Raw genomic sequence first — 144,179 nt, 5'->3', positions numbered from 1 at the left:
GTCGAGACATCTGCCTACGTATAATTGTTTCTTGCCAACAGGGTAATTCATCGTTCGATCTCTTTTTGCTGTTTCAAAGACCTGCCCCTTCGAGGGCCAGCTAATTACTACTGTCACCGAAAACTAACATGACGGCCTCCTTTAACAGTTCTGAAGCAGAACTCAATGACTTTATGGGTGTGTAAAACGTTCTAGTATATGAACATACAATTTGATGCAATAAACACTGTGGCCCACATATTTTGAGAATAAATGTTTTTGTGACCTTTTAATAGTAATTGCTACTGCAAATGGGGGCAGAGAAAAAATTGGGGGCCATTTCAACTAAGCTTTTAAAGGTTATATCATGACAGACACTATGGCTCCCGTTTGCCAACTCTCCTTCTTTATCAGTCGCCTAATTACTAATCCAATACTTAGTTTTTCTTGTATATCACACAATTCCTTTAGCATACATACTTATGTGAAAGGCATCGATATAAATACGCGTTTAACTAAGCCGTATGAACGTGCCTGCGTGGCCCAGAGGCAGCGTGTGTTAACTCAGAATGAGAGTCCTGAAAGTATGGTTCTGGTATCACTCTCCTATCTGACAGGAGAAGTGTAAGCAGAGAACCGAGTTGGCAGCTTCTGTCAAATCGGTTATCTTATGTGTTCACCGACAACATGCAACCCTATGGCCAATTTGTGGCCGGCAATGCCAAAGACCGACTACCACCTGCCAGAACCGTGCCCGTGATTTTTGTCTCACAATGCCACCAACTACAAATTTGCTCGAGGAAGGGGCCTTTATAGCTCCGTGTTAAAATCACTGCCTCTCCTTTAATCGAGAGATGTTATCACAATACTGTTTTATTACGGCATGGCCCATTTGACTGCACTTCTGAACGTCTCTTGTTGCGTTCTCTTCTTGTCGTTCATGCCATGTCGATGATGAAGTCCCGACGGCTGGCGCGGACATGTTGTATCCTACGCCAACTCACTCGGAGCTGTCGCATTGCTTGTCATGTGCTGCCAAGAATGCGCATGCTCCGATCGAGCTTGAAGATCGGCTCGCGGCGCGGCTGACTTCGCCCACTACGGGAGTAGGAAAACACTTGTTAACATGTTCGCTGTTACAGCGGCAGCGCAACATGTACGCACCAGGAATAACCCACGCAACTTCGAACCCTCGTTTAAGTTCGGTTTCGTATTCTGGTTCGTTCGCTATTCGCTATTTGAAACAGAAACGGGGATATGCGATTTCTGAGCGTTTGCATTAAGTTTTATTGACGGCAGCAACTTGTTTTTCTTTGACACGGCGCTAACGACAGCACCACGTCATTTGAGACACCGCGTGTGAAAGGATCTCAAGTGCCAAAGACCGCGACTGGTGCCAAAGACCGCGACTGATGACGTCCTTATCCAGCATGTCATACTCGATACGGACAAGTATTTTTTCTTTTAATGAGGCATGGGATGATAGCCTCTTCACATATCTCTTTGTAAGAGGGAGATAAGGAAACAAAAAAACGCGCATAAAACGTGAAACAAACAAAAAACATTCTTGTACACGCAGCATGCGCGCGCGTAAATCACTACGGGCTGGCACGCGACGCAAAAACACATCCACACTGAGTAAGGTTCACCGCTGAGCCGCAAGGTGGCGACTCTGCTCGGTCTCGTGGCCAATAGGAACATTCTAAACAGTAAATCTCTAATGCATTGCAGAAGGCACGATTTCTTCGCCAACAAACCCAACGTAAACTTGAAAGCAGACCTATACGCCGCGTGCGTTTCTGCGAGCGGCGCCGGCTGCCGATTCACACTATCGGAGCTAAGGTGGTGCCACCTCTAGGTCGATCTCGCGACGAGAACTCGGGGATAACTTTCTACGGCTAAGCAGCCAAGGCTACACAGTCGACGCACGCTCCAGCTCACTTAGCAGCAGATCTAGTCCCTGTCGCAATTTCGCGGATCATGCTCTGGAATATTATACAATTACAAAATTTTCCCCGTTATTAACACATCGATTACACTTCAATACTGCCCAATGCATTGTTGGCATAGAGCAATTAACGTTAGTACAACACAAAGCTCGTATGCTGATACCTGCGCTGCCTGTTGGAAATCCGGCGAAGCCTATACAGGTAGTACTCGCTTTATCTCCCAGTCGATTTCTGTACGCTTTCGCAATGCGCTTGTTTTACCAAGGTTCGTCGTTTGGGACAGTGATTATTCATGAATTTGCGCTCCCATACGCTTTCAGTGATGTACAGGAAACATTTCGGCGTGGTTTGCGTCTCGAAAACTAGTAATTCAACGTAAAGCAGAACTAGGATCGAAACACTGAGGCAAGATAACAGATATGCCTAAAACTACTTGATTTAGTAATGCTATATGACGAAAGCCCTTCCCCGTAGCCTTGGCTTCATAGTCGCAGAAAGATCTCCCTGAGTATAGGTGCCGATGAAAAATCTCCTCCCGCCTTACTCGAGCCACATGCGCCGGAACTCTCGCAGCGTACAGCACTACATACGAGCTCAATAACCAGCAACGTAAACACTCTCGTCCGCTTTCTAGTGATATCGATTAAAAACTTTTTCTCATGGGAACGACAATAAGGGTATGTTAAACAAGGACGCAGTCCCTCGCGGTTCTGCCGCGTCGCTAGGTTTCGCTCAGTGTTCAGTAAGTCAGCAACTTTGTTGCTGTCGTTCAACTGCACAGCGTTTTCCAGATGAAACCCGATGAGATCGCGCTTGTTTTATGGCTACTCCGTAACTGAATTGTAGCAGCGTAGCTTTTCTCTGTTTGAAGAAAGGTTCCAAAAAGTGGAAAGGAACTGCTGAGCCTAATTTTCTAAATAGCACTTCCAAACACGCGAGGAGTATGAGGAAAAATTTTATTTTCGGTGCAAGGATTCTAAGGGAAGGGAAGCATAGCAGGGGGAGGCAGAAAATTAGATGGGCGGATGAGTTTAAGAAGTGTGTGGGGATCAAGTAGATGAAGCTGGCACAGGACAGGGCTAATTGGAGGAATATAGAAGAAGCCTTCGCCCTCTAGTGGGTACAGTCTGGCTGATGATTATGCTGCTGATTTTATCGTAAGCAGGACTGCATACAGCAACGCAGCAATCGACATTTCTCTAGAATTTATGTATTCTTCCTGCTGGATGATGGGCCAGTGTGGCACTTGTGTAAATTCTGTTAATCAAGAGGCTCAATGAAAATCCCCGTCCTCAACTTTGGTCCACGTTCCGGAAACGCGGACAGGAGCTCATTTTGTGATTCGCTGTCAACCTCGCATAATCCTAATAGCGCTGACGCCAGTCGGCCCCTTCCTCGTGCCTGGCTTTGCCCACCAACATCCACTCCTCAACTCACGCGTGCCTCAAGAGCAGAAACTTCTACTCCTCTTCCTGCGGCCCGCAGAAGCATATGTTAAAAAGAAACTTCTCGCAAGGTTTAAATACTATATTATATATTAGATATTTTTTGTCTCCCTTACTTAATGCCCTTCTGGTACCTGCAAAAAATAGTGAATAAATAAATAGACCATTTCTTAAACATTCACAGCATTCGTTTTCTTTTATTTCGAAGGAAATGTCATAAAAATGAAGTGTTGTACACGCGCACGCGAGATAGAGAACGAGGAAGAAAAAATGCAGAACGGCTCAGGGGAGGTCGACTGCTGCTTTGCTGCATTGCGTCCTACTTAAAATACAACAATGGTGATTCCAGGCGACGTTAAGTGGCCAAGCGGCCTAGACTTCTGGCGACTTCTAGGGCTAGTGCGATAGCTCGGACTTTGTCGTTGGATCCAAGCTGAGCAAGGCGGCCTCCCACTGCTGAGCATCAGGGAGACGCAATCCCTAAGGAGGGGGATCTTGAGGACAAGCTCATAGAATATGTAGTAGCGTGCCTCGTTGTCTGCAGTGTTTTCAAGCAGGCGAATAGAGGGCCGAGTATACGTAAGCGTATACCGCCGGACTACGAAATGTATTAGAGGGCCACTTTCATGGGGATGCAAGTCAAAGTAGCCACAAAGAATTATTTACAGTCCAGTCGACAGAGACCAAGCTGCATGTCAGTTAAGGCTAGTTCGCGACCTTATGGTGATGACAAGAAGCGGTTACGGAAAATATGAAAGCGCTGTCCGCAAAAACAATCTAGATTTGTACGCGAGGTGCTGTGCAATAGAGCCTTCTGAATCGGTGTAATGAATTCATCTTAAAATACACGGAACAAAGGCTGAGAAAGGAGCGCAGCCTCAGGCTTGTTCAATTCGTTTTGCGTGGTCACTGCCACCTTCTGGCTTTCTTCCAATGTGTGTATGCGAGAGACATTCTAGGCCAGATGGAGATTCCTGCAGGCGCAATATGTGCCATTTGCGGTTCAAATTACTAATTTTAGATGAAATTTTAGGTTCGGTACCGCTTCAGGCATGCAACAGGTATTGGCAATAACGCAAATAAAACACAGCCTTGAGCTGCAATTTTCAGAAGGAACCTGGACAGCTAATAATTCTGTGTAGGAACTTCATCCACTGGACTCATTCGGTGCACAAATTCGAGCCCACTGAAGTAGGGCAATTTTCAGTTTTGATAATTCATCTCAGTTTTGTGCGCGTTTGTCTGTCCTCTCTCTTCTAAGCACACGCGCCGCATGCTGCTTGGCAGTGATCCCAGGATGAAAGAAAAGAAAACGCGCTATATATGAAAGAAAACTATACTGTCACAAATAGGATGACAAACAACGATATGAAAATTTTCCGAGCCTCGCCATTTGGTTCTTTCCATCGTTAGACGTTGTCGACAGCATCTAAGCGGCGTCTGAGTTGAGGGAGATATGACGACATCAAAGAAGCGAAAGAAAAACAAAACCTGTGCTTCAAGTAATCGTTCCTATTCATCCTTGTTCCTTTTTTTTAATATTTATTTTCAATGTAGTGGTCACTGCGAAATTTCAGACACAATGTTTAGAACAGGATGTGAAACAAAAGGGGGGGGGGGGGGGGAGACTAACTTAGCGTCACAAGAACAGAACAAGCTGAGAAAATTACAAAGGAATGGTGTTTCAAGCGTCAGCGGGCCGCATTAAGAGCAGGCGGATGTAAAGGAAATGAAGAAATATTGGGGGAAAGCGGAAATGGCGCAGCGCAGATGGGCAGACGGACGGACGTTCATTATTGCGGCTGTGGGATTTCTATACCCGCACGCATTTCTTTTTCTCGGCGTGCTGCAAAGGGACAACAAGGAAGGTATCTCAAAATAACAGCTTGAGGGGCAAGTTGGTGCTGCATAGTACCCAGAAATGTGGTGTAACAAACACAATCACATGACAAGAAACACAATTGTGCCTGTGTTGTGTTTCTTCTCATGTGATTGTGTCTGTCGCGCCACATTTCTGGACAACAAGGCAATGGCGCAAAAAATGTTGTAAGTACAAATAATAGTAAAAAGAAAATAGGGGGGATAGGCGGAAGCGTCAGTATTGCAGCAACTTCAAAACTGATGATAGAAGTCTACCGAAGAGTGTTAACGGTGCTAATAGCACCCATATATTCTGAACAAGTGGGAACACAAACTTGGCCTGTAAACTCGACTGTAACTGATGCGGAGTTTCCGCTTGTCACCATTCACCGTTGCTATCGTGGTGATTAAAGCACGCTTTACAAAATCAAAACCGTTTTTGTACGTGTGTGCTTGGGAAGCGGGGGGGGGGGGGGGGGGGGGGAGATGCATACTTGCCTGCGAGTGTGCTCCTTAGCAACGCAGTACGGCCGATATATTGCCGGGTCCTTGTGTCTGATCGACAGACTTCATTTGCGAGACTCAGGCGACTCCGAAATGAACTTATAACAGATCCTTTTCATCCAGTTCTGAAATTGTGTTCACTTCGTTTCTGTATCATTTCGTGATGTCGACCACTTTCTTCTAGTTTTGATAGTGCGTTCATTTATTCCTTTATATCTTGTTTCGTATTCCCTGCAACGTTCCCTTTCTGGAGGTTTTGGCTGGCGTTTTGTTTTTCGTGTTTACGTTGGGTTCTTTCCTGTCTCTATAGTAAACCAATTTGTGGACGAGTGCGAGGATCTCATAGAATTCCGATGATGTGAAGCATATTCGGTAGACTGCCAGCCTTGTGAAACACACGCATCGTACAAAAATGGACGCCGCTTAATTTTATTACGAGTTGAAAATGTAGAAAAATTCTGAAGCTCGCTTAGCCCTCTTCTGTTTCGCCTCTACTGATGCTCGCAACATACACGCTGAGGCAGTGCAGCCACTGTTACTTCATTTTTGGCGACATACTTCATGGTCATCTGCTGCTACTGCCGGGCGTTTCCGTGGGTGTAGACACACGGGGCGCTAGTTCTGGCTGCACCCAACTGACGGCACATGAACAGCGCTGCTCCGAGCCGTCTGAGCACCTACCAACGCGGGCATAGCACGTGGTCACATGGACGTCACACAACTCGCCAATCAACAACAAATGTCATGAACGATAATGCCGGACACCGCAAGATTTTCCCTCTCACCGATATTTATTTATTTAAAGCTATACGATTAAATAAATCATGGTTTAGCGAAAATTTCAAGACCGGCTATTGCGAGAGAAGTAAGCGCTCAGTCAGAAGAGGTCAAATTCCTAGTTCCAAAAAAGAAAAAAGAAACAAAAACTGGAGGCCTGTTCGATCAGTTACCATACTTATTCTCGCTCTGAAAGGTACGTTTTGCGCGCATAGTAGTCATTATCTCACATTGCAAAAAAATATATCTAAAAAGCATCCGGACAAAACACACATGCTTCCCAGGCTTCGCAGCCCTGTCTTGTTCATGTCAGTCAGGTTACTGTTATCTTCTTACGGACATCTTGATTAAGTAAGTGTGCCACACGTACATCGCTGAAGAAAAAGGAGAAGGTGACAGCATGCGTTCCACAGGCATGACGAAGAGGAAGCTTCCGGGATCTAAAATATCAGCTACCAAGAGCATTGCATGTGAGAGAGGACCAAGCCTTGCTTGTTTCACTTATTCCTGTCACGTAGATGGGGATTTTTCTTCCCGACTGTCAGATTAGTCTTCTCTGTCACGCACCTCTTAATTTGGTTACGTTAGTTTAGCCAGCGAAGAAATGAAAAGCTCGGAAACCCCTTCCATCTGTGTGGACATCTGAATCGTTCCATAAAGCGTGGAATGAGTGTCGTAGGAACACGTGTAAAAGAAGGGCAGTTACCACGGAAAGTTCAGAACCTTCACGGGTATTTTAAACTCTAACAATGCATATTTCTCTTAGCCGCCATTCTCTACCCAAACTTTTCAGAGCAATACTGTGTTATGGCCACAGAAACCAAAACAGAAAGCGATCACAAATAACAAAAGGCATAACAAAGTTACGACGCTTTTGAAGGATAGGCACTTTATTGTTTTTTTCTTCGTGCAAGAAAATGCGCAAGTGATGTCAAAAATTTCTTCCAGATGCAGTAGAAGCGCGTTTGTAAAAACCTAAAACACTCCATCAAAATGATAACGAGCAAACATAACCGATCTGAGCATTAAAATCAATAACCGGTGTCCGCACTTCAAAAACGTAAAGTAATACCGCACCAACAGCTGTACTGCCGCACCAGTTGCCTTCAGAAGGCGAATTCCCGAAGCATGCCACTTAAACACAGCTGCTTAGACAAAGCGGCTTTATTTTTGAAACTTCGTATCTATTTATACCGCTATTGATTGCTTCGTTTACCCGCTTGCCCTTACTGGCTTTGATGATTTTTACTTAGTTGACGCTTACTTACTTGATTTCTTAGTTACTTCTTTTGTTGCGAAAGCAACACTCCGACAGCCAAAGCGAGACCTCGGGTGGCCACAGCTCGGTCTCTTCATAAAAAAGATAAGCCTGCCATGACATTTGAACTCACGTTACTCCTACCACGGGCAGGGGCTACCAACTCGGGTCCCTCCTTTCATATGGGAGGGTGATATTAGAATCAGCCTGCCAGAACCGTTTGCATTCTCGTTACCCGTACGACACGCAGGCACGTCCATACGGCTTGGTTGAAGCGTGACTTCATATGTGGGCTGGTAGCTCTCGCGTCATACCCTTAAAGGATGAGCTGAAGTGTCCCCAATAATGTAGCACATAAAATTGATAGGGCGTGATAGGGAATAATGTAGCAGGCAAACCAAGCTTTCGCCCCGTTGCTTTCGCAATTCAACTAGGGTTAACCAGAGCTAAACTACGACAAATTTTTTTTCTTTCTTACCTTTCCGCTTCTAGTTGGTAACAGCGTGGTGAACAGTATATGACGTCATGTCAGCCAATTTTTCAATAGGATGTTACTTTCTTATTAGTACGGCCTGGCCAGAATGAGCGATGCTTGAAGAAAACACCTAACGCAATGGACAAAATTAGGCTTCAAAGCTGTAAACTTCCGTTCCGCTCTGCAAAGCTTAAAGCTTTAAGCTCAGGTTTCCCGAAGCTTTTTGACACTATTTTAAATGATTTCGAGAACAGTGCACTCATGAATTACCGACCTAGATCGGACGCAGCTCCCCTTCCTCATTGCCCAAAAGAGGAAACTCTATTTTCAATTCATGTCGTCATTCAAAATACCTTTAGCAGTTAAAAATGGCTTCGTTGAATCTGTCGGAATAGTGAAGGAAGACAATTTTTTCTGTATTCAGTAAATCGGGTGCTTCATTTTGTTGCTTTAATTCTTTTTTCTTCTACTTTTTCTAGCAAGCGTGTCTGCTTATGTAGAAACACTTGGAGGGTGCTTAAGTAGCTCCTGGGATTGAGGAGTTCCAAGCGCGTCTTTCTTGTCTGCAATTAGTAAGGAAAAATGATCTTTCTTAATTTTGACCAACACCTCCTACGCAATTCTTAGAACTGAATAAAGCTAGTGTGACGAGTGAAATCTGGGTTTGAACAAAGGCACCAAAACGTGCAGTGATCGGGACCAAACCTTTCAAAAGAATTTATAAGCAAATTTAGATCAATGAGACGGCAGTCCATAAATGATGCCAACAATCTCAAAAATCACATGTATCAGTCGTGTTACTGCTGAGAAGCCGAAGCATTGTAGCTTATGCAATATCGCGTATAATCGCCGTAATAAATTCTTCGCCTGCGAAGTACATCAAGGATAAAAAGTTATCAAGGAAAACTTACCAAAGAAGACTTGTTTCTTAAAAATCAGGCCAAGGTAAACTTTGGCGCTGGACATATTCTCATCCCTCTCTCAGCCACTCGTTGACATCCATTCTCCAAGTTCCTTCACACGATCGTATTCTCGTAAACTGCTGTACGCTGCAGTAATTTTAGATTGCTCCCGTCGCCGTACGCAAAAACTGTGGATTTAGCCACGAGTTCGCCACGTTGCCAAGAGGCCATGATTTGGGCTCCTGTTTTGCGTGCATTGAGCTTTCGTTATTCTTTTGAAGTGCTTAACATTTGATTGATATTAATTCGAAGCCCATAAATAGAGCGTCCCTCGCAACACACATAGCATTTTTGGCAGCATAAAAATATATCACTGAATAAAAGTTTACTTCGACCATCTTAATTAAGTGTTCTGATTGGTCTTTTTTATAGGCATGCTCTCAAGAAAGGTTCTCTCCCTACCTAACGCGTTTGCTGCCTTGAATAATTTAAAACAATATCGTATAAGTCCCCGTTCTTCAGAAAATAGTGTCGACGTTATCGACGTCAGTGTTGTGAGGGTGAAATCGCGGGCATGTCTCTGGGAGGCGGTAGCTGGCAGGTGCTATGGCCGGACACTCATTGGTGCTTGAGTTGTGCGGCGTCACGAGATCATGTGACATGGGCGATTTGGCCAGAACTGCCAACTCGGGTTTCTCAATTAAGATTGGCAGATAAAGGGCACCGAACACACTATTACTCTTGTTCTCCGAGTCACACATGATACCCCTATAGTCCATGTAGGCACATTCGTATATGTGTTCCTTAAGTACGGCTTTACATCGGAACCAATCTTTAAGCGATGAATAAAGTTCCCGCAGGCGAACGAAATTCAAAGAGAAAAAGCGTGGATGGGAGCCATTAACGCTGTTGCGTTAACGGCTCTTTAACCCTTAAAAGCGGAGCTTAAGTAACCCCCCCCCCCCCCCCCCACACACACACACACACAATTTCTTGGCTCCCGCAATGGCAAATTATGACAACTACCCTCCTCCCTTAGTTATATATTGGACCTTAACGACTCTGCGACCCATGACGCAGTAAGAGCACCGTTCTTCACCTGTGTTAAATTGATATATTTAGACGTTATTCTAGCTTGAATAACAACACATGTAAAGCAGGTACATTTTCTATTTTTTTAGGACTAGAAGATTATTAATATTATGCGCAGATAAGCCCTCTACGCTAGTGATGTCGCAGTCACTTCTGGAACCCAAACGCAGAATTGGATTTCCACATTATTGTCAATCATTTTAGCACGCATGCACCTGTGACAACCGGCGGCTAATACGCAAGTTATCATGAAAGTTGGAGCGATAAACCATTCTGCGAAATCCTTGCCCATGTGGAAACCAGAGAATGGATATTTGTCTTAAAGCAGCGCGAAAACACAGGACTAAAAGGAACAGGAGACGACACAAGCGCTTGTGCCGTCTCCTGTTCCTTTTAGTACTGTGTTTTCGCGCTGCTTTAAGATGAATCCAATCCAACTCACCCAGTTTTCTCTACTTGTGAACTAATGGATATTTGGCTTTCGACAGAAACGGCATGATTGCGGAAGCTTCGTGGTTATCATTTTTCCAATCTGCTCCTGTCAAGAGCTCCGCGAGAAAGTTTCCAAGCACATGGATAACGACTCAGCACAGGCTGCCGAGAATAGAAAATATATTCGATTTCGCGTTCAAACATCCGATTGCACGCACAAAAGTTGTTTACCAGCTGTACCGACAGGTCTGTGCACCCAAGAAATTGGTTTCCAAGCTCAACGTTTCGTAAGTGACATCTCTGCATCTTATATTTCAGCGCGTGTAAGAGGTCGGACGAAATTCTTTACGACAACCTTAGCCATGCTTCTCGTTGAAGCCACATCTCTTTTTTTTTTTTTCAATATCGTTAAGTTGCGGCTCCTTTAATAATCTTCCATCGAATAGCCACATATAGCACAAATCGGTATAATACATGCGCTTTTTATTTCGGCAAGCACTAATGCGAATCTAGCTCTGTAGATTTGCCGCAACGATGGTTCAGGGGACAAGGCCTATTACTGCTTCGAATTCATACGCTCGCCATTCGGCGTAGAGGCTCATATTGTTAAGGAAAATGTACACAGCGGTTACCGCTAGTTGACTGTCAGAAGCACTCGCCACCAGAACGAACCCAGCTTAGCCTGAGCGTCGTCTTCTTCACAACACCACACCAGTGCGTCGTCGTCATCTAGATATTGCGCACCGTAACAGTATTCCCCGCGCGGGAGAAGCACTGTCCCGGTGCTGCCTACACAGGAGAACTTGAATGGTATGGTTTCAGACGGGCGACGTGCACAATTTCTGGATGAGGGGTTGTGGAAGGATACCTGGGCTGTAGAGGAGCGATCTCATAGGTCACATCGGTGACTTGTCGCAGGATGCAGTAAGGACCCACGTAACGAGGCAGAAGTTTCTCGCACATCCCAACACGACAGGCCGGAAGCCAAACAAGCACGAGGGAACCAGGAGGGTAGTGGACGTCTCGGTGATGTAGGTCATAACGACGCTTTTGTGAGCACTGAGACGCACCAAGCCGGTCTCGAGCAATGTGGCGGGCGGCATCAGCGCGGGCGATGGCGTTCGAAGCGTAACTACAGGAAGAGTTGTCAAGAGGCAGCAAGGTGTCGAAGGGGAGTAAAGGGTTGCGGCCGAAAAGTAGATAAAAGGGAGAGCATCCGGCGGTATCATGACGTGAGGAGTTATAGGCGAACGTGACGAAAGGTCAGGAGATGTCCCAGCCACTATGGTGATCGGACACATACATAGATAGCATGTCGGTCAGTGTGCGATTAAGGCGCTCAGTAAGACCGTTCGTTTGCGGATGGTAGGCCGTGGTGAATTGGTGACGAGTAGCGCATGAGCGGAGAAGGTCATGAACCACTTTAGAAAGGAAACAGCGGCCCCGATCTGTGAGCAGTTGACGCGGAGCGCCATGAATCAAGACTACGTCATGCAAAAGAAAGTCACAACGTCGGAGGCGCAGCTGGTGGGGATGGCCCTGGTTACAGCATATCGGGTATAGTATAATCAGTCGCCACAGCAATCCATTTGTTTCCAGACATCGACGTCGGAAAAGTCCCAAGAAGATCGAGGCCCACACGAAAAAACGGTTCAGCCGGCACTGAGATTGGTTGCAGGGGCCCACTAGGTTGAAGCGATGGTGTCTTACGGCGCTGACATAGCTCACAAGCGGCGACGTAGCGGCGGACAGAGCGGTAGAGGCCAGGCCAGAAAAATCGTCGTCGCACACGGTCGTACGTGCGTGATACTCCCAAGTGTCCTGCTGTAGGGCCGTCGTGAAGTTGGGCGAGGACAGTAGAGCGCAGATGAGCCGGAACAACCAGTAAAAGGTCCGCCCCATCTTCATGCATATTGCGTCTGTATAATGTCTCGTTATGGAGCACAAACATGCTGGCGGAAGAATCGGGGTTGTTGCGCAGCTGGTCTATAATTGGTTGCAGGACAGGATCCCGATGTTGTTCGGAGGCGATATTTATAAAGCCCGAGATGGACAAAATGTAGTCGTCAGCAGTATGTTCGGACAAATCGGGAGGATCTACGGGATGGCGGGACAAGCAGTCAGCGTCTTGGTGTAAGTGGCCGGACTTGTATACCACAGTAAATTCGTACTCTTGTATTCGCAAGGCCCAGCGACCTAAACGGCCAGTGGGGTCCTTAAGTGAGGACAGCCAACACAAAGTATGATGGTCTGTCACTACACAGAAGGACCGCCCAAACAAATAAGGGCGAAATTTGGTCAGCGCCCAAACAAGTGCAAGGCATTCCCGCTCTGTAATTGAATAATTGCGCTCAGAGGACGAAAACAGGCGGCTGGCATAAGCAATGACGCGGGAGGACCCATGCTGGGATTGGGCAAGGATAGCACCAATACCATGGCCGCTAGCGTCGGTGCGCAGTTCGGTAGGTGCAGAAGGATCGAAGTGCGCCAAAACAGGTGGTGTAGTGAGGGCGAAAATAAGCGTCGTGAAGGCATAGGCTTGGTCACAACCCCATGTGAAAGGTACGTTTATCTTCAGAAGAGAGGTAAGCGGACGAGCGATGTCTGCGAAGTTCCGAATGAAGCGGCGGAAGTAGGAGCAAAGTCTTAGGAAGCTTCGCACGTCACTTGAGCTACGCAGGGTAGGGAACTCGCGCACGGCTCGAATCTTGTCAGTGTCGGGCTGCACACCATTTGCATCAACCAAATGACCCAGGACTTTGATTTGGCGCCTACCGAAGCTGCATTTTTTGGCGTTCAGTTGAAGACCGGCGCGGCGAAAAACGGCCAGGACTGTAGAAAGTCGATCAAGGTGGGTTGCGAACGTGGAAGAGAAAACTACGACGTCATCTAAGTAGCATAAACATGTTGTCCACTTGAAGCCACGGAGGAGCGAGTCCATCATGCGCTCGAATGTCGCAGGAGCGTTACAGAGCAGCTCCACCAAATGTTAAGGAAAATGTACACAGCGGTTACCGCTAGTTGACTGTCAGAAGCACTCGCCACCAGAACGAACCCAGCTTAGCCTGAGCGTCGTCTTCTTCACAACACCACACCAGTGCGTCGCCGTCATCTAGATATTGCGCACCGTAACAATATTTTAAATGAAGGCATTCTGTAAGTGTCAGATTAGTAAGGAATGTTGCTGGCTAATTTGTTGGTTGTACTCATCATATGAAAGGTGACCGCGTAATGAGAGACACTGCTTCGCAGTTGGGTCTTTTCTTTATCCTGTCCACCATATTCAAGCCCTGCCCTTCGTACAATTGCGGGCGTGGGTCGTATTGAGCAGTTAACGTCACATACCTAAGCGTCTTGAAGGAATCGTAGGTCACTTTGCCTAAACTGACTAGATTCGCATCAGATTTTTAGAGGTCACGGAGTTTACCTCATTAGTCTAGTGTGCGTGTGTGTATGTGGGGGGGGGGGGGGAGGGGGGAGTGTTTGGCGTGGAATATAAGTGTCGCCTTTAGAGGCGCCACTCAGATTCTTGTTGTGGCTTGCGGGGAAAACGCTAGCATCAAGCTTTGCTGGCCACGCTTCCCAACATCGGCGTGCGTTAGCAGTACGTGTGGCTACATTGTCACATCCAGAGTGTTCTTTGATAGCGCTTGAAACGGCTTTGTGTTTTATGGTGAAAGACATTTCCACGGCTACTGAAGAGAGGTAAAATAGAATAGATGGACGCTCAAAAAGAGTAGCCGCATTTTCAATATCTATGCAGTGGAGGATCCCAATGCACGTATGCAATATTTGCTTCTGCCGAGTTCAAAGATGGCCGAGCACGAAGTACAATTTATTTTAGTCACCTGTTTATCGACCTTTCCAGACGAATATTTATTACACGCGTTATTTCAAGCCCAAGCACGCCAAAGCAATCTTGGATGGTTTCTTCACCGTCTAGCCCAGCAGTAGTACGAAGCCCAAGCACGCCAAAGCAATCTTGGATGGTTTCTTCACCGTCTAGCCCAGCAGTAGTACGCCACCAAACGCCATGTGCGTAATATGCCTTGTCCTTCCAATCAGTATCATCTCATCCATCTACCTGCCAAAATAGTTAGATGCTCGCTCATATTGTTTTTTGACATCACCGTAACCCAATACATTATCGCAGCCCGCCTAAACAGACTTAACGAAAGGGTTTGAGAGCATATTATTTTGTAATATATATTTTGGAAGCCCCGCAGAAAGCGTTAAGCATGCTCTTATTGAAAGCAGACTATATAGCACCGGTACTAAAGAATGTGGGAGAGAATCTTGTCCCACACTAAGCGAAACAACGAGTGTTTGTTTTGATTTGGTTGTCAAGTTAGCGATAATATAGAAAAAAAAAACAGTGTCGAGATGCCTGCACAAAAAATAATTCCGTATGGCACCTTTTCGAACGCCAAACTCCTGCACTACATGCAATACTGTCTTGCAATATTTTTTCCAGCCTTATTCAAGGGTACTATGTTACAAAAAGATGTTGAAACTGCTCCAACTCTCTGAACTTCGGCTGACAGCTGTCAGTACTTGTGATTCGGAATCACTTGCGTGCTTAGTTATAAATTATGCAAATATGTACGTTGGAAGTTCGGCGTTAATTTTTTTTTCACATCGACAAAATATTCCTGGAGATTTCGTTCTTTTTCGGGGCGCAATGAACCGTTTAGGCGTCGCACTATGAATCAACGTTTGAAGAAAATTCCTAACCGCTATTCCATGTGATTCGTAAAAAACCGTGTAAAAAACGCAGCCTCACTTACAATGACTAAGCATGTGTTTATTTTATTTTTTTCATTGTTCGATCCTCGGAGCACTGGCGTTTCTCAAGCACAGAAACCTAATGCCTGAAATAACTTAATATCCGATGATCAACAATTTCTTACCACCTTATCCATAGGGGATTAGACAAAATCATTATGCTCCAAAGTTTTTTCGCCGTATAGCTGTTTGTATTGCTCGCCTCAAAAGCCGTTATGGTAGTTCCACTGCGCATGTCACTGGACGAGCCGCGCTTAGCTCTGTTCCGAGATCACGTGACCACCCACTGCTCGTCCGTCTCGCTCTATTCACAGCCTTTAAGTGGGATGCTCACTAGATGAATGAGACGGGGGGGGGACCGCCTCCTGCTTTGTGCCAGTTGTAATATGAAGGTATGTCTCGGCTCATGAGTGGCATGAAAACAGCCTGCTGTCTTCATCAGAGCTCATCCGTACCAACTGAGACTCAAGAAAACATCACTGCCAGGAATTGAACCAGCATCCGAAAAGATCAGCTCCCTTTGCCCACGCACGAAAGCACTATACTATAGCTGCATATTTTTTCATTCATGGCACATATTACAGGTGGTTATGTAGAAAAAGAGCATATATACAGATATTTATAAAGCGCTCTGTCGCTGCTGAGGTGCACTATCTCCACAGAAAACGGAAAATACAACTAAAAAGAGGAAGAAAGATAAACGCCGTGTTAATAGCGGAAGCGAGTTTGGTTGAAAGTCATTTTCCTCATAAATATATTTTAGTTGGAGCATCATTCGGCTAAAATTAATTCGGGGTCGCACAACGAGCTGGTTCAGCGTTGCGATTCAACATGCGCGTCTACAATAAGCTATGGAGTCCTGTTAGGTGAATCATGTAAAAGGTTTGCAGTGAGGTTGAGGGACTACAACGTATCGTACACTGTAATATTTAAGAACATATGCTTTGTTCAGAGTTCTTTGTAGCACAGCCCAAAATGGAATCGCATCTTCGATAATAATGAAACTGCTCAATGGTTTCTCGGGCACATCATACAGGTGACAGTTGACAAAAGCTATAGGAAATTTTTTCACTGTGTATCCATGTGTCACAGGAAGAGCTTCGGTGTGTAATTTCAAGAAAAAAAGAATTTGTGCATGGAGAAATTGACGTTTTGCGCACTCGCTTTAGCACATCACGACCCTTAAGACCAAAGTATAAAGAACGATGGTTGAAAAATCTAGGGTCACTGTTCAGTTCAGGCGTTCAGTCGTGTCCGACTCTTCGTGACCCACCCCGCCGGGGTGGCGCAGTGGTTACGGCGCTCGACTACTGTTCCCAAGGATGCGGGATCGAATCCCGGCCTCGGCGGCCACTTTTCGATGGAGGCGAAAAGCAAGGCGCCCGTGTGCTGTGCGATGTCAGTGCACGTTAAAGAACCCCAGGTGGTCGAAATTTCCGGAGTCCTCCACTACGGCGTCTCTCATAGCCTGAGTTGCTTTGGGACGTTAAACCCCACAAACCAACCAACCAATCTTCGTGACCCTATGGACCATGTCACGCCACGCTTTCCGGTCTCTCACTATCTTCTTAACATCACATAGCTTCATCTGCAATGCCTCGAGAATGCCATCTAACCATCGCGTTCGCTGCCTGCCCCTTATCCGGCGACCCTCAACCTTTCCCAACATCAAATCTTTCTCCAGCGACTCCTCTCTTCTCATCAGATGACCAAAGTAGCTGAGCTTTAACTTTAGAATTTGACCCTCCAATGAGCAGTCAGGGTTTATGGTCGACAATATCGACTGATTTGATCTTCTGGCAGTCCAAGGAACTCTTAAGAGTCTTCGCCAGCACCACAATTCAAACGCGTCAATTCTTCGGCGGTCAGCCTTTTTCACAGTCCAACTCTCGCATCCATACATCACAACTGGAAAGACCATAGCACGGGTTATACGGATCTTGGTTGGCAGACTAATGTCTCTGCTCTTTACTAGGCGGTCAAGGCTAACCATTGCTCTCTTTCCCAGAAGCAGGCGTCTCCTAATTTCATGGCTGCAGTCTCCTTCCGAGGTAATCTTGGCGCCCAAGAACAGAAAATCGGTCACAGCTTCCACTTCTTGTCCCTTGATGCTCCAGGACTTGATAGGGGAAGACGCCATGATCTTTGTCTTTTTAATGTTCAGTTTAAGCCCAAACTTCTCACTCTCTTCTCGTACACGCATCAGAAGTCTCTTGAGTTCCACTTCACTTTCTGCCATTAAAGTGGTATCATCCGCATATCTAAGGTTGTTGATACGTTTTCCAGCAATCTTCACTCCAGCTGAACACTCGTCCAGACCGGCCTTCCTCATGATGCACTCTGCATATAGGTTAAATAGGCAGGGCGACAGTATGCAGCCTTGCCTCACCCCTTTCTCAATCGGAAACCAATCAGTAAGACCATGCCCAGTTCTGACTGTGGCCTCTTGCCCTTCATAAAGGTTCCTGGGGAGACAGATGAGGTGAATTGGAACTCCCATCTCTTGGAGAGCTTGCCACAATCTGCTGTGATCTACGCAGTCAAACGCTTTCGCATAATCAATAAAGCAGAAGTAAATGGGTTTCTGGAACTCTCTTGCTTTTTCCATGATCCAGCGAAGGTTGGCAATTTGGTCTCTAGTTCCTCTGCCCTTGCGAAACCCAGCTTGCACGTCCGGAAGCTCCCGATCCACATACTGCTGCAGCCTACCTTGCAGGATTTTTAACATCACCTTGCTAGCATGCGAAATAAGCGCGATCGTGCGGTAGTTGGAACAATCTTTGGCACTGCCTTTCTTTGGAATGGGGATGTAAAATGACCTCCTCCAATCCTGTGGCCACTGCAGGGTTGTCCAAATCTTTTGACATAATGTATGCAGTGTGTTAACAGCGTCGTGGTTGAGGTTTTGAAGCAACTCAGCTGGAATACCATCAATTCCGCTAGCTTTGTTCTTAGCAAGGCTGGCTAAGGCCCATTCAACTTCACTCTTCAGGATGCCCGGCTCGAGATCAGTAATCACAACCGTCCTATGTTGGGTTTGCACATCCGGGTCCTTCTTGTACAGTTCTTCTGTGTATTCCTGCCACCTCTTCTTTATCTCTGAGGCTTCAGTGAGGTCCTTGCCTCGTTTGTCCTTTATCACGCCCAGCTTAGCACAGAAGCTTCCTTTGATATCTTTGATTGTCTTATACAGAGCTCTTGTGTTCCTTAATTGGCTGTTGTCCTCAACTGCTTGACACTGTATGTTCAGGAAGGCATTCTTATCTCTCCTTGCTATTTTCCGAAAATCCGCATTGAGAACCTTGTATCTTTCTCTTTTCCCCATACCTTTTGCCATCCTCCTTTCCTCAGCTATTTGCAAAGCCTCTTCAGATAACCAGTTTGCTTTTTAGCATTTCTTTTGCTTTGGAACTACCTTAGTAGCAACTTCTTGTATTATATCACGAACATCAGTCCACATCTCTTCGGGCTCTTTGTCTTCTAGATCTACTTCTTGAAATCGATTCCTTACTTCCACAGCATATTCTAATGGAATCTGATCCAGATCATACCTGAAAGGCCTTCTAGTTTTCTGCGTTTTCCTCAATCGAAGCTTAATTTTGGCAACAAGAAGCTGATGATCGGTGCCACAATCGGCCCCAGGCCTTGTTTTTACTGCTTGTATAGCGCTTCTCCATCTCTGCCGGCAAATAATATAATCGATCTGATTCCTGTACAGACCGTCCGGTGAAATCCATGTGTACAGGCGCCTCTTGTGCTGTTGAAAATGAGTATTCGCTATGGTCAGGTTGTTTTCTTGACAGAACTCTACTAGCCTCTGCCCAGCTTCATTTGGCTCACCAAGACCGAACTTGCCTGTAATCCCGGATATTTCTTCACTCCCGACCTTAGCATTCCAGTCTCCTATGAGAAAAACGACGTCTGATGATGGGGTGCGGTCTAAAAGGCATTGTAGGTCCGCATAAAATCTCTCAACGTCAGCTTCTTCAGCAGCAGTGGTCGGTGCATAGACTTGGATAACTGTTATGTTGAAAGGGTGACCTTGGATCCGAAGTGAAATCATTCGGTCGTTTTTGGGGTTGTACCCTAGCACTGCTTTGCCTATTCTTCTGTTTACTATGAGAGCGACCCCATTCCTTCTCTTGGATTCGTGCCCACAATAAAAGACATAATGGTCGTCGGAGTTAAATTCTCCCATTCCGGTCCACTTGAGCTCGCTGATACCCAAGATATCAATGTTCAATCTGTCCATTTCTCGCTTAACGATATCCAGTTTACCTTGCGTCATAGATCTTACATTCCATGTTGCTATGTGATATATCTCCTTGCAACATCGGACTTTCCGGTCGCTTCCCGACACATCCACAACTGAGCGTCCTTTTGGCTTTAGCCCAGCCGCTTCATTCGTCCTGGAGCTACTAGGAATCGCCCTTTGTTCATCCCCAGTAACATGTGGGACGCCTTCCAACCTGGGGGGCTCATGTTCCGCCGCCATATCGATAATGGTATTGTGACTGGCCATAGGGTTTTCTTGGCAGGAAATACCGGAGTGGGTTGCCATTACCTTCTCCATTGAATCACATTTTGTCAGAACTCTCTGCCGTGACATGTCTATCTTGGGTGGCCCTACACAGCAGAGCTCACGACTTCATCGAGTTTCGCAAGCCCCTCCGCCACGACAAGGCAGTGATCCATGAAGGGGAGGGTCACTGACTACTTGTCAAAAATAGTTATTTGACGTTTCGGAACACAGGTTCCTTGATCACAATGAAGAACCGTCCGATTTCACTGTGATCAAGGAACTCGTAGGGATTCCGAAACGTCAACTATTTTTAACAAGTGGGCAATGACCCTAGATTTTTCAACCATACTACTACTTGACTAGACGGCGTTCCTTCAAACCTTGGATTACATAAAGAACGATACAATGACGGTAATCGATTCGCTGTATAAACTCTTCCGCGATAGAGAATATAAGTACTCAGTCGAAATTCTGACTCTCAAAAACCGCACCGAAGTATAAGCACCCAACAAAAGTCCCAGTAAATAGGTGCGGTGAGTAAAATTTGAAGAAAACGCTAATTTGGCAAGCAGAGTCATGGCGTTATTTGCAAGAATGTCCATCGCACTCCGGCGCATAGGGGCGGTGTTGAGCCCCACGAACCGAAACGAATGGCCAGAAATTTTGGATGGATTGATTTCAGCCCCAGAGACAATATCAAAACGCTCTATCGTGGATACAAATTTATCGATGCTGGTCTTATCAGTTCAGGAAGAAAGCAAGAGCGTCAGAATATGCGAGAATTGTGACCCTTTTATTTGTAGCACAACCAAACGGTCAAATACTTTTGCGAGTTTCACTTGTAGCAAAGCAACCTGATCATGAGAACAAAATCATGTTTCGAGGATGGTACGCGCAATGTATACATTGCTTTTAATGGCTACGTCCCTCAAGCCGCATGGACTGTGAGGACCAAAGCGAACTGGCATTGCGAACTCTACGAGATTTGATAAACTTTTAGCGAAAATTTGTGATCTACATTTGCCACTCGAATGGTCTACAGCATTCCACTGAGCGTAATTTTTGTTCAAGAGTATTATCTGGAATCAAGACTACGTGACATTTAGTTAACCCTCGACATCAAAACTCATCGCGAAAATGTCTAGGATAGCAGCAAGAACAGGTTTTAAAAGCTTTGTAAAATTCATGAGAAATCCCAGCAAGACTGGACGTTTAGAGAGACCTGATCAATTCCTTGTAATACTCTACTGCGTTAATAATATCTTAATGGTAGAACATTTATCTTCTGATAAATACGATAACAGAGATGTGAAACGCGAGATAAGGTCCCAGTTTCGCATAACGGGACATGAACTAATCAGCCTCCACAAACACAGACGTTACTTGGCTAGTACTTGTAGCCAATTTACTATTACACATGAATCCCTAAATCCGCTTTGAATTCGAATGAGGGCATATCTAGCAGAGCCTGTTGCGTCGGGCGTTAACAGTGCAAAGCACGCTTGCTCCATAGTGCATCGAGCTAGGGCACCATTGTATCGTTCTGCATCATGTATTTGTAATACTTTTGACACCAGCAATTTTATCCGGATATAAGTCAGGGGCTTCACGTTCTAATTCATGCAAGTTGTACAAGGTTTTGTTATGTGCCTGATCTTGATGTTTCCTAGGAAAACAATTAAGAGAGCCAATTTATATTAATAGCTGTAGCACGTACTTCGTGCTTGAACATTTAACATTCATCAAACACAAATAGACTTCTAGAAGACCATTGTTGCAGCTGTGAGTGTACACGAGTGATATGCTTCGACATTTACCAACGATAAGTTCAACTTTCAAAGATTTTGACTGGTCATTGCCTCTGCGCCGAGCCATCACCATACAATGATCAGAAAACCAAACCGGTACAGTTTCGCATACAAGCCCGCGAGGAACTAAAGCACAAGGTGCATAAATCCGGTCAAGAAGAACGAGAACGCCCCTGAATAGAGCGAAATAATCGAGAAGCCTGGCAGCATGCTCCGCATCGATTAGTCAAGCATTAGCAAACAATTTGTTCAGTCATTAAGGTTAACTTACTCCCGGCTTTTCTTTCTTATGTGTTCAGAAACGAAAACAAGCTGATTTACTGTTTTTGACAGCAGGGTGCTGGGAGGTGCTATCCTCGTGTTTGTGCGTCACATTTGGCCATTTTGTTTCTTTTTTGTGTGTTTGTGCCCCTGGCGTAAAGACATACAGCGCATACGCTGTCCTGTGAGCATAAAGAATTGCAGATGTTTAGTTTGCAAGCTTGTTGAGAAAACCGAACATGGACGATTGATTCACTACACAGATCCAAGGTTCTTTACATTTCCGCGCAGCCGGATGATCCAGTAAGGAGGCGACGATGCAGGGGCGCGGCAGCTCCAAGGCCAGCTTTTATGACGGCGCAACGCAGCCGTGTAAAACAACACTTTATTTCACAGTTTATGAATACTACACCGTACCTATGTCTTTCGATGTCCGCCAGCCGAACATATATCTCCGTGACCGCCGGTCGGTGCCTTGGTTCTCGTGGAGTAGATAGAGGCTTCAGGCTAAGGAACCCGTCTAGTATGATCGGCAAAGCGAGGGTTGTGTGGGCGAGCTGTTGTGAGCGCTGTGAAAACGAGGACCCGGCGTCTGAACGAGAAATTTCATTCATGCATGCATTGAGTTGATGATGACTTCAGTCAAAATGGCACATGCCCGCGGCGGTGGATTGGCCAGGGTACGTTGTAGATACTAAATTTATATGAACAAGGAATGGTGTATTTAGATAAATATGGGTGTTTAACTGGAATTTGGAAAAATTAAAATGAAAAGAAAAAGCAATGAAAGTAAACCGCAAAAGTTTTTTTCTTTTTCTTCGTTTCTAATTTCACTTAACCTGGACCACTCTAATTACAGAATACAAAATTTATATACAACTATACACAAATTTCAGCACAACTTCTTCTCTTTCAGGGTGCAGCCTTTCGTCTCGGCACCCGAATTTACCTCCCTTTTCTCTTGCGTCGATCTGCTAACTTCAAAGTCGCTCTCTCTCTCTCTCTCTCTCGAAGTTCTCCTCGATAGGCTTCTAAGGGAATCTCCTTCCTCCGTAGTTTCGCCGCGGCTGTTTGTGGCCGCTGTAGGCATCTTCCGCCACCAGAACAAGTTTTCGAAATGGCCATGGCCATACTTGAAGGTCAATAAGGTGTCGGGCAAAGTCAGTTATAGTTGGACATCGATTTTGTCTAAAATTGGCCAAAATGAAATTTCGGGGGCGGGTGGGCCAGATGTTGGGGTAGCCCGAGCCAGATTTGTAGCTGATCATGTTCGCAATAGTTCAATTAGGTTAGACATTTTTTGGTACAAATCGGCCGAGAATTTCGCTCTGTAGCGGATTGAGATTGAATTAGGTCATGTGGTTGTGACTTCATGGAACAGCTTAGAAAATTAGAACAGTGGCGCAATAAAGAGACTGCACAAGATTTTTGGTCGGCCGAAGGCAAAATACATAACCACACATATAATCGCGATCTATGATAACTACAATATGGCTCCAAATTGTTAACAATTCATAAGATATTATCTAAAGAACGATTAATAAACGAACTGCTAATGTTGGTGTCGCAATAGCCTCCTCTTCTGAAAGGTTCTTTTACGCACGGAACTTCGGCTGTTGGGCGTAAACGCTGTTTAGCTGTTCGTTGTGCGTAAGCCTGAGCCAACGTCAGAGTGAGCCGTAATTGAAATGGGCAAAAAAATCCGAATGAGAAGAGATGAATGAGTAATCGTAGGTGAGTCTTAATGAGATCTCTTATGAGTTTACTTAAATATGTGAGGATCGAAATGAGTCAGCTCAGATGAGTAGAACTTGAAATGAGTAAGTCCAGATGAGTCGAAATGAGTGAGTCCAAATGAGTCATGTGAGTAGAACTCAGTTAGTTTAGATGAGCGTGAGTCGAAATGAGTGATCTTAGATAAGTGTAAAGTACAAATGATTAGCTCCGGTGAGTTCATCAGACTCAGCTAAGGCGTGAGTTGAAAGGAGTGAGTGATCCCAGATTAATCATGAGTCATGAGTCACAGTGAGCCCGAGTGAGTCGCCAGCCAACATGAATTTGAGTTCATGAGCGAGCTCGAGTCAGTCACCAGTCTGTTGTGAGTTTGAGTGCACGAGCGTGAGTGATCCCAAGCCTTCCGAGTCTGAGTGAGAGTGAATGCGTAGGTAGAACAAATTTTTTTGAGTGAGCCTGAGTGAGCACTCGTGATTTTGCCGGCCTATGAGTGCTGTACATCTCTGCCGGCTTCATGCGATTATTTCCATAATTGTCCTAGTCTAGCGTAAGGACGCTGAAATGTGTTGAGGTAGCTAAACAAATAAAATGTTTAAATAAGAACAAATATTAAAAATGAATAATAAATATAAATTAAACAAGAATGAGAAACGTATATTGAAACAAAAATGACGATTAAATGCTTTCGCATTACTGCACCTAAGCAAACGTGTGGCCGGGCACCCCTAGCATTGTTTTCTTGTGTGGCGCGAAACTTGGCGTCTTGAGGAAGGAAAGAAATGCAACACTATTGCAAAAACCGGCGTCGTTGAGTCGTAGTGTCCCAGCGCCGTGCTTAATTATGGGCGCAGTATGGCGCTGAAGACTGGGAAGAAACATATCGGGACGAGGCATTCTGGTACGCTCCATACTAACGGCACTGATCGCCAAGAAAAAAAGCCTTGGGTGAACTAAAAAGCTATGAAGTAGCCCACCTACAGTTGCAAAGATATTGAAAAATATCGTAATGTTCAACTAACCTTGAACCAGTTTTACGGGTGCTAGACTTCGGTCGCAGCCGCGGTCGCTACTTCCGCTTCGATCATGGATTGCTTTCGCGCTTGGTAAGCGTCTTGGAAAAAGGCTAGTCTCAATTCTCGCTGTTCGATACCTCAGCAGTCTGTAGGCTCGTATACGGTCTCTGTCCTTATTGAGATAGCGTATCCGCATGGGGTATTTACCTAGGTTAAAAACAAGGTATAACGCAGATGGAACTTCATAAAGACGACGATGTTCAGTGCACTGAACGAGTGTTTTGGAGTTGGAACTTGATGAAGACGACAGTCTTTACTACACGACGAGTGTGTTGCGCTTTTACACGAGGCGTGATCGGTTACGGTGACAGCATAGTGCTCTCATGTGTGGCCATTATGATGTTTGCTGCGCAGTGCGAGAGTTCAAGGTCACAATTGGTCCATTCATTGATCTTGGCATTTGTGCATGGGAGAAAACTAACGATTAAAAAAGTGGATAACGAAAGAAAGAATTCACGGCACCGACAGTACTAGAACCAGGCATATCGTGTTCATCAGCGAGAGCAGGGGGAGTTGTCATTATCTTCGGAATTAAAACCCGCCTAGACATTTTTGGCATTCGGAATTCTGTCTGAAAGTGCAAACAATGCGGCTGCCTCTATAACGATTACAATGTTTTGAGTACTGGAGCTTGCTTCTGTCTCGGAAGAGTTGCCTCTAATTATCTGGATGTCTATGCGCACAATGCATTATGGACAGAAAACATTTCAGCACGTCCAGTTTTACAGCATCACCTGTTTGGCCATGCTCTGCTATCGAGCGTGGAATTTTCGCTGAACCAGGAGCTCCGACGGAAACCTTTAGGAATAAATGGTACGTGACGAAGCCTCACAACCGGCACATGGAACAACAAAAATTGCTTACTTTAACTAAATATTGCCTATATACATATACTCCGTAGGCTAGACTCCTTCATACGTAGAGAAAGGAAGAAATAAAGAGCGGAGAAACGCGTAATGTATTATACATTACAAGCACCGTATGTTGCTCTTTTCCCTCAAATTGTCCTCTCGTTCGACAGGCTATTGCTTTTCTCGTTTTCTTTGTTTCGTTTTGCTGTTTGTACTTGGCGGGGGGAGGGGGAGTGGGAGGAAGACGGCTCGCATTAGCCACTGGTTGCACTGATGGGAGCCAAAACGTTTGGCATTAGCTTTACGACGCTGGGTGTGCCGCTGATATCCCCATAGCTTTAAGGGATACCAGCGGAAGACCCAGCGGAAGGCCCAGCTTCATAAAGCTAATGCCAACGTTTTGCTCCCATCCTAACATCGCAACCCAGCCAGTGTCTACCCGTCAACTTCAGTTAATCCTGCCCATCGACAGCGTCTCCAGCAGGAACCAGTGCGAAAAATACTGGTTTCTCATTGGAAGACGCTGGCTTTTGCAGTTGGGAAGCGCATGGAATTCTGCTACGATATGGATTACTCTTGCTGAAACTGCGTGTAATTGACGGGAATGACGCAAGTGGAATTCTTACTCCACAACGTATATACATGAAAGATTCAGAAACACTCCTCTGTTCTTCTTTTCTTTTCAAGTTCTTTAAGTACTCTGTTATAGCGAAACAAGTGTCATGGCATCAAAACGATCAGCCGAAAGAGAAGTTTCATACAAATAAAATCCTCTGGGTTAGTGTAAAAAGCTCTCCATTTTTCCACTCATGGCACGTAAGCAGAAAAACCTTCTCCATGCGTCTCTTACGTCCAAGAAGCCACTGCAATGCCAATATGCGCTTGTCTTCAATCCTTACAGGCGTAAAAAGCGTGCCTTATTGCTAAAGTATAGAGCGGTGTTCGAGTGTAGTTCTTTCTACCGCGGAAAGCCCTCTTGAATACCAAAAGAGAGAGAGCAAAGGGGGGGGGGGGGGGGGGGGGGGGCTTTCTAACCGCCGCGTTCAGAATCTAGGGTTTAGGTACATGCCTCTCCCACTTACTATGAAACACATTACCGGCTTTGGGGGCAGCTACATGCGGATATCACTCTTTAGCTGTGCCTCATTTTATTCGCTCCCTTCCGCTTGTGCATCTTCTCTGTTGTAGATTTCAATGGTTGACTTCCCACCTGCTATTTCGTCTAACTTCTCCCACGCAGAATAGATGGAATATAGTCCTACTTTGTTTTGTGTTGTTGTGTTGGCGAAGAAATAAGAGTGCGTTTCCTCGCATCCACTAAAGCTTTTTTTTTTCTGACTTTGGCACCGCAGATAAATTCATTTCATGTTAAGGCTGCATTTTCTATTTTTGGTAACATGGACGGCAGCACACAGAGGGGGCCTCATAGGACAAAACGCTACCTGCACAGGTAAATATCCCACTTTAGCACTTGAGAGGGATCGTCAGTCTTCGTTCGCCGGAGCAAAACGAGCCCACGGAGGCTGCACGTCCGAATTTGTCAGGTTGCTCAGAGCTTAGACCTGGCGCGGTTCCAAAGATGTGCGTTGTTTCCTTCGCCATCCTTCTGTAAGCTGCGTTCTTCCTGTCTTCGAGAACTGTATTTTTATTGTCATCTTTGTGCACTCGTACATATAATGCATAAGAGGGGAGTCACCCTGGATTTACGTAGCTGCACTCCCGTTGTTTCTGTGGCGATAAGAGAAGCGAAAGTGTAGTTTGAGCGCCAAAAGTAGGCCGGAGTGAATTATAAAAGGCAAATATAAAGGATATACTGCCACCGCAAGGTAAAATAGGGTAGGTCTGCTGCATGCCTTGCACATTTTGTTTCTCTGGAATTGCAGTAGTAGTAATGTTTTATTCAAATAAACAAAAAACGGAAGCAGAAAAGATGTTTGCTAGCCCCAGTATCCACTATCTAATAATCAGAAGCACCTCAACTGTGGCGACGGAAGTAAAGGTATAATAAGAAAGAGGGAGAGGAAATCAAAGAGGTGAGCGACAGGAAGAAAGTACAGGGTAGGTGAAAATAAAAGATATGCACACGTAATGCTACAGGAGAGGAGTAAGATGCTTGAGGCCCACACGTAAATTGTCTTAGTTCACTGAAGCACTCACTCGGCACAGCGGACGGGCCTACACAATAGACGCTGCGACGACATCAGCTTGCTGTCGTTGTTCTATTGGCCTGCTTCCTCTTCCTCGGAAAGCGGTGCGAGTAACATAAACACTCGCCTTGGAGAGGAGGAAACAACAGTTGCTGTTTCTCAAGTTTCTCTAGAGTATCTCTTTTGTATCGGCAGTACGCAGGAAGAACGTTTTTCTCGCCTACATGTGATGTCACAAGTACATGGAACATTTTGCCTGTGTACAACTATTCCATCGCGGCGCTATCCAGAGCGGAAGAAATCGGCATTTTTTTTTCTTTTTTGACGAAAGACGCTTTCTTATGTTCGGTGTATCCTTAAAAAAAAAAAGAAAAAAAAAGAAAAAGAGTGCCCCAGAAACCCCCCAGTATAAGAATAAGGATATCGAACACTCTTTTCTTTTTCTCTTGCTCACTGCGTCCTGAGCTTTAATTACAAAGTAGCTATGCACTGTTCGTTTCTAAGGAAAGCTAGCTACCCCGACATGTGTCTAAGCGAGCAAAAGTCTCGTCACACTAACGGTCCAATTCTTTCTTCTTCAATGGTTTCCAACGTATGGAGTCTAACACGGCTACACATGTATTGCACAAAGCGTTGCTTCTGAGTCATTAGGGTTGCCGTTTAACCGGGCTTGACGTTCACAAGAAAGCGACGGTATATCGTACGCTTCGTAGGTTGTCACGCTGGTCCTTCTTTTTTTAATCACATATACGTATGTTGTTTAGTCAAAACGAAATATGGCGTCCCACTTGTGTCTTCTTCTTCTTTTTTTTTTTTTTTGTAGTATGCTGCGCCTAGCAAGGAAACTCTGGCGTTGCACTGGGAAATGCTCATTATAATCAATTATAAGAAATTTAACAATGGACATTTAACATTACAAGAAATTTAACAATGGAGATGACGCATGTGTTGTATGTGGAAACTCCAGTGAAACAATTGCCCATATTATACTCGAATGTAATGGTATCCATCCGGAAGTTGGTGCAGGCGCAATCACTGTTCCTGAAGCTCTGAGGTTTAGAGATAACAGTGGCCGGGTGAATAAGCCGGCGGTGGAAACTAGCAAAAAACGACTGGAAGATTGGTGGCTTAAAAGCAGAGCAGTGACATAATGTTTGTAATGTAGGAACAAAATTTAATAAATAGAATGATGGTTTAGTTAACCATTCTAAATCAATAATTAAGATATAGGGAGAAAAATGAACATGATAGCTACTGTTACCACCCCGTTTCAAAGGGGACGCTCCTATATTCCATCCATCCATCCATGTCTTGTTTCATACGGCACGAACAACGGCGACATTGTTGGTCTAAATGACTCGGCATAAATGCAGTGTCTACTAATAGCCTTACGAAAACATATCTTCCAGGTACTGCATTCATGCAATGCTATCCAAATCAATAAAGATGCCCAAAAGTGGTTTAACCGGCTGCCCTCCCACGCCGTGTATTTCGTGACTGGAAATTAAAGCGCTGCTATTCAATTCTGCGTTCGCCGCTGGACGCTACCGCTAAATAAAGGAGGCTCAAGAGTAATTGCAGCACCTACTTTCATGACATTACGCGCAACCTAAAAAGAACCGGACAATGTATCAACCTGTTTTTAGCCTGAGTTAACCTCCTTAGCAGTGAAGAAAGCGTGTACACTAGGAAGTACTGAACGCTTTCGATAGGGTAATATATTGCTTTCCCTTAAGCTGTGGCTAGGAACGTATCGAACTGTCGTTCACTGTCCGATACTTGTACAATAGTAGTACACTATAGAGAGGGTGAGAAATGGGGCATCTTGATATTCAATGCAGGGCCTGCTGCCTGCCAATCTCTGAAGAATATCGTAACATCAAGCAAAGCGGCAATCACGTCGTTGGAGAGGTATTTGAAGCCTCGTTTTGCACCAGCTAAAGAGCTGTGCGTCAGCGTACTGCCTAGCAATCTCATCGAAAGAGAATTGCCGTGTCTCTTGGCAAACCTTCCCAATCTTCGGGCGCAGTTATTCAAGCTTTTTAGCCAGCTCCCCGCAAATTCGTGCGTTGTTTTCTTCATTGTCTCTCGTAGAATGGCGGCATTCTTGCCGATGTGTTTATTTTATGGGTCTTATTTCGTGCTTCCTTCCTCCCTCTCCTTCCGTCAGTTTCTATTCTCCTTTTCTTTTCGCATTCTTCCTTTCCTGCGCCTCGCCATCCCCCCTCACCTTCATAGTGCTTTAACAACACCGGAACGGCCCGATGAAATAATGCATTTTTTTTTAAACAAACAGGGCTTTGTTTTGTTTGTTTTTTGTGGCAAGAAAGCGAGAAGAGAATCTAGGGAAAACGGGAAGCTTTTTTCAGAGCGAGAGAATCCCAGTAGGAGTCAGCTTTAGGGCAGTACTAAAGTCAGTCATGTGTAATTGAATTTTTTCAAATTTAGCATTGTCTACATGTACACCTGGTGTCATAGTTCAGCTACATGGTGTAAGAGTGGCCCCGAGCATCAGCTTACTCAGAGACTGAAAATGTATGTTGAGAAACTTTTCGTCATTTACGGGCTGTAGTTAGAGCCACCTACTCCGGGCAAGTACAATCCTTATAGAAGGGTGAGCAAACACCGCTCGTTTCGCTTCGCTTATGACCACCATCGCGGTTACCGGGTGCACCCAATGTACGAACAAAAATGCCATCTCAGCGCCGTTGCTCGGAGCGTGCGTGGCATCGGGTGATCATGCGCGAGTAATGGAATAGCGCGCCAACCGTGAATGGCTCCCGGCGCTGACACCTCAGCCATCCGGTCGTTTGTCAGGAATCAGTTGAGCGCGTGGCTGAACCCGATGGGGCACGCAACGAATAAACCAGCCGCTTTGCCGAGTTGAGAGCTGTTGCTATACGCATGTGCCTGTGCATTCCCGGGCCTCTTGGCCTGCGTAATTGAATTGCACTGCGAGCTTCGCAGCATTTCTCTCACGAGCATTGATTCCAACAGAAGAAGGAAAGGCGATTCTCGGTGCTTTCTTTGTACCTAGGAGGTAGAATATGAGAATCCCTGCTTTCCTGGCAGAAGAGCGCATGAGTGTCCAAGGACTTGTATATTTTAAACCATAACTGAGTTAAAAGGAATATTTATAATCGATTTGCTGACCTTTAATCTATTTATTTATTTATTCGCGATGTTGCACTAGGTGCTTGCATCAAAATATTAAATGAATTCGGCACCAAATGAACTCTCTCCTCAATGTTAAGCTTATTGCGATGAAAAAGGAAGGCAATTTTATTATTCACGAAGCAGAAGCTAACCTCGAAGAAAACTTTGTGACATCAGATGCGTTCCAAATTAGCGGGGGGGGGGGGGGGGGGCGCATTTTGTAGGGTGCTGCTATTCATTTTTATTTTGAATTCATTCTGACCATTATTGTTCGTCAATGGTCAGTACTGTTCGGTGACGTAGGAGCGGCTTGCGAACTTCATTATACAGGAAGTGGCCGGGCCAGCGGACATATTCAATTTAAAGACCCAGAATATCTGCTGACTGCAGTCCCGCATTAGGTTTTTCTCGTGGAGCCCAGAAGCTCCGCCCACCTGTCCCGCTCCTGAGAAAGCGAAGCGCCGTGTTGGCGGATATATTGAGTTAGACTCCATGCAAATTCTGGGTACTTTCCGCCTTCCTGCAGACAATCTCTTGCGTGAATCCTTGATATGGTCGCCGCAGTTGGCCTCTAACCAACGGCAAGACGTTTCTATCCTACATCTTACCTTCGTGTCTTATAACATAGTCTAAGTTATATTAAAAGCCTTGCTGCCCAAATGTCCTTTATATGTTCTGATATTTCGACAGCACCCACACCTCAAAACATTGTAAGCGAATCACCCGTGTCCTGGAAAAGGTAACTCGCTATTGTAAGTATTTTGCAAACGAATTGATTTAAAACCTGGAGGAGAAGGAGGAAGAACATATTTCATGCCTTCCTAAGTAGAGCCCTTAATCTAGAGCCCCATGTTGTATGCACACGCAGAGGGATTATGCCAGGTGTACTGCTGAAAGTGGAAATGACTAGAGAAAAAAATGAACTTTGGGGGATCATCACTTCTCCCCATCAAGGCAGAAGCACTTACTGTAAAGCTATTTTATTCATTTTATACATTGTAACGGCGCCATGAACGTGAACACAGGAAAGAAGGAAGACAGCAATAGTGCCTACTGCCAACTTACTGTTTCTGTCCCTCTCCTTTTCAGTGTGAAAGTCTCTTTCTGCTGCACTTGTGAGGAATCCACCAGAACCATGGCCTAATTCAGTCCAGAAGCGTCCTCCATCGAACGGACCCTCAAGGCCCCGACTCGGCACTACAATTAGCGTCGGTACAAATCAGCACAGCTTCCCTGGACACGGCGACCACTATAATGTGTTGCAGGACTTTATCCATCAAGTCGTCCGAGAAGAACTGCGTCCGTTGCTACCGTCGTCCAAACAAGTCCAGGCATCGTTCGTGATGAAGCAGCAGGCGCTTGGGAGTCCTACCTTGGCGGGCGCAATGCAACAACTCCAAGCTATTAGCTGTGCCGCTACAGCACACGGTCAGGCACCCCCACTCTGCTCACCAAACCCCCCTCGAAGCAGCAAGCTACTCCTTGGCCCCCACCCGCCAAGCCAATGAAAGACCTTCCAGCACTAGGAAATGCGACGCCTGGAGGACATCCAACATCCGCCCGGTGTGGTTCAATTACGGTATGGCCAGCCACATTTTACGCCACTGCCCGTACAAAGGCATCGGCCTGCGCGGCTTCGACTTTTCGACTTTGAGGCCTCACGACCCCGTCCTGGCGAAATATCAGAAGAAATCGACAGCTACTTGCGCAGGGCCGTCGCCAAGCCGTGTGTACCACTGCTCATCGCCGCATAGCACCCAGTGTGCGTCGATAGGTCGCAGTGACGTGCGAAGAAGGTGCACTAGCCCCTGTAGGGGAACTAAACGTAGCGATATTTGGAGGTGAGATTACCATACTGCAAACTGAAGAAGATCCACCGCCGCCGACGACGAGTGACGACTACGCCGCCATTACGCGGACGCTCCTTATGAAGACGCCCTCGACGATCACGCCGTCAGACTGCGAAGTGACACCTCCAATACACACAATGACAACACGACCAGACTCCTAGTTGATACCGCCGCCCAGCAAAATGACAGCAGGATGCCCCGGCCGCGACCACAGCACACGACGAAGTAGAAATCGAACATTGAAGGCGACATGCAATACGAGGACATGAACAAGGGGTCTCAAAGTTGCTATTGACAGTCGCACGGTTACCGCCTTAGTGGACACATGAGCCGACGATTCTGCGATCAGTGGAGCGTTTACCGCCCAGCTCAATAGAGTGACGAACACTTGGGTTTGCCCGCTGATTTGCACTACTGGATGTAACCTTATTGTTCCGTCCGGGCGATGCAGCGCGAGAGTGACAGTGAATGAGCGTACTCATCCTGCGAGCTTCGTTGTCCTATAGAACTGCCCGCGAGATGTTATTCTGCGCTTGGATTTTCTCATTGAACATCGGGCGATCATGGACCTTTGCTCAAAGCTCACCAAGCTCTCGGCGGAAAGCGGCATACCTACTATGACACCATCGAGGCATCATATCAGTGTAAACGTCCTGAACGGAGACTTAACCGTGCCGCCCGGATCAAGCGTCGTCGGCTGCGTGGGTAACGCACACATCGAAACCGCCGAAGGCGTAGTCGAAGGAAACACCCAGTTGGTTTTGGAACGAGGGCTCGATATCACAACAAGTATCGCTTGTATCCGAGGAGGATAAGCTCAGGTGCTGGGGACATAGAGTTCCTTACACTATCTAGAGGGAAAGCTGAGGGCGCTGTACTTCAGCCCCCATGGGCGCGCTAAGAATCATGGGCCGATGTGCTACTTGTTGCGGGACAGTTGGTTTTTCTTGGGTAAGTGGAGTGACGTTATTGCGATGTTTCTTTTTCGTCATGATCATCATCTGAAGGTGCGTACATAGACCGCGAAAGCCATAGTAGCGAAGGCGCAAAAGCAGACGTCACCAATAAATGGTTTTTGTTTCCCGAAATGCCCCTAAAAACTTCCTTCAGTGATTGCACAACCATAAATACTTTTGTAACGTTTTTTTTTTTTTATTTCAAATTTTGCCTATTAAGTGCGAAATATTGGTATTTGTGCTGCTCAAAACTAAGCCAATAGGAGAAAAAGCCATCGCTTATATTGAATAAATCTCACACTTGCATGCTGTTTCTCTCTCTTTTTGAAATTTACAGTCACAATATTCAATCTTAGGACATTATTTATGGTAGAACAACGTTTATCTTTGCATTAGTGTTGGCCAAAAGTTGTAGTTCTGCACTCGGTAGCTCTCCGGCCCATGATGCTTTGAGCGCCCATAATGGCTGAACTGGCCGTCTGGAAACTCCATGTAAACTCCCATAGACGGCAGCACAGCTTTCCCTCTGGGTAAGAGTAAGAAACTCTATGGCTGGGGACGAACTTTCCTCGACGCGCTCTAAGACACACAAAAAGTCTTCGCCCTGCCTGACCAACCCGCAGAGTATTCACGCATCCCAGGAGATCAGCTCACGTACGGCATCACCAGCATTACCCCGGATGAGACAAGACTAGATTCGCACTCTTCTTGAACGCTACAGCCAGTGCTTTTCACTAAGATCCAAAATAAAACACATTCCGTAGGCAAATCACCGCATCAAAACGGATGAACACGCCCGACGTCTTCGTCAAAGTCCCTACCATGTATCACAGCGGGAGCACCAGACCATCTGTGATCAATTTGATGAAATACTTCGCGACGAAGTGATCCAGCCATCGAAGAGCCCCTGAACGGTATCGGTAATCTTAGTGAAGAAGAAAGATGACGCACTTCGCTTCTGCGTCGATTACCACCGTTTGAACAACGTCACGAAGAAGGATGTCTACCGGCTCCCTGGAATCTAAAACACACTGGACCGGCTCTGCAATGCAAGGTATTTCCCGTCCATGAACTTGAAGAGCGGCTACAGGCAAATTGGGGTCGACGAAAGAGATAGCAAGTAGGCTGCATTCATCACACCAAACGGCCTCTTCGAGGTTAATGTAATTTCATCCGGCCTCTGCTGCACCCCAGAGACATTCCAGCGAAAAATGGATACCGTACTGGCTGGCCTGAAGTGGCAGATATGTCTGGTACACTTAGACGACGCTTTTCTTTTCTTCGAACTTTAAAGATCATTTGGAAAGGCTTTGCGCAGTGCTCGACGCAATCAAGCCGTCAGGGCTAACGCTGAAAGCAGAGAAGTGCCACTTCGCTTAAGAGGAGCTGTTGTTCCTGGGCCCCATTGTGATCGAGGAGGGAATTCGTCCAGACCCAAACAAAACAGCTGAGATTGCAGTTTCCCTAGCCAGGGGACAAAATAGCAGTTCGCCGATTCCTTGTACTGCGTGCATGCTACCCACGATTTTTTAGGAACGTTTCGCGTATCGCCGAGCCCTTGACGCGCCTTACAAAGGCTAACGTGCGATTTAAATGCACAACGCAGCAAGCAGAAGCTTTCCACGAACGTACGCGCTACCTGCAGTCCCCCCCTGTCCAAGGCCACTTTGATGAAAATGCCGAGGCTTAAATTTGCAACGGCGCTAGCAGTGTGGGACTATAGCAGCCGTTCTCATTAAGAAGAGTGCCGATCAGGAGAAAGTTGTAACGTACGCCTGCAGGTCCCTTTAAAAATCTGGATCCAATTACTCGACGACCAAGAAGGAGTGCCTCACGATCATATGTGCCACGTCGATGTTCCGTCCGCACCTATACGGTCAACCATTCAAGGTAGTAAGCGATCATCGTATACGCTCTGCTGGCTCGCCAATTTAAAATACCCAACCGGCAGTCTTCAGGTTTCAGGTTTCAGGTTTTTTTTTTTTATTTTCAGAAATGTATTCCCCAAATTAGTGTGGTTTATTTGGTACAGAAGGAGGTCCCAAAGCGAAGCTGTCATGGGGCCCCCTATAACAAAATGCTTAAAACAAATTCACAAATATGGCTGAAATTGAACATTAAATATGTTAAAATCCATGAACAACAAGAACAATGCATAAAAAAAATAAAACATCACTGTGTGGTTATAATTACTTCGTTAATAAAAATATTTTGATGTTATTAGTGAAGAGCCCATACGACCGAACCGTTTTAACATATATGGGTAGTGAATTCCATAGAGATATAGCTGAAAACAAAAGGGTTTGTTTGCCATCATTAGTGTTAATTCTGGGAAGTAGCAAATTGTCGTTTTGGGAAAATCTAGTCAGCTTACTGTTTGTGAGGGAAGATGACGGAAGCGCAGTAATGACAATGTCACCATTGCGAGCGCTGTATATAAGTGTGGCTAATCTTAGGTGGTGCAGACTCAGTAAAGGGAGGATATTAATGTTTCTATATATAGGGGCAGCTAAGGCAGTGGACGGGGAAAAGGTAAGTATCCGAAATGCAGAGTTTTGTAAATGACGGATGCCTGACATATAAGTGAGATATGTAGTTCCCCAGGATGATATGCAGTCGGTTAAGTGACTGTGAACAAATGTGAAATAAAGCGTCCGAAGAATATGGGACTAAAAATAAAGTAATGACGTGTTCGAAGAAGCACCCTAATGCCAAAGGCAACTTTCTTGCATAATGATTCAGTGTGCATGTTAAATTTTAAATGTTCGTCTAGTAGGATGACAAGAAATGTAGTACATTTAGAAAGTGGAATTATGTGGTTATCCAAATCAAGCGGAGCAATATTAATCGGTTGTTTATTATGCGAATGAAAGATCATAAAATGTGTTTTTTGGGAATTAATTTCAAGCTGATTATCTTGGTGGAATTTGAATTTGACATCACAGTGGTCTACACGTCCGGTCGCAAACATTTCGACGCAGACTGCTTGTCCCGGGTACATGTTGACGGGCCCCCGAGAGACCACGACGATGCCTACTTGGGGCCAGTAAGCGCCAGCAGCTGCAGCGCGAGACTGCTGGCGCTTACTGCTAGCGCACGGACCCTGAGTTGAAAGACCAGCGGATTACTTAGAAGGCAAGGTTTCTTTCCCACCTACTGCTTCGCGTTGCACAACGTCGTCCTCGTGAAGAACTTTGCGCCCATCAGGACCCCGTACCTCCTTGTCGTGCTCCGGAAGGAAATTTTGCTGGCTTTCTACGATAAACCGACTGCAGGGCACCTCGGGATAGCACGCACGTTGCATCCGATCCAAGAGAAGGATTATTGAATGCGTTAATTTGCCGACGTTGCCCATTACGTGAAAACATTTCAAGAGTCACAGCGACGCAAGACGCCACCTATCAAACCAGCTGGACTAGTCAACCCAATAGAGCCTCCGATTAAGCCCTTTCAAGAAATTGTAATGGATCTCCTCGGCCCTTTCTTCACTTCATCAAGCGGCAACAAGTGGACCGTCGGGGCAACCGATTACGTGACCCGCTATGCCGAAAGAAAATCCCTGCCTAATGCCACCGCAGCAAAAATCGGTAAGTTCTTAGTCGAACGACTGTTCCTGCGAAACGGCGCCGTCGAAGTGCCCATCACGGACAGGGGAATATTATTTAGGGCTGAGCTCACGCAAGTTCCTTACCTACAGTAGTATAAGCCACTGACGTACTACAGCGTTCCATTGACAGAAAACTCGCCTATCGCATATCGTCTATCCCCTAGCGTCAAGAGCTTGACGAAGAATACAAGTGCAAACGCGAATTAGTAGGCTTCATTCTCTCAGTTATCCTTGACATGTGTGCCCAACAACTGAGTGCACAGCAAGTTGCGCACATGCGAACATGTATTTTTGGATTTTCCCGCCAATGGAAGGAAGTGGAAGTATATAAAAAAATTGCTGACGTCTACGTTACTTCCTAATGCGAATTTTGAGCGCAGCATATCAGCCGTTTCACCTTTCGATAGGTTGAGGCAAAGATTTCGAGCAAGACACGTATGTACAATTACAGACAACTTGTTTTTAATTTTTCACGCGTATTCCTTCAAGAAACACTCCACTAACAGTTATTGGCTGTCATGAAAGAAGCTTTACGGTCGGAGAAATGGAGAGAGCAAATAAATTACCGGGAGGTTGCGGGAGGCAGCGCGTGGGCCCATAGGAACGTTGCGCGACGAACAGATAGCAGCGACTGACTGATGACGCTGACGCCGCTAGCGAGTGAAGAGAACGTTGCGTTTCGGCTTGCGATGCACGCACCGTGATCTGCTGATAGCGAGCCGGCTAACCGTATAACACCCTCACCGCCAAGCAGGAAGAGGGGGGGGGGGGCGAGGGGGGTTCTAAACAGTGGCGAACGGGGGAGCGCGCGCAGCAATCCGATAACACGCACGGTTGGCGCCACGCAGAAAAAGAAGGCTAAGCTGGGGGTCTGAAAGGGGGGCGGAGCTGGTTACGAGGCCGACGCCGACGCGAAACCCAGGAACGGGCGCAAAAGAGCTGCGCTCTAAAACGTCACGCCCTGTAGCACCTCGGATTGGCTGAGGAGTTCTTTTGATGTTGCGTCGCTAGAAATCGGTCAGCGAGCGACTCCATCAAAGGGGTCGCTGGCGACTCGTTCGGTTCTCTCCCTCCGTGACCAATCGAGCCGCGCGACCTCCGCGTGTCTTCAATGTGAATGCAGCTTTAGGGCAACTGAGGAAACAAAAAATAATCATATAACCAGCTCGTTAGGACGGCTCAGCAGCAGCTTTGCCGCAGTGATACTAAGGTGGCTAGAATAAAGCCAGTTATTCAGAGGGCTCTCGTCACGCTCGCGACTCTCGACGCTGGCCTAGACAAGACAAATTTGAGTTCATCTGTAAGGAAGAAGCTGACGGGCAGCGTAAAGAATACCGTAGTACGACGATCGACACAGTCATCGCAGTGACGAAAGTGACGCCGCCCACAACACATAGAGGGCGGATATTAAACTTTGAGAACTACCGTCTAGAGCAAAAGTCTTGTTAGCAGGGCTGCGCTGTAGCGATGGGAGGCTTGAGCGCGCAGTAGCCGAAGGCCCACATCTATTGTTTTTCTCGGCCGTTTCCTGGTTTAGTAACATTTTGTCCTTGTATACAAAAATAAAACGTTACACAACACGTTACTAAAACTTTACCGCAGGAGGCATAGGTATACCTGTGCCTCCTAACATCCGCTTAAAACTGTTTTGTGTGGCCACTGAACTGAACACTAAAACAAAACGCCGTTTCGTGATTTATGACTACGAGCTAAGATGCCATAAAACGAAGGCCAATTTCCCGCTTTGTGCCCACTGCCTGTGCTTCAAGCCTTTTCTCCAGATGAATGGCGGCGCGCATTCCATCATCTCTTTCGTTGCTGTCGCTCCGGTCGTCTTTTCTCGTTTCGTTGTGACGCGTCGGCATGCTGGCTTTCCCGCTTTCCCACAACGAGCTCTGGGTCCGTGATATGTGGTGATGAATGGTTTTCCTTCATGGACAGGAGATCTCCGCCTATCTGTAAACATATTAAAAGTAAAGATGAAATATATTGTGGCTTCCATTTTTCTCATATCTTCTACGTTCCAGAAGAAAATGAGATATTTTCTGAGAATTTGTTGTAGAAAAATCATTGTCTGTTCTCTACAAGTTGGTAGAGCTGTATTTTATTGCCCGCCTTTGTTCGCAGCGCTTGACAAAATATGTTTACTTTTTTGCTTCCAGCAGAGGCGCGCGTATCAGTCGAGCTTTTCCTAGGAAAATTTTTTCCTTGATTCAAGTTCCTACCCCAAAATTAGAATATTGCGCCAGCGCTAGTTGCCAGCGATAACAATTGAACTAAGTGCGATAACATTCAATTCATAGTAAGATTTCTTTATTGCTCAGGTGAACTGGAAGGTCAAGCATTCAATAAATGAGGCGGGATTTTTCATTCTTTATTTCCTATAACCGAGGTACCGTTTCTCTCTCTAATTAGGGAAGTTAAGTGGTCCGGACGAAAGTTCCTTGGAATTCCAACAAATTAATTAGGTCATGAAGAGCTTCAGCGCGGTCACGTTTTCAGCTGTACAATGCAATATTTATCGAATTTCTTTGCTACAGTTTACCTGCACATGGAAATATTAGAAAAAGCAACGCAAGAATTCTACAGAGCGTTCAAGCTCCAGCTCTGCAAACCTGCCTGGGATTTCCGAAATGTGCCTCTACGCCTGCTACCGTATTAATTGTCTAGGAGCATCCCATCACTACCTACCTAACAGTTGACGCCTTGAGAGCACATTTCCGACACATCTGCGGGGTTCCCTCTCATCATTTGGCCAGTCTTTCTATTACCAAGCCGCGTACACCGTTTGTAGAGACCGTTGATGCACATCGCGCTGTACTGCCATCCCAGTTTACACCATCCTCTAGACCGTCCTTTCCAGTATGAAGCCTGCATCGGCCAAGTGTGCTTCTGTCAATACCCGGCATCAGGAATAAGGCGGAGCTATCGCCGACAGAACTAAAACAAGTAACTCTCGAATACTTCCATGCGCACCATGCAAACCGTTTGCACGTCTACACCGACGGCTGAGTGAATGCCGTGAGTTCTTCAGGCTGTATGGTCATACCTGCAATTACTACAGAAATAAACGTTAGGACAATTCACCGTACTATACAGCCGCAGAACTAACCGCTCTTCGTATCGAAATTAGGCATATCATTCAGCAGAGCCCTCAGCGGTGGTCTATATTCACATATTCCAAAGCAGCCCTGCAAGCCTTACAAGCGGCTCTTCGCCGTGAATACCATGAGCAACTCGTCGCGGAAATACGAAAACTTCCTCACTATGCCATAAATTAAGGATATGCATTATCTACCAATGGCTTCAAGGACACAGCAGCATAGCGGGCAATCTCCGTGCGGACGAGGTCGCGCGAACAGCCCACCAAAACAGCGAATGTGTGTTGGTCCCCTTTTCCCTGGCTGACGCAGCGGGAAGGCTTCACGCACATGCGCGGGAGCTGACGTTTGCCTTGTTAAATTCTGGTCAGTTTGCGAACTGCCGCTTAAAATCCCTGGACCCTAACCTGAAGCTCCGGTTTCCATCCGGCCTATCCCAACGTGAACCAACTTTGCTGTACTGCCTGTGGGTTGGTGTAGCTTTCACAAACACTTATTAATTTTTAATAGGCATGGCGAATTGCCCTGCATGTGCAACCTGCTGGTGCGACGAGACTATAGGCCGCATTCTTTGTCAGTGCCCCACATAGTGTGCAGAAAGACAGAGTCTCTGTCATGCATTGATGCGTCTAAGTGGACGCCGACTGACTGAAATTAAGATTCTAGGTCACTGGCCTCGGAGATCGTCAACAGTGAAGGCCTCCCAGGCACTGCTCAGCTTTGTGAAAACCACGGGCCTCATCGATAGGCAGTGATTTTGCTGTGATGTGACGTGATATGACCGTGACGTGATGTGATGTGACTATACTGACTTCACCCATTCCTCTCTTACCCACCTCATTCATATCCACTCACCCCTTCCCCCAGTGCATGGTAGCAAACCGTGTTCTTCTACTGATTAATCTCCCTGCCTTTCTACTTCCGCCTTCTCCTCCTCCTCCTCTTAACTACGCATACTGCCGCATGTTTAGTTACAAAGATTTGTTTTTACAAGACAAAATTTTTTTTGCGTTTTCACAAGTTACAAATCAACGTCGTTACGCATTCGGATGTCCATGCTAACCTTATCTTATTTTACGAGAGCATGCCTTATTTGGCAGGCATGTTACTTGTCCGTCAGTTTTCTAAGTTCCTTAATGGTAATGGCGTAGTTATTGTGAATAGTAACGAGCCATCCAACGATTCTCAAGAAATCACCTTTTTTGTTCTCATTTTCCTACCGCTAGACATTCGTGTCGGCTGCAACCAAAGAGACACTCTTTTTTGTTACATCTCCAAATTTTAATGGCATCCACACGCTACGATTTAGCATAGCCATCAGCTTGTACTTATTCCGGCGTGAGGAGCTATTTCAATATATCAACTCCAAAACCCGTGTTACCGCTGCTGGAGCAGCCAGAGAAACTACATAACAAGCATGCAGAAAATGAGCCAAAGTCAGGAGAAAAAAAGTATTTAATCAGAAGATTTCCTTACAGCGCCTTAAGGGGGTACAATTTCTAGATTGCCTTTACGAAATTTTTATCTCGAGTATTTCTGTGAGATGTTTTTCGTCCGTTTGGGAAACCGCTTATTATGAAAACTTCAAACTCGCAATCCAAACGGTTAGTTACTATGTTTGACTATATGCACGCGCCTCATGGATGGAATATCTAGTATATATGCACTATATGCAATACATGCAACGTTTACACAGTATGAAAATAAATGCGACGAGAATTGATTCTATAGCTATCATTCAAAATGGTGTACAAACCAAAACATTCGTAAAGACAATGAGAGTACCTTGGAGAAGTAAACCTTTCTTATCTAAAGATGTCATTCTCTGAAAAGAAAACTTCAAACACTTTTCTTTTAAAAAAAACCCCGCCGGAGTGGCGCAGTGGTTACAGCGCTCGACTACTGTTCCCAAGGACGCGGGATCGAATCCCGGCCTCGGCGGCAGCTTTTCGGTGAAGGCGAAAAGTAAGGCGCCCGTGTGCTGTGCGATGCCAGTGCACATTAAAGAACCCCTAGGTGGTCGAAATTTCCGGAGTCCTCCACTACGGCGTCTCTCATAGCCTGAGTTGCTTTTGGACGTTGAACCCCACAAACCAAACCAACCACTTTTCTTAAATATTCTGAACTGAATTTGTGTGTAATAACAAAAGGAGCTTAAAACACTGGCCCTAACCGAAGACTGATGTCTCACCTCCTTTGTCACTTTTTAAAAATTATAATCACTGAAACAACTGAAAACACGCGTAATTACAAACCACAAAGGAACAGTTTGCAAAACATTAAAACTATAAGCTGTACTAGGCGCTACAAAAGGTTTAATGTATTATCGCATGTATAGATAAATTATTGAAAGCATCGCAAATATCACAGCAAGGCTGTAGCTTAGCACGGGACGAGGGTACAAAATACAGACCAACAACCCTTATGTCCACGTCTTCTGCTCTGCCACTGTCTAGCTAGGATCATACGCAAACAAGAACAAAACGCCACGTTTTCCAGAGATAAAAAAGTCCTTTATCATGTACAAAAAGAAGAAAAATACCGACAACGCTTTAGAATTGCCGAGTAGATGCAGACTATTGAGCGTCAAGTTTTTGATTAATTTTACGCTGGAAAGTGAAGCTCTCTGAGTTATCCTATCAAAGAACTGTAATTAGAAATTCTTGTATCACTGATTACTTTGAAAGATTGAAAACATCTGTACTTTTTAACGCCTGAACGCAAGTATACTCTCAGAGCAAAGAGAGCCTTGGTGAAATGAGACGAAGCATTAATCAAGGAACTGAGCCTATAAAAACTCGACTCCCTGCCGCTGTTGTATCGTTCCTATATTTACTACTTTTCTTACGCATGCATGCATTGCATCCCTAAGCGAGCTGGAAGCAAGCAGATAAGACAAAGCCATACGCTCACTGGTGCTTTCGGCAAGCGGTACAAGTCCACCGAGCAAGATGAATGCGCGCGCTGGTTCGTTGGCCATAAATAAAAGACAGCTCGAGAATAGAGAGAGGCCTAGAATAGAAACAAGTTCGCCTGGGCAAGTGTGCTGTTTGTGAATAAGAAGATAAGGCAATGTAAAACAAAAGCACAAAAAGAAAGGTGCTGCATTTATGAGACTTGTGTACGATGTACCAATGCCTGCTACAGCCTCTTGGTTCGTTTTATTCGCTTGTATTCTTTCCTTCATTTTTGCAAACATTCGTTTGCTTTTAGCTTCTCGTTCTGTAAGAAATGAATCTACTGAAAGTTCGCGAGAAAGGATTTATCCGTCTACTCCTTGTATATGGAGTGACTTTCCATTTAGCTCGCACATTTTTTCAATACGCCTTCGTAATTCGGAGATTTAGCCGGCACCAAAAGCAGACACTGACATCTAATGATTAATGTAAATTGAAAGGGCAAACGTATGATGATGAGATTCTTGCTATTCAAAACTAAACTTCCACATTCAAGTTATTTCAAAGTTTTCAAGAATGATTCTATTGTAGTGGTTTCTGTAAGTGGTTACTAGTTTTCTATTATAATGATTTCCAATCATTCTATTAAACTGTTCGCGCTTATGACTATGTGCAAATATGTAAGAGTACTTTTTGTCGAGAGCATGCAGTGAAAAGCATTTTTTTTTCTTTTGTTCGACACTTTTATACTGATTGTACTACGTATAAAAATACCTTCCACAACACTCTTTTCTAAGACTTATTTCTTATATATTCTCACTACATTGTTCGCATGGTTCTGTGAAATTCTACAGTACGTTTTATTACAATACCAATATCTCATGACTTCATAATACGAAAAACGAGGGCTCGAACTCATTCAAATGAAATTGGTTCACTTTTTGTTCTAGGCCCTTACGTTATTTCTGGGCAATTGTGAATCAAAAGTTTAACATAAAATTTATTAGGTGAATTCGTAAGATATCGTCTGTGATCTAACATCGGGAGCCCTGAGTGTAACGAGTGGGCATGAAATCTGACAGCGCGCTTGTGTAGCCGAGTGCTTGCGTGTGTGCGTTTTTGCGTTTGGTGTAATAGAGATTTCAGCAAAATTTATGCAGTTTCTGTTGCCCCACTTGTTTTGCAAAGTAAGTGCAATAGCGTACATTGGCTCTTCCTTATCAAACTGGCGCTGAAATCAAAGGCGGCATAAGGTTTTTGAGACAGTTGAGTAAAACCTGTGCTCCATATGTAATGAATAGATCTTTGCGGTGCAATTATTATGCGCTGTCGAAATGACATAGCGGGTGCATGAAATCTAGTATTTAGATTGGAAATTTTTAGCTGCGAGTTTTCGCTTGTCTAGTCACTGAGAAAAGGTCACTTTGAGAGTGCCGCTTCTTTCACGTTCATAATGATAAATAACACTGTCTTGAACTATCTTGAACCGACTCTAAAATACAGCTTCTTTATTAATATTCTTACGTAATTCAATACAGCCTCAATTCTTCATGTTCGGTGCGGAAATGTTGTTATTCACTGAAATTCTAGCATCCCGCCTGCTTGGCAGTTTAGATGAAAAACAAACTCAGAATTTGGCTTGCAAAATTTAGCGCCTTCAACTGAACATAGGCTCATTCTGCGGATGGCCTCTGCGATGCCTCCGTTTTCAGGCACCTAATCTTAGCAATTTTAAATTCCTGAATGGCAGACACTTCACTTCCGTGAAGGAAGTGTTGTATTTACCAGATTTCAACTCATTCCTACTCCTCCTCAACATCGTGCCTCAAGGTAGCCTCTCGTTTAATCGGACAGATGCGGAAACAACGCTATAGGAACACCTCTAGCATTACTGACGAACAAACATGAAACGCAGGTTGCCGTTGGAGCCGTCTCAGCAAAGCATTCCAGCCTCCTTCACTTGCGCATCAAAGGTAAGCTGTCTTCGTGCTATGTCGACCTGATTCTAATCTATGATGAGGCTCAAGCGACCGCTGCTGACTTTCTACCTGAACCATCCAGTGAAATATCGCATTGAGACGCTCTGCAGCAAATGGTTTATTGTATAACATGCATTCGCGTCAACTCAAGCCAGCATGCCTGGATGAAGGGACGATATGGGGGTCTAAGCATGGGGCACTCTCTTAGATACCGCACTTCGGCGTCCATTGAACTGAGAGGCACTTTAAGATAAAGCCTTCTGGCGCACTTTTCTGAATTGCGTGTCTAGCTGGTGACAGAGCCGAGAGATATAAATGCCCTTCCCGCATTTATGGGGGAATAAAGAGGGTGAAAGAGTGAGCATCAACTGGTGACTTAGTGGCTTGAGATTTATGCGAAAGCTGACGAATGCGGGACCGAAATGTCTGCCACGGAAGAACTTCAGTTAAACGAGCAAATTACGACATGGTTTCGAGGACTGCGCAACCTGAGGGGGATTACCAGGAGAGTTGGGACTTATGGCGTCATCGGTCAGAGAAATGCACAGCAGAAGGGCTAGCATGAAATGTGGACGAACAAAGATGCGGCTGGGTAATCATAGAAGGATGGGGCCGAAATAAAGCAACCCAAGGGTAGGGTAAAAGGCGCAGGAGGAAGGTACGTTGGCGCTGGAGTGAGGGGCGCGCAGTTGGAGCCCGATAATGAGGAATAGGCCGAGATAATTTGAGCGCGCAATAGAAAAGCGATCCTGTCGACAGTGCAGTCACGCACAGTTCGAGACGAGGTCGACTACGGCGATGACGCCAGGTAAGTCACGCGCATACTTTGTATTAACGTCATAGCCTTAAATGCTGCATTCTGAAGAAAATACGGTGTTTTCGGAGTAATTAGTGAAAACTCGCTGGCATGACTCTGCCAGGTGATAGTTGGCAGATAACATGGCCGAGAATCGGTTTGTTGACGGGTTGTCATCTGATGAGAAGAGAGGAGTCGCTGGAGAAACATTTCATCTTGAGAAAGGTTGATGGTCGCCTGAGAAGGGGTAGGCAGCGACCGCGATGGTTAGATGGCATCCTCGAGACGCTGCAGATGAAGTTATGTGATGTTAGGAAGATAGTGAGAGACCGCAAAGCGTGGCGTGACATAGTTCATGGGGTCACGAAGAGTCGGGCATGACTGAACGGCTGAACTGTGTAGCATACCATGACAGCATGATATCACATGATATCACAAAGCAGGAACAAGCTGCCAACTCGGGTTGCTCATTTTAGATGGGAAAGTGGGACAACAATTAGTTCTTCAAGACTCTTGGATTCCAAATAGGGCATGCTACCTCTGGGTCATGTAGGCAATTTAGTAACGCTTGTCTAAATTGAAAAATTATATCTGTGTCGGGTGACCGCTTCTGGAACCTAAGGGAGGCTAGACAGCGTGGTATACTAATAACAATGTGTCAGATATAATCGAAAATTAAAGGATTGGTAATTAGGTCAGCAGGAACGTGAACAAGGATCCGCAATGGAAGCTTACAAACGTGAGCCATTTAATACTATCGCATCATACCTTAAAAACAGAACTACATTGTACACCATAATTTTTCTAACAAGGCAGTCGCTCGTCCAAGACACGAAGATCAGCCATTCCTCAGGTCAAAAACATTAGTTATGGAATAGCTCTGGTTAACCCAAGTTAAATTACGATAGCAACGGCGGAAGCTTCTTTTCCCTGCTACATTATTCGCCTGTCATGCCTTATCATTGTAAGGTGCTACATTATTGGGGACACTTAAGCTCATGCTTTAAGGGTATGACGCGAGAGCGTAAGTTACCAGTCCTCTTCTTCTTCATCTCCTTCTTCTTCCTCTTTTTTTTTCTCTTCTTCTTCCTCATCCTCTTCATCCTCTTCATCATCTTCTTCTTCTTTTTCTCCTCCTTCTCCTCGCGTGGCCTCCGCCGGGACCGCGCGACGTCTCGAAACCTCGCGCAATATTGCTATCGCTATAAAAGGCTCTGGGAAAGGCGCGTTACCTGAATGAAGATTGTGTGTGCTGATTACATTATACTGCATAAGTCTGCTCATATATACTTGTTTCACTCAAATTTTCAGAGCCCAGCTCTTAGGCATGCGATCCTAGCTTGAGAACGACGCCGTTGACGTAACCTGTAGGAGGCTATAGGCCGATGGCTGACAGAGGGGGCCTTCTATTAGTCCACATTGATCCACTGGGCAGAAAAGTTCTGCTCACCCTCACGCAATCTGCCATGGTCGTCCGGAACTTAGAGGTCTCTGATAGTAGGATGAATGGCATGTGAAGGTCTTGAGGAACTCCTTAATTATATCCTGTCCTACACTTAAATTTGAATCTTAAGTCCATCCATAATAGGTTGTTTGGTAATCCTCGGGCGCAATACTTTTCGACTATGGCAGGTTTCTATGGCTATGGAGAACACTGACGTCTCGGATAGATTGTAGAACAGCGGCGCAAGAATCCCGAGGGACTCATTAACTCAATCGCGTGGAAGTTTCCCTCTAGTAGAAGTGTATAAGTAGTCAGTACTGCTCTGGAGCTCGTTGAGATCACCACTGCGCGGCGAGAATGGATATTAATCTGCAGTACACATGGACGTGTTATACTCTCAATGCGATTGGTGAACTGTGTCCTGCAGCATTGAAAACTGGATTGCTTGTGATGGCTGTCAGCTCACCTACCACGCTCACCAAGGACGCAACACATTTCCTGCGCCACGCATTAATCGAACATAAATCCACATCAATGTTACTAATGGGTGAACTTGTATTCATATATAAATAAACATGGGACCTCCATCTGAACTACGTGCGAAAAAATTACCTTCGCCCTCGCAACTCCTCCCAGTGCTGTAAAGACCTCGTGAAACACTTGTATAGACCTCCTCTTTCAGCAATGTGTGCAACAGGTACGATATGTCACCACCTATTTATGCGACCACATGGCATCCTTCATCACAAACGAAGAATGGGAAAGGAATATAACTTGAAGAACGAATAACAGTGAAAAATGAAGTGTGCTGTATAACTAACCTTGCATACCTACATAACACCTTAAGTTGTTAGTCTAAGTCTAACATAAAGTCAAAACACGGGACGAGCTGCAATCTGATTTCGCATTACCGATTATCGTAATTGACTGCCAATTTCTTATGCGTGAACGGTCTGGAAAACGGCACGCTGCGCTGTCCAGTCAGAGAAAACGAACTCTCTTAGAGCGATGAGAATAACCGGAATTTAGAAACATATACTGAGTCACATTCCGCGTAAATATTGCGTTCTAGTTTCTCGCGAGCATTAAACTTTTGTGCGCGTTAAAACAGCGTAATTACGGTGAATTTAGAGAGCAATTCGTCCGACATGAACTTTCCCATAGTTCACAAAAAAGATCCCAACAGCTGTCACGAGAACACTTCCGGAAAGCTTTTGCATTTCCCGTGTTTGATTTGCTACCTCCTAATCAGATATGGATCGTTGTCATGAATGTTGTGCGCATCCCCGCTTTAAACCTGAGAAGTTATCACACTTACGTTTATCCAGGCATTGAGGCATACCCATTAGAAAGAGTTGTGCATGGTGCATTACCTTGGCTCGACCCCCGTCTGCACAGAAGAGGCGGGTACTATCGCTCCAGCGCCATAGCTAGACGCCATGGTAAGTGTGCCCAGCAGGACGTCAGCGCAGAACATTAATTTGATTTAGGTATCTCCAGCTTTCAGATGCCGGTAGGAGAAGGGCACTCTCCTCTTTTGTACGCCCGTAACCTAGTTTAACGATGAGTACCTAGCAGCTCATTGAAGCACGATGCTTTGAAGCAAGGCTCAGTTTCGTCAGGTCGAACGTGCTTTCAAGGCTTCCCGCAAAGCTATCCCACGAAGTCGCCGAACTTCGCGCCAGCCTACTCGGCCAGCGTAACAGGTTCGGCAAACTGCCTTTCGTGGATGCTTCCACTTTCGTGTACTGTTTTCGTCGATCGCAGTCTCTGTGCAGACAATGCAGTACATCTTCACCGCTCTACAGAAAGCGCCGAGACGTAGAGTTAGCAACTTTGGTGTGGCCCAGTGAACCGGAATAAAAAAAAAACTACTTCGGTTCTAAGTATCACGCCTGGAATAAACTAAACCTGAACACTCAAACTTGAGCTTTGGAGCTTAACCTAACGGGATTTTGTTTTAGGGACGTATATACGAGGCGAACTTTGACTCTGATTCGATGGATGTACACACGACGCGCGCCAAGTAGAATATTTATTACCAAGTCGACTCCACCAGTTTTCAAAGCTATTCACAGCTTCCTCAGCTGTGGTGGTGCCTCAGTTGATTTTGGAAATATTGTCATGCTTTAGAACCAGGAATAATTGCGAAGTAAATTCATACATTACGTGCTAATATAGCTGCGCTATTTTTTTTCACCTGAGAGATGAGGGCTTCTGTGATATTAGTCAAGAGGCTGAGGCGATGCAGTTAATTTTTTTTTTTTATTTGCTGATAGTTCTGAAGCACATATTTATTGAGAATAATATTCTAAGTGGCAAGAAAAACGTATCTCACACCATCAGTTATCGGCTTCGTTTTCACCCCAATGGAATGTATTCGAACGATTCAGCCCTTCACTGTGAGGTGAACAGGCGGCTATTAAAAGTGCTTTTAACGCACTCAGATGACACTGCTGGAAATTTATATTTCACCGCTATCAACAAAGTGCTTCAAAGAGTGTTCTCAGGTGTCATTTCAGGAAAATATTTACCTCACGTGAAAGCTAAGGTTCCATTTTTGGTGGTATGATCAAGATGTTGACTATGGCGATTCATACTGCAAAAAATACGGTAGTTTTACAAGAGGTAAAAAAAAAGGAAATGCAGGGCGGCGGGTAGAGGCTCAGTGACTCAAAACGACACGACTGTGCGTAGTGGCATGATGCCTGGCATGGGTGTCCACCGCTACTCGACGACCCTGTCGTCGACGCTGGGGCTGCCTCATGACAACAGCAAGACGGAATCACCAAAGTGCACTGAGCCCGTCGTATTCGATAGTCTGCGTAGAATGGCAAGTCTTATTTTTCAGTGTTTACTAAACAGCTCCCGATGTTCACTAAATAGCCGTCTGTACATTTAAAAAAAATTATGACCCGATATGAAATCATATGCCAAACTAGGTGGCCCGACGACCGAGTCAGAAAAGCGGCATTCGTTCTACGAAGGACCGTGAAATCCTACTTAGCTTCTGTCCCGACTGCTGCAAAATGCGCCGATATTTACGTGACAGCAATAACGTTACCGTTCTCGGGAAAATCTGGAGCCGTCATTGTTGACGGTACCGGCGCCGGCGGTTTGAGCGAAAAGTCACGGACTATTGCAGGTGCTAGCTCGCAGGTGTCATAGCCGTGAAATGAGCGGTTTTTGGTTTGCGTGATGGCCTGACACCACATGACATGGCGATCGCGAATTGACAGGAACTGCCAACTCGGGCTTCGTGTTTGGGCTGGAGGGTCACATCGCAAGTCAGCTTTCTAAGGCCCTTGAATCCCGAGTTCGGCACGCTATAGTGTACCTAGGTGCGCTCGTGCCGCTTGGGTAAATCGAGGCTTTGTATCTACGTCTCGTGGTCTTTCACATAATGTGGCGTCTTATGATTGTATGCTCTTTGACTCCATGGCATTCCTTTGGACGTGAATAAATTGGGTGCATGCGTTGTAACGTCTTGAAGGCCTTCAGTGTCAGCCTTTGTTTTCATCGGTTCAAGACGTTGAATAAGTTGCGCCCGTTCATACTGTCAGCACTGCTAAATTTGCATGATCTACGATGCTACTTGGCTGTTTTAGAGGAAGGTGAAACGATGCAATTTCGTTTAGTCCTAGTTACAGCAAGGATTTTATAGCGTTTATTTGCAACGGCTCACACACTGCTAGCAAAAAGGAGGCTAGGAACAGTGTAGTAACGCCTCGCCAAAACAAAACAAAAAATATATTGCTGTAACGTTTTCGTGCTGCGGCGGAAACTGGTAGCCAGGAAGCGACCTTTTCATGTACGCTGTACGGCGGAGCCTTGAGAACATTCCTGAAGAGGAAAAAGTATCGAAAGTTGAAGACAAAGCTTCTTTTCTCAACGAGATTTGGAACACAACGGGCGTCAAGAATGTTGCACTACATGGCTTGGTACGAATCTCTTGGCGTGGTTGCTCTTGGCGTGGCCGGCACATATTAACCGCCTCCGATATAGTCGGATAACAGAGTACGTTTTTAACAATATAGAATATTGGCCCATTTCGAGAAAAAGAAAAAAACACAGACGCTTAAGACCGCCTACATGTATGAAGGCGAAAACTGGCTCGCGTAGCCACATTCGATTCGAAAACGGGCGCTGCGCTATATCACGTAGTGTAGTTTGGTTAGTAAGATATACAACTGGAGGCTCATAAGTCGGTTTGAATTTCTCTGCAGATGCATGGAAATTAGGCAGCGAAATAGTACGACAGCGCCTGGAAAGCTGCATGAAAAACGGTTTGGTCATAATTCTCACTCGAGAGAGGCCAAATCTTGCACCACAAGAAACTTCGTTAGATGTGCATTAGGGGCAAACGGCGCGCCAGAGCAAGAGCCCTGACACAGAATTATCGCTCACAGTTGTCATGGCAACTGTATATGTTGTTCCTGGAGTAGCAGAGCCTTCGCTCTAAAGCACAACGTGAACAGGAAAGAAGGACGAAACGCGAACAAAACAACAGAACCTCTGTGCTTTTAACTGTAGCAAGAAGTAATCTCTTATTAGCATCCACCCAATCGGTATCACTTTCTTTTTACGAATCTATCCCAGCTCGAGGAATCCTTTCAACATCTTAATAGCGTTTACTCAGACAGCACAAACCAAACGGTCCAATATTGGCAGTATATAGGCCACACCCGACCCTACATGGGTCCAATGATTTGCCAAACACTCCAATATCAGTCCAGTGGCTTGTGCTGCCTGGTAAATTCTGTTGTGGAGCTCTTAATACTTGCCACTCCTACCCGTTCGTTGTTTTTTTTCTACATAAATCTGTAATAAGTGTGTAATTTATCACTGACATTCACCCATACGAAGCCCTATGGCTACAAAGGAAAGCCATAGAGCTTTCTCAGAAACTTCGTAACTAAAGAAAAATTCTCCAGACCAGGACGAATATTTCTTTAACTACGGAGTTTCTAAAAAATCTGTATAGATTTTCTTTGTAGCCGTATGCAAACGCTTGGGGGGATGTCAATCTGTAATCATTCCGCCATAACAAATCTACTATACCTTGAAGAATTCCCCAAACATTCGGCTAAATCAATCTATTAAACGTAGTCCATCATGCCATCCCACCCAGACAGTCGTCTAATCAGAGCATTTTCCGGGCATAAGAGGATTTTAAATCCTCATCCTTCTGTGTGCCATAATGAGTAGAATTGAATATTCTTTTTTTTTTTTGTTCTTGTTGTCTAGGTTTTCGAAACATATAGGCAGAATCATTCACGCCCTTTTTAGCCTTTTTAGGGTGGCTATATCCTTGTGACCTTACACCTTTTGTCTTGCCTTAACACCATGCAGGCTTCTTCCGTAGTCATGTAGTAATCCAACCAGCATTTGCCGACTACGTATTGCCTCACTTCCGCTGAAGACTGTTACGATATTCTTACTGCAAGGTTTACCGAGCTCCTATGGCCTTCCTAAAGTGAGGAGGGTTTTATAAGACGGAACCCCTTTTTTCGGCACTGCACATCGTTCTGCACTCAATGACGCAAGCGCCAACCTCAATAAAGGGCATTTGAAAGGCCAGTAACTTGTTCTTCCATTTTCGTTTGGAAAGTATCTTATTTTTTCGCCAAAGAGGTATTTGCCACGTCGGAAATTCACACTGCATGGGGAGTGCTTATGTAACTACACCTAGCCTGTTCCACTTACGTCATTCGAAAGGTGAAAATAGCCACTCCCTGTAATACGAGCTTTCAGGCCGGCTAAAACATGATATTGATCACAGTCTCGGTACAAAGCAAAACAGGAGTAAATAACCAACGACACATTAGAGGGACACTGACGACTGCTCTATAGCAATTGCTACGTAAATAAATCCAATAGCACGGTATTTTGTGACTTTGCTCTTGCTTTTTCGGCAGCAAAATACTCATTTCAGGAAATAAAAGAATGTCCAAGTGCAGATGAGGTGACACTGTCGACAACAAATGAATATACGGGTGCAACCACAGACATCACCGAGCCACCGTCACGACTGGTTAATAAACACTGCTACGAAGGGAAGTTTTTAAATAGCACCAATGGGTGAACAATGCATTGAGGTAAAAAAATAATAATAATAAGAGAACACAGGGCCTGTATTGGTCAATGTATTCAGTTCCTCATCATTTATCCTCATCATTTATTATTCCCTGAAAGATCTCTATCAGGGACATTACATTAATTAGGGAGGGGGGGGGGGGGAGACAATGGTGAGAAGGGTCATGCATTAGCATAAAAACAAACAAAAAGAATACAAAAGTGCATAACATTGATACATTGGAAGACAAAAAAATGTTAAGAAAAGAAGAAAATTCAGGCAATCGATACAGTGCACACAAAATGCAGAATATCATGTAGCAAAGCATACCAAAATAACGATATGTAGTAAAATCAACTACAGTAAACAAAAGTGGCAAAAAGATGAAATACAAGAAAAATAGACGGTGACCCAACAGTGCACGCAAATCTGATTGCTAATAATGGAGCTCAAGGATAAGTGTCTGTGGCAGGTCGAAATGATCAGTAAGTAGCTGCCTAAATTTGGAGGCATAAGACTCGGTAACTATGCTTTCCTTCCCTGTTGCATTGGTATGAACCAACCGATGGTAACTTCGTTTAGCGCTCCTTGAATTTTTGCACCTTGGGGGGCCTACTCAATTGCTGTCCGTGCCGCTGTTCTTCATGGCGCATATGAAGCTATATAGTACTCATTACGTCTCGATAGTACTCGTTATGTCTCAAACTGATGCTCCAGGCAGGTGCGTTCGTATACTGAGACGACAACAGAACAGCGAACATTCGGGAATTAAAAGTGTCTGCGATACACCGCAAAACTCCGATGCTTATATTGGATGCGGTACATTGATGACACCACCTAACAGATAGCCGAAGGATTCAGCGCGTTTAGGAGAAATCGTGTAATAGCGATCACAATTTTAATGCTTAAAACAATCGCAGTTACGCTACGACATTGCTAATAGAACTAAGCGCTGGATTGGTCGGCGTGGAGAAATGCTGCAGGTACTGTGATAAATATCCTAAAGGTCAGGGTTCAAATACAGCTCCGTGAAGGAGCAGTATTTGAACCCTGACCTTTCGGATATATATTACACTTCTTTTATTTATGAAATATCCGCGTCATTTGAAGTCTTATAGCTCTTTTTCCAGCCTTCCATTTTTCTCAAAGAAACCAAGGCCGGCGAATAATACAGATCCAGCCTGTAAGATAGCTCCACCCGGTTTCATACAAGTTCAGCTTGCTCAATAAACCGATATACATAATAGTCCGCATAACTTTCATAGCAAACTTTGCACCAGAGAAGCACTCGCCGAAGCTTGAACTTCGCTCGAGGAGAACTTGAACCTCGCCTGCTGCTCCACGCTTTTAAGCCGAGGCACGTAAGAAACGAAACCACGTGGGAATGAAAAGTGCATAGCTGCGACTGCGAACAACTCAAGACGAAACATGTCGCAACTGGCCGCTTGTGGCGCCACGAGCGCAGGTTTTCTTTGCATTCCAACATTTTGCGCTTTCTTTTTACTATCTTTTTTGCGCGATAGAAGTGCGCGTGCGGTTTCGACACAAGTCACTTAGCAATTCAGATATGTAACTGTAACGCACATTAAACAGCATCCGGGATCACTTGCGCGCGTGCGTCTTGTGCATGAGAGAATGCGCACTGGCGGAGATAACTGTATTTCGGTTCTTGCCCTTTTCTGCTTTGTAAAAGCTTTGTCTTGAGTACGTGGTGCTTTTTTTATCGGCAGCTGCTATTATATACATACAATCCAACCTCATTTCTTACTTCAGTGGCCCTTTGTGACCAGTGAGCGCGGCCTGAGCGATTAGTATACATGAGATTCAGTCTTATACCTTTGGGATATTAGGCAACTAGAGGTTACCCAGGCTTTGCTATTAACGCGAGAGGGTTAAATGCCCCGTTTGCAAGACAATCCGTCATTGGCGTTGTGAACGAGAAATCATGAGCATGGTGTGGTATCTGAGAGCTGACATGACTGCGTAGTGATTGGATGTATGGTTGTCTGACATTACGTTTGGCAGGAGATGCCGACTCGGGCCTCTTCTTTCATATTCATAGCCAAATCAGCCTGCGAGGATCTTTGCATTCTGAGTGAGACACGCAACCTTTAGGTCATGTAGGCACGTTCATACTGCTTGGTTAAAGCGGAACGTTATATGTTGGTTGGTCTCATGTCATATCACGTCATACCTTTAAAGGTAAAGGTTAAGTGTCCCCCGCAATTTTTTAGAGCGCAGCACTTTCGCGCCCGCTCCTACATTTAGCATCGTCTTCGCCGTCGCCGTCGGCGTTGTCCCTCGTAACCAGCTCCGCAGCCGGGTCAACGCACGCTCCTGGCACTGCTCGTCGCTGCGTTTAACCCCCCCCCCCCCCCCTCGTGTTCTGCGTTTGCTGCGCGCGCTCCTACCGCGACCGTTAGCCTCTGCGTGTACCTCCCCTCCCCCCGTTTTGTTTTTCCTGTGTGGCAGCGACCATGTTCTCCGGTTGCCGAAGCGCCGGCTCGGCGTCAGCGGATCAGGGTGCGTGCATCCCAGGCCGAAATGCAGAGCCCCGTTGACTTGACTCGCTAGAGACGTCAGCGGCATCAGTCAGTCGCTGCTATCCGTTCGTCGCGTAACGTTCGTATGGGCCCACACGCTGCCTCCCGCAACTTCCCGATAATTTAATTGCTCTCTTTATTTCTCCTACCAAGAAGCTTCTCTCATGACATCCAAGAACTGTTAGTGGAGTGCTTTGTGAAAGAATACGTGAGAAAAATTAAAAACGTCTGTAATTGTCTATACGTGTCTTGCTCGAAATTTTTGCCTAAATCTATCGAAAAGGTGAAACAGCTGATGAGCTGCGCTCAAAGTTTGGATTAGGAAGTGACGCAATTGTCAGCAATTTTTATTTTCCTTTCCTGAGCTGCCCTGCAACAACAATTTCTTCCACACTTGTCGAGTCTAGCTTCTTCGGACACCACATTATTTTTCTGTGGCAATTGTACATCTAGGATACTCTTAAGAACATACTACTGTAGATGGCCTAACCTTGCAGTGCATGGGAAAAATTCTATTCTTAATGTTCGTCCTACGCTTGAACCGAGTAGTTAATACTACGATAGAAAACCAATTACTTAAAGCCATGAGCGTATTCAGTAGAACGGGGCGCGGACACAATAGGAGCAAGTTCGCACGTGACATCGGTGACTTGATGCAGCTCGCGGTAAGGTCCAGTATAGGGACACAAAGGTTTCTCAGAGAGACTGCGTCTACGTCATAAAAAAAAACCAGGGATGTAGTGGGAACGTAGTAGGAACGTGGCCATGGCGACAACCATATGCGGACTCCTGGGAAGTCTGAGAGCCGATGACCCGACTTCAGACTACTTGGCGCACTTCAGTGGCTTCTGCATTGGCGTCAAGTACGTCAGCTCTTAAGGGGCAGCCAGGAAATTAGACCAACGTTTACAAAGATAAAAGGTGGTGCCTGCCGAACAGGAAGAATAAGGGTGAATAGCTGTCGTGTCGTGCGTTTAAGAATTGCAGGCAACACTCACATATGTGGACGCAAGGTGCCAGTCTTGGTGATCGGGTTAGACATGATGATAACATGTATGCCAGCATCCGGCTGAGGCACTCAGTAAGCCCGTTGATTTGGGGATGGTATGTTTTCGCGAGCTTATGCTTCGTAGAGCATGAATGCAGAATGTTGTCAACAGCTCCAGAAAAATGTAGCGACCCCGTTCTGCGATTCATTGGCGAAGTATGCTATGAGAAGACGGAAGCTGTATATGAAAAAAAAAAAGCAGCGACATCCATAGCGCGGCTTGTGGGTAAAACTTGTGTGATAGCGTAACGTGTTGCATAAACAGTTCTAACAGTAACCCATTTGTTACCTAATTGTGACGTCTGAAGTGGTCAATGAAGATTGAGCCCAAATCAATAAAATGGTTCAAGGGGCTCGTCGATGGGTTAACCAGTTAGCAGCCTAGTCGGACTATTCCGTCGTTGACACGTGTAGCAAGCAGTGATGTAGCGCCGGATGCTGCAAAATAGTGCAGGCCAGAGAAACGGCCTCATACTTTATCATAAGTGCAAGACACATTAAGATGGCCAGCTCTCCGCAGGTCGTGGAGTTCCTGAATAACAGAGCAGAGTAGCTGCTTAAGGAGGAGGAGGAGGAGAAAAGGTGAGCGGAAGGCAGGGATATTAACCAGAAATAATTCGGGTCGGCTGCCATGAAGTAGGCAGTGGTGATAGAGGGCATCACCCCGTAAAAGCAGTGATGAATCCCAGCCTCTAGAGGTCCGGCCATCGATTTTGGGTAGTAAAGAAGAATCTTTGTGTTGTTGGTCGGCTATGTTGAGCAGATTGGAGAGAGCGAAGATGCAGGGAACTGCAGGGAAGGGTAGCGAGACAAATATGCGGCGCTTTAATTAAGCCGCCCAGACTTGTACACGACTTTATACCACTATTCCTGAAGGCGCAGTACCCAGGGACCAAGACGACCCGAGGAATCATTCAGAGATGACAACCAACAAAGCTCGTAACGGTCAGTTACAACTGAGAAAGGAAGTCGGAATAAGGGAGGTCTCAATTTAGCCACAACCCATATAAGGACGGGACACTTCCACTAAGTAATTTAATAGTTGCGTCCGGCGTTGGAGCGAAGGTGGCTAACGTAGGCAATGAGACGACCTCTCTCCTGGTGGTGTTGGGCCAGCACTGCCCTAGTCGGATATCCGCAGGCGTCTGTTCTACCTTTTTTTAAACTGAAACCACCTAAGCTACAAAGGCGGCTTTTGCGCCTTTTTGTTTCGAAGATGTTTCTCTCGTTTGTAGCATAGCCTAGAGAATTTACTAGCACCACTTGCTTGATTTGGATCACCGTTCGCTTTCTTCATACAGACCAAGAAGAGACTCCAGACTATAAACGCAATGAGCTAGGCGATTTGGAATGCTTAACGTCGAAAACTAAGTTGGGCTATGAGCGCCGCTGTAGGGCATTGTTATCAATCGCCATGAGTCCCTTACTGTGCATAGACATAGCAAAATACGCGGGCGATTTTTCAACTCTTCTCAATCGCAATGCGGCTACCGCAGCAGGGATTAGACCACTGCTGTGGGTCACTTCGATGGCATACTAGCGCAGACTTGCATGAGTCTAGAAATAAACTAAAGCTTTTCTTTCTCACAGTTTCAATGAATTTCTAACCAAACTCAGCAGCATTTTCTTTTTGCAGGAAATAGTGCCGCTTAGCTTTCTTTACTGGCTAACTCGTAGAATCTAGAGCAACTTCCTTCCCTCTAGCGAAGAACGTGACACAGCCCAAGCCACGACTTCAGTTAGTATTCTCAGAAGTAAACGACAAAGCTACCGCTATTCTTCAAATTAAAAAAAAAATGCGAGAACGAAAGAAAATGACGAAAGAGAGGGATGCATCATGAATGCATCATGAATGCATCATGCGAAGGCGTGGGCTTCTTAGCACATAAGGACAGGGAAAAAAACTTTACTCAAGGCCATCACGAAGGTCCATTGAAAAAGAACAGCGCCTTCGGCTATCCATTATCTCTGGCGCTCGTAGAGGATCCACTCTCGTGGCATCACCCTTACTTGCTTGCCTGTGCCTTTATTCAATAAAGGCTCAGGAGGCTGGAGAAGACCTCTTGCGGATCAAACAGAGTGCCCTGGAAGACGCGTTTGCTGCTTTCATGGTTATCGGGGAGACAACCGGAACTGTCTTTATTTATTTATATACTTTCGCCCTTACATATATAACCTATAGAAGAAAGAAACATTCATCTTCCTATTTAAAGACTGCGAGTTTTGAAACTGTTACCCCATAAGCGGTCTCCACGAGTACACAAGTGCACTCAACAACCCTTTCTTCTCGCGGCTTGAGACCTTTCTAGGCGCGTACAGCGTAAGGCATAATGAGCGTACCGCTAACTCCCCGTTTGCATCACATTGAAGTCTGTCAAGAGCAAATAAAAAGATGTGGCTATAAGCCGTACTTCACGCTTTCAGCGAGTAAGATTGCAAAATTTCTAAGAACAGCCAAAAAATTGCCGAGTAGGGAGAAGGCTGAGAAAAAAATGAAGGAAACTTAAGGTCCGCCTTTAAGGGGGCGACACGACTGCATTAATGGCTCCAGCTGTCCGGCTCTTTTTATGACTCCTAGTTTACGTACAAGGACTGCGCTATTAAGCTATTGCCAATTCCTCGATTTCTTCCTCTATTATCACATATTCTTTAGCATACTGTCATAAGCTAGCACACTGTGCGAAAACCCACCACTGGCATAGACATACATATATTATGTTGAGGCTTGAAAAGGAAAGAAAAAGAAGCCAAGCTTTAACGAAGCCGTACGAACGATCCTGTGTATCATATGGGCAGCGTGGACTATTCTGGATGTAAGAATCCCGGAAGGCCGGATTCTGATTTCACCGGAAAGGAGGAGGCCAAGTTGGCAGCTCCTGCCAAACTAACCATGTCATGTTGTCGCTTGATGTTAGACACGACTATGCCCAACCAGTGCCCGATCATGCCAGCAAACAAATGTACCACATGCGCAGAGTTATGCCCGTGATTGTTTGCTCACAACTCTGACCTGACAACGCAGACAAGACCGACACCGGAATTTCTGGAGAACGAAGTCTTTAACGCTGTCGTATTAAAACACGCATGAGCACTAATAATTTATGGTTAACTTAAAATTCATATTCACGAAAAACGTACTAAAAAGGAAGCTCAAATACTTCCTGCTCTACTGTGCTACCAACTCAGTGTTACACCAACCAATCCCCGCGACCCCTGTAGTAGCCCACATTGATTAATCTTTCTTCAGAGAACGAAGAGAAACGCAGTCCTTGTGCATTGCACAGCGTAGTAGATCTAACGACAAATAAAGGTGAGGAATTCTGCCACAGGTTGTTTTATTTATTTATTTATTTATTTATTTATTTATTTATTTATTTATTTATTTATTTATTTATTTATTTATTTATTTATTTATTTATTTATTTATTTATTTATTTATTTATTTATTTATTTATTTATTTGATTGATTCCTGAAATTCTTTTTGAAAGAACTGAAAACAATTCCACGCGGCCAAAATGGTGAAATCCCAGAGATCCTATACCTAGCTCGAATGAGTAGTAAACGATCAGACTGTCCGATGCTGCACATTATTGAATTCCTACCGTCGCTTTGCAGAGTGTTATTGACTCAATACCAAAGCTCCTAAGTGGTGAGAAATACGCTGCAGTAGAAAGGCTATTTGCTCATTTAGTTGCAACTGAATGCCCGTAGGGTTGTATTCTATGTACCTTGCCATAGTCTATAAGGAAAGGTGTTATGCAAGGAGACACGATGTCTCCAGTGTTAATCACAGCTTGCTTGAAGTTTTCGGAGACGTGGAATGGGATCAGTAGGGATAGGGGTTGATAAAGAATACCTCAGTAACCTGCGATTCGCTTATGACACTGCCTAGCTAAGTAATTCAGTGAATAAACTCCAAAGAATTATTGATGACCCAGACAAAGAAAAAAAAAACAGAAAGGTAGGCCTAAAAGTTAATATGCAGAAGACGACCTAATTTTAAACAGCCTCCGAAAGAAACAGCAGTTAACAATATGTAGCGAAGCACTGGAAGTGACAGGCAAATATGTTTACTTAGGACAGGTAGTAACAGCATATTAGGACAAAGGAAATAAGTAATATAATAAGAGTAGAAAGGAGCGCTTTGGGCGAGTAATCACTCTCAGATTATGACTAAAAGCTGACCAATATCTCTCAGAAAAAAAGTATATGTAACATTTGCATCTTACCGGTACTCGCCTAAGCGGCTGAAACGTGGAGGCTAAAGAAGAGGATTGTATCTAGGTTGAGGACAACCCAGAGGGCTATGGAACGAAAAATGGCAGGGGTAACATTAGAGATAGGAAGCGTGCAGAGTGGGTCAGAGAAATAACTCAAATTACCGACATTCTAGTGGAAATTAAGAAGAAGAAATGGACATGGGCAGGACATGTAGTGCGAAGAGAGGATAACCGATGGTCGTTTAGGGTAACAAACTGGATTTCAAGGGAAGGAAAACGTAGCACGGTGCGGCAGAAAGTTAGGTGGGCGGATGAGATTAAGAAGTTTTCGGGGGTCAAATGGATGCAACTAGCATAGGACAGGGTTCATCGGAGTAACATGGGAGACGCCTTCGCCCTGCAGTGGGTACAGTCGGACTGATGATGATAATAAGGACTATGCTGCTGCTGATGATGATTTTATGTCTCTTCATTGGTATTTGGGGCTGAAGATCAAGCGAAGAAAGATTGCAAGCAATAAATGCAAACATCCATTTTATTGCGCCCATATATCTGTTGTGCAACTTCAATTGATATAATTTTCTTTTCTGTTTCTTCCACTACAATAACGGGCCTTGACATGTGGAAATTTATAGTCGCACCGACAATGAAAGGATCTTCCGAGGTTTACCGCTTAATCTCACTGTATTTTCTGCATACTCCCAATTATCAAAAAAAAAAATGGCTCGAAGCCACAATCACTGTATTTGGCACCAAAAAGCAATAGCATGTATGAATACAGCTGCTACAAATGTATTTTAGGAAACATCGACTAGTGCAAAATGACGTCACAATAAAGATGTGGTTTTTCGAACTGTTGTGCAGAGCTCTTCATCATAGTCTCCCCTCCCCCCCCCCCCCCCCCCTTTCCTTGTGGCATTGCAGCAACCAGAGATTACACAACCGAGCAACTTTTGACGTATAAATACTTATGAAACGAGATTTGCTTTAGCAATTCTGAAACTGGAGCCAGCCGTCGCGAAGTCAATTTCTTGCGTTGAGAATGAATACAACTCTCCTTGGCTATCAAATGCATTTTTATCAAACTGCACACCCGAAACTTGTGGAGTTCTTCAAGGGACATTTTCAATATTTATTCCCGTGGGTAGGAATTCTATTCTGGCTTACTCTCGCCGAACGTCGTGAGGATTGTTCGCCCCCGAGACCCCGAGACCTCTCTGAAATATGGGATTTGCCCGGAGGATTATGTAAGTAAAGTTTTTTTTTTTTCCCCTGAAAAAAAATTTTCTTGCACGTGAGGACTTGACTTGTTCTTCTTCACCATCGCCTCTACTCGGCCGACCACCACGAGATACTGAGTAGGTCCACAGAAAAATGTCCCCCGCCTATACGGCATAATTTAAAGCGACTGTAAGCGCCATTATTGGCGTTAGCCCTGATATAGCAATAATAAAAAAAACCGAACTGAAGCCTAATTTTGAGAAATGCCATTTTCGTCGCATTACCATATATCCTACATATCTTGAACTATAATTTATTATTTTCTGTTGGCAATAACATCCCGCCTATCCCCATTGCCCACAGCCGGCGGATTATATTAGAGTGGGGCAGGGAACCAAAAGCGTATTTGGCATCTGCTACGAGAGGCACTCGGAGATGTATGCTGTAGGTATGCGATATGGTAAGAGTGCGGGCTCGTTGGTGTTGCAAGATGTGTAAGAGGTATGCACCAACGTCACGGTGGCCGCCATTATGTGGTGCATGTAGCACGGCTAATAGCTACGGACACATCTAATCGCGTACTGATCAAGCTAAGAACTGCAACACGACATGGCACCCGTGACGCCACCTGAATGCCTCCTATGCGAGTGCAACAAAAACAAAGGACACCAGAAAGACAGGCAGACAAACAAGCGCGTACCTTCCACCTGACATTTATTGGGTGAAACTTATATTTAGATACTGATTTCCAGACAACAAAATCAAACAAAAATACCTTGATAAACCATTCCATCATAAACTGCAATGCTGCATTTGTGAGAACAATCAAAGGAACGCTAAAATACAGTTATCATGCCGCGACTTGCTATCTCGGCAGCCTCTACAGTCCTCCGCCCTATCAGTGTGGGCCGCAGCAAAAGATTGAGAAGATGATTAATCCCCGGCTTTAAGTATGACGTCATGGCGTTAATGGCTCCCGTCTTAAGCTCTGTTTTCAGTCCCTCGCTCGCGTATACATACGCTTTGCTATTCGCTTAAACTCATTTAATGCGCACCTCTGTTATCTCGCGCAAGTTCATTATCATACTTTCGTAGGCTACCGAGTGACGTGAAAGACCACCCGACATATTTGTCAACAAAGCCGCGCTTTAACCAAGCCGTACGGACGTGCCTGTGCAGCCTAAAAGAAGCGTGTCTCACTCGTCGCTCATGCAGTCATCCTGGAAGGTTCAATTCCCGTTTCACCTAAACCCCAGACATGGCAGCTCCTGCGATTTCATATGGTCTCGTAACGTCGCACAACCTGGCGACAAAACAGCATTCGCTTTTTCGCCCGCTAACTACAATGTCTCATAGCCATGCCTGTAGTATCTCTCTTACAATGCCGACAACGTCAACACCTGATTTTCTGAGGAACAGGGCCTATCCTGGTAAAAGCATCGCTACCATAGTTTGTGGAGGAGAAAATGACTCTGCCTGTTTAGCTGGCTGAGCAGGGAAGATGATTCGGGGTCTTGCCTTTTAGGACGGGCAAATCGCCTGCTTGCGCCCAGGGACCATGCGAATTATATGTCAAGCCCTGGACAAGTTACCTGTTCTATTGTTTAAGCACGGCACAGCGACTACTAATGACACAGCACGAGAAGCATGATATACTGCTGAGCCATTTGAGTAATTCGTGATCGCACCTATCGGGTCGACTATATGCGTTGCGAGCACCAAGGCCACGATTCCACAGATACAAAAGTCTTCGAGGTATCGAATTTTTATGATAGCTTCGTTGTAGTTTTCTGTTTGGCGTCGACGATTTGTTCAGTGAGCTCGTCTAGTCGTGAGTGAACTTTGACCGCACAGAGTGGCTCATGCAATGTGGTCCTCCCTTCGATGACGTTATTGCAGTTGCAGCTCTGGTAAGCCTTAGAGGTCAACGACACTGTACCACCGTGTCGTGAATGCTACCCAAGGCGTCAAAAACCCGTTCCCACAGAATTTCGCTGGGGTCAAAATAAAAGCGTACGGCTTGTTGAAGCGTACTGTTCGCGCCCGTGCTGGACAGGACGTGTGGGCAGCGTTATGTCCCTGGCGATTAACAGTTTGGTGTTGACAACGGACTGCCATTGGTGCCTGAGCAGTGGTATGTCTAAGAATTTTGACTAAACGTTGTAAATACTCGACGCAGTAGCACAAAACAATTCTTAAAGAAACATATATATTAGCATTGCCGAATCTTTGCTGGCAAAATACAAAATCCTGATTGTTGCTGCGGCAAACGGTACATCGGAGGCCCATTCCCAGCGTTTGCTAGTCGCTTGGGGTCAATATGTTGAGCCCAGAATTCATGCAGAACAGTGGAAATTTAAATTCCTTGGCGCGCATTCGTTACAATGTTGTTGCAAGTGTGGGATTGGACGGAACGCCGTCGCCCCTGTCGCGCAGTTTTTCGCAGTTCTTCAACCCCTCTTGGACTCTCTTCTCCGGCTCTAGCTATCACGCGACTGGGACCATTTTTACAACCCCTGTAAAAAGCTCAAGCGTACAGAATGACCCGCAGCAGGTACCAGGTGGTAAACAAGGCGCTGTCCAAGGCCCAAGAGCATGCCTGGCGTCGCCTGTAGACTGACGCATAACCACACCCCATTCTATACGCACACACCTACACCATCGCTACATCAATGCATTAGGATTTGCGAAAAACCCGCAGACCTCACTCACCTACTACAGGCATGGCCGTAAATGTCGATTGCACCCGTCAATAGCCGCACCACGAATCAGTGGCAGGCACTAATGCTCAACTCTAGTCTTGCCGCCCATGCAGAGGCCGCGGAGGCCGCGGAGGCCGCCGGTGCACGGGGGGCTCCCGGCCGTCTGATTGCCTATCCTTCCTTCTTTAACTGTCTTCATTTTCAACATTCCTCTTTATTTACACATTTTGTGGACAGCTGCTGCGGACAGTGTCTGCCATCAACTTATTGCATCAGATTACCCCTTTCGTGCGCCGCGTAAGGCTTTCGCCTTAAACTTGTTGCAATCTTGCCACGTGACTGCAGTATGACGTCATCTATTCACATGATCTTGAAACTTTTTGCGTCCTTGTGCGACGTAACTTTAGTATGACGTCACCCAATCACGCGACTTCGAAACTTTTTCCATCAGATCTTGTCTCGTGATGTCACCGCTAGTTATGCTAATCACCCTCATTATCTTCATTTCAATGCCTTTATGACTAATTATACTTTAGTGTTGGTATTATTATTAATACCGTGCTAATTATTGCTGTGTCTTCCTCTTCCTTTGGACATATTTGTTGCATAAGTATCAAGCATACACCGGTGAGTAGCGTAAATTTGTTGTTGCTATTAAATGCCACTAAGTAAACGAGAGTTCCCCGACAATATGTAACATCTAACAAAGAAGCAGCTCACAAACTTCAACTGAGCGAACACTCAAAGAAGCTCATCAAAAAATTACACAATATTCCTTCAACCACACCCGTCAATCAACAAGCGCGCATCTTCCGCAAAATCTTCACCCCACTGATGCTCTGCAACTCGGGATAACGTCTCACTGTCCAGAGATCGATATACGCGCACAAAATATTGTGTACTCATGTAAGGCCTATCACTGCCTCACCTTATTTCCCTCACCTTGCTCCAGGAGGGTTTAGAATAAACTCGCTTTAAGCAGGTCACCAACGAACCTGAGCGGAGCAAGCAATCCTTCTCCATGGGCCTAAGCTTTGGCCTAGTTGGTTTTCCCCTCTTTCTACCACCTGCTCGCTCCTCCTCCGCTTGGTTTTCTCATCACAGCTCGCATCTCAGATGCTGTCTAGGTCAAAATTTCCATTATTTCGGCTTTCTTCGCGCCCTGTTACGGATTAGTTTCCGCACTGCCATTTTTATCACAGCAGAACCGCTCATTCTTTCGCTCTTCCAGCGGCAACACTGCGTTTCCTGTCGCTGTCACCGCTGTCATCGCCACAGGATGGCAAACAAGCTCCTCAGTATTTTCGCACAGAAGGCGGAAGGAGATAAGCCGAGATTAATAGCTGCCTTTCAGTGGGGGGAAATTTCCCCCGATTTGTCATTACACCTAGTCAGAAAAATAACCTCATGCGGTTTTTTTTGTTATTTGTTTCTGACAAAAGTGATCACTTTTTCTTTGCCTGTCGGCCAACATAAGGCTGGGCAACACCTTCCTTTGTTTTCTTGATCCTCAGTTTTGGGCATACTTATACCAGAAAAACCTGCCGCAGACAAAACATCATCACCACTAACCTGACTACAACCACTGCTAGCAACTCCTTTCTATTAACCCGGTCTTGCACCAGCTGCACCCACCTAACCCCAGCAAACTATTTAACCTCATCCGCCCACGTAACTATCTCCTGTCCCCTGGTCATCTGTCTTCCCTTGTAATCCGGTCCGTTGCCCTTAGCGTCCGTCGTCGGTTATCCTGCCTGCGCATTACATGCGCTAACCATGCCCATTTCTTTGTGATTTTGACTAGAATTTAATTAACTCGCGTTCGCTCTCTGACCCAGCCTGCCTTCTTCCCGACTTTTAGCGTTTCACGAATCGTTGCACTTGTCATAGCTCACTGCGCCGTCCTCAATTTAAGTTGAGCCCTTTCCCTCAGCATCCATGCTTTGGCCCCATAGGTTAGTGTCGGTAACATACAGCTGGAATACATATTGCTCTCTAGGGACACAGGTAAGCTGCTTTTAAGGTTCTGAGAATACCTGCCAAATTCCCTCCATCCCATCATAATACTTCTAGTTACTTCACTATCGATTTAGATATCCGAGGTTACTAGCTGTCCAAATCCATTTAACGTGTCCAGCACTTAACTACCAATCCAAAACTGCTTACCCCTCCTGAGGCTGTTGAGTATTATTTAAGTATTCGGCACATTGAGTTTATACCTTTTGTCCTACTTTGTTTTCGTCACTTGTCATCTTTTGCAGTTTAACACCTGAGCGGCCTAGCAAGGCGATGCTACCTGTGAACCAGAGAATATTAAGGCATTCCTCATTAATACTCACTGACCATCTGTTCTCAATGCAGACCTCTGAATACATCCTGTCCCTTCTGAGCACTTTTTAATCGAGATTGATTTCTTTCATTATGAAGTACTGTGGTTACTGTGCGATCACTATAGACATCCTAAATACTCTCACAAACGCTTCTCTGATTCCGCAACTCCTGCATGACTGCAGAGGTTTCGAATAAATTGAATGCTTTGTCGTAACCTGTGAAGGATATATATATATAAGGATTGGTTGCATTCTGCCCAATTTTCTATCACCTCGTCGAAAGTGTGGACGTTATCTGCTGTCGAACGCCATTTACGGAAGCCTTCTACATCTTTCGGTTAATTGAAACCTAACATAGTCTTGATTCCATTAGCGATTGCTTCAGTAAACACAATGTCGATAACGGACACCAAGCTGACTGTTTTGTAATTTTTCGAAGTATTTGACGTTGAGCTTTCTTGTGGATGAAGACAATTGTGCGTTCTGTTAAGATTTTGGTACTCTCGAGTTCAGGAAGCATTGCGCATACAAGTTGGCCAGTTTTTGCTGGCACAATCCCTCCCGCATTCTGCCACAGATCTGTATTACTGATCCCTCTGTTGCTTTCCCTATTTTCATTGGTTCTAGGAGTTTTCCTTACTTCTCTCTTAGTTACCAGTGGAATGTCCGTATCCGCTGCACATCTGCCGGTATCGTTAGCATCCTTATCAGTTCGGCTACTGTATAAATCACTACAGAACGCGTCGGCTATACTGACTATTTTATCCATATTTTGTTATGACCATCCCGGCCTTGTCCCTCAGCAAATACATTTGGGTTTTGCCTATGCCTGATTCCCTCCTGACCCGTTTTCTTGCCTCTCAATTTTTGTCAGATTGCAATATATGGAATGCATCAGCTTCAGCCTACTTTTTTTTTTTTTTGCTTGTCCTCCAACACTTCTAATGTTATTGTATTTTTCATGTAAGTGACGCTAGCGCCTCTTGAATATTCCCTTAAGTGAACCTGACTGCCCGATTTGGTATACGTTCCAATTTATAGATTCGACAGCGTTGGTGGGGATCCCATACGATGCTAGCGTACTCCCTGTGTGGCCTTACCAGCGTCTGATAGGCTGTAAGTTGTAATGTTTGGGGAGCAATACGAAGTGCCTGGTTTACTAATTTAAGAATTTCACTTGTTTTATTTATTACCCTATTAACGTGTTGATTCCATTTGAGATCATTAGTGAGGGTAACACCTATATATTTTAATTCAGACCTTATTCTTAATGTAATATTTCCAATTTCGTATGAACGAAAATTATTAATCTTTTTTCTCGAAAATAATACACAAAATCTATCAGTATTCAACTGTAGCTCCCAAGACTGGATCCATGCGGCTATGGTGTTTAAATCATCCTGCAAAATTTCTGTATTGTGGCTACTTAAAAGTGTCCTGCATATTATACAATCATCGGCAAATAATCTAATGTGAAAGGATGTCTTGGTTGCAATGTCATTGATATTTTTTTTTTATTTTAAAATTTGATTTTCTGCTAAACTTAGTTACAATACCAGCCATCCTCTCGTTGATTCCGTAGAACTAATCTATGTTACCAGCTTATATACCAAGAATGCCACACCGAGTTCTTGTATGTCTGCTAAACCTCGGCACTGCAGTACATATGCGCCCTTTAGAACAGTATATGCTTAATTTGTTCTCATCGCACTAAGCGAGATGACATCACATTTAATTCGCTTTATAGTTCCACAGAAAGCACTGATAAGCTACAGTGTTTTTAAATAAGATTCTAGTATTAAAGTTTGTGAGGTTAAGTTCGCAATAGCGGCATTTCTGGACCCTGAATATTCTTAACACCTGCGGCTGCATCACAGTTCTGACTGCTTCCGTGGTCAGTTGCATTTCAGTCGACAGGGATTGAGGACCTAGAAATTTAGACAGGAGGTGATGGCCAACTACTCCACCACGATGGTCAAATCCTTTTCTAGTGATGGATTGCGTTCCCGGCTTTTATTACCAGGTTAAGATTGCACTCCAGGCAAGAGAACGCAATTCTCTCTACTCGTTTTGTTCGTTGTTGTTGTTGTTTGGTGTAGAACTTCGCAGCGCCTGGATTAGAGCCCCGACCTTCTTGCCCACTAGGAAGGATGCCCTACCTCTACGCCGCTGTTGCAGGTAACACAAAGCAGCGCTTAAAAAAAAAAAAAAAAAAAAAGAAAAGAAAAAGAAAACGAAGAAGAAGAAGTGGTGTCTGTAACAGAAATCTTAACAAGATGAGGTTATTAATCGGCATTTTAGGTGCAGCTATTTTAGGGGAAGGCTAAACTACGCTGCTAATTAAACAGACTTCGCTAATTGGAAACTCGCAGCAAGTCAAGGCCTAAATTTGGACGTTGGAAGAATTGCAGTTTTGAAATCACGTTGTACTTTAGCATACTAATTTAATAGCAAACAATATCCGTCCACTAAGGCATCTGATTATCCTTCTCAGTATTATCGGCTGACTCGTTAACACTAAGTTTGCAACGTGCGCGATTTGCCCCGTCGCGACGGATAAGTGGTGAAGGCGCTCGACTGGCGAACTCAAGTACGCACAATAGAATCTCGGCCATGGCGGCAGCTTTTCGATGGAGGCGAAAAGAAAGGCGCACGTGTGCTGTGCGTTGTCAATGCGCGTTGAAGAACCCGATGTTGCAGAAATTTCTGGAGCCCACCATTATGGCGTCTCTCATACATAGCATAGGTCATTTTGGAACATTAAACACTAAAACCCAACCCACGCTAGTGTTTGGGTTGTAACTTTGTAACTTCTACTTTTGTAACTTTTGTAACTTTTGTAACATTTGTAACTTCTCACTTTCTCCCCAGTTACCGAAGAAGCAGCGAAGAGAACCAGGAATACCTAGAAGAAGGAGTTACACCCATATCACCTTCCCTCGCAAGTGCCTGTGTCACTGCTGGGATATGTTACTAAAACCTCACCGACAACTGCTGCATCGACAGAGTGATTGCACTCTTGAACACATGTATCATTAAAGCTTTACATCAAAGTATTGTGCTTGTGGGCCTGTACGAAGTGCCGTAGCGCGGATGGATGCTTACATCAAGGGCAGCCCCTACATCCTGTGTTTCGGGGAAGCCCACCTCTAATCTTTCGAAATAAGCTTTGAGGCACGCAAAAGATGGTTTTTGCGGCATAGTAAAAAACGTTACTGCGCGGACATTAGAAAACAGCTGTGATGCTAACCTTTGGGCTGTATGGCTTATTTCTAATAACTGTCTTTTAGCTCTTACACTTAGGTTCTAGTTATAGATGACTTAATTGAAAATTCCTAGTACGCCATTTGTAATATCAGTTCTGGAGATTTTGTAAAGTGATTACCCTCTGCGCTGGAGCTCAAGACGTTGTGACCATTTGTCGCAGAATTCAGAAGTCCTACGCCACGTTGAGCGCAAGCTACATCCACAAGTGAAGGTCACTCGGCGGCGCACAGGCGATGTCACCGAATCATCCCCGCCTCGGCTAGACCATCTATCCGCGGCAAGAAGCCCAGCGTAGGCGGGGCAGAGGATGTCACCACGATGCGACACAATCTGATGGAGGCCGCTATTTGCAACTAAGAAAACAGTTGCGTGTCTACCAACACTGAACAGCGTAAGAAAATATCGCCATCGCAGGTACAGGCTCTAGGCTTCGCTCTAGCTTGGAACTCTGCTTTATTTCAGATGTTGTGGTGAGCGGATTGTGGAAATTTGCCAGACAACCATAATTTCGAACTCGTCACCATGTACAGCGCTGTACGTAGACACATCCGTACCGAATTGTCAGATAGCTCTCAATACAAAATGTCTCTTCAGGCAGGCCAGCGCGTTGGGAGGTGAGTGCATATGCATTTACAGCTTTTCTGAAAGGTGTGAGACCTTGTGTGCAGCATTTATTGCAGAGCTACATGCAAGTCGCATAGAAGTTTTCTCTGAACTGAGTCCGCCTGTTCACTTTCTTCCTTTTATCAACCGCATGAAAGGTGAGAGTGTATTTCTCTGCTGCCGGCATTGTTTGCTTCATTCGAGCAGCAGTAAAGGATGGCACGAGTAACGACTACCTGACTGCCTTTGATGCAAATCAGCCTTCTCGTAAACGCACTTTGATGCTTAGGGCTTATAAAGCCATGCGTGGGGTTCAAGTCGCTCTGTCTTTGAACCGCACAGTTTTCCCATCCGCAGAAAAAAAAAATCAATAAGGTAAATAATAATTTATTGAGGGCGAATTGAGCAAACGTTTTGCACTCATTCTGACTTACATGGACTAAACTGAAAGCGCAAACTGATTCGCAGTCTGTGTTCGATGAGAGGCAGTTTCACATCGTGTGACAGCGATGAACTTGAGAGAGGAGACGTCATAGGAATGTTGAGCAGTTGAGTAGTATTTATAGTTTTCATTTGCTAGTTCCAAGCAAACGACAACTTAAAGGGAAGTAAGGAACAGCAGTTTACGTTAGATAGTGAAGCACATGAAGTAGTAAGCGAATATGTCTACTTAAGACAGATAGTAACCCCAGATCCGGACCACGAAAAGGAATTAAGAAAAAGAATAAGACTGGGATGGAGCGCTTTGGAAAGCATTCGCAGATATGACTAACAACTTACCGGTATCGTTCAAGAGAAAAGTATACAACAGTTGCATCTTACCTGTACTCACCTATGGAGCTGAAACGAGGAGGCTAACCAAGAGAGTTCCACGTTGAGGATAAAGCTATAGAACGAAAAATGGTAGGGGTAACATTAAGAGATAGGAAGCATGCGGATTGGGTCAGAGAAATAACTCAAATTACTGACATTCTAGTGGAAATCAAGAAGAAGAAATGGGCATGGGCGGGGCATGTAGTGCGAAGAGAGGATAACCGATGGTCGCTTAGGGTAACAAGCTGGATTCCAAGGGAAGGAAAGCATAGCAGGGGGCGGCAAAAAGTTAGGTGGGCGGATGAGGTTAAGAAGCTCGCGGGGGTCAAGTGGATGCAGCTAGCACAGAACCGGGTGAATTGGAGAAATATGGGAGAGGCCTTCGCCCTACAGTGGGTATAGTCAATCTTATGATGATGATGATGAAGAAGAGGCGGAATGAGACAAGGGGGGGGGGGGGGGGGGGGTCTCAGGTTTGAGAAAACAAGACAAAGTCCTGAAATTCTGACATCGTGAAGAAACAAGTACGTCTTACTTCTACAATCCAGTGTTACAAGCACCGTCGCTTTGACTTGAGGTGACGCTGAACGAAAGCATGTCAGCCATTCGAGCGCCCTGAAATGTTATCCGAATGGCTTATTTGTCGAGGGCAACTATTAATTACAACATTAAAGCAGCTGGAGGTCCTACTGTAAACACACTAGGACAAATTCAGTTGTTAATCACAGCACGCCTGTAAAACTCCTTTTCGCAAAGAAAGAGCAACAGATGCCTATCGAGTACTACTGCGCCAACAGTTTCGGAGGTTGCTCATGGAGAGTTAATAATTCAAATGTATTGAACTATCATAGCAGTTAGTATGAATCACCCGTTTCATGATGACCGCCGGCACACTAAAGTTATTTTACCAAAAACATGTGTCGTTAGCCACAAAAAGTCTATCTATAAAAATTATTTGCGGACTTTCCTGTAATACGTCATATATATTCGGCAATGCACTAAAGGAAGGTTTGCCATTCTTTTTAGGTAAGCAGCGATAACATAAAAATGATAACATAAAACACGCCATTAAAAAATGGCGTGTTTCAGCAAACACCTTTGCTAGAGACCGATCAGGGAATAAGTGATCACTGGTATAGCAGCTGCAGTCCAACAAGAACTTCAATATGCACCGCCAGGTCCACGCACATCAATTATTTGCGCAGAACATCTCCTTCCCCGAATAATGAAAACAAGTGAGACATGGCACCACGTTTCATAAAATGTTCAAAGCAAACAATAACTTAGCTGGTCGAGCGGATCTAACCACAGATTATACGGGGCGGTTAATCACCGCAGGCGTAAGTGTAATACCAACATATACGGGTAAATGTATATAGAGAAGCATAAATGCTGCATAATTTAGCAGAACTCCCGCAGTTAGACTTTGTGTAAGTGCTTAACTATACCACGGCTGGGAGCACCAATATCCAGCACTTCGCTAACAACTTAGCATGGGAGTCTCGTTGGGTTTACTTTACTTTTGCTGGAACGGCGGAAACTCGGCTACATATTCATGCCGATAGCACGCCCGGAGGATTAATTCTTCGGCTATTCATTCACGAGGGTCAAAGTGCGATTAGGCACGCGGCATGGGCACGCTTATTGCATATTGGTAAGGCTAAACGTCTTAATTACTCTGCACAGCAGACAGGAGCAATAACCATTTTGAAGAAAAAAATTTGCAGGAGCGTACATTCCTTACACTTGCAGTGCGTCCACAATAAAGGCAGCATACGTATTCCGCGCAGTGATTCTATCAGAGAGTGCGGCAAGCGTACGTACAAATGCACTGTTCTCCTTATGTTCTTTCAGTCCTTTCCTTGGTACTTACGGCATCGCTTACCGCTTTCTCTTCCCAGGCAAACTCAGGATAAATGAGATTAGGTTCATCGTGAAGACTCGATTTCTTTTCCAGGAACGTGTAACCGGGAAAAATAATATAGATCTAATCTGATTAAGTGCGCCAATCGCATTTCGACTCATCCCGGAGGTTCTGAAGGTTCTACTTTCGTAGCCCGTAGCAACCTCCAGGTAATAATTCTCAAAGCGGGCTATACTGTAGTGCTTACCGCTTGCAGCATGCAGCTAATCTAGTAAGGTTCATACGATCAGAAACATTGCCAACTTTCTTCGTAAAGGCACTTCATGCACTATAATTTTCTCGGTTAGTCTGCTTAGCCTGCCCCAGTTAATTCTTCATTTATTGAACTGGCGGTGCTAGAAATTGAAAGCTGTTCTTTTATATATTAAAGCTTGCTATACTCTTCATTATTTTATATAAAGGGCTCAAAAATTAGCGGCATTGAATTATTTCAGGGCTAATAACGTGTGCCTAGACCAACGTGTCGCAGGTGCAAAAGAAAATGAATATTTTTGTTATGAGAGAGCAGTACAGCATCGTTAAAAGGTACCTGTAGCTCCATTTGCATTCAATAATGTGTTCTTAATATACCGCAGCCTACATTGCAAGAGCTGTTCAGCTCAAAGGTAACAATTGGGGAATGCTGATCGTAATAATGTAGCTGTATACCAATGGTTATCTTTGGGCTGCGCTGTTTCCAAAGGTTAAAGATACGGCCAAAAATATTCGCGTTCTATAAAGAAGACAGTATAATTATTTGGGTTCATACGTAAGAGCTCTGGCAACATATTTATGAACAAAATAGTTTCTTATTTCCAGCTAAGTAAGGTGTGGGAAGAGTTTGGTCGCCAAGCCACGCTCCGCAGAATTAAGGCCAGGAGCTTGCCTTGACCCAACTAAATCACAGGTCTTCCTAGAATTCATTGCGCGCTTAGGTTGACATCTTTACTATTTGGCTTTCACCAAAATGAGCGCCTACACAACCCGATAAGTATCTAGGTGCAGTTTGCAACATAGGCTAATGCATTGCTGCTCGTAGCCTGTGCAAGCTCCCACTCGAGCTCAATTTTAGCTCGAAAGCCGTGGTCGCAATGTCTATCACAGCAACGCAATTAACCCTAGACATCGTTATTCTGCAACAGGGTCGACGAACTGGACACCCACAGCGATCCTTCTTTCACAGAAAAACAGCTTCGCTGTTGACTTTCAGTGAACACTGAACACGAAGTCAGTGAACACTAAACACGAGGTAATCAACCTAATGATTAAAGGTTCGACCTACCCATGTTCTTCGAAGGGTCCCCATTTCACCTTTCTTTCCGCTGCATTGATGCCAGTGAGACGCCAAAAATACGGAATCTAATTACTTCTGAGACCACTGGCTGTGGCTGAAATCATACTCTCCCTTATCTTCTTCATCCATGGACTAGAAAAAAGGCCTTCGTTATCGAACTGATGCTGACAGCACTGCTTTTCATGTGGGGTTTTGGACGAAGTTTTCCATGTATCGTGGCGTACGACATGGTTCAGTACTCATAGCACGTAACATACTCAGGTTCTGGAGATTCTGCTTTTGGTATAATTGTTGGCTGCGAACGTGGAGCCGCTTATTATGATTTTCGGCTGTGTGCCTATTACTGTAAGCGCCGCCGTCATCGCTTCCGCCGTTTCTGCCGTTTGGGCGGAAAGAGCAGATAGCTTTGACCACTTGTTTTTCGTTTGCTGCAACATCTCACCATTAGCTGGGCAGTACTCATCCTCGGCAGCGTGGTCGATGTAGAACCCATCGTTTTGACCTCCGTAGCGCCATTGTAATGCCTCGGCTCTTGTGATTCTTATATTCTTATAATAATCCGGATTCATTTTTTTTTTTTTTTGTTAATGGAAAGTTATTTAGCCTTTTCCTCATGTCAACCACTGTGTACATTATCGCGCTACTTGGCCCGCGTAGGAGCATTGAAGCTGTTAATGTGTCTCTCCCCGTTTGTTTTCTTATGAGTATCGTATTGTGACGACCAACAGAGCAAAATACTGACAAGTTCTGCATACTATGGAGTCCCCTCTTTAAGGTATTTAATGTCCGAAAGCGACGTGGACTATAAGTAGGGTTCTGTATTTTTAGTATTTCTTTTACCCCCAATGGGGATGGAAAGGGGAGGGAGGGGGGCGTATATATATATGTTTTTTTTTTTTTAATTTTACCATTGACTCCGCATTTTTGGTGCTTGATTTCATTGTCGGAAAGGAACGTGTTTACTGGAACCTGTGTCGTAAAGCTACTGTACAATTACAGAAGAAAATGTAATGTTCGACTAATTGAATTCATGCCAAACACTCCATATTATAATTTAATGCCTTAGAAAGTAGCAATAACAATTGAAACGCGACGCTTTCAGAAGCATGAAATTAGTGACAACCTACTGAATAAAGTGGACGTATATATTCTGATACTTTTCTTAGCCATCGGCGAATGCTGCTTTCGGCTCAGAAGACACTGGCCAGAAACTTCACGATCTCGGGTTTTGTGCTTGGCCGGAAAATTAAAAAAAAAAAATACAGGCGACGCTATTATGGACACCGGCCAGTATCCACCGCGCTCTCTCCAGAAGCTACTGGGGCAGGCTGTATTAGGTGGAATGTTATTAGGTGAATATTTTAAGAGTTCCTCTTCCAAATATCATAGATGTGCAGAACTCACAATAGGCGAAAACAATATACTGCAGTCTATTTCTGCTCTCATTAAAGCCTGCTTCTCGGCTTGGTCCACAAATTTCTCATTTTACATAACTATAACATGGCCGGAATATAGCTGTTTATAATAGCTTCCTGGATTGAATCGAGCGAGCGTTCGCGTAAGCTACAGGCACATTTCTTTTCAACGTCAGAGCTCGTCGTGTCTAAGAACGTGTACTTGTACGCAGAAAAAACTTCCACGAAGGCAATCAATATCAAGGCGAAAGTCTGAATAAAGCATGACTCAGTATGCGTGAAACAAGCGCTTGCTCGAAGACCGCGAATCTCGCTGTGGTGACTATCGGCTCAATGCTCTCATCCAACCGATAAAAGTTAGCGGAAAGTAAAACCTTGTTTTCACGTTTAGTGAGCAACGCATGCCCCTCCTTGAGGTTTTCACGTTAATACAGAAAGGAACAACCTCAAGAACGGTTAAGCGCACCTGTATTCTGGAGCAGGGAGGGAAAAAAAATAAGAATGACGGTAGAAGTTGTCTTCCACGTGAGTAGTCCTGCTTTTCGTTTTTCCTAAGACAGCTCAAATTTGTGGTTTTTGGTTTCCTTCATTGCAAAGAAAAGCGCCTCAGGGATTATTTTGTGGCATTACATGGTGCATATTACAGTGTGGAACATTAGCTATGAGAGGCGCCATATAGTAGAGAGCTCTGGATTAATATCGACCACATGAGGTTCTTAAAATGCACAGACATTGCCCAGTATACAGACGCCTTGCTTTTTGACTTAATCGAAATGTGGCCGCCGCGGCCAGCCGATCCACAGCACTGCTATGCATAAAATGGAGCGTAAAAAAAAAAGTAAAGATCACCTCAAATTCTGTATTAGAGTACTGCGAAAGCACGGTTACTGCTGTTGGTTGCTTCTGGTTGCTTCTAGTTTCTTAATTCACATCTTGTTTACCAATTTTAGTATTTGGTACTTTCAAATCGCGTGCCAATCCCTTCCTATGCCCTTTTTCTGCTCTACTTCTAGTTGCGTGACGTCACATCCTTGACGTCATATTATTTCACTTCTTGCTTACCCATTTTAGTTTTTGGTACTATCAAATTGCGCGCCAATCCCTTCCGATGCCCTTTTTCTGCTCTGTTTCCGGTTGCCTGACGTGAAATCCTTGACGTCACCTCAACTGACTGATTTAGTTAACTACTTTATATATTTGATACATTCAAATGTGGCGCCAAGCTATTGGCTAATGAGACAATTTTCTCCTTTATTATTTTACATTTTTTGCCTCTAAATAATCACTAATTAATTTATTGGTTTAATTATTTTTTCGAACAGAACATTACGTCACCCTCTATCGATTGACAACATTCATTGACCTCTACTGCTTCTCAATTACAACTGCTGCGGACACGATTTTGTGAACACGTTCTGCGGGCGCGATCTGCGGAGAGAAATCTGTGAACATAGCAAAGTAATGCTTCCGCACTAAAACCGGCTCTCACTGTCGAGCTGCAACAATATTTTCTTGCCGACTCGAAGTTTTCTAGACAGCTTCTTTTCATTTATTTCACAATTCCTTTTTCCAATATTATGGATAACAAACTAATACTCTCATCGCGTGCTGCCACTGCTCTCCTTGGCGTCAGCGCTGATCACCATCGCGTTTATTCGGGCAGAAGATCGTGATTGAAGAGGACAAGAACTTTGGAGCGAAACTGACCTCCGCCTTGAAGGACAGGGCGGGACGCTTTTAGTGTCTACAGTCTGCAGCTTTGTTTGCAATATTCCTCCCTAATAACCCTTATTTATGCAGATGCACTTGTGCAGGCATGGTCGTGTTTTCGCAGTAGCTATCGAATACATGAGACCACTTTGACGTTATTACCAACAAGGGCCGATTGTTAGACGTATTCATTCCCCCGACTATAGCTAATATAAAGCAGGAAAGCTAAGCAAACAATTACCGAGCAAGGAAAGGCTGGAAAATGAACATGAAGTTATTTTTTGTTTCTCTAAAATTCAAATGAACATGCGAAAATGGTCAAACTGGCAAGTCTGTTTTTGTGCAAGAGCGCATTCATAATCCGAAGAGCGAAGCACTGGTTTAATCACTTCCTGCACTATCATATATATTGGATGCGTTTACTGGATATACTGCCTCAAAGGATCAATGTCAAGTTTTGATTGTTCATTTATGTTTAGCTAATTCATATGATATGGCACCCCACGTTTTAATACTGCTGATCACCAAACGCAATAATTGCTGTAAATTTTTATCTCTCTTCACAAAAAATGTATACCACTCTGCTTAAAGAGTGTTCTCAATGCTAACCTACCGCGTCTCCTTTCTCACAAGGAAGTAGTATCTGAGCTGAAGGCAGTTTAGTGTCTAAGCGCATGTTGATCAGCTGAAACTATCTCTCACTCTTTCCTTTTGCGTTCAGTTCAGTATAGCGCGACAGACAACTATGACTCGCTTCTGCTGCTAATGCTTGTCATTTTAATGCGAAATCATTGTTACCTCATAAGTGGCGTAAATATAATTTGGGGATAGGAATCCCTAAAAAAATTTACCGCGACTGTTTTCCGAACCCACCCTAGAACGAAATCAGCATGCAAGAGAGCATAGGCAGCATCACCGCGACGGCCATATTGTGGTGCATGTAGGACGGCGAAAGGCAGGAACCATGTCTGATCGGCTTATCACCTGCTCCGACTTGCACCGCTAAAGTTGTGCTCGAGCGCCGATGACGTCACTTGAATATCTCATATACTATCGCCGCAGCCGATCACGCCTCGTGTAAAAGTGCAACGCAATCTCGTGCTGCGCAGTAAACATCTCGCCTGCATCAAGTTCTAACTGCAACATACTCTCGTGCTGTGCAGTGAACACCGCCGCCTTCATGAAGCTTCATTTGCTCCGCTCCTTCATTTATTCTTGGTGAATTTGGCATACACATTACGCCATCTGGTCGAATGCGGACGAGGTCCAGTAGCCTGGTTTCGGGCGGGTCCAACAGGCGGAATGACAGAACTCGCAATGATTACGCATTACTGCACCTTGAGCGGACTTGAGAGCACCCGCGGAGTTTTCTTATGTTATTTTCCTTGCTTCCTTGATGCAGGACGAGTAAGAGAGCTTAGGGCATCCCTGTATGTGTACACGTGAAAATGCAGCCCCGCTGCGGTGGCTCAGTGGTTAGGGCGCTCTACTGCTGAACTATAGGACAGACATCAAATCCGTGCTACGACAGCCTACCGCTTTTCGATGGAGGCAAAAAGCAACGTCCGCGGACTCTGCGATGTCAGTGCAAGTTAAGAACCCCAGGTGGTCGAAATTTATTTGCCCTTCTCTACGGCTTCCCTAACAGCATGAGTCGCTTTGGGACATTGAACCCATATACACCTAAAACACAATATAAAACTTCTAATATCAATAATGACCAGGCAAAGCTTGGCCCTATGAGCCATGAATAATTTCCGGTGTGAAAAAGATGTAACGGTGAGGTAAAAGCGCTCTTTACAAATATTTCATTTAGTAATTGACAAACTTACAACTGTACCTGACAGGCTAATAATCGGAAGCGGCATTTATAAGTCTGCTTGCCATAGATTGAAATATACATTTCTTCATGAATGACTTTGAAAATGGCATTCATCCTTTCCTTCTGTCCTAAAGATTGCAGATTTTCCTTTGCATTTTCTGCAGATATGTGCATAAATAAGTATCTAAGAATCAAGTAAATGCACAAAAAATGCATATTGGTGAAGAAACTGGATAAATAAAGAGAAACGCCTAGTCGAGAGCTCTCTGAAAGGTCTTGCAGCAAGATGACGTGACACGAAAATCAACACAAAGAAAAAATACGATGTCAGCTGAAGGCAAGTGCTTTTTAACGATCGCTTGAGGAGGATTTGGGGCTATTCTGGCCGGCAGGAAGCGCCAAATAAAGCAATGTACATAAAGAGTGATGACCAGCGGTAAATGTGCTTCGAGCATGCGCATTTTATTTACCAAAATATGCCACACTGCTGCTTCTGTAGGGTTGCACATTATATGTACAGTCGTGAGCAAAATTGGTATACAACACTGAGCCGTTGGCTGAGGCCGAGAAAACTGCATGCCATCTTCATCTGGCAACACCTATCTAAAATCGAGACAATAGTGGCAGTGACCCACTTGATCCACTTGTATGTGTCACCGTCGCTGTCCGTTATATTGTCGCTAGAGATGGCATTTCGATGCAATTTTCTCGAGCTCGGTCACTGGCTGAGTCTTGTATACCACTTTTGCTCACGACTGTACGTCAAAGAAAATGCGCCTCAACATAGATGACGTGTAGCCAAAATGGCTAATTCTTTCTATGCTCAGCAATTTAGTTTCTAGTGCAACAATGAATCAAGAGCGCGAAAAGAAAGAATAAGAGACGATGAAGACGCTCAGAGAATGAAAGTGTGGCGCTGTCTCTAAACGGAAATTTATCGCAGAAAGGACACATCAATTTATACAAGCTGAACTGTCCGATCGACAACATCTGCAAAGTTTGAAAAAGAAAACTATACAAAGTCAACTTTAAATATACTTTCCTTAGTGCCTTCCCTAATAACACAAATTCTTCCGGTGTCTCTAATAGCATGTTATCCACTGAACTATATTAGAGGATGAAATTTCGTGATAACCTATTCCAAAGATTTTTAAACACAAGAGATGAAACTGATCTCCGCGACTACAAAAAGAAACGCGAAATAAATTGAATAAAGAAATCAAAAGGGCTAAAACTGAATACTATGTAAATAAATTTCTTACTACTGCCAGTAATCCCAAACTCATGCGGGAGACATTCAATGAATTAATAAACAAAAAAAAACAATCAACAGAAAAATTAATTTTCGTAGACCTAGTGCCTCTAAACGGGAGATCTCAAACTTGTTCAGTAAACACTTTCTTACGGTAGGCTCCTCTTCAGACGCCTATCCCGGCATACCCTGTGAAAATTATATCGCTAGCAGTTGTGCTTCAACTGTCTTCCTGTTCCCTGCAAACCAAAATGAAGTGCACAGTGTTGCTATGTCTACGAAAAATAGCACAGCCTGTGGCCCCGATGACGTCCAAGTAAAACTGCTAAAAGCGGTGAGTGGTTTAATTGCAGTCCCACTGGCCAATATCTGTATTATTATTATAACAGGCGAGTTTCCAGACGAAATGAAATTGGCTAGAGTTTCTGCCATACATAAAGGAGGAGCCCTTGATGACTTAAATAACTACAGGCCGATTTCAATCCTCTCTATTTTCTCTAAAATAGCAGAACAGATCATAACGAAAGGATAACAGGCTTCCTAAATATTCACAACTTAATTAAGAAGGAGCAGTACGGATTTTGTAAAAATAAATCGGTGGAAACAGCCCTTCTTGGGAAAAAAAGAAGAAATTCTTGAAAACAGGAAAAATAAACTGTTCACCCTAGTATCTTCTTAGACTTCAGAAAGGCTTTTGACTGCGTACAACATGACCTCCTTTTGCGTAAACTCTGCCTTTTTTCTCTCTCTCTAATAAAGAGCTATTTAACATCCAGATCACCGTTCACAAAAGTAAATAACGTCCAGTCCGAGATGGAAACAATTAATATGGGCTACCACGGGGGTCTATTCTTGGACCTGTACTATTTCTGCTATACATAAACGATATTAATAATATTCAAGGACGGAAAAAAAATGGTGCTATATGCAGATGATAGAAACGTATTTTTCTAAGGAAATAACATAAGTGATATATGCGCAGAAGCTAACATATGGCTAACAAATTAAAATGCATGGTTAAAATCAAATAAAATGCAATTGAATACAAAACAAAAACAAAGTATTTATTGTTTAGGTCGAAAGGACAAACAAATTTACCATTCTTAGCCCTCGAATTTCAGGAAATATATATCCAACACACATCAACAATCCGGTTTTTAGGTGTCTTTTGCCAAGAAAACCTGTCATGCTCGCCTAATATTCATGTCTTAAGATCCGATGTATCTAGCGCCATTGGCCTACTGAATAAAGAAAGGTCATTTCTACCATCCGATGCTAAACGCAAAATGTACTATGCACTTGTGCACTCGCGCCTGACTTCCTGTTCTCTGGTGTAGCCAACGACAACCGAGACAAACCTGAACCACCTTTTATCACTGCAAAAATGAGCTCTACGGGCTACTGGAGTCCACGTGCCCTACACAGAGAGCATTGCTTCGTACTTTGCCAGATTTAGCATACTAAAGATCAAACAGTTGTTTAAGTAAAAACTATCTCTGGAAGCGCTACGTCAATACCGCGTGGACAGAGCCAAGTTACAGGAAAACTATCTAGTTAAGCATTCTCCGTACGAACTACGACAGAACGTAATAGTTAAGGTAAGGTCACACACACACTATGGCTTACAGAGGCTATCATCACAAATACCTGAACTCCTCACTGAGCACCAGGACATAATAAACTTTGGAAATTCTATAGTATCTCCAAAACAATTCAAAAGGCTAGTTAACGCAATATTTCTAACCGAGGAAATGTGCGAGTTCAACCCCTAAGTGAAATCTCGATGTGATGTTTTTTTTTATTATTCGGTGTGGTCATCATGGATTACGTGAGTTACATTTTACTGTGTGCACGTGTTGCGTACTACTTTGGTGTCTTTTCCTTGGGTTGCTGCCACGCGAGAGGTAATATTCCTTGTGTCCCTCTGAACGCATTGGCCACGTCGCTTCGCTCATTCGCGCCGCAGTGTGTTTTATCGTGCCGCGGTAAAGCCCTGACCCCCGGTTACGTTTCAATCTTTGCATTGCGCTGTCGCGAGTGTCGATGTCATGTTTTGCTTTGAGGCAGAGTCCGATGTTCTTCGTAAAGTAATTTTTGTTTATCCGGAATAAACCAATGTTTTGAGAAAGACTGGAGTTGTCACTCGTCGGGTGGGACCACGGCTTGCGAGCCCGTTCTCTGGAAGGTACGGCCTTCAATATGCAAGGTGCCGTCTTTCCCTGATTGGTGAGAAACGTGAACGAGGAAATATACCCGCGTATACTAGGCCCATTAAAAATGTGTTGAGTCACACAGCTAAAGCCGGTGATTCAATACGATAGGATTTCTTGCCTCGTGCCTGGCCTGTGCAATATCGACGGATAGAGCGTGTCACTTGAGCGTGTCATCAAGGATGTGATAAATTAATAAGAAGAAAGTCGTGAGCATGCCAAGATGTGAACCACAACCATTTCGTGCCCCAGTCGAACGCGCTGACCACTGCTCTACGCTGAATTCCCGCAAAAATGTCCATTAGCCTCCTCCTCTAATTGTTCCTCTCGTTGAGGAAACTAAAACACAGAATACAAAAATGTTAAAAATGTAAATAAAAGAATCAAAACAAATAAATAACAATAAATGATGACTCGTCTAGTGCCGCAAAAGCAGCCGCAACTCCGAAGAAGTATTTCACCTGGTTATTGCGACTCGAGGTTGATGCCCTTATCGCAGTTTATCATTCTTAGACAAGTACAGAGCATCCACTTACCTAAGTATTTTGTCAGCTCAAAGGTGAAAGCCCTTCTGCATATTCCCGCATACATGTCATGCCATGAGCAGCAGTTCACGTTCAAAATCAATTTTGTGCACTGAAAAGTAAGTATTTCCAGGCATCAGGACATATTCACTGAGGTTGCTGCCAATGACAGCGTCTTCTTTACTAAAAAATGGTTTGTTCAATGTATAGTTTAGTTATATAATTTGAGATTTAAATGCTTTCCCTTCGTTGATAAAGCAGGGTTATAACAAATACAACACCAATCAATGACCAGGAACTTCTACTGGTATACTGATATAGGTCTGCCAACTTAGCGCCGCGCTTTTGAAAGACTCAAGAAAAGAGATAGAGAGAGAGGAGTGTGTGTGTGTGTGTGTGTGTGTGTGTGTGTGTGTGTGTGTGTGTGTGTGTGTGTGTGTGTGTGTGTGTGTGTGTGTGTGTGTGTGTGTGTGTGTGTGTGTGTGTGTGTGTGTGTGTGTGTGTGTGTGTGTGTGTGTGTGTGTGTGTGTGTGTGTGTGTGTGTGTGTGTGTGTGTGTGTGTGTGTGTGTGTGCGTGCGTGCGCGCGTGCGTGCGTGCGTGCGTGCGTGCGTGCGTGCGTGCGTGCGTGCGTGCAGGCTCCCAAATATTTAACTGGCGTACGTGACAGCCGCATTTTCTGATTCTGAGCGTTACAGATGAGCTAGCTTGCGAAAAGTCTAAGCAAAGGCTGACCAATTCCTTGCCATACCTTAATCCTCCTGCAAGTTTATCCGCCCTAAGGCGCAGGAAAACAGAAAAGGCAACGGCCACACACACCATTTAAAGATTTGAGTGACTGTACATGCGTGCATTCATGCGTTCGCGCCACAAATTGGACGATATCACAAGATTCGCAATTTTCTCTGTTACTTAAGCTCCAGGGCTGAAGTTTTTTTTTTTTTTTCATTTTGTCTCCTGAGACAGTTCAAGAATATACGCAGGTATATATTTTTTTATATATAAATTAGCAATGAAAAAGGCTAAAAATGCTCAATCTATGATTTTTATGTCGTCATCATTGCGTGTGCCGCTTTCTAATTATTATTTGAACTTCGTAAAGTGAACCTTAATTCAGGCATTTCTTCGAGGATCCTTTATTTCCTTCCCTTAAAGCGGGCAATGCTCAGAAAGGTTACTTAGCAGTTTGCCTCCTTGGTTGCCCAAATATCGCTCAGTTTCGCAGCTGCGTCATTGTACTTGCAAATGAGCCTCCACAGACTGAATGCAATAGTCCAGAAAAGACAGCACTCTTCTGCGGCCAGGGATTCTACGAGCGCCGACGCTCTGGTGTGCCCAACAGCATCGATCTGTGTCTATTTCCTACTTTGTCTTTTTTATCGCTTCCTCCCCCTCCCCGCCTCTTTCCCTCGGGATAGAGAAAGTGCTCCTCTGTTTTTGTGCACTCGATGAAAGTGACCATAACGGATGGAAAAGGACCACTCCAACGCTGGCTGCCTCCGGAAGGAAGCCTCGATGGCCTAGCGCTAAGCCTGCCATTTTCCACCCATAGAAATGCGCCGTCCCCACATACGCGCCAAAGGCAGACCGGAGAAAGCCTGTTTGCTGACCATAGGGGCTGGGGTGAAGTACTGTATGCTGCTCACACCAAGAAAGCATCGCTCGGCGCTGTTCTTTTGCAGAGAGGAAAGGCGTGCTGCCTCTTACGGTTTGGTATTATGATTCGCATTCATTCTGCTGTCTTCTTCTATGCATGGTTGTGCGTGTAACCAGGCTAACTGCTTCTATGCCCAGCGTATGCGTGCAGTGATTGAATCGGTCTCTGCTGACGAATGCTCTCCCTCGGTGATACCCGTTGCTCTACTACCAGGACTGCAGTCTTTCCCGCAAATATCAAGAGGTGATCCATGTTACTTTTGCGCTACAATCATATTCACTATAGGCGGTGGGCGAATATGTCTACTTAGAACAGGTAGTAATCGCAGATCTAGACCATCCACTCCTGTAATAGCCCGCCCAGGGCTGACAGTATGAATAAATGAAATGAAATGAATGAAAGAGAAATAACTAGGAGAATAAGATTGGGATGGAGCGCATTTGGCAAGTATTCGCAGATTATGACTACCAGCTTACCGCTATCGCTCAAAAGGAAAGTATACAACAGTTGTATCTTAACTGTGCTCACCTATGGGGCTGAAACTTGGAGGCTAACAAAAAAGGTTCTACTTAAGTTGAGGAGAATTCAGAGGGCTATGGAACGAAAAATGGTTGGCGTAACGTCAAGAATTAGGAAGCCCGCATATTGCGTTAGATAAATATTTCGAGTTAATGATTTTCTAATGGAAATTAAGCAGAATAAATGGCATGGGCAGGGCATCTACGTAGACCAGGATGGGCTCGTTTAGGAGTTGAAGTCTTGATTGGAGGAGGGCCTGAGCTCTTTCTTTTCGGACAGAACTTGCAAAGGCCATCATAAACTGCTTTCAATACCTCCCAATCCTTTAAGGAAGTCTCGTGATTTTCGAGACAAACTCGGGCATGTCCTTTAAGAACAAAGTAGACTTGCCTGAGTTTCGCTGCGTCGTTCCAGCCGTTGAATTCTGCCACACGGTCGAAAAGTTCTATCCAGTTTTCTGCATCTTCACTGGGCAGTCATTGGAAGATAGGGGGCTCCCGGGGCTCCACGAAGACGACTGGTGCTGTTGACTGGGCCATTTCCAAAGCTGATGCCTTCCGGAGCCGAACGGGGTCAGACAACAAACTGTGTTGGGGTTGTAGGCCTTGAAGTCGGCGGCTGGTTCGGTGACCTGTAGGCTGGTCCCCCAGGGCGACAGGAACAAGACTGGGGTCTTCGCTTGAAGGATCAAAGGCAGCACCTCCACCAGATGTCACCTAGTGGTGACAAGGCCGTAGACACCAAAAAAAGACACAGGCTTGATGGTAGTGAAATTAACTCTTTATTGGGCTGACTTGCGCCCGCGAAAGAACTAAGCAACTCGGCGGCGGCGATAGCAGCAAACGTGCTTGTCGACCGTCGAACAAAGAATGCTCGTCACACTGAACACTCAATTTAAAGGCTGCTCAGAACAATCTAGATAAGGTCGGAAACTGCTACTAACACAACCTGGAACATTGTAGAAACATACGCAAGTGATCGGAATCTTCGAGACAGATCTCGGCGAATCTTTCGCGACAAAGAAAATGATGACGCGTCGTATCGCGGCAACGAGCATGAACAAACACGGGATACAGAATTGATAAGCTTGCCAGAATCACAGTGATAAGGCCGCACGCCGGCGACTGTTAAAAAAAAAATACAGTTTTGAAGCTTTCGCGGCAATATACATCCACTGACTTGATGCATAGTTTACTGAACAAAAAAATATGCTCGAGATCAATGTGGACACAGTCATTATCAGCGTGGCACAAAGTAGTCCAGCTGTTCTATCCGAAAGAATAATAAACGCCTAGTCCGTTCCTCTCAACGGCCTCAGATGTGTCCCGCAACATGCTACACTGACTTGAAATTTTGGCAACAAGGAATATTCAACACTGGAAACGCTACGCAACAGCACGACAAATGTATACGTAGCAATTTAGCTGATGTCCGGAATACCTGGGTTCGAACCCGACCTCGGCGGCTGCGTTTCGATGGTGGCGAAACGAAGAGGCGTCCGTGTGCTGTGCGATGGCAGCGCACGTTAAAGATCCCCAGGTGTTCGGAATTACTCCGTAGCCCTCCACTACGGCTCCTCTTCCTCTCTTTCCACTTTCACTCCCGCCTTCCTCCTTTTCCCTTCTGCGCCTGCGCCTTTCCCTTCCTGTGAACCAATTATTATTATTATTATTATTATTATTATTATTATTATTATTATTATTATTATTATTATTATTATTATTATTATTATTATTATTATTATTATTATTATTATTATTATTATTATTATTATTATTCTTTAGCTGAGTGACTTCTCAAGACGGATGGAGGAGTTTAGTGGTTTTCCTGGTGCGTCTGGGCTGTTATGATAGCACCAACTTTTTTTTTCGAAGCCAACGACGTGACAAATTTTTAGCAACGTGCGCACCTTACGTTATGTAGAGCCCAGACTTTCGATACAGCTGGCGCGCTATTCTGCAGCCAGACATGCCAAGTCAAATCAACTACGTTTACATCACATAGGTGCTGCAGGCGCACTTTCACCCCCTGCGTGCGAGGTTTGCAATCGCTGTAAGGTCTTCGCACTATATATGCTTCAACGTCAAGACCAGTTGCCAGGTTGATCTGTTAGTAACTGCGTGACTGCGCTACGCAAGTTCGAGGTATGATTTCGAGACTTAGTCAGCAACCATGGCATCAGCCGCGGAAGGGGCTACGTCGACAACTACGGATGCAATAACTACTGTGGTGACCCCAGCGTCCTTACCACTTGGCATAATACTTCGCAACAGGTTCGCGTCAGGCCTACGCTACGAGAACTCCAAGTACGGCTCTTCCCAGAGACACAGATAGAGGTTTTCGGTAGCTTTGTGCGCGCACAAAGTTCTCTATATAGTAGCAAAGGATGAAGACCGAGCGTGTGGACGTCAACAAAGCCTCGACCAACACAAGCGTCGGAAGTAAAGGCATGAACAATACGAAACAGGAGCTATAATGTTGGCACTGCACTGATGCTCATCGTTCTAAATCATGCGGATTAGAGACAGCAATGCGCCATTATTGCCGAAATAAGGGTCAGGTCGAGAAGGCCTGCATTTTTAAGCAGAAAGTTATAGAGAAGGCTACCAGCCATGCGACTACTAGGGAACATCTCAAGGACATCATTAAATAGGGAACGTCGAGCAGCAAGTTGCAACGTTTCATAATCTGCTTTCTGTTGGATCTTAGCCCCGCAACATAGCTGTGTTTTAACATTTGATAGCAAGCCTGTGACTCTTGATGTGGACTAAGCCTGATGCCTCTTACACAATTATCAGTTGTGAAATGTTTCGATCCTCTTCGACTGCAAATTGTCAATAATGGGGAAAGGGCAGCGTGTACTTGCTAACTTGCAAAAGCACTATAAGTGGTTGAAACAGCAATACTTACAATCTACTAAGAAAATAAGACATTCAAGCTCCCATTGCCACTGGGTAAGGATTCAGGATGCAACTTGGGCGTAACTGGTTTTTTATCCACGATGCATCGAAATCGGGGTGACATCCATTAGGCGCTGATAGCACTAACAGCTGTTTCAAGTTGTTTTCTCTGGATAGATATCGCACACGTCTGAGTTCCAATCCATCTTGATATTTTACAAAAAGCAACGCCGAAATTTCTAAATATCCGGCTTGTGTCAGTCTCACCCCATTCAGCAGTTGAAGAAGATATTGATCGATAGAAAGAGAAGAGCATTTGGAGCATGCATGCCATGAAGGCTGGATTGCGGCACAAGTGGTACGTGTTACGCAAAAGAGTGAAGCCTCCGTCTTTGTGGAGTTTGCTGTAGTACAGTGAATGCCGCGTCAAAAAAAGCTCGTACCCACAGCGCACTGCGACGAAGTGTACAGCAGCTAGGTGGGTGGAACGATGTTCAGCATTACGATTTGGTGATCAACAGCTATGAGGTACCAATGCTACAGCACAGCTTTTGGCTGTGACAACAATCAAGGGACTGTACAAAGTGCAATGACTACCGTTGGTGTTCCAGCATCTTCCGAAATCTTTCAGTCTTTCGTGGAGACGGCAATGAGTGGTCTGCATGATGCTTATGCGTATCGGTGAAACTCTGGTGAGCGGTACAACTGAAGAACACATAGACAGATCTGGACCTGGACCTAGACAGTGGCTCGTTCAAGCAAACATGTATACAGATAAAACTAAGTGTAAGTTTGGTAGGTACCGAAGTACATTAAATGAGTCACAAGATCATTGTCAAGAGAATCTACATTACTGAAAGCAAGGCGGAATGATAGTTCAGGCATCCTCATCAACGAACAAGCAGACCCTACAGCCGTTTCAGGCAGGTTACTAATTTACTATTGATTTCAGAAGAAAGGGTGTGCAAAAGAGGCAGTGCTCTATGAACTACTGCAGAATAGAAGGAATTGAAAATGAGGGCTGTGGAAAAAAGAATTTTTGCGATTTAAATATGTTGCTCTTGAAGCGTGCAGTGCTGGCACACTACGGCGATACCAAACCTATCCTAATACATTGCGATGCTTCCCTTTACGGCGTGAAGAAGTGCTCGCGCAAAAGGACAGTCTTGGGTGAGTAGCGCCCATAGCCTTTTCAGCGCGCACAGAGTTGGTCAAAAGTACGGAAGCCAAAGGATTTTTCTCATAGTCGCAAAATGGAGCCGTCATGCTTCAAATAAAGCCAAAGGGCATTTGAAATACTAGGAAGTGATTTCTTATCAGAGCAAGAGACTGTCTCATAGCATTTCATAGCCCTTTAGTCTTTATTGGCGCCGTGACGGCTTCATTTGCGGCTGAGATGAAAATCCTTTGGCTTCAAGACTTTTTACCAAGGCTACATTGGAGGCAGCAGAGGGGATTTGACCTCGACATGTCCAAAAAGGTTGTGGAATGGTTGTGGATTTCGTGGCACACCATTTTCATGAATACATTGCTAGCACAAAGTAACCTCTACGAGAGATTAGCCTCTGTGGGTGTATCGGGGCCTCTGTGATATAACCCTGTTTAATAACTCAATGGTGTTTTAAACTTTCCCCGTGTGACTATAACCTGAAGTATCAATCAGGGAAGTGACATCAGAATGCGCATGAATATAAAGTTCCTGGTAACATTTTTTATGCTCGGGGAACTTCCAGAAATACATTTGATAGCAGAGGTAGCGGCCAGAATTAGGCTGTTAATAAGATGCAACGCTTTCAGGACTATGCGTACCTTTCGATGAATGGACAGCTGAGAAAATAAAATGCGATGACTACGTACCTTACGACAGGAGAGGGGCAGAACCTACAATTCATTGAGGGTGTATCACCTGGGCTCTTGAGTTGTTATCAAAGAATGTTGTCCCACTGTGAATGAAGAGAACGAGAAAACCAGCCAGTACTTACACACTATAACAGAACAGAGAATAAAGAGCGTTGAGTTACTACTGTCGTGTAACCCAGAAGGCAAGAACTCGACAAACATGATAGGAAAAAGTCGACTATGGATTATATTCGCCACAAGCATGTCTACGTCCATTGCAGAAGTATAATTGGAAAACATCTATTTCGTCAGGAACGCCTGGCTGTAGAAAAGTCATGTTAGATGACCGTCAGCTAATGACTGTTGCCGATCTGGTCGGCCAACTCAGCGACCGACACTGGCCAACACGGCATCCCACCTATCGAGGGAATGGACTAAATCGGGGGCGGTTTCTTCTTAGATTGCCATGGCATCACAAGAGACACAAACATCACACTATTTTACACTTGAGACTATACTGGCTAAGATTTATATGTGCCAGCAGCGAGGGGTTTAGAAACAAGTGCGTCTGAAGGCGATGCCACGTGGTTTCCTGAGATTTACTTAAACGTTCCTCTCCAGCCTAAAATGGCACGTAACTCGTAATGTCGTGAAGTAAGATAAAACCGTGTCTCTAAATATTCGAAGGAGCCGGCGAACCCACTACCAGGTCGACGAAACCTCGGGCTAGGTTCTCAGCTGACTCGCTCCCCGGATTATAAGTGAAAGATAGAACATTGCATGCACGCTGTGATATGCTGAAGTATGCGCAAAAAATTATACTTTGCGCGGGAAATACAAATATCTGCACGAACCATGACTGCCAATGACAGTAGTCAGTGCGCGAAAATTCGCTGCCTGAAACGCACTTCTTCACACTGTCTATAACAATTAATCCACGTCTTCCTCACACTCTAACTTGTCTGCTCTACTGCGTTCAAAGAAGCAGGCGAATTGCCGCTTCCGCCGGCACTATTCGAAGGCGTTCAGCATCTGTCAAACACCTGACACTTCCGCTGCTCTTTAGAAGAAATTCCATTGCCTCTACAGTGACCACTTACATCTGGCTGGTTGTGTAGCATTTTCAGTTTTTCTTTCCTTTTTTTTTACCACAAGAGCAAGAGCAATGCTGTAGCCGGTGCGCGCTGTCGATGCAGTAGTTAAAACAGTTAAATCTCGCCAGCCTTGGTAACTCTGGTTCGATGAAGTGCTTTCTTGCAGAATAAGTGGGTGTACTACCTCAAATTAAGCTAATACAGCCCATACCGAGGTGTACATTTAATAAATAATTTAACGTAATACTAATGCGCAACTAAACTGCCTAGAAAATTTAACATCCTACAGCAGCAGTTCAACGCACGTTATCCCACTTAGTTCAGCACGCGGGCGTTTCCGAGAGCTGGCGCCACAGTATATTTTCGCGCCCAATGGTCGTATATTTCAAAAAGCTGACACGCTTCGCTGATCGGCCTGGACAGCGTATGTAACGTTAGAGGACACTGCAGGTCACCACCCATTATTGTCAACAGCTGTCCTTCAAGTTGTCGGCTGCTGTACTGAAAGGAAATTTTATCTGTTTTCACAGCCTCGTAGTCTTTCTGTTCTAGGCAACATCATTTCAAAAGAAATATAGGGCGTGCTGTCACAATTACAGCATATTTATGGCAGTTTCAAATACAGAGTGCTCAAATAATTGGATTGTTGGGCAGACCTGGACTGTAGCGCTGCGCGCGTCTGCGAAATGGCTCGTGTAACGACATTCTTTCGGAGAAAGATTGCAGCTAACTCCACCAAGCAGTGGCGCTTTTGCAACGAAGGAAAAGGGCAGATTTATGACCAAAAACAACATTTCGTTCTCTTAATACGAGTAGGAGACAAACAGACAACAAAAGGGAACAACCGCGTCAGCACAAAATATGTTTGAGGCTCTGTTTATCCAACAGAAGAACAAGGAAGATTGCTTTTATGGTCTTGCCTGGGCTGCCTGGAAATTGGTTCGCCGTAAAGTCCGAGTTCCAGAGAAAATACAGCTTCCTTTCGGCTCCACCTTGGCTGCTTCTTCGCTTCTGCATGCTGCTTCCTGCAGCGCGCACAAAACACGTAGGAATAAACGGTTGCATCCAGCTTGTCAGCATCTATCTGCTAGTCAACTTTGAAAGCAAGCGATGTAATGCAACCTATACGAGGTCTGCTCGGGAATCATCTAATCCTTTTTTATTTCTTCAAACGTGGCTCCAAATAGCGATGGCGTCTGACCAGCGTTCAGAATGCTCTCCTGAAGAATTGAAACGCTTGACAGAAATGTCGACTTATGTCGTTCAGCATACAAGCTACTATTATAGGATTGTTGTCACTTGCCATTCATTCATGGCGCCCAGCGAACACCGCCTTGTTCCGTACCGTCGCACATCAGGCCAAGCAGATGAAACTACATAACAATTGCAAAAGGACCGAAAATTGGGCGAGTTGGTACGGATCCATTTTGTTGTGGCACCACAAGAACGAGGACTGAGACGAAGAAATACAGAACAAGTACTTGCTATCAACTGACAAAAAATTTATTGGGACACGCAAATTAACTTGCATATCCCAACAAATTTTTCTCAGTTGATAGTCAGCACTTATGCTGGTCTTCTTCCTCTCTGTCCTCGTTTTAGTGGTGCCACAACAAAATGGCTACATAAGAAGTTGACGCATACCAAGTGCGGTCCCTTTCAAATGACACTTCTCAACTGAAGCCAACGCATTGCCTCAGGCTGTACTTCCTATCGCAGAAGAAGGAACCGAATAAGCGTATATAGTTGAGACAAAACGATCAGAAACTAAATCAAACAATCGTTACCTTGTTCAGAAGAGTTCTTGAGATGTATGGTAGATATTTTCTTCAAGAGTGATCGAATTCGTGTTTACGTTCTTTCCATTAACCATGACTGCATTCACTGCGTGTGTCAAACGTGTTGCGAACCGAGGCAAGGTGTTTTAAAATACTGGATACATGCAGGAATGTATTCGCCTTCTGTCTGCTAGGCCTATCTTCATGCGACACAACTATGGCAAAGCAGCAAAGGCAGTACTTCGTTTGTGAGCTGCCGTCCCTGCTGCGGCTATATCTTAGTAGATACATTATGCCCGCCGATGGGGACTCGCACTCGTAACTTCATCCGGCCGTGCCAAAAGACGAGGATCATTTTACTTTTGCCTTTACAGCAGCGCTGTATGACGATCAATACATACTTTAAGGAGTGCTGTCGATCAAGGAAGAGCGCGAATACCAAGTCCCTATGGCGACGTGCGTATCTGCACCAATAAAATCTGACATACAAAATTGAGGCTCGTGTCAACTTATATAACGAATGTACACCTGCACGTAGCGAAATCATGAACGCGTTACATCATCGTCGTCGTGATCATCATTATCATAAACATCATTATCATCGCCACCGTCCAACGTCGTCCGCGGACGAAGTTGTCAGTCAATAGGCTCTAATTATTTTTGCTGTTTTCTTGTTGCACTAAATCCATGAACTGCGTAATTAGGAACTCTCCTCTAAGAAATATTTTTTCCGCAGCGAAATCCACAATGAGCGTTTTCCTGAAAGGAGAGGGGAACGAAGATACCTGTGAGTTCCGTGCTATACCCAGGAGAAAGAAACGTCACGTGCGATCATCTTAAAAAAGTGCAAGCTAGGGCAGCCAGAAATTGTCTACTTAAGGCCCAGAACCAATGCAGAGGGATTGTTTCCTAAATGTGAAAACAGTGGTGTTGTCCTAGAAACGCCAAGGCCAACTTGCGTGACAGAACTGCTGTCTATTATTGATCTTGTGACATACTATGCGACGCTTTTGCGAAACCTGTCACCACTTTATGGCACAATCGCTACAATGGCACCGCTTTATGACCTGCTTGAGAAGAATGCGCGCTTACAATAGGAAAGACAGAAAGAGATGCATTCTAGGCCGCCAAGCGAGCTTAAAAAGACACCGGTGTTTCATTCCACTACGATCCCAAGAAGCCACTCTTCTTGAAAACTAACGCGTCTTCACGGGGAGTTGATGCTGTCTTTTATCATCAGAGAAAAGAAGGCCTTCGGTACTTTAGTTTTCGCTCACGCACACTAACGGGCGCTCTCAACTTGAACGCGAATTCTTCTCTCTCTCATTACGGATCTAAAACCCCTGCTTAGTCTCTTCAGTCCAGAAAAACAAGTTCCATGCATGATTGTGGCACGGATTCAATGTTTGGCTGTACAGCCCAGCGCCCACGAGGTACAAGACTAAATACACGCAAAGAAAGTAGATAACTCAAGCGGACGTTCTCAGCCGCTTGACGATATTACAAGAACATGATCACAGAAACAGCGTGTCAAGTGAAACGGTCGCGCTTGAGCATGTGCGTCTTACAAGCTGTGTCGGCACTGGACTCGTGTCATCGAAGGATCTCCCCAGACTTGCCTGACAAGGTATTAGCACAAGTTATCGGACACGCATTGACTGCTTGGCTGCGAAAGTTGGGCATCTTAAAAAGTACTATGTGATTATATCAAAACGAAAGACGAGCTTACGTTCAGCCTTAGATTTCTTTAGTGGGGTCATCGAGCTGCCATTCCGATAGCCTTGCTACAAGCATTGTTAGACATGCTGTATGACAAGCACCAGGAAATGGCAGTAATGAAAATATTAGCTCGCTCACTACTCTGGTATCCGGGCCTCGACAAAGACATTATCAACTCCCTCCCGATACGCACCCAATGGAACAGCATGCCGCCAGCCAAGCACCCGTACGTTAGCCTGAAACGGAGGAGATATGGTTAAAGATCCACGTGGAATTCTGAAACCACTCTAGGGGCAGATGCTAGTAATAATCGTGGGTTTACATAGCAAGTCGAGAAATAAAGGAAGAGAAAAACTTTATTGTGGGGAGTAGTGTTACCGGGTCTTAGTGGAAGAGCGAGGTGGCCGTTAGCTGGCGGCTTGCGGCGATTTCTTCCGCGTGGTTTACGGCGCCCAATTGTATACCGGGGCTCACGTTAAGCAGCACTTCCTCCCAGGATTCAAGTGAGGGAGCTTCTATGAGAACCTTGGGAGGCGGGCCCTCTGAGCAATCTCATATAGGGTGAGATAATGGTCGGCTTTCTATCCGCACTTGAGCTTATGCTGTGCGGAAATATGTATGCGTAAACCACAGGGTTGGGGAAGCAGTTCGTTTGTAGTTTCCTCTAAACAATTTCTTGTTATTCTGTTAGTGATTTGTGTGGTGGTGGGTATACTCGCCTAGAGAGTTTGAAGTGTTGCAGTTTCTTTCGGATATACTAGCGTTGTGAAGACAGTTGCAGCCTTTGAAATATCTTCAGTAGGTTCGGCCTACCGAATACTATCGTTTCTGGTAGCAGGCCCCAATTTACAAGTCACCAGTTTTAATAGTTAATTTGCAGATGAATGCGGCATTCAACATTTGCGCACAGCCTCATATCAGGTTAGCTGAGAGAGGTGTAAGAATTTTTAGGAAAGCCCTACACAAACACACTCAGGAAAACCCGCATTCAAGGGTGGGCCGTATCTTGCTCCGTTATCACCGGACAACGAGGTAATATAACAAGATGTCTGCTTCTACGCTCCTTGGATATGAGCCACGATATTGGTTGGATGACGGACTGTTCCATCCCCTTCGTTCCGCAAGTGGCGACACTGAACATTCCACAGGTCATCGCGCCTGGTACAAGAGCTATGTAGTGGGGACGATATAACTGGAAGCCCCCTGTAGTTCAAGCACTTGACAGCTCAAGGCAGCGGTGCAAGACGTCGATGATGAGCATCATCGGCGACATCGTGACCAACTGAGGACGCGCAACGCTAGTGAGGTAATGCCTCTTCCTAACTACAAAGCGGTGAAATGCGAGGCCACTACTCGGACGCCCACAAGACACCAGACGCTGCCTCATGTAAAGTCTTCAGCCATATCAATGAATTACAAGGACAAGGCGTCCAGCCTGTCAACCATGTCACCCAACCCAAACGAGTCTACCATTAAACATCACATGGATTGCAAACAAGGCAGCGTCATTCAAATCTCCTTAAGAAGCTGATGTGCTGCTGGGAAGAGTCAAAAGCCGCTCGCGAAACACTGCAGCCTCCAGCTGCATTTCTCGCGTCGCTTTCTTTTGGCACTAAACCTGTAGCTGAAGCGAATTTCTCGGCTGGCTCTTTATATTTTCTCTCTGCATCTCATACTGGCGTAGGGCGCTCGTTATATTAACGTAATTAGACCTTGCCCAAAACCGTGCATATACATAGACGTGCGGCAGGTTTAAGATTCTTTGAAGTGGCTGTGGCCTCAGTCGCTGATGTCATCTTATTAAGGTGAAAGCCTTTAATGGCTTATACTGTCGTCGACAAAAGATTTCCGCGCAAGTGGCGCCCCCGATTGGTCGACAGAGAAGTGACGTCACCAGCCGCCAAATTCAAAGCTACCAACCAGAACTCTCATTTTGTCTACCGTTCCTGCAATCTGCAATCCCACACTTGAACGCGCGCCGGGGAGCGCCACGCGACAAGAGCGATAGTGTACCGTCCAAACGCTCACTTGTCGGAGAAGGTGACAGCTACTGCACCTTTCCTTTTCTGTAAACCAATTGTAATTATAATGTAGCACTGCAACGAACGCAGATAAAAGGCAAACAATGAGAGGCAAATGATAGGAGAGGAAGGGTAGGCTTTCGTCATTCTTCTCTTAAGAGACGTCTAAGAGACCCTCTAATATTTTTTTTTTTCACGTCGCCGGGAATTCTATGAACATCTGGCGAGCACGACAACGCCGAATGAACCCCGCCTGCTTTACTCCTATTGGATATGTAATGTTTTCACGTTAGAATATCAGTCACAAACCTGCCTTCAATGACATATAGTTCGCGCAAACAAACAAAATGGAGACCTGAGGAATTGTGTGCAGTTGCCCTGATACTAAAGTTGCTTACATCGTGCCTATTATTCACTGTAAACCGACCTTATCCACGCCAATATCATCGAAGGAAGTTTATGATTATAAATGTGTGACACGCGATCATATAGAGTGATGCCACAAGAAAGCGACAGAATCCAGTTTTAGCTTCTCGAACATGCTGTAGCTCACAGTGATCTTGTTCCTCGCGTTAGTGCTGGTGCTAGCTCCAAGGCGTTGCTGTGATTGTGGCCCAGATTGAGACTCCTGCAGTGTGTCATAGCCAGCCCTATACGAGTTGGAAGGAACCTGAGTCGACGTTACCCACAGCTATAACGCTCCGAAAGCAGCAGGAAAACAGATACTGAGACTCGAAAGGTGTTTCTATCGCGTTTACAGTACATTAGCAGAAAAACCAGTGAGTGTGCTGCATATAGGTATCGTGAATACGTGCGCGTCTCGAAGTGAATTCACAGCGTGCGTCAAACTGAACTTTTTCATTGCGATGGCCACTTGTGTTGCTAAGGGGGAGAAATGAATATGGACAACGAACCCCTGCAGATTTCGAGAAATTAGACCGTGTTAATCACACGCAAAAGTTGTCTTTATTAAAACTTTGTAACCTAAAACAAAACATTTAAAACTCTGCTGAAATTCTGCCCCCAAGCGTAAGGCCCCTATTTGTTTACATTCAGGATTTAATGCGCACTGCCTGCCCAATTACTTGTCTTACTCTTCCACATGTTTTTCAGTGAGCGCGATAAACTACGCCTTGGTAGCGGGAATATGCAAGTTCTTCTTTTTTTCATGCTCAATGAGCACTTTGAGACTACTCCTAAATGCAAGTAGCGAGGGCTATAAAACAAATATTTGCATGAACGCATCCTCATCTACAGCAAACGTAATTTCTTTCAAAAACTCTTCTAAATATATAGCTTATGATGCAAAACTCGATAAATCACTTTATAAAAACCCAAATAGGTGGTCATGTAACGGGGAATCCGAATTAATGGACAAGAAAATGCGATATCAGGCTTTGAAATGAGGAACTTTCTAAATCCCGGCAGGAAGGGAAAGTCCGGCGCTTTATTCGCATAAAACTGAACCTCAGCAAGTGAGACGTGCAGAAAGTGCGGTGACAACAGAAGGTCCGCCGTTGACGTGTTCCTTGAATGGCTATAGGCGCCAAATTCGAAACACCTAACCTGCTCTGTCATGTACCACTTTAGTTACCGTTCTCGCCAGAAATAACCACGCACTTGGCAATGGGTGCTCTTTTTTTATGCACCAAGCCGCGAAAGCAAAAAACAGCGTTCTTGACTTGGCGCAATATAGCTCGGGCAGCTCGAGTTGGGCGTCGCAGTCACTGCAACATGTCATGAGCCGACGTTCCGTTTCCCGCTGGCTTCCTGCACGTTCAATGCGTTCAGTTTGCTTTTAGCGGGGAAAAAAAAAAGCCACAGGTATTCGTCGCGCTGTATAAACTTAATACGGCGTCGTCTTGTGCATGGTCTCGAGCTACCTAACCATCGGAGATAGGCTGAGCGAACGGCGGTAAGTGCGGACGCGTCTCACATACGCTCCGCAAATTTTGAAGTCCCAAGCCCAAAATTTCGACTGGACCGCTGAAATTTTCGTGCGAGAAGGAAGAGGAACCGAAGCGGAACACAAGGAGACCAAATTCTAGCCGGTGGGTCCACCATTTTTGGATTTATCGGACTTTTGGTTCTCCCACGGGGCCGCCGAGAGCTAAGCCTAGATTAGGCTTAACGAGCACCGGGGACTGCGGGCGGCCCAGCCGCGGCGGCAAGGGCGCCGGAGGCCCGAAAAGACCTTCCCCGTGCACGCGAACACCCTGAACCGAAGAAAATGATGGAGGGACCACCCAGGGGCCTGGCAGAGGCGCATGAAATGGACTACCACGAGGCGGCCGAGACCGAAGGCGCAGGCCTAACGGGGTTAGGCCTAACCGACGGCGTGGTCGGCAGCGAAGCCCCGAGAAGCAGCCCCTCACTCAACCCAAGTCTATCGAAGGAGGAAGACAACCAAAACTGGAAGCTCGCAATATCGAGGAGGCAAGCGAGGCGCCAGCGAGAGAAGAAAAGACAGAATAGTGACGGCAACGATAGCGGCGGACCGGCCGGCACGGTGTTAGGCCTAGCGGGATCGAGGAGCCCGGCGAGCGGCGAGGCCGGCATGGAAACCACCAACGGCGAGAAACGCAGAGAAGAGGTGAGGAAACGACTTCCTCCTCTACCCAAATATGATTTGAAGATTATTTTGAGACCTAAAGGCCTCATCGTTAGAAACCTACAGACCCACCAAGTGGCTCGGGCGATAGTCGCGGCGACCGGTTCGAGGTGCAAGGGGGAAGACCTAATTATCAGACTACGCAACGGCTCCAATATAATCATCGTGAGCACTGACAACGAAGAGGCGGCCCAGCAAGTGAGGCGCATATCCAATCTCATTTTCGGCGGGAAATCCTACGAGGTTAACGCACACGTGGCGGCGCCGGAAGACACAATACGAGGGGTGATCCACGGCATCGAGCCCGGAACAACGCCCGAAGAGCTGAAAGCCAATTTAAGGGTACGTACCCAGGGAGTCAAGATTCACAGCGCTCGCATGCTAGGCAAGACAAGCACGGCGGTAATCACCTTCGACGACCATATTAAACCCAGACAAGTATTATACTACGGAGGGGAGATGTGGTGCCACCCATACTTTCCCACCCGCCAGTTCTGCCACATATGCTGCAAGCAAGGCCATAGATCCGACGTCTGCCCGACCCCGGACAGTAAGGCCTGCAAGCAATGCGGAGAGCAGAACCCAACCCAAGAACACCGATGCACCCCGAAATGCCTGATTTGCGGCGGAGACCACCAAACAGGCACCAAGGAATGCAAGCAAAGACTGAAGCCAGCGGCGGAGCTGAGAGGGCGACCCGCATTCAGAAGCCAGCAACAGCAGCAACAGCAGTCGCTGGGACGGGGAAGAAGTAGGAGCGGCAGAAGAAACCGACGACCAAGATGGTTTGGGGAGGAAGAGGCCACCCAACCACGGAACAATTCGAGAAGCCCGAGCCGGGAGAGAAGCAAGAGCCGGGACGGACGGCGAGACGAGTCCTACCCGCCACTGGAGAAGCTCGGTGGCCCCGGGCCGAAACAACAGCAGAAGAAGAGTAGCGGAGTCAAGGTAAGCTGGGAAGCGGGTCCTCCTAAATCTTTTAATCCGCACTCAAACACATACACAGATATAAATACACCCTTAAGCAAGGAGAAAAAGCTAGAAGAAGAAAATAAGGCTCTGAGTGAGGAGCTAAAGAAAAGTCGAGAGGAAACTAAACAGATTAAACGGAAACTAGACGAACTCATCAAAGAACTACAATGGCAGCAACAGGGCAGAAACGAGGCAAGCAATATTAGACCAGCCTCTCCCCCTCCTCCACAACCGGTCGAGGAGAAGCAGAAGCAAACGGAGGACCAAAAATGGGACGAAATGAAAAGCTTTATGATGACAGTACAGAAACAAATGCAGGAATTCCAGCAGAGACTCGCTATGCAAGACCAGAGCTTCCGCAGCTACGTCAAGAATCAAAACAACAGACCTATCCACGAGGCTAGAGACAGACTATTTAGCGAAAGACGCTTTGGCGCAACAGAAAACCAAGGGGCAAACAACAATGCAAACCCATCATGGCAAGACAACAGCAACTAAATATTTGGCAGTGGAACTGCACGGGGTACAGGAAAAAACAGGGCCTCCTGCAGCAGTACATAAACTCCAGGGGGAAATAGCCAGACATATTCCTGCTCCAAGAAACCAACAGCACACCCACATTAAAGGGATACACTTGCCAGGAAGGCGGGAAAAGAGCCGCAACCCTCATCAGCAGCAAAATAGCCACCATAGCACACAAAGAGATCGAGGGAACGAATATAGAACACGTAATCACCGAAATAATTCCAAAGAAGAAAATTGGGGCAAAAAGCACCTTCATAGTAAACCTATACAGCCCCCCGAGACAAAAGGACGGCGATTTTGGAAGGTTGTTTACCGAAGTAAACAAATTAGCCAAAACAAACGCCCTTGTGATAGCGGGAGACTTTAATGCCAAAAGTCCAAACTGGGGATACCCAACGTCTGACCGAAAAGGCCAAAGCATCTGGGACACTGCGGCAGGCCAGGGCTTCGAACTAGTAACGGACGAAGACCAACCCACAAGAACGGGCAACAGCGTAAGTGCAGACACAAGTCCAGACCTCACTTTCGTAAAGGGTACAAATCAAACAGAGTGGGAAAACACCCTAGAGAATCTAGGAAGCGACCACTACATAGTCCAGCTCACAATGACGGCAGAGTCCACCAGACGGAAGCTTGGGAAAGCCCGCCTCACAGACTGGGACGCATTCAGACAAGGGAGCAGGGACCTAACAGGACAGATTACGAGCATCCAAGAATGGTGCCAGCAGCTCAAACAAATACAGGAAACGTATACGAAGGAAGTAGACAGAACCGAGCGAGCACCAGAGGTGGACAAGCGCCTGCTTAGGCTATGGGAGGCAAGGCGCAGTCTCACCAAGCGATGGCGGAAACAAAAGCTAAACAGAAAGCTAAAGAAAAAGATTGCAGAAATCACAGCCAAGGCAGAAGAATACGCCACACAACTAGCAAGGCAAAACTGGCAGGAATTCAGCAACTCGCTAAACGGCACACTGAGCACGGCTAATACATGGCATATCCTGAAAGCTATGATGGATCCGGGAAAAGCGAGGACCGAAAGCAACAAGACAATACAAAGACTAATCCACCAGTACGAAGGAACCGAGCACCAAATGATTGAGGACCTAAAGGCCAAATGTTACGGGAAAGAAAGCCCAGAAGAATACAAAGGAAGTTATCAGGGCAAAGAGAATCCTGAGATGGACAGGCCGATCACGCTGGCAGAAGTGCACGAGGCGATGGGGGCCCTCACTAAAAACACGGCAGCCGGGCGAGATAAGATACGAAACTCCCTCATACGCAACCTCAGCGAGGGGGCAGTAAACCAGCTGACAAACTACCTCAACCAACTCTGGGCCAAGGGCACAATCCCGGCCGAATGGAAACATGCAGAGGTGGTAATGATTCCCAAACCGGGCAAAAAATTGCAAATCGAGAATCTGCGGCCAATCTCCCTTACCTCATGCTTGGGAAAGCTGTATGAAAGAATAATTACGAAAAGAATCCAGCGGTGGATGGAACGAGAGCAAATCTATCCACACAGCATGTTTGGATTCAGGTCTAAGCTATCTACGCAGGACGTTCTCCTACAACTCAAGGAGGACATCCTAACCAGCATCCCAAAAACAGGGGAAAACGTGGTCATGGCCCTAGACATCAAAGGGGCCTTTGACAACGTCAGCCACCCGGCCATAATGGAGGGACTCCAAAATATAAACTGCGGGGAAAGAACTCACAACTATGTAAGAGCCTTTCTAGCAGGCAGAACAGCCACCATAGGGCTGGGGGAGGTGAGAAGTCAGCCTTTCAGCATCCCCCACAAGGGAACCCCACAGGGGTCGGTGATCTCGCCCGTGCTCTTTAACCTAGCCATGATTGGCTTGGCCAAAAGACTGGAAGAAATCGAAGACATACAGCATGCCATGTATGCGGACGACATCACGGTATGTACCAACCGGGGCACGCTAGAAGAGAAGCAGGAAAGCCTAAAGAGAGCCGCAACATGCGTAGAAGAATACGTAAGGGCAAGAGGCCTAGCGTGTTCAACAGACAAGTCGGAGCTACTCAGGGTGGCGAAGAAACCTACGAAGGCGAATCTGGAAATCAAGCTCGAAGGCCAAAACATACCGGAAAAAAACGTCATAAGGATATTAGGCATGTGGCTGCAGAGTAGCGGAAAGTGCAGCCACACGATCAGCCTACTGCAAAAATCAACCGAACAAGTCAGCAGAATGATTAAAAGAGTCTCCAATAGAAGGCATGGCATGAAGGAAGACGACACCCTTAAACTAGTCAGAAGCCTGGTAGTCAGCAGGGTGACATACTCCCTTCCCTACCACCCGGCAATCAAGAAAGAAAAAGAACAGGCCGAAGCTCTGATAAGGAAAGCCTACAAAACGGCCCTAAACCTACCAAGAAACACCCCAAACAACAAGCTACTAGAACTGGGAGTTCACAACACCTTTGAGGAGCTGGCGACGGCCCAACTGGAAACACGGCTAGAAAGGCTAGAACTCACTGAAACAGGCAGAAGACTACTGAGAAGACTAGGCTACCAGGCGGAAAACACGCCAGACCCAAACGAAAACATTCCAGACGGAATCCGGCGAACCCTCAGAATTCGCCCGATACCACGAAATATGGATCCCAACCTACACGCGACCAGAAGACAGGCAAGAGCAGAATACGTGGAGAACCACCTAGCTAAAAAGGCATATACAGTATATACAGACGCAGGGCTATACCCGAGAGACAGATACAGCACCAACACGAGGATAGCAGCAGCGGTGGTTGACTGCTCAGGCACACGATCAGCTGCGCATCCGCGAGAGGAAGATCGGTAGTAGACGGAGAGGAGATCGCTGTGGCACTCGCAGCGGCCGAGGGCTATCGAAAAAACGAATCACAGGTTATAATAACAGACTCCAAGACAGCCTGCAGAAGGTTCCAATAAGGAAGGATCTGCAGGGAGGCCCTACGCATTCTCCTCGGCGCAGGAGCCTCGGGCTATAAAGCAACACAAGTAGTTTTCTGGGCACCGGCGCACACCAACATAGAGGGCAACATGAGGGCAGACAGCCTGGTTCGCGAAATCACGCACCGAGCCTTGCTGACAGAAGACCTCGTGGACCCCGTGATGGTGGACCCGACGTACGCAGATATTTTAAATCACTACAGAGGCAGCAGGTTAAAATACCCTCCGCCCCACAAGCGACTCACACAAGAAGAAGCGACCAGCTGGAGAAGACTGCAGACTGGCACCTTCCACAACTTATACATTCTAAACAAAATGTTTCCCACACAGTATACAGATAGCTGCCCCTGGTGCGGAGACAGTCCGACCCTATACCACGTCACATGGGAATGTAAACACAACTACACTTTCCACAAACAAACTAACCCGAGTGCGGAGCAATGGGAGGGCCTGCTAACCAGCTGCGAGCTCACCGCCCAAAGGGCATTGGTGCAGCACGCATGCGAGGTAGCCAGGACCAGTGGAGCCCTGGAATGAGGGAACCACCCGTGCTAAGGAGTCTCCAACGGTGGCGAAGAAGCGGCTGCAGGAAGACTCTCCGAGACTAACCAAAAGACCTCAATAAAGTTTTTTCACTCACTCACTCACTCACCTAACCATCGACGCTAACCAGGCAGCTGATTCACCTAAAACGTTAGTAGATTTCACGTTAAGAGTTATCTAATTTCAAAATGATCTCAATATTCATTATGGCTGGTGCAGCCGATAACTTATTTCTAATATTTTTCTTCTATTTCGAATTTTCTGATTTAAGACAATTTTAAGAGCATTTCCTGTCCCACCCGGAATATCTGTTTGTCATGGTTATGCAGGACGCCCTCTCCCCCCTCAAGGCGCGTACATGATTACCCGAGGATCATCTGAATCCAAGCGCTGTCTGCTAATAAAAAAGGTACAAAAAGTATGAAATCATAACTATACTATATTTATTAGATGTGCTAATGCACTTCGGATACTAATGGTAAACATAGGTTCTATAACACGTTTATAACCACGTATACCTTCTTCGTTCATAGCGTCATGATAATGACTTTTCGCAATGCTCTCTAGTTATATCAGCAGCAAAATATAGGCGCGCTCTAGTCGTCTCAAAGGTAGAATTGAAGCCATCTACAGGTCCTTAAACGTCAGGAGCAGCTGTTTTCCACTTAGGCTTCTGATTCCCTCTTGCTGCACACAGCACAAGATCCCTGAGAAACATATGGATTCCCTCGTGTGCGGTCTCGATCTAAGACTTGAGAAAGCAAAAATAAATAGCACTCTGTTTAAAGTCCGTTCTTAGGCTGCTAATGCAAAATCCATGTACGCACGTGTATTCAAACCGACGTGTCCCGTCCTTGGAAATGTTGTTGGAATAAACCCCTCTTCAGCTGCAATGAAAATCCTAAGAGCCGCATGTTACTTCGCTTACTTCTTGCTGCAACTACAGGGGCTAATGCATTGAGAAAGTGGGTGCACTTCAGTGTCTCTAACATGTACCTAAATATGTTGAAAATCAAGAATAAATGACAGTAAGAAAGGATTCTCAGCTTTTCGGTGAAGTAGCCACTCTTTAAGTTTGAGTTGTGCAAGTCATTCCTTTAAAGCCAGCACTTTGTTCACAACATCGGGAAGCAGCTTGTCGAGACCGTCTCTGTCGGCTGAGCGCTGCATGAATGATATTGAGCTTTGCGTGAAACCAGGCCTAAACATGCTATAAAGTCAATCGCGCCTTGAGGCGACTTTCTAGGAGGGACATCCTGTACAATATTGTTTCATTTATTTTGAGATCATTTAATTTCACTCAGCAATAACTAGACTGATTTCTGCGGAATAAGAATTTTATTGTGAGTAGCCTTCGCCATATAGTCTAACCAGATATCCTACTTATCCCAAAACAACAGAAAATTTTATTTCGTCAAAATAATTTCTGTACTTTTTTTTATGAGATGAACTTTTTGCGACAACTAATATTTCTACCGTAATGTCAAAATATTATGTTGAAACTACAAAAAAAAAAGACTACAGAAAAACCTGACGTTGCGACATAAACTACACAACATTTTATCGCGTTTTTGACACGCTTCTCCGCCTCTTTTTTCCACTGGGTTCTAGAGCAACTTAATGCAATGAACTTGTATTTCGCTGCTAATACCCACAATCCTTATGCACACAAGGTACAAATAAAAGGTACAGAATGTCGTGGTCAAAAGTTTAATAGCTTTTCTGACGTGCGCTATCAAGAACACGGGAGTTGGCAAGCACCCAAGCTACGTCTCCGGCCTTCAGCTCTGATTCCGAGAGCACGGTTTCTCGACGCTTTTATCGCCGTCGGTGAATACACCCGCATAGCATCATCGCTGTGAATGCCAACACCGAACCGCGTGATCATTTCCTCGTCAACCCTCTATCATGTCGAAAATACTTTTGCATTAGCAAAGAACAAAGTAGTTCCTGGGTTTCTTCCAACCGCGGAGATTGTTTCAGTTCTCTAGAAACGACGATAATGGAAGCGCTTTGTTTATTTTCTTTGTGTTGTCTTTTTCCCCTTTTAATGAGAATCGGGCTTTAACTTTCGCGGTTTGCAGAGGGCTTCTTTTCAAAGTATTCAAGAATACAGTGAAACACGATACTATTTTATTCCTACGACCCCTTTACTTGTTTAGGCCAAGCAAATTGGCGCTGACAACATTGCGAAGGCCATGACATGAAGTATGTGCACCCTCGACCAAAGCTTGGGCAACTTCACTGCCCTTGTGTGACCGTAAGTCGTGCATTCTCTCTGTTATCCGCAAGAAAGACACAGGCATGAAGTGAGCGGCAGAAGGTCGTCTGCTTGTCATTTGCCTGTGCTACGCCAGACTGTCTGGTTGCCCATTATCGTATATGAATTGATGTAACCTTAACATCAACAGTGCTGAGCTGTAAAGACATTTTACAGCAACATTCACTTCATGCACCGCGCTATAGTTGACACAGTAGAGACGATCGAAGTAAACCTGAACCCTAGGGTTCAACAATCAAGCCCCATATGCTCCATCAACGGTTCGATGCTGAAACTCGGTGGGTCTGCAGGTAGGCAAAATCAAGAATAGTGGGAACGCGCAGGAGGCCTTGAAGGTGCGGTTCTGTGTAGCTTATTGTAGCTTAAAATTCGCCGGAATCCGACAACATTTACCACGGCAAGCGCGCGTGAAACATCAAAAGCGGGTAGCGTATCACCGACGATGGCAACCGAGACCTCGACGTCAGTCACCGCCATTCTATGCGATTTACTAGAACTAGGCAAGATATGGAAGGTGCAGAAATTGTATTTCCTTCACTTCATTTCAGACTGCAGAAAACTGGAGACAAAAAAAAATTCGCCTGAGACACTTCAGACTGCTAGGTACGATAATGGGAAAGCGTAAGTAAACATCTTCACATTGCACTGTGCAGCGCCTGCATGGCCGCCACTACCATGTTTTGCAAGCACTCACACGCAGGAATATCTAAAAATGCCTAAGTTTCTTCAATACATTAAACAGGTCGACCAGGCATTGCGGCTGTAAGAGACGCGCCGCCGCGCGCGGAAGAAGCACCACGGCCTGTCATTGGACGCTTCTCAGCTACGCGCCGCTTGCTCATTGGACACCCGATGCCCTGACACGCATTCTTCGAAGGGCTTCATCTCTCCCTTTGCGCATGCGCTCGCTCTCTTTGGACTGCTTGCGACGAGGTTTTGATCGTTATGGATGGTAACGCTTCATGTCGAAACTGGCGGATGTTAATAAAATCCCTCTTTTTGCTCCCTTTTCTTTTTTTTTCAGTCTTTCACGCTTTTCCATACGGGAAGTTTCAAAAACGATGTCAACTATTCAAACTCCATTTGACGCTGATTCTTCTTTAAAGTGTATGACGCAGCTTAACAAGAAAAAAAAATTAAACTTTCTACGATAGCTGCACTGTCTTTTACTAGCTGTATCACCTGTAAACCAGTACGACCCATGCACAAGCGCATTAGTTGATTAAATTATTCTGTCTTGAATGCACTACATCCCTACATCCTGCAAGCCTATTTACAAATTAATTTCTTTGTTGTTTCAACTCTAAACATCTCTACCCTATCCTTGAAAATATCCAGTTCATAAAGCAAGACTAATGTATACAGCCTATTTAAGATATCTGATGTATGACTTTCTTTGAACGGCCCTTCCCACATGCAGGCATAAATCCATGCAGAATGCCGTATTCTCTATGAAACAGAGGGCAAATATGCATGAGCAAAAGACATGTAACGGCGACTGAAATAATACATTTTTGTACCAAGTCTTTGTAACTAAGAAAAAGAACTGCTTTCTTGCTTCACAAAACGGATATTGGGTTAAATTTTTATGAGTTTATAACTTCGACCACAATGTATCATTATGTTTCAGCCTATTGGCCATGTAATTACATGATACAGCCAATAATAATCTTACAGACGAAAGTCCAATAGGAGACTAAAATGGTAGCCCACTGTAGTGTTTATTCATATCATATTTAAGTGGGGCAGCCCAACGGCACGTGGCCTATAGTCGAAAGAAGAGCACAAACACAGCGCTGAACGGACAACATAAGTTTGCGCTATCGCTATATAGTATACTATGGTACCGCATAAAAACAGGAAACGCACACATGTAGCTGGAAGGTCAACTCATATCACTCTGACATGAAGATTTTTTGTTAAGTCCGAAAATTACAACAAAGCAGATAGTTTTGCTCTTTCTCCGATATGGCAACAGACGGTGTGCTGACGCCGCCTGTTGTCATATTACCGTCTGTTGTCAATTACCTCTCTTGTTAACTTATCTTTGTGGGGGGGTGACAATCTGGCTTTTTTTCAACAATGGATAACACGAGCAGTCGCGGCACTGAATTCCTATGTTACGGACAGCATTCTTAAAATTAGTTCTGTGCTCCCTAAGCCTGTCATTTAGACAACGGCCGGTCTGGGCAATGTACGGACACCCGCACAACGAAATTGAATAAACCACATAACTCATGCAGGACACATACTTGGTCTGATGATTTTTCTTGCAACAAGAGAGGTAATTGAGACATCAGAAATTATAAAGCTCGGCGCGAAATGTGTCAGCACACCGTCTGTTGCCATATCGGAGAAAGGGCAAAACTATCTCTATCTACTATCTTGTAATTATCGGATATGACGAAAAATCTGCATGTCAGAGTTATATGGATTGACCTTCGTGTTGCATGTGTGCATTTTCTGTTTTTCTGCGGTGCCAGAGTATATATAGCGATGGCGCCCTGAATAAACTTATGTTGTCAGTTCAGTGCAGTGTTTGGCCCCTTCTCTCGACTAGGCGACGTGCCGTTGCGCTGCCCGCTTGAAGATGTCAGAACTAGCCCTCCAGTTCATATTATTCATACCATAACATGTAAAAATAACGGCTGTCTTCAACCTTGGTTATGCACCAAAATGCGTGCTGCATGTTCTACCTTCGTCGCATGGAAGATTTTCTGCAGTTTGGAAGTGCACAATGTTAATTTTAGAGCGTGAGATGTACTCTTCGCTCTGCAACTCCTAAGGTCATTCACTCGCGCATTCTACTTCTAAAGTCTATGTCCGTGTTTAATGCGTTCACGTTAGTTGACAACACCTCTGTGATCTTTGCTCTTGCCTCTTCTCCTACAATACCTAGTCTTATATCAACTCCTTGTAATTAGTTCATTTGAATTTTAACTTAATCGACGTAATTAAATGCATCGTTTTGCTGAAAATTTGGGCGTTGTGAGCGAAAATCTCCAGCAAGTGATAAGGCCGTGCTCTGATTGGTCGACAGGCTGTGTGACGTCATGAACCATATGACAAAGCAGCAGCTGCCTACTCGGCCTTCTAATTTCAGATGGATGGGTGACATGGAAATCGAACCTTCCAGTAACCTCGGGCGGCAAGGGACTTGCTACTCGTAGACAACGCGCACATGCCTACTCGGCTTGTTCAAAGCGGTGTTTTATAGATCGATATGCCGGATGGTCTTTGCCATGACTCAGTAGCTTACGACGGTACGTAATGAATATGGGTGAGGTAATTGAGGCAAAAATTAAAAATTCCAGTTGAAGCGAGCAGTAAAACATATGTTCTTGAACGAAGGGCCAGCCGAACAAGAGAGCCATTAACGATATCGCGTCATACCCCTAAAGACGGGGCTTAAGATTAATGATCCGTCGTTATTTTGTTTTTAAGGAAAGGAGGGGGGGGGGGGGGAGATCACGATATAACCCAGGCAAACGTTCATCATACGAGGTTTGCTAGGAAGAGGTGTCTTTCATTAATATTATCAAGGACACAACATTTCGACGACTTCAGCGTGTCGCAACTATTGGTACTTCGGCTTTACATATAGCTTTAGAGCCTCTATAGTTAGTCAGAGTGTTGCGCCTTTCTGTATTTCCTGAGTGCACAATGTGCATCTCCATCCTCCATCTGCCCATTCTTTTTCTTCTGGTATATTCTTAAATCACGTTTTGTTCGTTGCAAAACACATGAACACACCGCTGTTATGCACCCTAACCTAAATATTGTTTGAAGCCATGGAGGAGCTTTCTGCGCAAATTAATTGATTACGCCATTGCCGGAATCATTATCATATTGGCGCTTAATTACATACAGCGTTACGTCATCTGTTCCTCCTTTATTCAACACTTTCTCATTAAAAGCAACACCAGCGCAAAGTATCGATCGCTATCAAAAGAGGATTATCTCGGAAGAATACGCCCGATAAAGTTTGCAATAAGACTGCAGTGCACCTAATTAGCTGCTCGTAGTAAGAAATAAACTAAGATAGCACAAAAACGATGCGATTATGTTAACTCGCTGTTACTGTGCCTTGTCTGAATTAGTTCCCTCTAAACAGCCAAGTTCAAAAGAAGGAGGAATATTCTTTCCTGATATTGATTCCTAAATTACATTCAACGTGGCGCAACCTTAACTGCAAATAAATGACGCAGTGAAAGCAATATTTCATTAAGTTCAGTATTGGAGTGCTCACACGCACGTTACTGTCCGCAATGTTTAACTCTGAGCAGCTATTTGTGACATGGGACGCTAGGGTGCGGCTTGTGCGAACGTTGTCCTATTGTTGTGTGCTAAGACTTGTAGACATACGCTCTGGCTTGTGCCCCCAAAAGACTTTCCCGACCCATGGTCATGGCACTGTGGTGACTGAGGTACTCAGCTTCTTTGTTAGAGGCCATAGCATGGATTTCAGACCACGACGGCTGGACTTCTATGGAGCCAAAATGGGAAAGATGCCCTTCTGTTGTGCGATGTAAATACACTCTGAGCAAGCCCAGGTGGCCGAAATTTACCAGAAGCGCTTCGCTCCATAGCACATGTATGGCGTCGGGAACGGTAAACCCATCGTACCGTAACGGAGCGTTCCTCTAATTTTAGCTCTAGATATATCGGTGCAAACCTCGCAACTAACTGCGACTGACAAAGCTTGTTGGTGCATCTCTCTTTTTTGCATGCCTGAATCTTGGTTTCTTATTGTAGTTGTCAGAGTTCATCTTTCATCCTCTGGTTTCTTTTCTCTGCTTAAAAGAGGCAGAACTGTCTAAAGCTCCTTAACGCTGTCATTGGTTTGCTCATTTTTAGGCTACAATTTCTCGTTCGTACCATTTTGCGCAAAGAAACCACGGCTCGGGAGAAAACTTTGTCTGTAGAGTCTTGGCCTTCACGTCCAGCTGCAAGATATCGTTTCTTTGACAGATATGTTTGACAGCTCTGCTTTCTGTGGAAAGGGAGCTAAATATCTGACACACGAAACGAACACATTTCATAAAAGTGGAAAATAATGGCAGGCAGTTACCAAGCCAAAACATCTCGTGTGTGGAAGTTAAAGAAAAACCTTTTTTTTTTTTTTTTGCCCCGTTTTTTTTTTTTTTTATTGCACAGGTCTTCGCGAATACCTTGTTTTGTTTTGTTTTCTGGCTGCATGTAGGCAGGTCTAGCGTGCGTTTTAATATCTTCTCTGCTATTGTGCTTTATTGGATACAATATTCACCATGTCTTTTTAGCTTAGTGAGAAACGTCATTAGGAAATTCCCTGATTTTTCATGGGTTTTTTGAAAGCAAATGTGCGTTCGTTAAATAATTCCTTACCTGACACATTTGCGCTGGCCGCTTTTATCCCCGTTACTGAACTCGAGGAATACCAACAGATATCAATAACTCTTGACGTCAAATAATAACAGTGATTGCTCCAGTAATAAAATGTGGGATATGTGGGAAAGAGGAAGCGCTATAATGAAGTAGTGATACCTATACAAAAAAGTATGCTACATATACGTTGCGAAAATAACAACACGTAAGCTTTCAGCCGGTTTCTGACGATCCACCTTTGTTACTTGAAGGTGTCTTTAAAAATATGTTTGCTTCGACATCAACAGCACGCTATTGTGGTGGTTGTATGAACCACATGTACGTTCTTTATTATCGTACAAGTTGTGTGTGCTATTAAAAATCAAAACATCGTGCTACGCTTCATTTCAGGTTTTAAGTGATAATATTCTGGTAAATTCCACATAGCAGCAGTCGGTAAGTATTGAGAAAGCCCAATTATGGGAAACACGCATGGGAAGCCCGCCAGGAAATAAGGCGTATTTAAATAGAACTGTCTGGCGACAGTATGTGGTTAATCAATGAACACTGGTGTAAAATCTGACCCTTCTGCATCTTATTCATGGTACACCGGCTTACGCAGAGTTATACCGGCAAATGCAGCTTGTAGCAGAATTACGTTTTAGTTTACAAATTAATATTCAGAGCTCAAAATATAAAGAGCAGATAATATTCCTCGGGAAGATTATTACTGACAATGAACGAAAGAATAATTCGGGGACTCTTTCGTTATAACGTTTCTCCCAATAAAAACATTTTGAGAGCACTGCATAACCTGCACTGAGAAATGGAAAAACGTTAGCGTTCTTGCTGCTGTTGTGCTACTAGACGCGCCGTTGTTCCTTATTTCCTTTTTTGTTCTATTGTTAATGTTATTGCAGCATTTAAATTTGAATCAGCAAAAAATCAAGCGGATTTCGGAAAGGGTGCTCTACTATCGATCATATCAATATATCAACCAGGAGATAGAAAAATGCTTGGTATATAACCAGCCCTTATATATAGCATTCATTAATTACGAAACGTCGGTAGCAATGCAGGCGTTGGGAAATCAGGGAGCAGACGAGCCATATGTGAAAGCACTGGACGATATCTGTCGGGGCTGTACATCGACCATAGTTTTGAACAAAGAAAGTAATAAAATTAACATAAAAAGGTGTTATGCAAGCAGACGCGATCTTCCCTGTGCTATATTCAAAGCTTACTTAGAAGAAGCGTTCAACAACTTGAAAGGAAGCAGAATACGTCAGTAATCTGCGCTTCGCTGATGATACTGCCTTGCTAAGTAACTCAGGGAAAGAACAGCAAAGAACGATTGATGGCCTAGACAGGAAAAGCAGAAAGGCAGGCCTAAAATATGCAGAAGACTAACGTAATATTGAGCAGCATTGGTAAGGAGCAGCCGCTTGAAAATAAGCTCTATATATCTACTTAGGAAGTAGTAACCGCATATCCGGGCCATGAAAAGGAAATAACTATGGAGTGGATAGACGCGACCTTGTTCGTATGTTTTGCCAACCCTGTCTTGATTAGGCAGGCAGTTTGAGGAATTCTCAAACGTGGCGCCATGTGTACCCTCTTTTTGTGTCAGTGTCAACCAACTTGCCTGCACCTCTACGCTTGTCAACCCAAAGTGAAAAGATTAAAATTCTATTGCCTCCAATCTGCTACAGTAGTCGCGCACAGATTAACCAGTAAAATGGTCACGATTGAAACAACAGAAAGATGTACTGTACACATACATTATTTGTCTAGAATTTACTAACGTCACGCTTTTGGTTTGGTTTATGAGGATTGGTGTCCAAAATCACCTCCGGCAGAAGGGACACCACAACGGAGGGTCCGGACAATTTTCAACGCCTGAAGTTCTTTAACGTGCGCTGACATTGCATAGCACACGGGAGCCTTGCGTTTTGCCTCCAAATATTCGGTTTATGGTTGATTGGGTTTAACGTTCTAAAGTGACTCAGGCTATGGGAGACACCGTAGTGGAGAGCTGCGGAGTATTTTCGACCACCTTGAGTTCTTTAACGCGCACTCACATCGCACAGCACACTTCTCTTCCACCGAAACGCAGCAATTTTGACCACCTTGAGTTCTTTAGCACGCACTCACATCGCACAGCACTCAGATGTCGATTCGTTATTCCTCCACTCAAACGCAGCTGCCGGCGGTCGGGTTCGAACCTGGGTACTCCTGAAGAGTAATCGGGTATCTCAACCATTGCTCCACAGTGGCGGGTCGTTTCGACTCCAGAGAAAAGCAGCAGCGGAGGCCGATATTTAACGGGAGCGCGAATTTGAACGAACTCCTTCCCGATCCCACTAAACACAGCGTGATGTATCCTACAGTCTAGTTTCTTGGTGATGCGGACGAAGTCCGAAGATTTAAATGCGCCACACACGTTCTCTGGTTAGCAGTAGTAAGTAAGTTTAACGTGCACTGACATCGCACAGCACACGGGCGCCTTTCTTTTCGCCTTCATCGAAAAGCGTTCCCGCCCGCGTCCCTGCAGCCGCTGGCACCACTGGCAACAGTTCCTTGGTTCACATATTCGCGGACGCAAGGCATAAAGAGAACACATGTGGGATAAGCAGAACAAAAAAACTGTGCTGTTTGGTTCGGATTGATATTTAAACACTGCGAAAAAAAATTCACTAGTGCGCGTACCCTCCCAAGCTTATAAAATGCGCACGCATGAAAAATTTCGGAAGCGGGCCACCTTAATTTGAAAGATCGCCGAGGTTTCATAGTTAAATTACGTTGAATGACAGTTCAACCTATTTCAACCTAAAGTCAAATTTGGTGGAATTCAATTATGAGTGTATGGCGCGTGGGCCAAATTCTGGAGGTGACCACCTAAGTATGGAAACCGCCACAGAGCTGACCATAAATAAATTAGGCAGGACATCAATATTGTTAAATTTCGCTTGAGGTCAAATTTCAGAGGTCCAGGAAGCCACAATTTGGGGATATCCCACTCAAATTTGGAGGTTGACATTGCGTTGGCCACGCTCGAATCAGGTTGGACGCCAAATTTGATCTAATCAAAGTTTGGGGTTCCAGAGTGCCAACTTCGGTGGTACGGACAAAACGTTTGTGTACAGACTTTTTGCGGACAGTTTTTGTGGACACTTCCTGCGGTGCGGGCTCTTTTTGCACCCTGAGACTATTGATGCCTATGAATTACAACAGCACAAAGCGAGCGGTTGGAGATGGCACAGCCAGAGACTAGCAAGTGATTTTTTTTTATTTCGAAAAAGGTTAGCTAGTATAGTCTCCAGACATGGCAAAAAAAAAACAACAAACCAAAAGCACAAAACACCTGATGTATAGCCCCTATACAGCTGTTCGTTTTGGGAATAAAAACATCCGTTCATATTAAGGCATATGAGATAAAGTGATGAAAACCCATGAATATAAAGGCGGTGGTGAGTGCTACTCGGTTAATCCATACATCTAAAGAGACGCAGAAGTAGCACTAGGATAAAGGCACGGTTTATTCTTTCTCTCAGTCAATAACCTTTCACAAATGGTTTGCCAACCTCATGAAAGCAGAACAAAAATATCCTGCCCGCAGTGTAAGGAGTGCTTCAGTTATTCCCAGAATTCCTTTCCACCGATATTTTCAGAGCTCTTTCCAGTGCTGCACATATTCTCACTTCTAAAGTGCGGACCTTAAGGTCCTCACGTCTCACGGCTATAAACATGATTCTCTCGCACTACTTTTCTCTTCCTCAAAGTCATTAAGAAGATCCCCTCTCTCCCGTGAGAAAAAGGAAAGTGCTTCCCTTCGTGTTCATTCGAGTAGACCGCGAGAAAAAAAATTACAGATTCTGCATTCCACGCGAGTCCAGTACCCTGCATCTAGCCATTAAGGGTACCGCCTCGGTCCATCCTTGAGTTAACAAGAGGGGTTTGAGCCCTGCCTAAATATTTGCGCCTGGCTGCATTTCTCTTTAGACGTTAAACCCCACAAACCAACCAACCAACCTCTTTAGATGCTTCTCGAACCAAGCACCGAAGAAATGCATGAAAACATTGTTCCCCTTTCACCGTGCGGTGAATGATGATACAGGGTACACTGATGTCACTAAGTACCTCTTTACACAGGAGGGGTGCATAGTACGAAAGACTGCGTCTGCAGAGTACTGTCCACCTAGCACTCGTCCGAGGAAGCTAGGATAATTGCGACCGCCGATATTTGCCGGCTTCGTCATTCATATGCAAGATGTGTATCAGCCTGCTCGTGCGCAGTGGCACCGGAGAAAAGAACAGAAATGCTAGCGCCATCTGCCTAACCGCTATGCACAAGCGTACTTTTGGGGCCAAAGTATCAAGGTTCGCGTGTCGCTAGAAGTATGACACCGATGTAGCTGTGCGTGAATAAAAATTCCAGATTTATCAACATCACGTTTAGAATACTTCCAGATACCAACAAATCTCTCACTACCACACAATTACGCATTCTCGGACGTATACACATAAATGCACTCCTTACTCCTGCCCGATCTTTTCTCTACCTTATTCGACACTCTATCGCATGCCAGCCCTATGCCAGTTTAGAACACATTTTCTCCTGCCCAGTTGCAATTCAGTCCCTTTATTTTTCACCCTTCGCCTCCAACGTGGCGGGCTTGGCTCGCCTCGGAACAGCTGATGGACCAATTGGCCTTGGTGACGCTGTCCCAGGACATTCTCGGCACTACACACTGCGTCTCAGTAAAATTTTTTCTCTTTCTGTTTGATTTTATAAATGAACGAGATAACTCGCACAGAGACGGTTGCTTATAGATGGACAAACTGTGGTCCATGCTGTCGAGGAAATCTGGACAAACATTTTTGATTTTCAGTGAACACCCAGGATCAACTGCGGAACTTCGATTGTTTGGTATAATCAATTTGTTTTCTGGCCATGCGAAATTGTTTCCATGTACGCAGGAATCATTCTGCATGGCGAATATAACAGCAAGGAGAAAAAGTAGGCCGTGATAATTTCTTGAGACTCTCCACTCTGCTTAAAATTAGAAGGCCAACTGTAATCACCGGGAAGGCGCACAATGTGTTAACCAAATGCGTTTAGAGGAAGAGGAAACAGTGGAGGAAATGGCAGACAAAAAAAGGCAATCACTTTGATAAAAGACATAGGCGTAGCTAATATCTATTTCCATCGGCGGCATGACCTACCCCCGTGGTTTTGTGCCACTCTCCAAGAGCACAACAACAACATAGGCTGTGATAGAAGCCCCGCGAGAATAAGGAGAGAACAATAAAAGCTGTTCAAATCCCTCATCAATAGCAGACAGCGGCGTAGTAAAAGCATTCGTCTGGCAGCCTTCCCAAAAGTTCCGTTCGTTCTCTTGCATTCTCTTTGGATTAGCTGCGAACAATAAATGACCGATGCACAGAGTTTCCGCTGAACAGTGGACCCCCACATGCTCCGTGCATTAAGCCACAAAAGCAGGTAAAAAGAACCCCAATGGCCTGATTGAAGGCCCTCTTTTGTTCCGAACGTCGACAAAGCCCCGAACAGATCAAGGCGACAGTTTCTAAAGGCATATAAACGCTTCATTATTTACCCAACTTCTCGTTATCATTAGTGCTGAAGAGTCATTCAAAGTGTTTTATCTCTGATTTGTTGTTGCTTGTAACTAGGAGTTTGGCGCTAACGAGACCGGTGATTGTGTATACAAATACGTTCAGCTGTAAATCGGCATTTTGCCCAGTTTACTTTGATTCCACATGAGGCCCGAAATCAGCAGAACTTCCGGTATCATTGTAGCCACTGAGATTTTTGCAAATGTCCCATAGGTGCCTTCTGAAGTATACTTCATCTCTTATGTGTTAGAGGAAGTCATGAAAAAAATGTAAAACAGAAATAGGTATCCAGGGCCACTTTAAAAAAAAAGCTATGAAAAATATCTACTGCTGTTTGTTAGCAGCCTCTATCCATTCGTCATAGTGGGATCTGCGGCGTGAAAATTTTGCGATGCCGCAGAGGTTGAGTATTAAACGTCAAAGACCGTTAAGGAATTATGAAATTAAGGAAAGCACAGAAGATTTTTCCGCTGGTCAATGTGAATCTTATAGATAATTTATTAAAAAGTAGATCAAAAATCAACCGCATGCCGTCCGTGGTACCCGAACCCACGACCTCCGAATTTCGCGTCCAGTGCTCTACCGACTCACCTACGCCGACGGCTGTTCAGTCTTGTACTTTCTCAGGTATTTATGTTATCTGTTGTGAATTCCGGTTATCTGTTAGGATTATCTGTTATCAATTCCGTCATCCCCCTTGCCGCTTCGGTGACTCGACAACGGCCAGCTTCACAGTTGCTTTGGCTACCAGCGAGGCACAAGGAGGTTTTTGCTTGCCTCTTGTGATCATATGAATGCTTTTTCACTGATAAACTAATCGTTCACCTCTTTATTTCTTTTTTATTACACGACGCGTCCAGTGCTGTGAGCGTCCAAGCTCAGTTAAGGAGCTCGATTGCTAAACCCAAGGACGGGGGATCGAATTTCGGCCGCGGCGGCCGCTTTTCGATGGAGACGAAAAGCAAGGCTTCCATGATGTACTCGTTTTTAGAGGACGTTAATTAGTATCGGGTGGTCAAAATTTTTGATGCACTTTTCTACAGCATATCTCATAGAATCTATCTATTTAGAACGTTAGGCCTCATAAACCAAGCCAGTTCTGACCTCTTTGAGTGCCCTCGTGAAGGTAAAAAAAAAACGCACATCTTTATTTTGGTCGTTCTTATCTCCTGGGGCAGAACATTAGCGAAACAGATCTGAGAAGGCTCACCATGTCAAGTCCGCCAATACTTGAACGCTGAACTTCCTGTCACTATTTTGCTGAAATATTCATCCAACGAGCCTACCTCGAAAAATAAATTTGTCTAGGACGTTGCGGCTCAGCTTAGTTGGCGTAGCAATAGTGCCTTCCGTATGTGCGCGACCAGCATTTGAGAAAAAAAAACGAAACCTCAAAGCCCCAGTGGATCTCAATTTAGCAATTTCTTTGGGAAGCGAGCACAGATCTTTTTATTAACACTGTTCATTGACTGAAGACATTATGGAAGTTGTTAAGAAAGAAAATGTGGGTTGTTACATAAATTATACGAGGTTGGCCGAACTAATGAAATCAAACAGGGAACAGTGATCGGGTCCCTGAGTCCAAACATTATATGACAATGGATTGTTTGGTGGGAGATCCGCTACTGTAGAATTGGTTTGTTGGCTTACTCATCATCATCAGCAGCAGCAGCCTGACTATACCCACTGCAGGGCGAAGGCCTCTCCCATATTTCTACAATTAATCCGGTTCTGTGCTAGCTGCATCCACTTGACCCCTGCGAACTCCTTAACCTCATCCGCCCACCTAACTTTCTGCCGCCCCCTGCTACGCTTTCCTTCCCTTAGAATCCAGTTTGTTACCCTAAGCGACCATCGGTTATCCTCTCTTCGCACTACATGCCCTGCCCAGGCCCATTTCTTCTTAATTTCCACTAGAATGTTAGTGACTTCTCTGGCCCACTCTGCACGCTTCCTATCTCTTAATGTTACCACTACTATTGTTGGCTTCAGCGCCTGGCAAACACAGACAATGGCGAATATATTCCTCATTGTCTCGGGAGTGGCTAACAGGACAGCCTGAGCAGAGTATAAGTGCTGAAAATGACGCCACGTCCTAGTGAAACAGGAGTGCGCGCAACCCCGAACCGGATCCTCCGAAGCGCAACCACGGAGGGACGAGAGCACACGCGCGGTGCCGGAACTCTTCCCCTCTTGTGAGAGGGAGGGAAGCGTCATCCATGTTGAGGAACCGAGACGTCACTGGGCGCAGGGTCTCCAGGCCGATTGCAGAATCTGCAGAGCTTTGCGATCTCAGCAGGTTACTCGAACCCATTGAAGTTGAATGTGTTGCGGTATGAGAGCCGCCAGACGATGTGCTTTTTGGAATATTCCTGGCCTGCGAGTGGCACGTCGAAGTAGGCATGCAGAAATTTGTCGCAGCTATCGCTTCCATCGATCAACCCGTCCCAGGTAGCACAAAGTGGGCTATGAAAGGGGGGGCGATGTAGGCAATGCTGGACAGCCCCGGTGGGCTCAATGTGGGTGCTGCAAGGAGAGCCGACGTAGGCCTAAAAAGAGCTGTCGACAAAGCCCGGATGGACCCCACTTGGGACCGATGCAGTCAGCCCTTGCGAGGCTGCCCACATTTTTCCCTCATTGCCAAATGTGCACATCCCACAAACTCCCCCGATGGTTCGAATTTGGACAGATTCGGGAAGCCGCTCTGGATGAACATTTCTTTTTTATTTCGATCAGCCCCTCAGATAATGACATAGGACCGATGAGGGTTATAGGGCGCAAGAAGCATTTGGGCTTGCCCACATTATTCTCATAGGGGTACGACGCAGATAATTGATGAGAAGCCCTAGTCTACGTTCTCCCAATGAATATTTACGGACATAATTAAGCAAATATTTTATACATGTCTCCCCTTTCTAACAAGCCACAATGTTAAATTTCACAATAATTCATAGCATTATTCTAGCCTAAATGACTCCATGTACATCGTGTTCAGGATGTGGATATGTGTGTTCTGAACAGTAATATTATACCGAGAGCTGCAAGCTGTCCACGGCAACCACATCAGGGGCGAAAGTTAGCAATCAGAACGTTTCAGTATTTTTAGCCCAATTTGCATGAGCACGAGAACTAAAGCCAAGTAATATTTCTAACCGACTAAATATGCTGACTGTCATACAAATCATCTATAATATTAATTTAGGGCAACGTCTAATACAAATGAAGCGTGGAAAGAATGCTTGCATAATAGTGTGCGGAAGCGCCGATGTGTTCAGCCCCGCTACGGCCAATATAAGACCTACAGCGGCATTAATTCGGCAGCCCCATTTGGGATAGCGCTATTTCTTGCGACTAGAGCCCGCATTTACGTTGCATCAACGATCATTCTTAGCAAATGTGACGAACATACGGAAGCTCTATTTTTTATCTCCGCCAGGGCAAATGTGAGACCTGCAGCGGTTTTGTGTGGACAATCCCAATTGGGCTGGGTGCAGTTGTTTCAACCTAGAGCCCACTAGCTGTTGCACGTGCTTTCAAGTTCCCCACAAGGGACCGATTGTGGTATCATGCGGGCATGTTCGCCTCCCAGCCTCATTGCCACCGATTTGGGTGGGACCTAAAGCGGTTTTCTGTGGATAGCCCCAATTGGGCTTGGTGTTGTTTTTGAACCTATATATCCCAGTTGTTTATTCCACGTGCCTTCAAATTTTCCACAAGGGACCGATTTTGGCATCATGCGGGCCCGCCCGCCTTTTAGCCCCATTACGGCCGATGTGGGACCTATAGCGGCTTTGTGTGGGCAGTCCCAATTGGGCTGGGTGTTGTTTTTGAACTTAGAGCCAACTTGCTGTTGCACGTGCCTTCAAACTCCTCACAAAGGGCCGAATTTAGTATCATGCAAGCCCGCCTGCCTTCCAGCCCCTATACGGCCAATGTTGGACCTAAAACAGTTTTATGTGGGTAGCCCAATTGGGCCTGGCATTGTTTTTTAACCTATAACCCACGTGCTGTAGTTGCACGTGCCTTCAAATTCCCCACAAGGGACAGATTTTGGTATCATGCGGGCACGCCTGCCTTCCAGCCCCATTACGAGTGATGTGAAACCTAAAGCAGTTTAGCTAAAGCCGCCTCATTTCGGCTTCACGAAAGCGTGCCCAAATTGAGCCCTTAATCATATTCCACCTACTCTCAAGCAACCTAAATTGGGCCAAGGGGGGCAGCATGTGGGCATGCCCGTTTTCTTGCCCCACTACGGCCGATGTAAGTTCCACAGATATTTAATGTGGGCGTCCTCATTTTGGATCTATGAGGGCTTTTCCATAAAGAGCTCCCATTTATGTTGGATTACCCACAAATATCCGACAAGGGACCCTTGTGGTCTGGATGCAGGAATCTGTTCTGCATTAGCCCGAGCAACGCCGCTATGGGACCCATGCAGCAGGAACAAGGGCAAGACCATATAAGGCTTGCCCATTTCTGCCCCATCGGGGACCGATGCAGGTTTTATGATGAGTGCCCGAGCCCCAACTTGCCTACATGGGACCTATTGGGGCCTCACATTCTGTGCTACCTGGGGTGTGTTAAATTGCAATCCTCTCTAGCGCTGTGCTTTGCTTTATCTCCATCAACTTCCATTCGTGCACTGTTGCAACTGATTCACTTTATTTACAAATTTGTTATTTTAATTTCCTTTGTTTATTTTACAACAAAACAATTAAGGAACCAATACAACTTCGTTAACAGGGAGCAAGAGCATCGGAAAGACGCATGCTCATTGATAAAGCTCGCCAGCTCGTTCTGACCGCATTCCTTTTTCCTACGGTGCGAGGGGGTCAGCGGTCTACTCACCTCGACCTTGGACACCTCTCCCACGGCTTCCCGCAGAGAGTCACCCGGAGAGAAGCTGTCGCCGGCCATAAATAACTGAAAGGCGCCTGTTTTCTGTCAGGCGAAACACTTTTGCACTCAAGTGGAATACACATGTCAAGCGTACAAAAAAAGGTTTGGTTTGGTTTGTGGGATTTAACGTCCCAAAGCAACTCAGGCTATGAGAGACGCCGTAGTGGAGGACTCAGTAAATTTCGACCACCTGGGGTTCTTTAACGTGCACTGACACTGCACAGCACACGGGCGCCTTGCTTTTCGCCTCCATCGAAAAGCGGCTGCCGAGGCCGGGATTCGATCCCGCGTCCTCGAGAACAGTAGTCGAGCGCCGTAACCACTGCGCCACCCCGGCGGAGTCGTACAAAAAAAAAAGAGAAAAACGCAAGTCTCCACATGTACAAAAGCTTTCGCATGTCCTACTAGGTTGAACGACGTTAAAAACGCACCCTTTTTTTTTTCTAACTTTACCTGAATCGGCAAAACATCGCCTCCGTAAAGGTCGGATAAATGTTTCAAACTTTCGTATTTCCGCGCTTACTCATCCCTTCATTGCAGAAGCATAGAATAAAAAAATAAATTGCATCTGCAGTGATAAAATCAACCGAATAACCTTAGCTCTTCACGTGTAGAAACAAATAAATTTTTCTATAAATAGTCACTCCAAAAACTGTAAGCAGAAGCATTCTATTATGCACTTAGGCCGTGACAGCTGATTTGAGTAATGTTCCTCCGATAAGGCTTTCTGCATCTGCGAAAGCCGAACGTTGACTTTGCTACAAAAAAAAATGTACTCAGAAACGCTGTTCACTCATCGCTTTTAGAATTTATGTTTCACTTTTGAGCATAAAGAATTACTAACGATATCTCTACCCTGCCCCCATTTGGTACAACAGGAATTCCAGCCGGACGAGACTAGTACTCTATTGGCGATGTCACGAAATCGAACATGACCGTGGCAGATCAACTCACGAAGAGAAATTAGCTTCAGAACTCTCATGTGAACCCTCACCATAGCCCTTATTCCTTCAGACGTACAGGAAGCAATCGCGATAATCAAACCAGAGGCGCAATGCAGGGTGCACCACGTTATGCGCTCGCCAGAGTTGCACTACAAACCAGGTTGCAATACAAAGATAAAAGCAACTGCGTTATTTTGCATGCCAAAGCCGTTCAGCCAATCAGTGATAATTGCAAGAAGAAGAAGAATAAAAAGAGGTTCAAGATGATGCCCCACGGGACAGTACGGTGATCAAGAAACATTTCCTGGGTATTACTTCAGAACTTTGCCCAGTGTTAGGTGGCAATGCAGCAGGGCACCGAAGCACCTCGTACAGGAAGTTTTCAGATTACCTTCAACCATGCAGAATCCTTTAACTAGCACCAAACCATGCCACCATTTCTGCACTTTGTCTTCATTGCGCCAACGATGAAATCTTGGCAACAAGGAGAGATTTACCAGTGTCATTTGTGGACTGAAATTGCCCAGATCCCTAGGCGCAGTCATCGTTAACGCTCTTTTTTTTTCTCCTCGTGGCGCGCACAAGCAGTCCATTCCCTTGCCGTACAATAGAGGAACAACCGTTTGCTGATTAAATTACGGAGCAAAAGATACGCCTTGAGTATTATTGCTCTGAAGAACACCCAAATGTTCGCAATGACAAAAGAAAACCGTAGGTAAGTCCACAATACGGCAAGGAGCCGCAGAAAAGTATCCCGTTGTAGAATCAGCCTGTCTGTTCAGCGAACTGTGAAATGGCGCTTCCTGAATTTCATTAACGACGCTCATCAAGCACACGAGTGCCGAACGAAGGAAGAATTGAAAAAGGCGCCCCAAGCCACAGTCTACATTCCCCACGAGGGTCTGAGGGAATTAGAAACGAGCCTTAATGAAGGTACTACAAAGCCGAAGTTGGCCTTCGAGTCTCTATAAACCACTGTGGCTGGGACGGTGTGGTTGTTCCTGCAAAGGACAAATAGGGATGATAACGACAAGAAAAAGCACACAGGACTCCGCAGAATCTCTTCTTCCTGTATAAGCCCGAACTTTATCTTGTGTTTTCTTTGGGAGGATCACTGATATGCCTTTTTCTAAACGGCCTAGAGACACAAGCAAGTTGGAAAGCCTGAAGAGGGGTGTTCGCGTTAGTGTAGTGAAAGCTATCTTATCCTTATAAGACAAACAGAAGCCTAATTTTTTGCGCTGTCAAAAACACACTATCAATGCTCTCGGCAACAAGAACCGGTGTATTTTAGTTAATTTCATTCTTATATTTAAAGCAGTTAAATAAGAGCCTAAAAATATTCATCCAGGTCACATTGGGAAACATTAACACGGGTTGTTGGTTAGCGCTCAAGAAACAAAGTAAATAAGTAAGGGAAGGCATACGTTTACACTTCTGAGAAAAATGAATGATTTTCGAAGAGAAAGGAACGAAAATAATGGAGCTCATTTAATTTATGTCTGTATTGTGCAGCCTAGACAAAATAAGCCTGTAGTACAGCCATGCCTGCGGGTCGTGCTACAAAGAACGTGGAAATGGTAAATGGAAGAAGTGGGAGGGGGGAGGGGAGCGCTTCTATGTGTGAGTGCTAAAACACACTATGCGAATGCTTTATTCCTGTAATCCCTACTGTAGTAACGTTAACGAACAAAGACAATGCATCGTCCTCTACAAGTCAAATGCTAATATTAGTTCTGCATCACCTGCTTTGAATTCCTGATCAGATTGAATGCTGACAGCATAAACTAAACCCCTGGTTTGTGTACTGAAATTATTCCGATGCACAACCGCATACGCCGTCACGCTACAAGAAAAGAAAAAATGATTTTGAAATAGAAGGAAAATATGTCGATAATTTACATTGGCTCAAGGCAATTAGTCAAAACCAATAGTTACGATCTTGGAGGACGGCATCGGGCTGCACTGTCTTGCTTAATACATGTTGCGGAGGTCAGCACCCTGTTTTTTTCTCATACGTACACTAAACGCCTTTTTCTTGCACTCCCTGCTATCAACTATTTCTGTTTGTACATGAGTTTTGCACTGTGCACGGACATGAGATTTCTAGGCATTACCATTGCTTTTGTACAATCTAACTAATAACAACATAGATTACTCTATCACAACCGGCTGGGTGGGACTGTCGAATAAAAACGTTTCCGAACTGTGACATGGTCAAAATAGCCAGAATATGCTGATTAGTTCATATATCTTCAATCAGGGGTAGATAAAGACCAAAAGCAGCAACTCTCAAGAAGACTTACGAACTTTTGAGCTGAATCTCGTGCAAACTTCGTTGCTTATTTTGTTGTGAATCCTTTAGAAACTAGCTGTAACTACTAATTTCAATAAATACCATCAGATAGGCATCAGTTGTATGTTTTGCTTTAAGATTAGAAATGGTAATGATAGTAAGTATTTTGCCGCGACATGCAAACCTCGGAATGCGTGGTTTGCTAAATTGTATATAACGACAGATAAATCGCGGCTGAGGCATATTCGTGTTTCAATTTTCCCAGAGAGCGTCTTATAATCGCTCTCCAATACTGCGGAATATAAATCACTGAATGAATTACCTCATTTCTAGCCAGTGCAGAAATCGAATGCAATGTGCTGAATAACGAGGGGACATGCAAATCTAGTTTAGAGAAAAATTAACACAAGAAAAACTAGCGAGGCAACGGAGAAAAAAATTGATGGTGGCTTAGCTTGGTTAAGCCTGGATATCAGAAGCGAAAAGCTTCGGCGATGCCATGGCTTAGCTTGTGGTTCCTTGGCGTAGTTGTGGCTTACCTTGTTGTTCACGGTTGCACCTTATAGATAGTCCATGGCTGATCATCACGGTGAAACATTGATTACAGCCGTACATCACAAAAGATTAAACTTTATTCCGATTCCACATTATCATCACCGTTACACTTCTGTATAGACGTAAACACAGCCCGATGAAAGCTCGCGGCACTGGCTAAAGGTCAACCGGTGTAGTCGCAGCGGTGGTTGCGGCGGCGGTTGTGGCGGCAGCGGCAGCTCCGACCACCTGCAACTCTCCTGTCACGTCACGTGGTTTGCGCATGCGCAGCTGTATCTTTTATTGCGAAAGCAATACTACGCCAGGTTTAACCGCTCGTCGCTGTGTGCCGTGTCCATGACCGTGGTCCCCTGGCAGGAGCTGCCAACTTGGATCTCTCGTTTCACATGGGACGGTTATGTCAGAATCAGCCTGCTTCAACCCTGGCATTCACATTACCCCTATAGGCCACTAAGGCATGTTCATACGGCTTGGTTAAAGCGGGTCTTTATATGTGTTTCTAACGACGAGCACACGCGAGACTCGGAGTTGACTAGCCTAGTGAGGCTTTTCGATTCTATAAATGTTTTTTCACAGATCCGCATTCCGCAAACTTTTATCCCTGACTTTACGCGATCGAAGCCGCAAAAGGGCCATTTTAACGCAGTCGCCTCATACACTGAGAAACGGGGTTTAACTGTACACAAATTTTGTTTTTGCAATCTTTAGAGAAGTGTTACAATTACAATCCCCTCATGCATGATTTGCATATAGGCTTTACTCATAATTACTGAAGCACGCAAGCTGCGGCAGTTAGTTGTGTCCCTGGGAATGTGCCCTTTGTTTAGGCCGATGGTTTTAACCATTGCTCAATAGGCTAAACATTAGTATAATCTTAAAAAGAGCTCTCTTTTTCTTTCTTCAAGTCTGCTCACAATGAAACGAAACAAGCAGACTAAACAATATCAAAAGGAAATCTAGTGAGCTTGCACCAAGGCGCAACATGCAGTGATAAAAGACAGTAATGAAAGGGAAAAAAGGAAAGCTAGACGAGTCGAGAAAAAGGGCATAGGCTCATAAAGCAGTTCTCAACTCGAAAGGGGCTAGAGCAAATGGTCGATGGCCATCCGGCGAAGCACGTGAGTTATGAACAATTCCTGGAACGCCTGAAATTGTATTTATCAAAACGACGCGTACGCTCTCTCTGCTCACAATTCGCAGCTCTCTGGTGCTAGAGTAGGTCCCGTTGTGTCAGGGACGGAGATGATTTTTAAGAATTTCGAACCCGGCAAACGCATTCTGTATGAGCCGAAAATCCCGCACTCTTGAAACGCACAGATCGGGTGTTTCACAGATACAGCTTTCATGCTAAAAATGACGCAATGTACGGTTCCCATTGCGCGCGGCTCTTCACGAAGCAAAGGCTTTCTTTTTTTCTAGGTTACTACAATAACGCACATGTCTAAAAAAACCAGCGCTTTAAAAGGCTAGTGTGAAAGCTAAGATGGAACAGACGGGTGACATATGGTGTTCCCGCAAATAACAAAAATCCGTATTTTCTTTTCTATATACACCAGAGTACATGAAACAGCTCGAACTGACTTTCTTATTGCGTAGGGTTTGAAGAACGCAGGGCTAGCGTGCAAAAGCTAAAATAGGCGCTTGCCAGAGTCAAGCTTATTTTACCCATTTCCACTTCGGAAAAAATACACAGCGTATATAGCAAGTAATATTCGTGAGGCCCATGTCGTAACAGAACCCGTCGAATATTTATGTGCGCTCATATTTTGTTTTTATCTTTTCACATCCAGACATTGGAACAGTTTGGTCACCAGAGTGAGTGACAGCCTTCCCATTCTTAGTGCAGTCTTAACTTGAGGCGTGGCGCCACATACGCCGTACGTGACAAGCTTGTAATATTCCAAACCCATAGCAACCACACTTATACAGCCACTTCTGCAACGAGAATAAAGGCAAGTTGTCCTGCACAATTTTCTCTTCCATGTTTTTTTCTACGGCATGCGTCTTAGATATTATTTTTGGAGCCTATTTTTTTAATTAGGGTTATTTCTAGCCAGCGCAGGACTTTTCCCACTGCAAGAGAACAATTCTGCGCCTGATTTTTGCCTTTCACACGGTGACGTATACCCGATGGCTTCTTCCAAACAGTAGTTCGTCAAGTAGAGAATTCTATTCCCTCACGGAGGCGAAGAATCTAAGAGTCTGTGTCGAACGGCGCCCATATAGTCCCTGCACCATCATGTTTTTGAGATAGTTTAAACTTCAGATTTTGACCGCCATATTTAGACGCCCTGTGGGGTTGTTTTTATTTATTTTTAACGATGGTGTTATTCGTGGCCATAGTTTTCTCTCTTTCTTTTTAATTCTGAAGGGAGGAGCACCAGACACATATTGGCAAAACACAAGATGGTTGCACACTCTGTGTCAAAAGTTGAGAGCCCGGTATAAAGTACATGCTTCTGAGTCACGCCATGTGATTCATGATGACCCTGAATATAAGAAGTTATTCCTTCCCCTCCGACTATAAGTACTTTCATGAAGGCGAGAGCAATCCTACTATGCTTCACAGCTTGAAGGCCCTGGACTACAAACAAAAAAGGGCGTATCGAGGGCAGCGCTATCACATGAACCCAGCAACGGTTAAAAGCTAAAGGCGCGTCATCTGCTAAGACTTTCTCTTTCCATCTTTTGTCTCACTCTCATTATCTCTCTTCCGCCAACAGCGGTCAGCCAGCTGTACTCTGAGCATAGGTGGCAACCGCGGTCTTTTAGTTTTCATCGTTTTCTCATTCGTTTCGTTCAATATGGTAGAAAAAGGACGCACTAGGATCACTGAAACCAAAATTTGAAAACTTTCGCCGTCCAGCCGCAGCAGGCCAATAGTTCCATAGTATAAAATCTTTAATGGCATGTATAACAATCCTCTCGGTGCGAATTACTCTGTTCATGTTATTGGTTCTCAAGAATGGGCGCCTGTCGGGCATTATTTGTTTTAGTACAAGTACATTTAAAATAGTGAATCATATAAGCGATATAAATACAGGGTTATAAGGAATTACACATTCCAAAACGCTTCTTTGCCGGTGAGGTGTGTCATTCCTCAGAGGTGAAGGAAACAACTGTTAATTTTGCAACAGCTTAGGAGATGTTTGGCGTCACAAAGAATTCACGTGTTGTCCCAATCACATCGTTGTCGTTTTTGTTAAATGGCAGTGACATTTCCAAGCAGCCTGTAAACGTTCAAGCTCGTATTGTTCCGAACAAACACGCAGAACTGCGTCTGGTTTATCAGGCTATCTGGTTCATTGCCGTCTGGTTCATCGCCGTCTGGTTCATCGCCGTCTGGTTCATCAAGCGAACGGGCAGCATTTCGCCGTCTCTTCAGACTCGATATAGGCTTCTGGTCGCCCGCGGTTTACTTTACTTCCCGCCGACCAGGGCGCGCGCTATTGCGTTAGGTCCAAGGCCTTCAATTAGGTGGCACATGCCACGCTTTTCGACGTCATTTTCGCACCAACATTGTTTTCCCTGAAGTCTAGTTTAGAGGGCGGCTAACACTAACCTCCCATCTCCGAGGAGACACGTGTCAGCTCTTAACAACGGACCCTGAGTAGCGACAAGGCTGCTGTTCAGGCCAGCGTCAACACATCTCCGGAGACCATTTCACTCTACGCAATGTTAAAAGCTACGCGGTCCGGCGGAGAGTGCAGTCTCGCACGAAGAGGCTGACTTGTTTGGCGCAAGTGCCAATTACACTGGCGGCGGGCCGGCCTTTCGGAGCTGAAAGTGCGCATTTATGTTTATAAATATATTCATTCCTCAGTAGAGCTCAGCAATAGACAAGAAGGGAAAGCTGCATCCCTGTACGGTAATGGTGCTTGCCTTGTAGCTATTCTTAGAAGTAGTCCTCTAGGCAGCTGCCATAAAACTGACTAAATAAGCAGTTCAGGAATTAGATCTCCTCACGGAACAATCACAATGAAATAGTGGGAACCAAGAAATCCCCCCAGAATATCCATAAACAATCAGAAGCCATTTAGTCGGCTTTGCACGAGCAGTAAAAGATAATAGGACGATAGATTATAATTTCCAGTGCACACAGACATCTTTGTTGAAATCTTTAACCGCTTGCATTCTAAACAATTTTCTACCGGCAAAAACAATGATGTGAACGAAAATATGAAATCAGTCTCTAAGCGTACCTCGAAGAAGAGCATCAGCACTATGGAGACGCAAGCTTTATTCTCAATAAAAATAATATATATGATCGGGGAAAGCAGGAAGAAATATGTAAGAAATGTGATGACATTTTTTTCCGATATATGCCTTCATTTTATTTATTTTTTTCATTAAGCTTAAGCTAGCTGCTACAAATAAAAACAACACACCGCTAAACAACGATGAGAACCTATCATATTTTTGTGAATCCGCGGCATTACCTTTTTGCATGCAAATGTGTCTCAAGAAGGTGTGCGACACTGCCTTCCTGACAAAAGGCGTAAAAATTAAAAATTCTCTCTCTTGGAGTGAAATGAGCCTGTTCAATTTTCTCTTGCTCTTTTTGTGTTTAAGTACATGCACGTGCGTGAGTTCTTGGGTGATATCTAAAGAAGTTTATTGAAGGCTTTTAATTGATTATATTTGCTTCTTTGAACTAATCGTGCCATTACTACGCAGTTTCCTCTCCGTGGGAATAAGATTTTGTGATTACAATAAGCCACTCGCAATGCCCCGTATACACATTAACTATATAAGCAGGTCTCTTCAGAGCAATTTATTTAAATGGCAGCATTAGTACCGCTAACCCTGCGCGCACTTTACAGGCGCGGCAAGCATTAGAGCGGTTCTTGCAAGTACCTGCACGGATTCATGTCGGTATTCAGCCGACGAAAGAAGCACCCAGAGCAGCGCTCTCGAACATGCATACAGTGACTACTTAGGAGTGACTCCATTGTTGTCGGATTTAATCAAGTAGCGCTATTGTTTACGTGAGCCCAGAGCAAGTGAATTAAAACATGTCGCTTCAAATCTTGGTAGGCTGCCATTCAGATAAATAGAGGGGTGATGGGGGGGGGGGGGGGGAGGGGTAATTATTTAAAAGAATGGTATGTGGAGACCCGAAATAAACAACAATTTTTTTTTTTAACTGGTGTGCTTTCTTTTAGATTTAGTACAAAGTCTCCATTAAGATAGTCTTCATTGTATACAATTCCTTTATCCAATATTTCTTCTTAAAGTTTCTAGGATGTCTAGTACCGCTGAAACATTGCATGGACGAGCGCCTTTTGCGAGGCTCTTTTCACCTCCACCAGAGCGAAAATTCTCGTTAATGTAACAGCTTTCGTTTTTATTGCTGATAGTTAAAAGAAATAGCAGCAACCGAGATATGGTAAATATGAAAGGCAAGGGGAGGGTGCGGGCAAAAGTCTATCCCAAGGAAGGCATACTTGAATTGCAGTAAAACCTTTGTGACCCAGGGCATTTTCTTAAGGGAGACAACAGTCGCCTGCTCTCCAAATTATCGCGCGTTTTCTTCGTGCAATCTATTTCAGTTGCTTCAAAAGCCCAGCTCTTTCTGAACTATCTGTCCCATAGAAGTGAATTCCCAGAGCACGATTCCTCTCCCACCGAAGAACAATCGAATCGTCTTGATGAAATGAGCGTCTTCAACTGTATGAAAACTCGTTTGCTTTCAGGGTAGAAGCCACAGGAAATATCGCAGGAACACATCTGTGATGCATACTTATGTAAATTTTGTAAATATGCGTTATTGAATAAATATAGGAGAGTACCACAGCCTGCCAATGAAAGAACAATGAGCACAAATATCACCCAATATCACCCTGTCGCGCTGGCTCAGTGCTAAGGCGCTTGGCTGCTGAACCCGAGAAGGCGAGATCAAATCCCGGCCGCAGTCGGGGTTTTTCGATGGAGGCGAAACGCAAAGCAAACGCAAAGTACTGTGCGATGTCAGTGCACGTTAAAGAATCTCGGACGGTCGAAATCCCTGCAATGCGGCGTCTCTTATAGCCTGAGTCACTGTGTGGCGTTAACCCACACAAACCAAACCAAACTGAATGGAAATATCCAACAAGACAGATATATTTTCCGGTAACTCTATCCATGTTTTCTATTCTTTATTTAAACTTCCGGAGACGTAATATGTTGCAGGTGAAATTGCAAATATATATATATATATATATTGTTACCAAGAAGCGAGCACGGGCGTCATGTTCCGTCTCCTTGCTTCATCAGCTTGCCGCCCCGTAACAATATATATATATATATATATATATATATATATATATATATATATATATATATATACCGGGTGTCCCAGCTAGACTTGAACCAAGGGTTACAAAATAATATATTTCAGTAGGTCAGTGAAATCAGTTGCATACAACTACCAGCCTGCTTGCGCACTACAGAACAATTTTTTGTTTCGCAATTACTTAATTGGCTAATTATGTTAATTTTTCTAATTTAATAAATATCGACTTTAGACCATACATGTGAATGGAAAACTTGTAGAGCACCTTCAGAAACCCCCATTCCATTAATTGCGACAAAGAAAGTCTCACGTGTATCTTTTTTTCCGGGCCCAAAAGAAAGCGCGCGAAATACAAATAATACCACGTGACTAGCGCATTTGAGCGCCGCGATTGTGGTGCTTTCAGTCGTGGTTTGAGCGAACGAAATCAGCTGCGGCCGTGACCCGATTGTCCCGTTGCAGCGGCAGGCAGAAATGTTGGCGATGGTTGGAGCGAGCTCGAGCTCGCCCGTCGCCACCGCGATCTTGGCCAGGCCTACGCACCGCAGCAGCCTACATCACGACAAGCGGATGACGATAAAGAACCGGCAAATGAAGATGCAGCGCTAACTTTAGTCGAGTCACATGATGTCATCTCGCCCCTTTACCCAAGCCTGTACGCGCAGATTCAGTGGCTGATACCGTATCGCTCATCCGTTTGTCGTGACATTCGCTGTTGGGAGGAAGCAGGCCTTGTTAGAATCTCCGTGGTGTCGGCTCGCCGTTCTCGCCGCTACTTGCACCGTCACGTGGGCCGACTGTCTGACGCGGGCGAAGAAGCCATTGCAGGCATATCGGCCTGCCGCTTTAACGGGGCCGATACACGGCCGCCGCTAATTTCGTTCGCTCAAACCACGACTGAGAGCACCACAATCGCGGCGCACAAATGCGCTAGTCACGTGGTATTATTTGTATTTCGCGGACTTTCTTTTGAACTCGGAAAAAAAGATACACGTGAGACTTTCTTTATCGCTATTAATCGAATGGGGGTTTCTGAAGGTGCTCTACAAGTTTCCAATTCACATGTTTGGTCTAAAGTCGATATTTATTAAATTAGAAAAATTAACATAATTAGCTAATTAAGTCATTGCAAAACAAAAAATTGCCTGTAGTGCGCAAGGAGGCTGGCAGTTGAATGCAATTGGTTTCACTGACCTACCTCAAATGTATTATTTTGTATCCCTTGGTTCAAGTTAGCTGGGACACCCGGTATATATATATATATATATATATATATATATATATATTATATATATATATATATATATATATATATATATATATATATATATATATATATATATATATATATATATATATGGAAAGAAGCCAACAGTCGGCGAGGCCAAGGAAAGCGTTGGGGATGGTACTTTATGTCTTTTTTTTTTAATGTTTACTTGGATATCACAAGGATTAGTAATGTAATCTGTTTAGGGTAAAGATAATTAAACACAAAGTAGAAGAAAAAACAACGTGCCGATGGTGGGAACCGAACCCACGACCTCCGAATAACGCGTCCGGTGCTCTTCCAACTGAGCTACATCGGCCGCTGTCCCCCCGGCTACTTTCTTGGGTATTTATGTTGTCTGTATACGAACCTTGAGAGTGTTCACCAGCGCCACCCTCAGCCCAGGCGGCGGACGTGGAACGTCCTTTGTTACCGCCAGCGTCACGTAGGACGTGATCAAGAGCGAGGGCGAAAGCTGTGCTAGAACCCTCTTACGCTACCTGTGGCTTCAAGACTGCCAGAACCGAGACCCCCGTAAGCTACAAGCAGATCAATAAGGGAAAATGAGGGTGCTCGTTATAATACATGCATTATAACGAGCACCCTCATTTTCCCTATATATATATGTAGCCTCATGTAGCCTATATATATATATATATATATATATATATATATATATATATATATATATATATATATATATAGATATATATATATATATGTGTGTGTGTGTGTGTGTGTGTGTGTGTGTGTGTGTGTGTGTGTGTGTGTGTGTGTGTGTGTGTGTGTGTGTGTGTGTGTGTGTGTGTGTGTGTGTGTGTGTGTGTGTGTGTGTGTGTGTGTGTGTGTGTGTGTGTGTGTGTGTGTGTGTGTGTGTGTGTGTGTGTGTGTGTGTGTGTGTGTGTGTGTGTGTGTGTGTGTGTGTGTGTGTGTGTGTGTGTGTGTGTGTGTGTGTGTGTGTGTGTGTGTGTGTGTGTGTGTGTGTGTGTGTGTGTGTGTGTGTGTGTGTGTGTGTGTGTGTGTGTGTGTGTGTGTGTGTGTGTGTGTGTGTGTGTGTGTGTGTGTGTGTGTGTGTGTGTGTGTGTGTGTGTACGCGCGTGTGTGTGTGTGTGTGTTGAATAAATGTGGTTCATGGGGATATCGCCTTGCAGGAAAGCCACTAGTAACTTATGCACTGGCCTACCCATACGGTGAGGTCTCCAAAGAAGGCTTCTATCTTAAGAACGATATTGTGAGGCTCCAAGATGAGATACGGACTCCTCTACGCACAGAGCTGCGCAGGACGCCGATTTCGGCGTGGTCACAAGCGCGGTTCTTTAAACTGATTAGGCCGAAGTGTCCGGCTACTATAATTCGTTTGCCTTCGAGAAGGCACCCTGATTCTACGTCACAACCTAGGAACTGAAACAGCACAAAGCGAAAGCGCCCCCGCAAGCCTCGATAGGCGCTGTGTTGCCAGGCAAGCGGTCTGTGAGACGCCCGTAAGCTGAGTTATATCATCAGCGGAGTTCCCGCTATGAACTTTGCTTTGGCCTTCTTCCGGATTTTTATACGTTAGTGAGGCTCCCTAATCCTCTGCCGCTGCTTCCAGTAGCCTCGATCGGGGCTGTGGGTCCCGCCTATAGGCTGAGCAACTCCGGCTTTCCGCTACTGGCGTTCCGTTCCGGTGTTAGGCTTACCTTGGCGTGCCTCGCTTCGAAATTTCCGATGCTGAAAATCTCGGATATATACGACTCCCACTAGCGTGAAATTGCTATTTTCGTGATACTCTTAGCGATATCCGTCGATTTGTACACACTTTCGAGGTACTTTCGAGGATTATTCGATGATTGCATGGGTGTTTACAGCAGCCCACGTGAGGCGAGTCCTTCCAAAAAGCTGGCGTTCAAACTTTCGGAAATGTTTTTTTCCGAAAGCACGGCGTGGCCCTGCCTGCCAATAAAACGTGCGCGCAAGTCAGGGATAGGACGCGTGGATGCGAGAAAAGCCACCCGAAGTTATCAAGGGCGGCCACAGACTGCAAAACAAAACTAGTGATGGCGCCACGCAAATTTGCGTGGGCGGAGATGACGCGAGTGGGTGGCCTTCGTGCCAATTGTGTCCTGTCGTGAGGTGTGCACGAAAGATTCGAGGGGCCTTCAGGAGCGCGCGAAGTGCAGTCGCACTCAATATTTAGTTCAAAACTGCATATGAAATTGAATGCATGTGAACCGCTGTGTTCCTTATCACGTTTTCTTTTTTTCTCGTAAATTACACAATATGCATGATCGCAGGAGACCCTTTTGATTCACTCTGCTGTGGTCATTGCGATTTTGAAGTTGATGAATTGCTTCCGACGGTTTGTAGGTGAAAACGCATCAGAGCATGTTTTGCTCAACTGCAGTTTCTTGAACACGCATCATCTCGTCGGGCTTTTTTTTTTTTTTTTTTGCGAACATTCTACATTGCGTGCCGTAGAATAAAGTACTGAATCAAGACAACCTCCACTGGGAATGTTTTGTAGCGAAAACTACACTAGGCATATTACAGCGGCGCATTTGGGGTAAGCATCGTTAATCACTACTGCACATGCACCGTAACCATGACAACTAGTTGCTCCATACCACAGAAGGGAAGAAGAAGAAGGAAAAACAGAAGGAGGGAGGAGGAAAATAGGAAGGAGGAGAAAAAGAAGCCAGTCAAATGGAGCAAGGGAATTCGGAAGACGCCTATAGGACGCGCCGAATCGCTGATCACACAATACGGTTTGCGGCCAGTGTATCGGCAACGAGAACGTTCGAGTCGGACTTAGTGAACAATCCGTTTGGCAGCTTTCGCTACGCATGCATCAGCTTTTATTTTAAGAACCTTATATGAGGTGACACTGCATGTGTGCGGAACACTTAAGATCTATTCGCATACCTCGTGTCATATTCGACTTTCTATATTGCGCAAAAGCATGGGGAAGACCACGCTCTCTCAATGCGCTTCGCACGTTGATGATGTGCAATGTCATAGTGCCGTCAGCCTAGCAGCCAATTCGAAGGGTTGAGATGAAATTGAAGCAGCTCCACTGACCAGTTAGCAAGCACAACCGCATGTAAATACGGTTGAAGACTTTTGTTCCGAAACTTACTGCGAACACTGGCAATACTAAAGATTCAGCGCTCGTGTTTTCGTCTAGCCTTTCACACCACGTGGTCCCTTTTGCGCCGTTTTCATACATAATTTCGCATTCGTCACTACGCTTGCCGCGCTGTTTTCCCTATATTTCGGATGGTAGTTTTCCAGTGAGACGATGAATAGCATTTTTCGATAAGCTTCGTAAAACAATTGACGGACACCTAAGATCTGCTTTTAAGGGTATGATGGGACAGTTTGCCGGCTCCCCTTGAAGAATTTCTTTTATGTGCCGGGTCGTCCACTCTCAGTGCTAACGAGCCCGCTTTCTTCAAAGCGTCATTGCATCCGACGCAGCCCCACGTCGAAGCAAAGCGGCGGAGGCCAAAGAGACCCAAAGGCGCGGCTTCGTATAGTCGGCGACTTTGCTTCAATGTACAGGCGGATCGGACGAAATGGCGCTCTGAATGGAGCATACTTGTTCACACTAAGAGTGGACGACCCTGTACATGTACCTGGCTATTCGTATATCACTAATCTTCTAATTTGTGCCTGTGTTGTTTCACACATACTCCAGTGCACATTCCGCATATATTCCAACCTCGCCCTCTTGCCTCAGAATGCGAAGCCCGAGTTGACCGGGCTTTCCAAATCAGCCATGTCATGTGGATTCGTGACGTCACACTACTCGATGACTAGTCCATGCAATGCCATGTCACCTACCAACTACCACCTTCCAGATGCATGCTTGTGATTTTTCACTCAAAGCGCCGACGCTCGGATTTTCAGCAGAATAATAGCTTTAATACATTCTATTTCATACCTAAACATGGACACTGCGGAAACCAACAAGTCGTGGCGTCATTGGTATTTCGCTTTTATGCAAATTTGTGGGTAACAAAAGCATTGTTTTGCGTAAAAGGCATAATTGTTACCATTTGACGGTAACGTATAAGTTGAGCGAATTGAAAATCCTCCGCGAACGCACAATGCGGCGAACACCCTATCTCTCTCTTTCACGGGGAGCTCTCATCTTTCTCCTCCCGGACTTCTTCCCCGGAAGCTGCTGCGAAAAGGGCGGGGATGAGAGGGACTGCCGTAGCGCACCGGGTGGCGCCTCTTTTCCCCTTCCTTGCCTTAGTCGGCAGACATCTCTAAAGCGGGGAGACGACGCCGTGACGCCGGAGCTCTCGGATGCAGCTATGAGACGGAGGAGTAACATAGGGCGCTCCCTATAAACGGCTTGGCCCGCTGGCTGTGCCTCGATGTGTGTCGTTCTTCACGGCCATGGATATAGATTGTGCTAGCGGCATGGCTTCCGGCTCTGAAAGCAGGGCCCGAACCCCGTTAGAAACCTACAAACTGGCGCACCAACGCAGGGTATTTTGTGGGTTTCTAACGGGGCTTGGGCTCTGCGCTCAGAGCCGAAAGCCACGCCGCTAGCTCGAGATACAGCCGTGGACCGAAGCACGGCCTGCGATCCAAGTCGTTTATTGAGAACGTCCAATGTTGAATTCCCATGTTGAATTTCCTCGAATCATCAACACTAAAGCAGGTTAATAACTACAAATATCTAGGTGTAACAATACCAAGCAATATTTTCCTGGAACTCACATATAGATAACATATGCTCCTCTGCATTTAAAAAGTTATGTTTTCTGAGCCATAAACTAAGAAATTCTCCTTCTCACGTAAAACTGCTGACGTATAACGTTTACATCAGGCCAAAGCTTGAGTATGCTTCGATTGTATGGGACCCATTTACTAAACTTAACATCTATAAATTAGAAAGGGTTCAAAGAAAAGCTGTTAGGTTTATCCATTCGAAATTTAAAAGCACCGACTCCCCTACTGAGATCATGGCGGCTAACAATATTGAATCACTTGAAACGCGAAGAGGAAAATATCGCCTTGAGTTTCTTCATTCTTTACTTAACCATAGGTTAGCTTTAGATCCGTCGCAGTACATATGCCCTTTATAAACACGGCATACCCGCATCATCACATTCACACATTGACGCCATATTTTTCGAAAACTGACTGTTTTAAATATTCGTTTTTTGAATGGACAATATCCGATTGGAACCATGTTATGGCACTGTCATAGTTTCGCAAAACTTGTTTCCTCATTTTTATGCATATTTTTTTATTGTGTTCTGTATCTTTCGAGTTTTCTTAACAATATATGCCTGTCCTGCTTGGACCCTGAAAAGGGTCCGCAGTATGTACTAAATAAATAAAATAAACACCTTGCGTGGCTTGCTATTATCTTGTAGGGTATACCGTTAACACCATCGCCTATATATAGCGAAACGCACGCTACAAAACGGACAAGTTCATCTCGCATATCAATGGCACCCTATTTGGCAGTAAGATTTTTACACGCATACAGTTATTCGGCGAGTTTCTGGACGCATTTTATGAAAACGAAGCCAACAAGGTTGGGATAAACTGCATATCTCACATCGGTTTTCAAGGTGTAACGCAGCTAATGGTGCAAAAGCGCCCGGAGCATTCCAATACAGTCTACAATTTAATGAAAATTATACTTAGGACCAGGATGCAATTTGTTGCCCGCACTGAGTACTTGGTCTTCTATTCGTAAACAGTGAAGCTAAACAAGAAACTTCAGCATCTATAACATTGCACATATCGGAGCATATACACTAAACCATTCAAAATATCTCCTCAAATACTGTCGAGCGGCATAATCCTCATGATTCCACCCAAATATTTATAATTCAAAAGCGTTAAAGGTACCGTTCTCCAGAAAATCCGACGTCGATTTTATCGGAGAATTGTGAGCAGAAATCAAGGTAATGAATTTAACAGGTGGTAGTTGGCAGGTTCCATGGCCTGCACTGATTGGTCGGAGGGTTGTGTAAAGCCACGCGATCACATGACATGACCAAGTTGGCAGGCGCTACCAACCTGCCCCTAGCCTTTGAGATGGAAGGGAGCGATCGAAACCCAGCCCTTACACAAAAAATAATTCGGAGGGCCTGCACTAATTGGTCGGAGGGTTGTGTGCTTTTCTAAGCACACTAAACACGCCACTTTGAATTCGTGTTGGGACCAGGCAGGTCTGGTGTGGGTACAATATTGCCACCTAGCGTTGCCAGGTGGCGCATGACTGAGCGAAGGACGACGAAGTGTCGCTTGTGGGTTTTGCGTCTGTGCTGCTCACCGCTGTTGTATCGGAGCTATTCTTGATATTCTTGATATCCTCAATCACCTTGTACGTGACATTCTGGTGGAGCTGCTGGGTAAGATCACCTATGCAAGAGTCTCCATCTGAAAGACGTCGCGCCAGCCCTGTGCCATTGGACACCCCCGTGCATCGCTGCAGTCGACGGCTCCAGGGACTGCCTCCGGAGTTTCAGCCATCACCCGCCGCCATGACATCTAGTGCTCCTGCTCAGCAGGTAACGGGCGTCGCACCGGCCTGTAACTACACCTTGCAGGCCCCTCGGGTACCGAAGTCTTTTCACGGTGACCTCTTTGAGGATGTGGAGGACTGGTTCCTTCAGTTTGAGCGTGTCGCTGCATTCAACCAGTGGGACGATGCTGCCAAACTAAGGAACGTCTACTTCAGCCTTGAGGATGGCGCCCGGATCTGGTTCGAGAACCGAGAGCAAATGTTAACATCGTGGCGGGAATTCCGTCGTCAACTGCTCGAGGCCTACACTAGCGCGGATCGTCGCGAGCATGCAGAACGTGCCATTCACTCCCGCATCCAGATGCCCAATGAGAGTGTCCAAGCGTACGTCGAGGACATGATGCGCCTTTTCAGGCGAGCGGATCCCGCCATGTCCGAGGACAAAAAGGTCAGGCACTTGATGCAGGGTTTGAAAGAGCAACTGTTCGCAGGCCTTGTGCGCAACCCACCGTCGACTGTAAGTGGATTCCTTGCGGAGGCCACCACAATGGAAAGGGTGCTCCAACAACGTGCCGCGGCTTATAACCGACCCCTCCATACTGGCACAACTGCGGAGTCATTTGCATCTTCCGAGCGGCATCCTGATGCTTTGCGTGAACTGATTCGCAGTGTCGTGCGCGAAGAACTGAGAAAGTTCTGGAACCCCATGCAGCAATCGCCAGCTTCCATTTCTGCTATAGTGCAAGAGGAGGTACGACAGGCGCTCAAGAGCCCTCTTTCGCCTATAGTTACGAGCCCACCATTGCTGTCGGGGACCGAAAACCGTCCCACATATGCTGAAGTTCTGCAGAGTCAGGCTCCCCCTTCACCACCACCCATTCCCGCGCCGCCTACAGTTTCGCTGCCCTCAGTGCAACCAGTGCAGTACTTCGACGAACGTCCCCTGCCCCGACGCAAAGCCGACATTTGGCGCACGCGTGACCGCCGTCCACTCTGCTTCCACTGCGGTGAACCAGGCCATCTTTACCGGGATTGTCCTTATCGACGCCTCGGTCTTCACGGCTTCCGCATCGACGCGCCTCCTCCCCGGTTTGGTCAACGACCCCGAGTTATTGAAGAGTATCTGGCGGAACAGCGTTCATCTCGTTCGCAGCGTCAGTCCCGCTCCCCTTCACCAAGGCGCTCATTGACGTCCACCCAAGGTTCCTCGCGAGAGGGACAAGGCCGCTCGTCTAGCCCTGGTCGGGAAAACTGAAAACAGCGACCTTCGGGGGCGAGGCCGCTGGTAGTCGCTGCGTTGAAGACCTCCCGTCGTCGCCGCTTCGATCCGACCGCGAGCTGCTGGTACCGTCCCCTAGGGAAGCCAAAAGCGTTTCTCTGGACATTCCTGTTATTTTAGACGGTCGTACCCCAGTCAATGCATTAGTGGACACCGGTGCGGATTATTCGATTTTGAGTGGTCGCATGGCGACTGTTTTGAGGAAGGTGCTCACTGCTTGGCCAGGTGTGTACCTTCGAACCGCCGGCGGTCATATAGTTACCCCAAAGGGAATGTGCACGGCTCGTATTCAGATTGACAGATATACGTTCGTCGTTAGTTGCGTCGTTTTGAGTGACTGTTCCCGTGACCTTATCCTCGGCATTGACTTTCTGCGAGAATACGGAGCAGTTATCGACCTGCGAAATAGACGCGTCACATTTTCGATGGGACAATCTGCCGAAAGAGATAGTAGCAGTCCTTGCAATGCCGCACTTCGCGTTTCCGCCGAGAGCGTCTCGCTGCCGCCGCGAAGCAGTGTTCTTGTGGAAGTTACCTGTGACGATTTCCGTGCCGGCGATGCTGTAGCGGAAGCGAACCATTCACTCCTGCTTGCTCAAGGCATCTGCGCTGCTCGAAGTTTATTGTCGCTTCACAATGGCCGGGCTGCACTCCTTGTCACAAATTTTTTTAATGAGCACCGGCACTTGTTTCCGGGAACTGCTATCGCTTTCGCTGACCCTGTTACGCACGATCCGGTCTGTTTTACATCCACGGCAGTCGAAACTAATGAGCCATCTTTTGACAACATCGACATTAACTGCCACTTGTCGAAGGAGAAACGGCGGGCCTTAGAGCTACTGTTGCTGGACTTCAAGCACTGTTTTGCTTCTTCCTCGAAGGTTCGTCAAACGCCCATCACACAACATCGCATCATTACTTATGAAGACGCTCGCCCTATACGACAGCAGCCTTATCGTGTGTCTGCCAAAGAACGAGAAGTGATCCAGACGCAGGTTCAGGAGATGCTGGATGATGGTGTTGTACAGCCTTCACAAAGCCCGTGGTCTTCACCAGTAGTCCTGGTCAAGAAGAAAGACGGCACTCTTCGATTTTGCGTCGACTATCGGAAATTGAATAATGTGACAAAGAAAGATGTATACCCGTTGCCGCGCATCGATGACTCACTGGACAGATTGCGACGTGCGAAGTATTTTTCATCTA

Source organism: Amblyomma maculatum, chromosome 6, assembly GCF_055883805.1.
Source record: "Amblyomma maculatum isolate TAMU_Amacu chromosome 6, ASM5588380v1, whole genome shotgun sequence".
Lineage (NCBI taxonomy): Eukaryota > Metazoa > Arthropoda > Arachnida > Ixodida > Ixodidae > Amblyomma > Amblyomma maculatum.
Note: the sequence above shows the minus strand (reverse complement) of the source record.